The 121,896-nt window shown below is 40.7% G+C and overlaps 1 protein-coding gene across 2 annotated transcripts; it reads left to right on the plus strand.

Moving 5' to 3' along the window:
• The first annotated feature begins 54,321 nt into the window (after window positions 1-54,321).
• On the plus strand, window positions 54,322-106,036 carry LOC126162582 (aurora kinase B-like). 2 transcript variants are annotated; one of them, XM_049919177.1, is made up of 7 exons: window positions 54,322-54,471; window positions 54,594-54,667; window positions 60,902-61,093; window positions 71,029-71,163; window positions 73,107-73,265; window positions 73,664-73,895; window positions 105,772-106,036. In XM_049919177.1, exons 1-7 carry the CDS (start codon window positions 54,433-54,435, stop codon window positions 105,856-105,858), a joined length of 918 nt encoding a protein of 305 aa, XP_049775134.1. In that variant the 5' UTR covers window positions 54,322-54,432; the 3' UTR covers window positions 105,859-106,036. The 2 variants fall into 2 exon arrangements, with proteins under 2 accessions (XP_049775134.1, XP_049775135.1); XM_049919178.1 differs by lacking the exons at window positions 54,322-54,471; window positions 54,594-54,667 and adding an exon at window positions 57,685-57,793.
• Window positions 106,037-121,896: the final 15,860 nt, after the last annotated feature.

A 121,896-nucleotide genomic window follows, 5' to 3' on the forward strand; every position in this document is an offset into this window, starting at 1 on the left:
TACTACCGACAAAGTGCTGCCAAAGAAGAGTTACTAAACTCCTTCCGAAATTCCTTCACCAAAGAAAACGAAGAAAATATTCCAGAATTCGAATCAACAACCGGTGCAAACACGAGTAACGTAGAAATAGATATCCTCGGAGTAGTGAAGCAACTTACAGGGGATAGGCAAAATAATGTGAACACTTATACTTACTTAGGAATGGTTTATTAATAAGGAGTTGGACCCTCATTTGCTCGTAGTACAGCAACGACTCTAATTGGAACACTGGCATATAATGATATATAGTCTCCAGTGGAATATTATGCCACTCTTCGATCAGAACCTCTTCTAATTCCTGTAGTGACGAGGGAGGCGAAAATCTGCTCCGGAGTCTCCTCTCCAATAGCTCCCACAAGGGTTTGATAATGTTCAAGTCCGGGGACTGTACTGGCCAGGGAAGATGCTCCAGTTCAGTTTCATGCTCCTCATGCCACGATTGTACTGTCCTCGCTGTGTGAATGGATTCATTATCGCCCGATGTGGTGTGGAATCATTGTTGGGGAATAACATTTGAATCATGGTGTGCACCTGATCACCTATAATGTTCACATTATCGTTGGCTGTAACACGGCCTTTGAGAGTAATGATGGGACCAGCAGAATACCATGACATGGCTGCCCAAGCCATCACACCTCCATCTCTATGCTATACCAGTGGGATCAAGCAGTCGTGATTGTAGTCCTCTTTTGGCGCTCTATCGGCGTAAACCCGGCTCGATGTTGGAAATAACGAAACCGTTGATTCGTCGGACCATATGACGTGTTTCCACTGATCGGCCGTCCAGGATTTATGCTCCTGACACCATGTTTACGCTTCGGTGTGTTTATCGTCGTCACTAATGGTTTCGGCATAGCAGCTCGTCCATGAATATTCGCTTTCTGAGTCCTCGGCGGACAAAGTCGATAGATACGGGGTCTCAAAGATGGCTATTGAGCTCTGCAGTCACTTTAGCCGCCGTAGTTTTATGTCGTTTTGACACAATTCGTGTTAGCGTACGACGATCTCTGTCATTTAATTTTGATTTGTGCCACTATTACGTTTACACAATTATGTCCTTCCATGTCTTGTGTAGACTGTCATGACTGTTGAAACAGTTGCTCTCGAAACATCCAATAAGTTGGCTGTCTTCGTTACTGATGCTCCATCTAATAGGGCCCCCACAATCCGCCCTCTTTGGAACTCTGTTAGGTCTTTCATTGTACGTCGACCGATCTCGGCCTCTGAATGCAAATACGAAGTATGCACTGCTCGCAACAACCTGCACTGATGCCTAATCCGTACTGAACACGCACAGTCCAGCGCGACACATGCCTTACCTGGGTTTTTAACCGTCAAACAACACCATTCCATTACAACCACTGTTCACATTATTTTACCTATCCCCCGTAAATCACCTGACAAAAGCAAGTCTTCCGGTCCCGTCTGTATACCAGTTCAGAGTATGCTGATCCAATAGCTCCATACTTAACAATCATATACAACCGTTAGCCCGACGAAAGAAGCGTACCCAAAGACTGGAAAGTTGCATAGGTCACACCAATATTCAAGAAAGGTAGTAGGAGTAATCCACTAAATTATAGGCCCATATCATTAACGTTGATATGCAGCAGGATTTTGGAACATATATTGATTCAAACATTATGCATTAGCTTGAAGAGAAACGGTCTATTGACACACAGTCAACCCAGATTTAGAAAACATCGTTCTCGTGAAACACAACTGGATCTTTACTCGCATGAAGTTTTGAGTGCTATTGACAAGGGATTTCAAATTGATTCCGTATTTCTAGATTTCCAGCAGGCTTTTGACACTGTACCACACAAGCGGCTTGTAGTGAAATTGCGTGCGTGTGGAATATCGTGTCAGTTATGTGACTGGATTCGTGATTTCCTGTCGGAGAGGTCACAGTTCGTGGTAATTGACGGAAAGTCGAGTAAATTAGAAGTGATTTCTGTCGATCCCCAAGGTAGTGTATAGGCCCTTTGTTGTTGCTTATCTATATAAACGATTTAGGAGAGAATCTGAGCAGCCATTGTAGGTTTTTTGCAGATGATACTGTCGCTTATCGTCTAATAAAGTCATCAGAAGATCAAAAGAAATTGCTTAACGATTTATAAAAGTTATCTGTATGGTTAAAAAATTGGTAATTGACCCTAAATAGCGAAAAGTGTGAGGTCATCCACATGAGTGCTAAAAGGAGTCCGGTAAACTTCGATTACACGACAAATCAATCACATCTAAAGGCCGTAAATTCAACTAAATACCTAGTAATTATAATTACAAACAACTTATATTGGAAGGAACACATAGAAAATATTGTGGGGAAAGCTAATCAAAGACTGCGTTTTATTGGCAGCACACTTAGAAAATGTAACAGATCTTCTGAAGAGACTGCCTACACTACGATTATCCGTCCTCTTTTAGAATACTGCTGCGTGGTGTGGGATCCTAGCCAGATAGGACAGACGGAGTACATTGAAAAAGTTCAAGGAAAGGCAGCACGTTTCGTATTGTCGGGAAATAGGGGAGAGAGTGTCACTGAAATTATACAAGATTCGGGGTGGACATCATTAAAACAAAGGCATTTTTCGTTGTGGCGGAAACTTCTCATGAAATTTCAATCAACAACTTGCTCCTTAGAATGCGAAAATAATTTATTCTCGTCGACCTGAGTAGGGAGAAAGGATCATATAAAATAAGGGAAATCAGAGCTCGCACGGAAAGATACAGGTGTTCGTTTTTTCCGCCCGCTGTGTGAGATAGAAATAAAAGAGAATTATTGTGAAGGTGATTCGATGAACCCTCTGCCAGACACTTAAATGTGATTTTCAGAGTATCCATATAGAAGTAGATGTAGATGCCTTAATCATGGCTTAAGCTTTACGTTTATTTCATTTCCTTTCCTTCGAACATCTGACACTCAGGTAGTTGTATGAGTCGTTTCACTCCATTTTAACTCATTGATGTTTTAATTATAGGATAGTACTTTTTTGTATTGTGTGAAGATCTCAGTTTTACATTTCTGATTATTGAAAACAAGTTTCCAATCCTTGAATCGCTTTCTAATCTCATCAAGACCTGACAGGAAATTTGAACAGTTTCATTCAGAGTGTACCGCATTGTAGACAACTCCATCATCTGTAAAGTCTGAGATTCCCATTAATATTGTCCGCAAGGTCATTAATATACAGTATGAACAGCAAAGGACCCAACACACTTTCCTGGATCACAGCTTAAGTTACTTCTACTTCTGTCGATGACACTCTGCGCAAGATAACATACTACGTTCCCCCCACTAAGAAATTTCCAACACATTCACTTTTTTTTGAGCCCTCATTTAACTCTCTTTCGTCAATGGTTGGTACCAAGACAAACGCTTTTCGGAAGTGAAGAGGCACTGCACTCACCTGGTTTCTGTGATCCATGGCTTTCAAAATTCAAGTGAGGAAAATGCAAATCGGTTTTTTGATGACTGATGTGTTCAGAATCTACGCAGGGTGACATGTTGGAGGTCGAAAGTAATGGGATAAAGGGGATTCTAGTGCACTTTAGATATCAAATTAAGGGACTAATTCATGAAACTGATGGATTAATTACCCCTCTCTCTCTGGTAAGTCCCCAGCCCATCCGAAGGTCTCTCCCCCCTCCACCTCTGGGAAATCCCCACCCTTCACCCTGCCAAACCCTCCCCTACCCCACCCATCCCAGAAAAAATTTGCTGGAAAAATCGCTCAGTCTGTGTGCTGAGCTGTTGGACTGGAAGGATATCACGACAAGAAACTGAAATCAATGTGAATTACACTACTCTTTATGTGTAATATTCAACCTGTATATTCTTTATTTAATCAGTTTGCAGGAGACAGTGCTCTGGAGCTCTTTATTTGGTGGGGAAAGTTCATCATTCTCTGCTGTTGAAAGGTGAAAGTGTTGTAAAATACTTCGAAAAATTATCGATCTGTCAAAAACTAATTAAATACACAACTAGACCGTTTTATCCGATCGTGTATGCAATACTACAATCAAACTGACGTAAGCATCAACATAAAACACTCACCACAAGTAATTACCCAGGAACAGATCATGCTAAACATATGCGGTAAAACAGAGGTCTTTCTGACAATAAATCGTACATATCGCCAAAAATGGCAGTTAAAAACATCATCACAGGTACAAAAACACTCATGGCACGTAATTACACTGCTACAGTTCCTGCTCTAATTACACTGCTACAGATTGATGGGAATAACGCATCGAAAAAAACCTAGCCTATATGAATCCAAAAACATCACTAATAAAGATCTAAACGTACCACCTAACACACGCCGCAAATAGAGATACCTGTATCTTCCCAAGCGGATGAGTAGTGCTAGAAAACACCGTTAGTTCACTACGCCTAGAGTGCCGCATGAGATGGCGCTGGGAGCACATTAACTTGCCGCAGCAATCAGCAAACTGCTGGGCCTTGCTAGCAACTAGCGCAGGTCTGTGTTCCCTCGCCTGCAGACCAGAAGCGGCGTCTTGGGGCTGTTGTATCAGTCTCGCTTTGATACAGGCTGTCGCTTTGTCGCGGGTGCATCAAAGACCATTTCCTGAAAGGAGTGTTCACTTAACAATATACTTCCTGCGTTCTGCCTGAAAGACGCTCTTCTCTTGTGAACCACCGCATCCCCCGGCGTGTTTGAGCCAGCTAGCTCGTAGCGGTAGCTTCAAAGACGTTCCTAGAAAGACCTACAAAAGAACGGAGCGTTTCCTGTCGTCACAAAGAAGTGAGTGCATTGAAGCATTCCTCAGCTTATGCTATTGTTCTTGGAAGGATGTTGACCACCTACGCACTCGCAAGACGCTGACAAAAGCGCAAGTGTTGCCTGGAAGGACAGCGCATTTCCTGTCGAAGCACTTGCTTCAAAGGCACCCAGAAGAGTTGTATGGTAAACACCAGGACGTTGGCCTTGTCTTTGTTGTAGCTGACAACTGGTTTTCTCCAGGAAGGACTGGTGTATGGCAACAGAGGCATTCCCTGTCCTGCGTTCTGTATGTGGATGATCCTGAAATTTCTGAACAATATCCGATGTGCCTGAACCTGCTGAACAAGCCTTACGCCTTGCATAAGCGTTCCTACTGGTGCATAGAGCTTGAGTCTATATAAACCCTACTCCCTCCACAGTCATCTTCATTCTTATCATCATCTAACACTGCATCTTCAAGCAGCTTTAGAATCGTCTATGGCAGTAGGAAACCTCCAAGCCCGTGCAAGAACATATTTCATGACAAGTGTTTGAGTGTTCATTGCTCTGAGTCTTGATATTTGGTTGTATATTTTCGTTATTTCGTTGCTCTGAGTGTTCAGATTTTGTAGTATATGTTCCTTAAAAAGTTTTCTAGCAAGTGTTTGTGTGTTCATATTTCGTATTATACTCGTTATACTCGTTAAAACAAATTTCGTAGCATGAAATTATCAAACCAGTGTGTCCAGATTTCGTTGTACGTATCAGTTAAAATGAATTTCGTAGCTGAGTGTGTTCAGATTTCGTTGTATATTTCCATTAAAACGAATTTAGTAGCAAGTGTTTGCGTGTTCAGATTCGGTGTATAGCAAAAATATCGTCAAATTTCAAAGCATTTGTTCAAAATTCATGGTATATTGGTGTTGCGGCGCGGCACGTTACTTTTTACCGCCCTGACAGTGTCCAGCAATGTTCATTTTTCTAGCTAAAAGCTGTAGTAGAAAGTACTAGACCACTACTGTCTATTGCAGGTCGCAACATACATAGATTTGTCCGGTAAACGGGATGTGGCTAGCTACTGAAATAAAAGTTTTAACTTGGCAATGTAAATTTTCAGGTGTATTTTTACAATAAAGATCACAGTTAATACTGCCAAGTCCGTACTAAGTGGCAACACAATGTAAAGTTCACACACTCACCACAATCACACACGTAGCCAGTTTATGGTATTTACACCCGTTACCGAAGTTAATAGAGTTCACCGGATCGTTTAGTTGTGAAAATGCTCGCTCAAATGTTGTGCACTCTGCTCTACACGTAATACCTGTTCCAGTCTTAGATCGCACAACACGCCACGCGGTTTTAACTAACAGTCAAAAGCAATAATTTTGATATTCCGTCCGAAATTTCACACGACTTCCACTATACCGTTCACTTAAATACACTTTGTACTACTTCGCGAACTCGTAATTTGCATTTTTCCGCGATTTTACAATACTTTCGTCGGAGCTGCTTTCAATGAGGGTCCGACCATCAGCCCCGACCCCTAGATCACCCCAAAGGCATTGTTCCCAGCTTAGATTGGCGCGAGCCTGCATTCTTCTGATTGGCTGATATCACAAATAGCAAATCAGGTTGCAGTATTATCCCGCGCTAACCCGCGCTTTACTTCAATGACCAATCATAGTAAAACATTTCTTTTTATTTCAATTGCTAACTAAATAAATTTAGAAAAGTATCAAATATAAAATTACTCCTCCTGAAATTACCGATTAATTTGTGTTCTACTCACGATTTATTAGTACCATAAAAACAACAATTTTCATTAACTTCTGTTCTTCTTCACTTATACAACACTCACACTGCTAATTACTACACATATAAAACAATTATAATTATGCAAATACATTAAATATTAATCAAACATAACTTTACAACATTTTTTGGACTACGACTGCTAACACCGTCCGTCAACTGCTGACCTCTGCCGCCTACTAGTTCAACTACGTGCAGCTCTGTAACTCAGGTCCATGTCAGCTGGTGACATCTGTCGATGACACATGCCTATAACGATATCGTCCTAACAAGTGACAGGAGCGATGCGAAGGCGCTACGCCTCAGTGTTATTGGATTATATATCCTGGCTGAGCTTGAACAGCAGCTGGGGAGTGAAAAACTTGAGCAGCAAGCCAACGAGTCTGGAGTTAGCGCTGTACAATCCCCAGAGCAGGCTCCATCGGCGACTCCACCATGTAAGTACATACGCTCGTCAAAAATTTTTTTCGTAGTGTTGTATTTTGTGGATATGCATACGTTTTTAAATCGATATGTTCTTGCTGTTATAGGCGATTTTGAGGTCTAAGGTAGTGTTACACCACCCCTGATGAATCTATCACAGATATTACCTAAGTACATACACTTTCCGCTCTGTTTTTTTTTCTTTTTGTAGTGCTGTAATTTGTTTTTTAGATCAATTCCTTGTTGTTGTTACAGGCCACATCGGTGAGCTGGGCTGGTGGCTCCATGCCGGTCCAGACAAGAAGATGTCACAGTAGGTGGTAGAAACAGAACAGGAGCTTCAGCTCCGTGAAGTCCAGTAACCAATGCCTGAATGGGTGGTGGCAGTCACTGACGACCTCAGGGATGTGGTGTGATTGTGAAGGCAGGGTGACATCGCCACTGCTTCAAGTAATTTATGTACCCATTTTTATTTTTTGTAACACATATAATCAGTGATCTTTCTTTTTTTGCAGCAAAAGCAGGCGATTTTAAACTACATTTATTTTTCTTCCTCTACTGTTGGCAAGCTGACAGAATCCAGGGTGTGATCCACTTCACCATCCCTGCAGTATGCTACGGCAAGGGTGCCGGAGCCGGTGAAGAGAGCAACACCGAAACACTGTCCTGTGCGGCATGCCTCACCCACTAGGATCAGGCTCGTGGTCGTGGAAGCTGCAGCTGACTTAGCCACCCCCACTCCCACTGCTGCCGTCCTTGCTGTCTCTGCCGCAGCCTCCACCGCCACCACAGCACACAGCACACTCTGGTGGCTATGGGCCTCCATCCCTCCAGCCACTAGGACGCTATCACCGCCAGCAACTGGGTTGGAGCCGGGGGTTGTGGACAGCTCGCAGCAGTTATCTCTGCAGCCTGGGTTGTCACACTGGCAGATGCGACAGCACCCCGCTGTCAGTGGTTCTGCAAGGCTGGTGTGCCATGGCGTTTATGTCCTCGTTCCACCCCAAATACAGCCTCACCCACAGGATAGTTGCAGTTCTTGGCTGCTAGTAATAATGATCTTGTGGGTAGTGGCATTTCCCTCTCCTGCCCTATTATAAATGGACACCAGGTTAGCAATGTGATACCACAGCTGAACTACAAGGTGATTGAAAAGGCATTTGAGGATCATATCTCATTTTCTCGTTTATAAAACCCAGCAGGAGGGCACAAGACCCAATCGGTTCTTTGAAAGCTTGCTTTCCTGTCTTGGGGGCTTAGCTCCTCAGAATCATTGATGATCCGCGGTAGCCCGCTGTAAAGCGCAGCACTGTGCTGTGTCGTGAACTCACACATTGTCCCAAATAGGTCTCCAGTGTTGAGAATGGCTCTGAGCACTATGGGACTTAACATCTATGGTCATCAGTTCCCTAGAACTTAGAACTACTTAAACCTAACTAAACTAAGGACAACACACAACACCCAGTCATCCTGTGTTGAGAAGCTGAACATTGTGTACATTTGGAGAAAAGTGGCGTGATATCACAGAGTACCTCAATTTAAAGTGGTTTAATGATTCCACCTTGAGTGCTATAAAGGCTCAGCTAAAGCACTAAGATGAGTGCTACAGCTTGACATCCATACACGTCTGTCATCTGATAAAAGGGGAGGGGGGTCCTGCTATATCGAGACTCCTAAGAATATAGCTGATAAGAACGCATGTATTAGTGTTAAAAATAAAAAAGACAACTACTGTTTCGAATGGTCAATCCTGGTTTATGAAGGAAATTAAAAGAAAGATCCGCAGCACCCTGGTAGATACCAAGTAGATAATAATATTCCCAGGCATTATAATTTTAAGTGTTTCGCATTCCCTCTTAAGAGCCAGGACATTACTAAATTTGAGGCACAGAATACGAGGATATCGGTTCATGTTTATAGCCTGAAGGACAACAAGTCAGGTAAAGATGGTAAATTTATAGACATTTTTCTGAAATTCTAGTCAGCATAAGATGCATGTAAACATGTCACTATCCTCCAATTGGTGTAATAATAATCATGATGTATGGGTCAGAGATATGTCTCAACTCCTCTTCTTCCAACTGAGCAAACACATGTGTAGAAAGCATATTAGCCTTAGGTGTTTCAATGCCTTTTCCACAAGCATCTTACTAGCAAAGCATATTGTGCATTGCTCTACCAGGAAACCAGTATGTTTTGTAATGCCCACTGAGGGAAACAAAATCTTAGAGTTTAAGGGGCTCCGGAAAGGCTCAAAATCATGAAGAGTTCAATTTTTACTTTTTTGCGTTTTCTGAATCTGCAGACCTTTTAATAGGTATATAATTTATTCAATTCCGAAGACTACAACTATTTTTAAATTTTTTTTGAAATGTGTTCTACATGGGCGTGACCCACTGTGGCGCTGTTAAACTGCTGTCAAATGGTGTTATTATTAACGTCCGTGTTCATCAGGTACATTTTAGTGAAGTGCGATAAAGTATGTGTTGTGGCTAACTTGTGATGGTTCAATATATATCGCTGGTGTGATTGTCGATTGTTTCATGTTTATTTACTCTGTCGTTATCTCGAAAATATTCGTAATTAATTCTGTTTCTTGAGTCTCTGTTTTGTTGAAGTATAATAATGAGTAAAAGTAAAGTTATTAGAAATCCTCTGAAGGCTTTTTAGAAAAGGAGAAATGTTGGAAAACCAAAGGTATTTAGAAATATGGGAATGAAGATAGGATCTAACATGGTACGAGCGATGCTTGCTTTAGACAAGGAACGCCTTCGGGCTGCAGACAGGGCTGTAAAGAGTCTAGAAATACAAGCAAGAGTAAACAGGAGGAGGAACAAGAGGAAGCTGCAGGGGGAGTTTGCAGAGAAGATAATCCATCCTATGGGCCTGGAATGCACTAAAAAGTTAATCCAATCTTTGTCGCTCGATTCCCAAAACTTTTATTTTCTCATACTAATTACATGTTTTCTAAGGATCTTCCAAACATATTTGTTTCAAACTTTCAGTAAATGTTACACAGTACCTTCTGCATAATTTAACACAGCCTTTTTCCAAAAAACTGTATATTTTTGAATACATAAATAAAAAATTGCAAAAAAATGTTGTGAATTTTCATTACAATTGAAAAAAAATTATCTTTAATAACTGAACTAAAATTTTGTAAAATCCCTGTGTTAAGTTGTAGCCCATATTCCAATAAATAATCTGCAAAAAGTTCAACTTCCTACCTCAAATACTTTGTGAGGAAAGATGTAATTTATAAGCGTTATTTTAACATTGCAAGTATAGGGCGTTCCGGAGCCCCTTAAGAACGCTCACCATCAGGAGCGACGCCTTTTTGTATTGCAAGTTGACTCTCAGTGTCTCCTCACTCCCATGACATGCTGTGAAGGCGACCCTACAGCCATATACCACCTTCAGAGAAAAACACATACCACATGCAGTAGTGTACCAAGTTGCATGTTAGTATGAGTCGAGTCTTAGCCATCACAAATCATATTTCAAGGATAATCCTGCGATTTGGCTGCTCACTGTGTTTGAAAAACTTTCTTGGGAGTTTGATATGATTTACAGCACCAATATGCCCACAACCAAGTCAAAGGAGAATGATGGTTTGTACAAGAAGAGAGTTGAGTGTCATATCTGAGGACAGCTGTTAGATTCGAAAGTGGAAACTCCTCATAGGGATCAAGGTCATCTAATGGGGAAGGTTCACGATGCCGCCCATAACATGTGCAATGCGCAGTACAAATTACCACGACCCATACCTATCTTTTCCACAGTTTGAGTATGATGCTCACTTTCTTGTTGAGCACTTTGCTGATTTCGATATGGAGAAGGGTTGGGTCAAAGTACTGCCTGAGAATGTTGGATATATATTTCATTCTCCAAACGGATAACGCCAAGAATTACACTCCACTTCCTGGACGTTCTATGCAGGCACCACTCCAGAAACTTGTCGAATCTGCCTGAGGAGGATAGGTACATTACTCAAGCTGCATATTTCGATGACACAAAGTTTCAGTTTGTGAAAAGGAAGGAGACTTTCCCGTACTGGTGTCTGAATTGTATGGGAAAACTCAACGAACCAGACCAACTAGCATAATTGCATTATTCAGTAACCTTACATGTGAAAGCATACTGGATGCATAGCATGAGCATGCTGTGAATGTTTGACAGGAGTTTAACATCCCCACTTTAGGAGAGCATGCAAAACTTTACATGGACATTGACGCGCATTTGCCTGCGTATGTTTTTGAGGAATTCACGAGTGCATGCATGGTCATATATACCCTCGACACTGGCTTTTATTACACAGCACCTGGGTTGTCTTGGGATGCTATGCTCAAGTAAACGAAAGTCAACATTGAACTACTGACCGATGTTACATGTTTTTTGTTTTTTTTTTTTTTTTTTTTTTTTTTTTTTAGCTAGGGATCTGTGGGGGACTTAGCCGATATGTCCACAGGCACGCCAAGGCAAATAACCCACGGATGGACGAGAGGTTCAACGCATTCGACGATTCGAGCTACACATGTACTTGGATGTGACTAGCTTGTACAGTCATACCATGCAACAATCGCTGCCGATTGGAAAGTTTTGATGGCTGTCCAAATGACGAATACGTCGTATTAGGTGGAAATATTCATGGTGTGGCGGCTGATTCTGGTGTGCAGTATGTTGTGGGGACAGACCACAAGTTTGTGTGATGCGTATGTGAAGGAGTACATTGATTTAAATACCAAAATGAGAGGTTCTGTGAAGAATGATGTCGAAAAAAAAAGATTTTTTTTAGTTATGCAATTTTCTGCAAGATAGTGAAAACTTGAGAAAACACTGGGAAATTCCTGTTAGAGCACAATGGGATGGGCATTGAGCCGTAAGATGTATCACCAGACCAAATGTTAAATGTGTCACGACCTCCAACAAGAACTTTGCTGCTGTGGCGATGGGGAAGGCTGCAGTAGAGTTCATAAAACCTGTCTATGTGGGGAAGTGCATATCAGACATGTCCAAACTCCATATGTACCGATTTAATTATGAGTTTGCGAACATTCATTTTTCTGATCCAAAGTTACTTTATAAGAATACAGATAGCTTCATTATCGAATGAAGGGCTGTGATCCATATGAAGTATGAGGTGCCGCGCCAATGCGTTCAACAAGTCCTTCTACATGGCCAATAACCCTTACATTATTATTCCAAGGAACAGGAAGGTTATTGGCCCTATGAAAGTCGAGGCGAATAGGTTGTGATTGTGGAGTTTGTGGGTCTTAGATCCAAAATCTATGCATATCGTATATAGTGATGTGCTACCCAGAGGCAGGTAAAGGATGTGTATTGTGTGGAATCAAGGACACTTGCAGTGCTTGTACAGCAGAGTTCATGGCGCTCCACCACAGCCACTGTATATGGTACAGCAAATTAGTATCCAATCATGAAGTCACAAGGTGTACACAGTACTGCAATCTAAAATCGGTCTGTCAACTCATGACAATAAATGGGTCATTTGTGAGGACAGAATTTAAACTCACCCATACTCAAACTATTCATTTGATAAGAGTGGTGTGAATGAGAGATAGTGTGTGTCAATAGTGTATGTACGTGGAATGGTATGACCAATTTATCATAACGTAAATATTTTTAGTGAATATATAAATGCCTAGCATGTGTGCTGACATACTTGTGCATATGTAAATACATCACACCATATGGTCAGTGATAGTGTAAACAAACCAAAAATCGTGTCATATATATGTACACCATGTGAGCTGATAGAATGCACACTTGTAAACAACCCTTTAAAATGCAGACACTTGTAAATAGCCCCTGTACATCACGTAAATATGATACTTTTTAAGTTTCACTTGCCACCGTTCTCAGCTGGTGCTACTTTTGAGTGACTTGGTTCAAATGGTTCAAATGGCTCTGAGCACTATGCGACTCAACTTCTGAGGTCATAAGTCGCCTAGAACATAGAACTAATTAAATCTAACTAACCTAAGGACATCACACACATCCATGCCCGAGGCAGGATTCGAACCTGCGACCGTAGCGGTCGCTCGGTTCCAGACTGTAGCGCCTAGAACCGCACGGCCACTCCGGCTGCCCCTTTGAGTGACTGTGGGGGGTTTCTTGAGTCATAATAGGATGCAAATAAAAAAGTCTGCATTGAACAATATTGTTTGGAAAAGATCTAAACTGAATCTCAGGAACCAAATTGTATCTGAACAATCAAATTTTATCTCAGGAACCAAACTGTATCAGTGTTTTGTACTAAAGAATCAAAGTGTATCTCAAAAACCAAATTGTATCTATATATCTGTGAGAATTGAATAAATTAATTTCGTTACCATTCGTCTTTATTTTTGTTATTTACAGAAAACCTATCCCCCATATATATATATATATATATATATATATATATATATATATATATATATATATATATCGTGTGCAAGACACATATATAACATTAGTTTTCAGTGTGAGGGTGAAGTTTTAGAAGGAGAATAAAGAAATATATATACTGGTTGCATAGGATTTTGCCTACCAAGCTGCATATATTGGCTTATGGGAGGAGGTGATACATGACCATGTCTGCTTGCAGTGACACAAAGCTCACATGTCTAAAATTACATCACCTATGCTTGAGGAGGACCACAGATGCAGTATCTGGACAAACCTACACACTATGAAACTATCAAAGTGTGAAGAAGGTGAAACCAGTAAAAAAAAGTACACAAAATGAAAGGCAAAAATTCATTTATTTTTCATCTAACTTTAAAGTAATTTTACATTTTCATGAGCAGACATACTGCTTTGATACATCTTCTTCTTCTTGAGTCGCTGGAGAGCAGGACACCCATAGAATTCAAGGTCCTGAATAGCTGCATACTTGAAGATTCGACGCGTCCATGTTATCTTCTCCTTCCCTCTGACACAGATATTGGTATCAAAAATGGTTCAAATGGCTCTGAGCACTATGGGACTCAACATCTTAGGTCATAAGTCCCCTAGAACTTAGAACTACTTAAACCTAACTAATCTAAGGACATCACACACACCCATGCCCGAGGCAGGATTCGAACCTGCGACCGTAGCAGTCCCGCGGTTCCGGACTGAAGCGCCAGAACCGCACGGCCACCGCGGCCGGCGATAATGGTATCCATGTAGTCAAGTCATAGCAGCGATGCCATCATATGGCATAACAGGATCGTCGAGTGAATTCCACGGAATGAACATGTTAACCACATTGCATTCCTTCGTGTTTTAGCACACTTCATACCCCTGAAAGGCTTCAGAAGTGCAGAACTTGCTGAGAACGTCTCTATTGCAGTGGTATCATCTGTGAATGCTATGGATGAAATATCTTTAAATTTGAACTGCCTGCGATCATTAGCACAGAAGCGCTGAATGTCTGCAATGATGTTCACACTTTGAGATGCCATTGTGAAATGGTCTTGGTATGACACAACACCAGCCCGCTGCACAACACCAGTGAATCGGCAGTAGTTAATCACATGGTCATGTAGAATTAGGGCATATGCTGCAGTGCGTTCTCGGAAATTTGCTGACGATTCAAATGCAATTAATTCTTCTACTGGTCTCGATTTAATCATCTCATTCTGTTTAGTGCAGTGTATTACAATGATTGGTTCCATCTCCTTGGATTTTTGTGGGCTGAGTAGACATCCTACGTCTTCAATATCCTCACAGTAACAAGCACAGAACTTCACATACCTTTCAAATGCTAGATTGTATCCACTTTCATCCCACTGTAGCAGTAAATTGTCATATGGATATAATACCGAATTCAAGTAGACTCAAGCATTAGTCAACTTGCAATTATCAAATACGCTGTCTTACAAACCCACGAGCTCAGAGGTTGTAATATGCCAGAACGGCCAAGAGGTATGGTTTGGGAGAGAGGGGTGACTCACGCCGAAGCATGTGGAGAAACACTGACAACTGGCAACACTTTATTGCATCAAAGTACACAGCTGGCCTGTCACCAGTTACGATGATGGCGCCATGTGGCGTGTATGTGTGGGTCAGCACCAATACCAAAGCGCAAACCTGCTGTGTAAGTGTGGTCGCCCAGCCTTGCAGGTGTAGCACCCCTACCCATGACACGACTAAATGGCCACCACATGTACTGGCTGTACTGGCAGCCCAGGACATAGCTGACTACTCCCTCAAGTGTCACTTGTGGACCCGATGTAGAGTGCAGAAGGCAACATCCGTCGCTGTAGTGAACCTTAGCAGCTCTGCACCCACTTTCCCAGTATCCCCCATTTCACTGGATACGGGTGAATTCTGCATTAGTGAAACAGTGAGTTTCTCCCTGCAACAGGTACACGGATCGCTATATGCACCATAGCTATATGGAAGAACAGTACCAGATTCTCCTGCGACACTTTGGCTATATGCTGTAACTCCGCGGAAACTGCTTTTCTGCCCGCCACAATCCCATCCTGAATTCCCTCGGTGTAACCAATACGTTGCCCGTTCACCACATGAAGTATTGCCTGCTGTAATATCGCCACTTCACTCCTACCAAGAACGCACAATCCACAAGAAAGTCGTATCAGTAATAGCGACATGAAAAACTAACAATTTCGCAAAAAAAAAAAAAAAAAAAAAATCGGTGTGGCAATAAAAATACATACTCCCTGATATTCTATACCAAATGAAACCAACAAATTACAGTTATCCAAATTACTTAAGCGACCTTAGCCTATACGGCACATGACACATCTTATGTTGCTCACTAATTCCAGGTTCCTCCTTTTTACTCTTTGCAATTTTCACCTCTTGGTTGGTTTCCGATAACTGTGGTATCCCCTCTACCATTCCTAAACTACCCTAACATAGAAAATGGAGTGGACACCTCTGGTAACCTACGCTTTAGCACTTCCTGATGTCTAATGTCGGCCCTCTGCACGCATGACACAAAGTTCTTAACATACAGCCCCACGTCACGTCTCCTGTTCCTCCACAAAAACTGCTCTGCTACATATCTGTCCGCCACACGTCGCCCACCGTGACCTGACAACATATGGTCGTGAGCTCGCTGCAAAACTTCCTTCCGAAAACCCTCTGGAGCCATCACACGTGGTCCACACCTCGTCGTTCTACACAAAAAAAACTCGTGCAAAACAAAACGTGACTGTGACTTTGTCTAACACTCCTCATCCCTTGCCGATGCCCGCTGCCACTCTTCAACACTCTTCCCTAGCGTACGTAATATCGCTACCCCGTGTCTTCAAGAATCTGCATCTGCGTGTGATCTCCCTCACATATGGATTACCTCGTACTCTAATTCACTAAGCTTAAGTGCCCACCGAGCTAATCTAGCAGATGGATCTTTCAAACCAAGCAAGCACTCAATCAGGCATAGACTGCCACGACCTTAAACTTCCTACCATACAGATAACATCGAAAATATGTTATTACCATATAGGACCGCCAACATCTCTTTCTTCGTTGTTGTGCAGTTACGCTCCGCCTTGTTTAACTGCCTTGATTCATAAGATACCGGATGTTCCTGACCATCTACCTCTGCTCCAAAACACAACCAACTGCCTCATTTGAAGCAACACATGAAGGGGTAAACTCCTTCTCGAAATACGTAAAAACCAATACTGCTTCTGAAATTAATATTTCTTTCGACGTTTGAAATGCCTCCTGACATTCCTGCGACCATTCGGATTTCGTCTTCGTCCCCTTCTTCATTAGCTCGTTCAAGGGTCAAGCTATTTTCGCGAAGTCCTTCACAAACCATATATACGAACGACTTTAACTGCCTAGTTTTTTGTGGTACTAGATAATTTTGAACTGCATGAGTAAGACGAGGATCAGTCTGTACGCCATCCTCCCTAATCACGTGCCCCACATAGTTTATCTGAGTTTGCGCAAAATGGCACTTGTCCACACTTAACATCAAACGTGTCGATTGTAGTCAACTTAAGACGTCCTTCAAACGTCTCACACGCTCCGGTAAATTCTTTGAACAGAATTATATCATGATGGTAGACCAAACAAGTTTTTGGCTTTAATCCTCTCCATACCCCGTCTAACAACCACTGAAAAGTTGCCGGTGTGTTCTTTAGTCCAAATGGCATGCATCTGTAATGAAAATGTCCTGCTTGTACGGCAAACGCTGTTTTCAGTCTGCCTTCAGGCGCCACCTCCTATTGATGGCATCTCCTTCTGAGGTCCATAGTTGTAGTGAACCAACACTGATCTAGATTGTCCGACGTTTCCACGATTTTCGGAACTGGATAAGCATCTGGAACGGTTCACGCGTTTAGATACCCGTAGTCACCGCAAAATCTGTATTTCCGTGTCCTGTCCGCCGATTTCTTTGGCACAAAAGCAATATTTGTGCTCCAGGAATGATCATTCGGTTCTATGATGCCCTCCCGAAGTTGTTTTTCAATAAATTCTTCTATCAATGATTGCAGCTACTTTGCTGTACGGTACGACTTTTCTTCAAACTGGTGCACCGTCCCCTGTCAGTATGTGATGCGTCAGCGGGGTTGCCGGCAACCCTCCACTCGCACAAAATAAATCACTAAGCCTCAACAAGTTCTTCATAGCCGTTCGATCACTGTTCATCAAATGATGTACTTTCCCTCGTAACACTTCCGTACCGACGGTTTGCTCGTGGCTTTGCTCTAAACTCAACCTATCAAAGTCCGCATCTTCCAAGACTTCCAGAGTGGCTATTATTGCTTACTTTGACAGAGTCACCTCCCCTCCACGAAAGTTATCGACACTAACCCGGTCATCTGTTCCCCATTAATATCACTCACATACGCTAAACCGCGGGTAAAACAATGCGAACTATACAACTTTTTATTGCTTAAGAGTGGTTTAACCACTTATAATGTTTTCCTCGGCAAATCGGTGTCCACTGAAACCCACACTACCTTTTCCGTACCTGCTGGTTTTTTATTCTGCTGATCGATCTTTACTGAAAGCGTACGTAGTTTAGTTGGTCTCACCCCCATGATAGGTGAACCTTGCGCCATTGCCTCAGTTGCAACTGTTTCCTCCAGTTGAAACAAAGTCCCATTGAATTCGATTATGCACTGAAAAAGACGAACCTTAGAGAGATGGCAAAAGATCAATCTTGGCCTGATGTTTATCGAGAAAGTCTATCCCTAGAATCACTGAATAACCTTCATCTACACATGGCAACAAGTGCTTGTGTTCGCTGAACTTAGTTTTCCCTGCCGAAAATTCCAGTACTGTCGTATCCAATGATTCCAACCTATTGTCGCCAAACCCACGTAACCTATACCGTGGTGGCCCCAGTCTCCTCTTTCCCACGAGGTCCAGACTGATAACGGAAACATTCGCACTCGTGTCCACCAAAAATCTCTGTTTTCTGCCACGCACTAAGCTCACTAAGCTGAATTCTGTCTGTGCACTAACTTGCGCCGTGTTCTGGTCTATCGGGACTGCCTTCCGACAGTTGAAGCAATCCCGTTTGCATCTAACGGCTGCTTCCCTTGCGGTGCTTTCCACTATTCCTACCTCTACGCTCAAATGTCTTGGTGTCCACTATGCCATGAGCAAAGCTCTCTGGTTGCTTACACTGCTTCCTTATAGATCCCTCCCGATCACAACCACAACACTTTAGATGTGAACACGTGATAGTCCACACTCTGCTTTGTCGCCATATCCTCCTCCTCTATAAGTGCTGCTATCGTAAGAGCTAACTCTTAAGTCCTCTGGGTCCTCCATCCGTACCCTCCGTGATGTTTCAGCGGGTATACCAAGTAAAAAACATCCACTGCTCTGTTTTCTGCCTCCTGTAACAGCAGCCTATTAGCTTCTGCATTCTGGGTCTGTGTATATATTTTTTAATATTTAGCTTAAGGATTCTATCCAAGAAAGCTTCCACGCACTCGTTGCACTGCATCGACTACGTACTTAATTTCTCCCGAAAAAAATCGCATAATGGTCTGTTTTAAACAGCGCTGGCACAACCCAGCGGCCCACTCCTGGAACATATGTGCTTTACTCGATGTCTAGTGGTAAAAAACATATGCTTTGACGTCTCCCAACAACATACGGGGTTACTTCACCTGACCACGCATGTGCTTCAGCAGCGTCCGTAACATCCTTAACAAAAACTATCACGTCCTCCGTTGCCTTGCCAGAGAATGGATTAATCAGTGCGACCACCGCTGGATCATATGGAACAGAAGCGACTCTCTGTTCAGACTTATTTCCCGTTGATTCTGACTGCGACTCTTCGTGACTCGTTTTACGAGCCTCTAACTCACGACTAAGTTCAAAATTTCTCTGTTTCATGCTATCACACTGCTAGGTAATGCTTGCACTTCCTGAGTTAAAGCAGCAACTGCATCTGAGGTAGTAGCACATGTTTCCGCCATTTTGTGTACTCTACTTCCACCTCACCTCAGCTCAACTGATTTTTTTTTTAAAGTCAAAACACAAACTCCCATTTAACCCTGCAACAAAACTATAATCACCAATTAATTCCTCCTGCAAATCATCACCCATCTATACTCAGTACAGCTTTAAGATCCGAAGCTACAACACCCAAAAAATTGATTAGTGGAAATAATGAGGTAAAAGCCTGGGATAAAAGATATTGATTCTCTAAAGTTAACTTTGTGTCTGAAACTTTCGTCGACGTTATCTTTACTAATAGACGCGTGTAACAGTCTTGAAAACAGCGATATATGTCGACAGCATACACTACTGCCGAAGCCGGAAAATAATTGTAATAAGCGTAAAACACAATATTTCAACGCCCTGTCTGAATTTGTACCGCCTAAGTTTGCGTCGCGATCGTAAAATTTCAAATTCTGACTTTGAAGAAGCATAAAAAAGTGGACATCTACATTTCCAAACGTCTAAACCGGTTCAGGGTGCACAGTCCCACTTTCAGCTTCCATGTCTAACGGCTTCCAAGGGTAACAAAAAATCATTTCTAGTATTTCGTATAATTATTGATCGATTTTCAAAATTTAGAATGCTGTTATAATCTACCCAGGAGGTATAACCTTACGTTAATACAGTAAGACAAATATTACACTTAAAAACTGCGTCTGTCTTGAGGCAATGCAACTCAAGGAGCGCTAATTACGCAGACCATGTTCATTCAGTATTTGATAATGAGAACACTAAGCAACTTCCAACGAACTTTACACATACTGTCAAACATTTCCTAAACTTTTTCTAGTTACGTACTTAATGTCGAATATTTATCACATTAACTCATTTGTAACCAGACCTTGGAAGGTGTTTTATACACGGGAGTTAGATTCTTTGGAGAATTGGGGTTGGCGTGTTTACAGATATGTCACTAATCACGTAAGTACTCACGCTGTAATGAAGGCGGAAACGATTTTCTGAAAAGATATTGCTGCGAAAGTTTACAGAATACACAATTGAAGCTCACAATTTTCCACGAAATACATTATGCACAGCACTCGTAAGCGTCCAAAAACTCTCAAAACTATAACTTTTATCAGGTAAATACACCGTTAAGTTACCGAACAATCGTTTTTGAATCAGGATGCCGTTGCCACAAATTTCTAAGAAACACAAATCTGTCGACGATGACATGTACAATCTCAACATTAAGAGACCATTACGGTGGCCACACACGTTACTACAAGCGTGACAAGCACGTGTGTGCAAACATTTTGCGGAAACAATACAGAACGCCCCCGTCCTGACGCGACTCGAAGGTGCTTTCACAGTTAGTGTACTCAGTACATCGAACAGGACAGTCGCTTTGGTTGTGTCTACACATAAGATGGAGCGGTCAAAAGAAAAGGAAACGTAACATATGGTCTAAAGAGTGATTAATGAACCGAAAAACCTTTTCCTCCATAATTTACTTGATGAATTGAAGATAACGGGTTCGGTAGTGAAACTGGCGATTTGGCAATCTTGGAAATAGCACGTTACATTAGGAATCAGAAAATGGGAGTATTGCCATATTTACAACAGATTAACCGTGATATCGATGTTCAGTCGAGATGTCGTCGTCGACCGGTAAACAACACGCTGTTGCCGTGAAGGCGTTTTACAAATGCGACACTTACGTGGGCTCACAGCCTGTATTTCGTGCTCATTACAATCTCGCACATCATGCCCCCAGTCCTGTCGGCACAATCTATCACATTGTGCATACATAACTTCGAGGAAACGGGTGATACGGTGCGAAAGAGGGGTGGAAGTGCAAAACGCGTCTGCGGAGCAGAGAATGTTGTTAAATGAAAACAGCCCTCAGCCGAGGTCCCAAGCGATCTGCACGCAAGCATGCGCTACGACTTGAAATATCGGATCTCAGTGTACGACGAATATACCGCAATGAACTGCAACACCGTCCATACAGAATTCAGACTGTGCAAAAAGTGAATGCGGGTAACCCCGGCATTGTTGGAACTCATGAATTGGGTGACAATCTGATCGTGACCAATGACGTCAATTTTTATGTAGGCTTTGTTAGCAAGCAAAACTTTAGATACTGATCACGTGAACATCCCAAAGTGCTTCACGAAACGCCACTTCACAGTCAGAAAGTGGTTGTGTGGTGCAGCGTATCATCGTTTGGAATCATACGGTCTTTTGTGCAGAACGTTATGTTCACATGTTAAACCATTTCCTAGCGAGACAGCTTGCTGATCTTCCTGTAACAGCAAGCACATTCTTCCAACAAGACGGAGCCACATGCCATATCTCACTCCATTAACGCGTTACAGAAAGACTTTCCTGGTCACCTCATCTCCAAGAACGGGGACACTTCCTGGCCTCCCGGATGCCCTGACCTTAAGGGTGTGATTTCTGCTTTTGGGGTCATTTGAGATCTGAGATCTTCAAGTGTGACCCAACACACATCATCTAGGAACTGAAAGATCAAATTCGGGAGGAAGTTAATCGAATTCCAGTGCCAGCCCTTAAAGATGTGACATATAACTTCCGTAAAAGACTTGAAATGCGTGTGAAGAAAAATGGCGGCCACCTACGTAATGTCATTTTCAAACGGTGGGCATTTTAAATTACAGACATTGTAAATTCATGTTGCATTTCTTTTATATGAATAAATCTGTGAGGTTTCAAACTTTCCCGTTTCACTGTCGCATCTGTTACATTCATGGAACTGGTGTGATCATCTAAGGATGGTATTGACAGCTGCATTAGACTGTTTGCCAATGATGCTGTAGTGTACAGGAAAGTAGTATCACACGAAAGTTGTGAACAAATCAATGAGGATTTGCAGAAAATAAATACGTGGTGTAATGACTGGCAGTTATCTCTCAATATTAGTAAGTGTAACCTACTGCGTATAACAAGGCGAAAATCCCCATTAATATACGAGTACAAAATAAATGCCCAGTCTTTGGAAGCGGTAACATCCGTCAAGTATCTGGGTGTAACTATTCGAAATGATCTCAAATGGAATGATCAGACTACACAAGTAACGGGCAAGGCGAACTCTAGATTGCGGTTTATTGGTAGAATCCTGAAGCGATGCAGTCCTTCAAAGGTAATGCTTACAATACGTACGTTAGTTCGTCCAGTCTTAGAGTATTGTTCGTCTTTATGGGACCCTTACCAGTTGGGTCTCATTCAAGAGATTGAGAAGGCCCAAAGAAGAGCCATCGCGAGGGCGTTACAAATCCCATAGAAATTTTGAAGTGGGGTACACTTGCAGATAGACGACGCGCTAAACGGAAGGGGCTGCTCACTAAATTCCGAAATCCGATCTTCGCCGAGGATGTAGAGCATATATTATTATTACCACCAACTTTCAAATTGCGCAATGATCACCATTCACAGATAAGGGAAATTAGAGCTCGTACTGAGGCGTTCAGACAGTCACTTTTCCCTCGTGCGATCCGCGAGTGGAACAGTGAGGGGGAGGGGGATATGACTTTGGCGCGAATTGTGCCCTCCGCCACATACCGCTTAGTGGCTAGCGCAGTATATATGTAGATGTAGATGTAGAAGAGACGTCTTTGAACCTATTATACATCCGTAATTTCGTCGAAGGCTTAGCATCCGATCGATGATGTGGTCATGAGAGATCGTTACAAAGAACTCACGCAAAGGACAACACGAATGGTCATAGATTTGTTCCACCCACAGGAGATCATTACTGAGATGAAAAACCTGCAGTGGCAGACGCTTGAAAATAAGACCCAACCCACCCTACTTACAAAGCGTCAAGAATCAGTATAACGTGAGAAGTACACGCTCGAAATAGTCATGGATGCAGCAAGGAGATCGATCGTGTCCCTTTCAAGACAATCATCCCAGCATTTTTTTGAATTGATTTTGGGAGACCAATGAAATCTGTACTGTCGGACGGAGATCTGAGCTGCCATCCTCACAAAGTGAAGTTGCTTACCACTGCGTCGCCTTCCTCAGAGGGAAACATGAGAGATATAGACGATCAAATCTTTATTTGCAATCGCTCCTTGCTCGGTGTTAACTCTCTCTATTGGAAAACAAGATAAACCTATGAGAGAAGCAACAACCCACACCAAAGATTGATGGTGACATTGATATTTCTCGCGGTGAGAGGGAAGTACGATGCACTAAAATATACAACTGTCATTTCATCAGAAGCCCTGAATTATGTAATTCCTTAAACTTCTCATACTATCTACAAGTCCGTAAAAATTAAATAATACAACAGTGTGATAAAAATGATAACGTCATCGTGTTTTAAAGATAAATATTTTATAAACTGCATCTCTCGTATCTGTAAGCTAAGCAAGGTCATGCTTCATCTAAGATCATAATTGTTCCGTTTTTAAAGTACGATGCATTAGCAGGCACGGCTGTTGGTTTTAACTGACCACAATGACTGCTAAATCACGAATTGACGTGTTACTTTCGTAAACACGTACTGAGTATTTTCCCCCTCTTAATATTGCCCTTTTTAATTTTCGTGTAATTGGTTGTCTTTAAAAGTAATTTTGCGTTTTTTTTCTCTTTTCTGGATTTTCAGTTCTAATGATGATTTCCTGGAGTCGAAACGGTTAACTATCATAAATCCGCAAATGTAATCGAGACATAAGCGAATAAAAGGGTGTACCGCACTATGGGTTTATATAATTCATCTATGAGATTTCCAGACTTATGACTCTCTCCTACTCGCTTTTTCTCTCATCAGCCAAGGCGCTGGGATAGAACCTTTGAAAAAGACACGGCTAATTTTCCTCCCTATCCTTCACCATCTCGAGCACATGCCTTGCCCGTAATAGCCTCGTCATCAAGGGGACGCTAAATCCTAATATTCCTTCCTTTTTTCGTTTCTCCCGGAAAATTTGTGATGAACTTAATTTTCTAGATAACGACTAATCGCTAATCAGTAATATAAATAATAATAACAGTGATTCCGCATGGCTCAATGGCCAGTACAAGCCTTTCAAATGGACGTCAGTTCGACAACTTGCTTCTCCCTAACGTGCCGTAGTAATGTCACCAGTGAAAGAAGACCGAACCATCTGTCGTTCCTAGCAAATCTTCTTATAACTAAAAGGTGAAGCAGGCTGAAATATTCCGTAGTTTTTCCGCGATTTCGGCTTCCAGGCACGCGCTTTACCAGTTTCCTTTAACGATTAGACCGACTGAAAACTTGGTCGTTGGTCTGATCGATTACTTGGTATCTGGACAACAAAGTATAACATGCTGCCTCACCCTAATTCTTTTCGTGACGCTCCTTCGTTTTCTTTCGGAGCAGCCATGGTCGGTTCACATAACCTCGAATAAAATACTCCAGAAGACCACGACTTATCTGTTTGAGACCGCTTCACATACTGCCGCTACCAAAACAAACTTGGACTGATCTTTACTTGCACAATCGGGTACAAATCTGACTCACGCACTCAAGTATGGATGCTTGTGCAAGCTGGCATAATAACAAATCGTTCAGTCCCCATTCCGCTTGACAAATTAAAATACTTCCGTAAATTTTCTCCACGGACACTCAAGTACGCTTGATCTTCATGCTTGAGCATGCATGATTTTCAAGCTTCCAGTAACGAGTGTGGTCACCTTTACTCACATTTACGATTGTTACTTGTTTTGCATCGAATGTATAGTTTTGTCTTCATTTAATAAGTTAAAGTAGCATGTATTTTAGATCGGTTCTTTGGCGATCTTGTAGACTGATTGTTATCAGCAAGGCCTTCTCACTTTCGTTAGTATATCATTTCTTAAATAAAAGACTCGTTTCAATGGAAACGAGGACAGGTCGAGAGTATCCAAAACAATACACAGCCCATTTCGAGGCGAGTCGATTTACGTTGAACCAATCAGTTGTAGTTATCTAAGTTAAGGACAGATATCTGATCCTGAAAGAAGACTGTACAGAGAAGACCAAGAAGCAGCCCAACTGATTTCCCCAACTATCATGCTCCAGAGTAATATGAGCAGCGACATAAATCCGTCCTGCATCTGCGCTTGCTGTGCCGGTGGTACCCCAGAAAATCCATATGGGTTTAAGGTGGTTACTGAAACAGTACTTAGTTTGCCATTCATACACTCGTAGAACTTTAGGGCAGTCTAGATACTATTGACCACGATAATGGGTGCTTAAGGTCTGTAGTTTTCACAAATCAGTATTGAATTGTGAGTGACTTCCAAAACCAAAACCTAATGCAAGATTACATGACTAAGACTGAGGTTGTACTCATCGTATGAAACCATTGTGATGCCATTTTTGCATCCACTAATTATGTTCTTTGTAGCCATTATAACATGCTATATGTCACAGTCTTAAACAGTTGACATTATAAAAATTATCCATCATCTTCCCCACTCTGCGTCCACTGTCTACACTTAACCTTCTTTACCGATGACTCTTTCTTCTGTTGTGGTGATATGCACATAACAAGGCAGCTACATGATGCATTCTGAGCAGAGAGAGACAGAGAATGCTTTGCGATGTCGCCAGTGTCCTCTCTATCCCACTCTCCCACACCTCACACTTCTTACTATCTCGTTCATGTTTGTTTTGCTGGAACAGTGGTGCTGCTCCTGTTTGAGTAGTTTCAGATGCGTTTAAGTCGATTCCTAAGGAAAGAATTGTGGCATGCAATTCACAATTCTCATTGCGTCGTCTGATTTTCTCCTTTCTTGCAGATGGTTGTCGTGTGTGGAGCACAGGGAAGATGTTTGCAGAGTAGTATCCTCTGAAGCCATTTGTGCATATAGTGGCTAAAAACTAGTGATGCTCTGCGCTGCCGGCCGGTGTGGCCGTGCGGTTCTAAGCACGTCAATTTGGAACCGCGTGACCTCTACGGTCGCAGGTTCGAATCCTGCCTCGGGCATGGATGTGTGTGATGTCCTTAGGTTAGTTAGGTTTAAGTAGTTCTAAGTTCTAGGGGACTGATGGCCTCAGTAGTTAAGTCCCATAGTGCTCAGAGCCATTTGAACCATTTTTTGCTTTGCGCTGAATCCTTGTTATTGGTCTGTTGAAGGTTTCCTTGTGTATAATCTGGGAAGAGATCGAAGGTGACAGAGAAAATTCTCACCCAAGATTGGTTCACGAACATCTGCATCCAACAACTGTAACGAAAACGTTTTGTTGAGGCTGAGGTCTTTGGTGCGTGTTACAGTTCTGTAACGTTTGATAGGAGAGTCGTTTGTAGCATGCAGTTGGACAACCGGTATACCCTGTTGCTGAATTGTCCCTTGGATCGGTGCTCTCTTCTGAGCCGGTGTCGATCAGAAAGTATTGGTTTGCTAAGTGATTTAGCGCATAGAGTCCGTCATTGTCACCTAGATCTTGGGCAAAACTGGATTGTCACATGTGTTTTAGCTGTAGCGACTTGAGTGAGTGTGGCAATACACACCGCATTTTGTGTTTGGGTGATTGCACGGTATAGTGCAGTTATGCACTTTGTCACTGAGGGGAGTGTTGAACCTACGCAAACGGGGTCGCATCAGCTCCCCTGCTAGTGGAATGTTGTCAACTGGTGGGGATGTGTTTGTGGTAGCAGCTAGTTCTTGTAAGTGTCCTTAATCACTTGGTTCGTGCCACCACCAACAGATGAAGATGGGGTCGTGCTTAAGGAGTATCCTGGTAACGACCATTGTTGTCCGATACTTTTGGGTATTGTCGACGTCGGCAAATAGCAAAAAGTCTGTAACCGGATTAACTTGCTTTCCATCAAGTTGCTCTCACGTGAGATCGTTGGCAATTGTAACTGCGGCGGTAGTTTGATAAGCCATAGCGTCCATGGCGCACTGTTGGGCTTGAGATTCGAATTGTTTAACGTAGGGAGGCATCGCCAGAACTGGATGGTATCCTGTTACCTAACCATTCATTATAAATTACACATCGCAATTGTTGGTACAGTGTCTTGCCAAGCCGACGAAGAAACACTGCTATGGCAGTAGCATATTTGGCATCAGCTGGAGGTGTATGGTGACATCACTGATGTGCTCTTTTAAGTTGCTTAATAGAGTGACGGACTTGGAAGTGCCATTGCTCTGTAGAATCTATTCGATCATTGTGAACCATGCTGCCAGATGTTCTGGTTGAACGGATGGCAGTTTAGTGTGAAAATTCAGCTATTTAAGTTCCATAGAAATTTTGTCGTAGAAGTGGTGGTACATGTGGCAATGGCGAACTAGATCCCTTGGACCGATGGATGGTAAACCGAGAATCTTCTCAGAGGCCTAGCTGGCTGGACCCTGCATGGAATTATGAGCGTATTTGACTGGACTGTGCGAAGCGCGGATGTACTGGTACAGTCGAACGATTCACTGCAGTGTAATCCGGAAACAGTCTGTATAACATTCTCTTGCTGTGAAAACAGATTACACTCATTACCAAAGTCACCGAGAAGATCAAAGTCGTTGCACTTGTTCAAGCACAAGTGGATCATTGTTGCAGTCAATAGTACAGTATGGCAGAACATCACTTTCGTGTTTCACAGGCAATGGAAAGAACATTGTACGAAACACAATGAGAGTTAGTTTCTTGCATCCGTTGTTCACACATGCAGCAATTGTGGAATAGCTCAATCACTGTTCAAAACCAATCAGGCAAAGCACACGGATTAAATTATAGTAGCTGCTGATGTTTGTTGTGGGTCACCATTGTGAAATTTCCTTGAGGAAATGCTTGTCGTGAAATGCAGAGAGCATGTTGATGTTATAATACAGGGTGATTCCAAAAGAATACCACAACTTTAGGAATTTAAAACTCTGCAACGACAAAAGGCAGAGCTAAGCACTATCTGTCGGCGAATTAAGGGAGCTATAAAGTTTCATTTAGTTGTACATTTGTTCGCTTGAGGCGCTGTTGACTAGGCGTCAGCGTCAGTTGATGCTAAGATGGCGACCGCTCAACAGAAAGCTTTTTGTGTTATTGAGTACGGCAGAAGTGAATCGACGACAGTTGTTCAGCGTGCATTTCGAACGAAGTATGGTGTTAAACCTCCTGATAGGTGGTGTATTAAACGTTGGTATAAACAGTTTACAGAGAATGGGTGTTTGTGCAAAGGGAAAAGTTCTGGACGGCCGAGAACGAGTGATGAAAATGTAGCACGCATCCAGCAAGCATTTGTTCACAGCCCAGGAAAATCTACTCGCAGAGCTAGAAGGGAGCTGAAAATTCCACAATCAACTGTATGGAGAGTCCTACGAAAAAGGTTAGTTATGAAACCTGAACGTCAACTACCCGAGGCGATGGATCGGCCGCCAGGCAGCCCGTGACAGAGCACTTCATCACTGGCCTCCAAGAAGCCCTGATCTTACCCCCTGCGATTTTTTCTTATGGGGGTATGTTGAGGATGTGGTGTTTCGGCCACCTCTCCCAGCCACCATTGATGATTTGAAACGAGAAATAACAGCAGCTATCCAAACTGTTACACCTGATATGCTACAGAGAGCGTGGAACGAGTTGGAGTATCGGGTTGATATTGCTCGAGTGTCTGGAGGGGGCCATATTGAGCATCTCTGAACTTGTTTTTGAGTGAAAAAAAAACCTTTTTAAATTCTCTTTGTAATGATGTACAACAGAAGGTTATATTATGTTTCTTTCATTAAATACACATTTTTAAAGTTGTGGTATTCTTTTTGAATCACCCTGTACAATATTAATAAAATAACAACATGGAGAGATAACTCGAATGCACTATTCTAGACAGTTACTCATAGAAATAAACCGTCAAAGAGACTTACCAAGTGGGAGCATAACCTGCTGGCCAAAGAGTCTTATTCACTTGCATTTACATTATTGATAGTGAGGCTATCACATACACTTTTTGGTAACAAAACAATTATTAATCGTACATTACAACAACTTATATATTTTACTGCTATTAATATCAAAATGGTACCCATCTGAGGCATGTTAAAAGTGGGAGTGATGGCAGATTATATTTGTAGGGTGGAGAAGAACGACAGAGAGTAACAAACTGTGACCTCTTCTTGCAGTTGAGGAAAAAGCCATATCGATGTATGTAAGCCCTGTAACCATTGACACCGTCTTGGAAAAAAGGATGGTTTGTATATGATTTTTTGGGATGTAGTACAGAACACTAGAAGCTTTTTAGACTCTCTTGTATTTGATCCTGCCTTGTGGCTGCTGCATTCCTCATATTTTTACATCCTGGTAGTTCACTTTTCCAATCAAAGGAAACATAGATTCATCATTGAACACAAAACATGAAAGTATATTTCTATGTTCCATCTCTACTCTCAGAATGAGTTCGGAAAACTCCATATGTTGTCATTTTATCACCATTATAAAGGACTTGCAGCAATTAAATTCCATATTATTTGGAACACAAACGTCAGCCAACACTCGCCGGAGACACACATGAGGTGTCGCCAACTCTCAGCTGGTAGGACAAGCAGACGTCTGTGGACTGTCAGCCAGATTCACCAGGCAGATCCGTATGGTAACCAAATGCATCAGCAACTAACAACTGGCGTCAAGGTAAACTTTGAGTTTTGATGCTAAGTTATAGTTTGCCACAAATTTCTGTTCATTCTTGCAGAAGACATATCGGATAAATCCTTTTGACACTCACTGTGTTATTCCATTGTGATTCGTTAGTTTTTCTTAATGAGATCATCTCCCAGAACAATCATATCTGATTCAATAATGAAATGAATCCACCGTGACAGTTGTTTGTCTTGCAGTAATACCTGTTCATTTAACTGTTTAAACCATTTTGAGCACATATCTGTGGTGTTAAATATACCTGTATGCTTCAGATAAGTGACAATGATATTCCGCCACCCCCTCCCCTGCAGTAGCCAATAAGCAAATCACTTCTATTCTTTCCTGTTCACTGTCCTGGCGATATTTTTTGGTTTGTGGGGCGTTCAACGGTGTGGTCATCAATGCCCATACCAAGTCCCAATTTCCACACAGTCCTATTTTTACACAATCCAATCTAGCCACTGTCACGAATGTTGATGATGATGAAATGATGAGGACAATACAAACACTCAGTACCAAGGCAGAGAATATCCCCAACCCAGCTGGGAATCGAACCTGTTACCCTGTGATCCAGAAGCTTCAACGCTAGCCACTAGACCATGAGCTGCAGACTTCACTGTCCTGCATTTTACGTTATAGGTGCCTCCAACCTTTCCCTTCTAACACCCAACATTAAAAGTGTACCTGGCAAATTGTCATGGGAAGCTGTCCTTTCCACCATATCATTATCAATGATGACATGCCAGTTTTACCACTTCCAGGAAACTCAATTTCCATCCATGGTCTTTCCTTTCTACTTGACTTCTTTTTCTGGTGAAATGGAACAGAAGTCATGAAGAAGAGGGGGACTTTCAGAATATATTAGAACACACATTCTTTGCAGGGAACTCAGATTTCGTTTTACTGAAATGGACAAACTGTTAATCTTAATAATATCATCAGAATTACAGTATGAAGTATTACTGAGCACTACAGTGTGCTTATTTTTAAGCCTTTTTTCGGTATCTGAAGCTGTTACATTCTTTAAGTGTCTTAGTCTGTCAAGAATAAAATAAACCTTATTTAGCCTCCAGAGCGCAAAAAAAATGTAAATAGTGCCTCATTTCAGGGTTACATAAGATGCTGAGTAGCCATTCTTAATGTCTGTATCTACAGTGGACAGTACAGAACACGTTGTTCCATCACATCCTAGTTATAAACTATAATCAGCAAGTCATGCACCGCTAAGGGCAAAGAACTGATCAACCAGTGTATGGGGGAGAACATTATTTTGTCGCAGAACCACTTTTGTACATTAAGGTATCTGGGAAAGGAAGGAAGATTAGAGTTTAATGTTCTGTTCCATAGAAGGTCATTAGACACAGGACAGAAGCTTGAATTGAGGAAGGAGTAGGGTAGGGTAGTTTGGGGAAAGAGACCAAACAGCGACGTCATCGGTCTCATCGGATTAGGGAAGGACGGGAAATGAAGTCGGCTATGCCCTTCGAAAGGAATCATCCCGGCATTTGCCTGGAGCGATTTAGGGAAATCACGGGAAACCTAAATCAGAAATGCCGGACGTGGGACTGAACCATCAGCCTCCCGAATGCGAGTCCAATGTACTAACCACTGCGCCACCTCACTCGGTTTGAGGAAGGATGAAAAAGAAAATAGGCCATGTCCTTTTCGAGGGTACCATCCCACAATTTACTTCAAATGATTTCATAAAATGATAGGAAACCTAAAAGTAGATGAATGAGAGGGGATTTCAACAGCTGTCCTCCTGAATGCTAGTCCTGTGTCTTGACCACTACGTCACCTCACCCAGTGGGGCATATTTGAACAAATAGACAAACACAACACTATTGGCAATCATCAGTATACTTTATTCATACACTCATAGAACTTTAGGGCCGTTTGGATACCATTGACCATGATAACACGTGGCTAAGATTTGTATTTTTCACAAATCAGTATTGAATAGTGGGTGACCTGCAAAACCCACATCTAATGCAAGATTAGCTGGCCGCGGTGGTCTACTGGTTCTAGGCGCTCAGTCCGGAACCGCGCGACAGTTAGGGTCGCAGGTTCGAATCCTGCCTAGGGCATGGATGTGTGTGTTGTCTTTAGGTTAGTTAGGTTTAAGTAGTTCTCAGTTCTAGGGGACTGATGACCACAGATGTTAAGTCCCATAGTGCTCAGAGCCATTTGAACCATTTTTTTAATGCAAGATTATATGACTAAGACTGATGTAGCAGTCATCATATGAAATCATTGTGATTCAACTTTTGCATACATTAATTATGTTCTTTGTATAAGTCACAGCCTTAAATAATTAATACTACAGAAATTAATCTTCCCCATTCTATGTCCACTCGATACACTTAATCTCCTTTACCAATGACTCTTTCTTATGCTGTGGTGGTGTGCACGTAAGAAGGCAGTTGAATGATGCATTCTGGGCAGAGAGAGCCAGAGAATGCTTTGCAATGTCACCAGTATACTCTTTGTCTCCGTCCCACATGTCAAGCTCCAGCCATTGCTTACCCAGGTAACTGGCAATGTGTCTTAGGAGACAAATTGAGGATAGTAACCCATGTCTGGAAACTTCATACAAATTCGCTACAGAGCGTCGAAATTATAGGCACCAGCGCCAGCGCCTGCCGCTACTCCACCCCTTCAGCAACAAACAGGCAGTAGACGGAAGTCTCTCAAAGTTGTTTGTTACCCATTGATCACGACTGATTGTTGTCATCCACGTTACGCCAATCCATCATCTGTTTGTCAGTGACTCTACAACAAATAATTACAAAGTGATTTCTTCCTTCAGCTACAAATCAGGCTTTCCAAAATGCGTTTTTATGAGTGTTGGTGTTCTGCTCCATTCTACACAGCCAATCACACATCTAAAATTAGCTAATAGCTGACAACCTGGTGTATTATAAGATACAGAGGTTTGTACTCAATGCTCGTTGAATATTTGTTTTTGGTCGTATGTGAATGATGGTTTACGTACAGGTTCATGTACATGTGTGGGTAGGTGAGATTTCTTAGAACATGTGTTGCTTTTTAGTTCCCTACAGAAGATTCTAAAGATATCTGTTTATTTCAAAAATTTTCCAGAATGTTCTACAGAGTTCTACTTGAACAAACTTTCAGATAAATATTAGATGTGTTATCATTTGGCAAAGCGACCACAAATACTGTTTGCTGGCCGCGATGGCCATGCAGTGCTAGGTGCTGCAGTCCGGAACCGTGGGACTGCTATGGTCGCAGGTTCAAATCCTGCCTCGTGCATGGATGTGTGTGATGTCCTTAGGTTAGTTAGGTTTAAGTAGTTCTAAGTTCTAGGGGACTGATGACCTAAGATGTTAAGTCCCATAGTGCTCAGAGCCATTTGAACCATTTTTAAATACTGTTTATTTGACACAAATATCGATTGTTTTCAATTAATGTAACCCTCATCCTACTACCATCCCCATCTGTAAGTGTCCTAGGATAGTAATCCACAGTTCTTACATTCACAGTAGTTTTGTCCGCATGGTACATACTGCTAATATGTGTAACAAACATCTGGCTTAAATTATTGTAGGTTTCAAAAGATGGGCCCAAATATGCAAACATCCATCTCTTAATTGCAATTACCCCTCACAAATTATGCATTAGTTCTATAAAATTTTGTTTTCACATATGTACAACGCAAGGAATTGAGAGCTGACGTTGGCTGACTCTTTCATTCTGAACCACACTGAGGATCCACTGGCTACCCTAAGACCACAAACGCCTACTCAGCTGATGACTTCTGGCACCTGGACAGACAGCTTTTACTGGTATTTGTGGACTGCCACAGAAATTGTTGCTGTTTGCAAAATATTTTATCCACCTGAATATTCACAATCATTTTTGGATATTAATGGAACATTTCATTCCACAATTTTATGTATCTGATATTACAAGTACAGTGTACATTTTAATATATATTTCAGTTCAAAGTTCTGATTTTTTCAGCAAACGAAGAAATCAACAACTCTGCCTAAATTTGATTTATGAAAGGCAACAGCCACAAAATGGAAACAAATACAAATCTGTGAAATTGTCTCATTTTACCAAATATACAACTGAGAATGGAGAAGCGAGAGCTAATAAGTAGGAACTATGGAGTCAGAACTTAGAAACAAGAACTGACAAGTGAGACATGAAACCCAAGAACCTTTATATGGTAACTGTTATTCTCATTTCATTATGGACTAAATAACACATATGTAGATGTAAACGAAAGAAGAGGCTATAAATCAAACAAAATTCAAGCAGAATGAGGAACATAAATAATGAATGTAACAACATTGCTGCAACCTGATGTGTTGGTCGCTGTGTTAGACAACAGGGTTAGGTTGCCGATGTTAGGATCTGGCTGAGCCATAATCCCTTGGGCATGGACCAGCAGTGACTCAGTGGCAGATGGCCTGTCTGATGCCTGGAGGTACTAATAAAACATCATTAACCAAACAGACATTTATTGTTCCAGAACACATGATTGTCTTCAACTGCAGCTGCTAGCATCATACTCTTTGTATACTGTGCCAGCTCCACAGTTAATTCTCGTACTGTTCTGGTGTTATTTAGTACGTTTCGTTTCAGGTCTGATAATGCAGTTGTTTGCCACACTACAGTAGCCATGGTAGCATCCACCATCCCTTGTACATGTTCTAGTATAATGTTCGATTCCTCAGTGTCTTTACTATCTATCCTGGACAGACAATGATACAGGCATTTGTGGTAAAACATCTATAGCTCCTTTAAATGGCTTTACACATCCCACATGAGCAATAGAAGTTTTCTTTGGTAATTGCAACTTAAAGTTGACAGATGATGTCATTTCTATAATGCAACATGGTTCTTGGTACTGTGCCAAGAAATTTTTTTGTCCTGTCCTTGAGTGTGTTACGCTTGAAAGTTTTTGTATTCGACTATCTTACTTTCTGCCACACATCATGTTACATCTTTGAAAATTTACTTGCCAAATCATCAGTTTTCACTAGCCTAAGTTCCACTGCTTTAGAGAGGGACGAAGCTTCCTGCAGTATGCTACATCATATGGTGAGCGTCCAATTCCACTACGAATTTTGGACGTGTATGTTCACACAATGAAAGAAAGATAAGTTTCTCTGTCGCTAGGCTGCTGTGCACGTAATTACTTAGCATCTTAGAAATCATGTGATGCATAGATTCCGTTCTCCCACTCAACTGTGGTGGAAGTGACTAGTTCTAAGCTTATTAATGTGTAAAAAAGTGCATAGCTGTTTCATTAAATTGGACATGAAATTATTGCTTAGGCCCATGATTATGGTACACCAATTTTAAGCAGTCCATTCACCATAGCCCTTGCAACTGTACTTGTCTATTGTCTGGAGTGTTAACTATCATTACAAAACGCGAAAAGTGGTCCATCATGGTCAACATAGAACAATTACCTGCAGGAGTTCCATTAAATGGGTTCAAAATATCCATCCCAAGCATTCTGAACAGTTTTTTTGGGCCTCTCGAAACATATGTAATGGGATACATTGTGACTAAGGTCAGCATACTGTACACAAGTTGTCCAATTTGGGCCGGCCGCGGTGGCTGTGCGGTTCTAGGCGCTCCAGTCCAGAACCGCGCTGCTGCTATGGTCGCAGGTTCGAATCCTGCCTCGGGTATGGGTGTGTGTGATGTCCTTAGGTTAGTTAGGTTTAAGTAGTTCTAAGTTCTAGGGGGCTGATGACCACAGCAGTTGAGTCCCATAGTGCTCAGAGCCATTTGAACCATTTTTTTTGTCCAATTTGGTTCAAATGGCTCTGAGCACTATGGGACTTAACATCTGAGATCATCAGTCCCCTAGAACTTAGAACTACTTAAACCTAACTAAACTAAGGACATCGCACACACCCATGCCCCAGGCAGGATTCGAACCTGCGACTGTAGCAGTCGTGCAGTTCCAGACTGAAGCGCCTAGAACCGCTCAGCCACACTGGCCGGCTGCAGACAACAGTCCTTCAGCGTTAAACATATCCATAAATTTTAAAAACAAAGCTTCCATAGCCGATTTATCTTTCCCCATTAAATGTTTCACTTTTTCGCACAGTTTAGATGTACCAACAGCTTGCTTCTGGACCAGGTCTTTACTTGACTTGTTGAGATCATCCTCCTACAGAACATCCAAACTGGCAGTCAATAAACACTCTGGCAAATTCACATTTTCCATGCCAAAATTATCTGCACTCACCAAAAAGATCTACCTCTGTAACTCACAAAGCAGTGTGATGCATCCAGCTCGTCATTTCACTCTGATAGCTCCACACACACATACACAATATTTCACTTGGAAGGCCAACAGCTTCACTAATAAAGAGTGACTTTCCTGTGGTTTACTGCCCTCTGCCTTATAACTTAACATTTAGTGCATGCATCAGCAGTTTATTTGGTACCACATTCATGATAGGTGTACCTTGTGGCGATGTAGCACTTGCAGTGATGGTTCCTAGCTGAAAAATGTCCTGCTAAGCCCGACAGTATCCTGTGAAAGATAAATTATTGCCTGATGTTTATGCAGAAAGTCGTGTCCCAGGATCACATAGAATCTCTCCTCAGCATTTGGCACTAGGTTCATGTATTCCTGAAAATTTCTCATTCCGATAATGAAGCTGAGTGAGGCAGATTCCAACGACACCATACTACTATCATCTACTCCATGTACCTTATTTAAATGAGTCCACAGTCTAGTCTTATGCAGAAGGTCCAGACTAGGTACCAACACATAAGTGTCTGTGTCCACTGAAAAATCTCTGTTCTGTTCCTTTAACTAAGCCACTAAGCAACATTCCATCCCTGCATTTGGTTTTGCAGTATTCTCTTTTACTGGTAATGCCATTTGATGGTTGAGACATTCCCACTGGTGTTTAATAAATGTTTACTTTGATGTCATTCACCCTTAACGTGACAATCATAAGCCTGATGGCCCACTACCCTACATTTACAACATTTAATTTGCCTACAATGCTTTTTAATGTGGTCCATGCATCCACATCTGTAACATTTGACCTTGGAAGAAAAAATATGCCGTTTATTCTGTCCCGAGTCGACATATCGACTTCCTCCACTTGTGTAACCACCCTTATAGGACGCTAGGTCTTTTTATATTTTCCATTCTCACCCTTCTCGACATATCTGCTGGCAAGCCCCTTGAAATACAACTAATGCCATATTAGAAATTATCTAGTTATAGTTAAAGTAAAGACAATGATCTTATCTCAGGGACACTGATAAGACTTGTGGTGTCAAGTTACATACTGAGGCAAATGGGCAAGGAAAACTTCCCAGTCCTCTCTCTCAGGGACCCCATCTAGCCCATGCAACTGAAACAGTTGTGCGAGGTCACTGCAGGAGACCACCACCCTGCCCATGCACTTCTCCTCCCTCTGAGGACCAACAAGATTCAAGGCCCCCTCCCCCTCCTCATCCTTTATGAATAGAGTAATTGAGTGAGATGCATCATGCGAGTTCTGTGCACTGTAGGAATAACAGGTTTGTTTGGGGTCAGAGTGTGGGTGTATGTTATAGATAATATTAATAACTTATGCAAGTTTTATCATTTTACATCTGGGCTCCATAATGTGAACTATGCGAATTTCGTCATTTGAGGTATGTACGCTGTAGTGAGACAGTTGGGGTGTGGGTATTTGTTACAATCTCACATCTACGTCACTTCATGTCAACATAGCATTGTGTTGTGTAACCATCATGCCACATCAGTGTCATGAAGCTCTCAGGAAAGTGCGGTAAATATTACGAGGTAAGATACTTTGACAACATATGGGTATATTGATGATGTCACGATATATCATGGAAAATGGTGGTTAATATTGACGCAATTTATGGTATAAGACATGTTGACAATGCATTGCATGGTTAAATGAATGAAGCCACGATGTATTACGCAATGTGACGATAAAGAATAGCGTAATTTTTGGTGTAAAGCATAATTTATGGTTTACGACTCTATGACAATGCAGAGTGTGGCTAATTTCATGACATCACTACATACTATGCAAAGTAGTGGAAATTTTTGTACAGTAAGGTGGAAAAATAAATCATATTCATTGCAAACCATGGCACTGTTTCTAAATTTGATAAGGCTTAGGTCAAGAACGTATGTATGCAAGCCATAGAAATCATAATGTTCAAAGGGCTGACTTTACCCTACTGTAAGCACACCCAATGCTTTTTTACACTATCTGACTGAAACAAATCAGGCAGTTAATACTTACCCCATTTCCCCAGCAATGGTAGGGAAATGTACATTATTTAAACAGTGTGTGTAATCGTTTCTGGCATGATCAACCTCGGTACTGGCAAAAAAGGTACTGCTACTAAATCAAGCATTCAGTAAGTGGCATCGAGTCAACACTTATAACAGAAAACTTGTCATAACCCGCTGGTGCCTACATGTTTGCCAGTGGAAATCTGTGGATAGCTTTGCAAATAAACATTGCTAATAGTTTAAGCACTAAGCACTCTCCTCCCCTTACCCCTTTCCTTTCGGGCCAGTAAGAAACAAGCTCCCATTCCTCCTCCAACTGTCCAACTTTAATATTGGATCATATGCGTGGGGTGATGTAATTTTTTGTCCAGCCAACAATCCAAGGCAAAATAAAAAGACATTTAATTACAATTAACCTTCCACAACACGATGTTTAAGCAAATAAACTCTTGCTTTATGCGTACATTATTAGGGTTTGATGTCACTATAAGACTTGTAAATAGCTAAGGAAAAATCTGAGTATATACCATTACAACACATCGCTACAAACAATTACCACAGCTCATTATTAGAACAACTTTCCATAATGCACTATTTAACAAGGAATACGTTCCTCATTGCACCTTCTGTGATCAAACACTGGTAAAGATCTCATCCCTTTATTCTAATAACAGTTTTATGTGTTCTCCAGCAACATTTCAAAGGCACATCCATAAATACCAACCCAAACAGTTAGCTCACAAACTAAGAGAACTTTTGGAAAACACATGCAGGTTGGCTGCCAGTAACTGGTGGAAAAAAAATCCTACACACATGTGATAAACGTAGAATGCCCGCCTTTGGACAAGAATAGCAGACAAATATACTTTATTAACTAACCAATTACTTTATTAATAGTTATTTTATTAACTAAAACAGTGAATGTTTAATCCCCTTCATGCCAGGTGCGCACTACAACATAGTTGGTTGGAGGGATACTACCATCGTTGCTTGAGGTACAGAAAACACAACCCAACTGGCCATGGGGAAGCCCTGGTCTGACGCTGCCTGGGCACAGCCCAAGCTCCATAGCTGGTCTGCCTTAACTCAGAAATCACTGATACCATATGTATATGAGATCGGTAATGGTCAAGCTTTTTATAAACCAGCTTGAAGTGGGCACCTGCCTCTGGCAGGTAAGATTCACACAGCTTCTTAAGCATGCCACTCAGGAGTATCACCCACTTACAGTGATAGATCTGCAAGTGTCTTATCAGTAGCAGCCATCAAACGCAATATGCTGGTGACTAAAAAAGTTCAGAAATTATTTTTATTGCATGACTTATGCACACTGTTGAATTTGTCTGTTAGTTGCTGGATTTGCCCATATAGTCATATTAAAAAAAATATGTCGATTTCTTGTCTTAAACAAATGCATTATTTAATGAGAAGTATGTACCTGTATTTGCTCCTGATATACCCTCACTAAAATAAAATCATCAGGTTTAAGATTTACCACGATTCCTCCTCTCCTGTGATCTTATGTGTTGTTTGAGCAGTAAGAACACCAACTTATGTCCCTTCTATGACAGTGTCATTGAAGACAAATCACAAATTGTCTAATTTCGGACTCAAGTTCAAGTGCCTGATACTGCGGAGAGGAGCAGTTAAAATTTTCTTCATTCTCTTGTGAATTGCTAAATGCAGTACTCTTATAGTACCCACTCTGTTGCGTAATTTTTAGGGAACATACAGTCAAGATATACTGCGCAATAATTATAAACCACACCATTGCATCCATTAATCCAGCATGATAAGAGTCTCAGTTTCGAGTAAACCCTGTAATCTCATGTATCTTTATGTAACATGCAACTTAAAATGCATTCGAAAATCCGAATCATTTCCCAAAACGTGGTATGCAAGTGATAAATAATTATAGATTAGATTGATAATGGCTGATAATCATAAGTATTTTACAATGGCATATTGAGGGTAGGACTGGGTGGTGTAACACACATACTCACATGTAATGTCTTCTGTTGCAATCATGATATGCGATTGTTTTTATACATATTTCAATTTTTTATGAGTCATAGCCTCAAGCACATCATGATCATGTGACCAACTTATAATACATACATGGCTGTTTATAATGCTAGAGATGCAGTTGAAGGCAATAGTCTGTAATCTTATAAATCAGCCTCCATTCTGTTCTTAAACGTCTTGAAATTTGCTCTTCCTGTTTTTCCACCATATGATGAAAATCACGAAATCCTTCAGATCCCCTCTTGAGAATAATTATACTGTTGATTGGTAGATGGTTGTAGATTGCACATCCTTGAGCAAAGCACTTCAAAATACAAATCATTTACCAAAACATGGTATGCAAGTGATAAGTGATTTTAGGTTAGATAGACCCAGTTCGGTACATAAAAGCCTGTGGTGGCTTACTATCATTAGTGTAATGTGGGGCGATTGGAGCACATGTTATACATACCAGGCAGGTGATTTGTATTGACGAGTCAACTGTCTTGATGTATAACATTGCTCATCTCCATATCCCGTGTGCTTTCCCTATACTACAATAAAGACAGTAAAGCTGTCCTTTGCATTCCTGGATTTACCTGCATGGACACAATGGCTTGTGGCGTTCGCTGGGTTATTCAGTGGTTTGGTATTTAACTAATTTGTAAATGAAAATGATAATCTTATTTTATTACATTGAGTAATTACTAAATAATTTTTCTCCTGGCTAAAGATTTGATCAAGTTGCTAAAGAACTCCAAGTTAACGTAGTGTTAAAGTGTTGTCTGTAAGTTGTGTAAGTGTCACTAAATCACAGTTCATACAACAGATCCCTTACAACTATTGATTAAGATGGAAGCAGTTATCTTCAGCAAAATGATCATTAAAACCACCGAATATCAGCCGCGCACAACATTGACGTATGTTACCTGAAACAATATTCTTTGCAACTTGTGCATAATTAATTTTGACTCCATACATCAGCTAGAAAAGTTGGTTATAACGATCATGCTATGAGCACTGTTTTTAAAGAACCAATCTTATTCGAATCATTTTCATTCAAATGAGTTCGGGACCACCGGTGCACATTTATTTTTACACATTTGTATTATGTTCGGCATTTATGTCTGCAGAGTTACGTAATTTGAATTTGCTGCTGAGACAATTGTTAAGATGGCGACAGACAATTGATAGAGACTTTCTATTGTTAGAGCAAATAAGTATTTTAAATGCTTATTAAACTTTACAGAAACACTACTTTCGTATTGTGCACTATTTAGACTTCATCAAGCAAACATTTGATTTGTTTCTAAGGAAAACACAGACAAAAACGCGATACAAATCGCTATCATCAATGGCTGTGCTCCTTGCAGCGGAAAGAAATAATTAACACAGATAATGCTTACTGAGAGAGGAATTTAAGTTACAAATAATTATTCACTCATATTTATAATAATAATGAACTCTATTTTCAAGTAATAATTAACAAATAATTACAATTTCTTAACAGACCTCAGTTTGATATGCGTCCGCAATCTACAGAAGCCAACCAACACAAGGTAAAAACAAAGGTAGACAAATGCAGATCATAAAAGGAAATTACAATTATCATTGTCTTTGTATGATACACATCGATATGTCCAATTACATCATAGAATATTATATAAATAATTAATATTTATAAGTTTTCACTGTTTGTTCATACGTCGAATAGATAATGTTTATAACTGTTAGAGGCATAATTTTCCTCTCGTCGCACTGTAGCCAAAAATTTATCACGTGGATGTTACAGGCTCTCACTAGATTTTTCCATATTATTAACACCAGCAAAAATCTCTGGGAAGGTGGAGCTCATGCGAGCCTTAGTTGTGAGTGCATATCCATGAACAGTAAACATGTTTGTCGGTATCATTATCTTACCCAGTCTTGGTTCTACAGCAAGTACCTGACGTCATTAACTGGGCTTACCAATATATTTCCACGTAGAGGACTAGCCAGGAATCCACTCCCTCCCTTCATTGACAAATGCTTCATTAAACCTACACTCTTTAATGCACATGCATCCCATACTGATTCTGTAGTGTAATTTGCTTCTGACGAAGAGACATTCATCCAGCTCTGGGACACAGTGTTCAACCAAGGTGTAGTCCACAATAAAACTGTCAGTATCACTGTTTTGTAGGTTCTGTAATCGAATTCCACATTAAATAATTAAAACTATAGACATACAGAGCATTTTAATGCACTGTAGGTCCTGATTAGCTGGAATGTGTGTACTTCCACACAAGTCCACCATCAACCTGTATGTTTTTACTGTAATTCTCCAGAAGATGATAGTTCAAATCCCATGTCAGACTGTCTTAATGTTTGTATACATGTAGGACAAGCAGTGGAATATGTTTTAGCATAACAGTATAATCATCATGTTATCTACAACAAATGCTTTTTGTTGAAGACGATTTTTCATACCAACAGTAAAACAAAAACTATGGGTAAAGTCCAAGATGGTAACACTTCCATTCACATGCTCTTCTGCTTATACCTAATAAATTTGATTGGAATTGCAATCTGCTGTAAACTTCTAGCCCAATTACACTGGTTTTTTTGTATGCAGCGACATGAATGCCACAGCTATAGGGTGTGGGAATAGATCCAGCAATGACAAGCAACATGCATGCATTGTTATTTTGTAAGCATAATGTTACTCTACATACCAAAATACATATTAAGGGAGAAAATGTAGTGGCATATATTTATTAAAGTACCAACCCTGAAGTCTATAAAATGTGAGATGCTACTCCCTAGTGAACAAAATGGCAAATGGCTCTGAGCACTATGGGACTTAACATCTATGGTCATCAGTCCCCTAGAACTTAGAACTACTTAAACCTAACTAACCTAAGGACATCACACAACAGCCCAGTCATCATGAGGCAGAGAAAATCCCTGACCCCACCAGGAATCGAACTCGGGAACCCAGGCGCGGGAAGCGAGAACCCTACCGCATGACCACGAGCTGCAGACCCTAGTGAACAGTGCATCCCAACACAGACAGCTGGTTGGAAGAATGAGGTAATGTTAATGTTGCAAATTATAGCAGCATGGAGGGTCGTCATAATGTATGGATGACTTTAATATCGTTTTAAGTAGAACTAAGACGAGTATTTTGTCAAAATAGTATGGATAATCTAGACTTTGGACCATAGTCCTTACCTAACACACACTTATGCATCCTTTGTAGAGGCATCCTTTGTAGTAAACATCTCGGAATATATTATTTTATATGAGTACACCAACAGTATCAGTTTGTGTAATTGATTCCCATGTTAAACAATTAAAACTGTAGAAAGGAAAACAGTCCTTTGCATTAGGTCCCCACCTGTCACACACAGTTTCGTCACATGGAGTTATTGCTTTACAAACCATGGTGTGGTGTAGATGCAGGCTAAAGTGTATTTTTCCATCTTTTTAATTACAATATGACCCTTACAGATAATACACATGTTGTCTACATGAAGCTGTTACAATATCCTATAAGAACACTCATTTGTTTTCAACATTTGCCATTTCCACTTTATAGCAAGTGTGTACTTGTTTATTACAATAATATTAATAATAATAATGCATTGTTGTAAAACGTTAAACATTAAAACAATAGAACAATGACAAGCGCTCACTGACTGACAGATAACGATACTGGAGAGCCATGACGGCAGAACGGGCCTAACCTTCCACCAATCAATTGTGTGATATGAAAGGTATACACTCTAACCATACCTCCTGCTATTTCTATGACCAAGCAAGATGGTGCAGTGCTTACTACACTGGACTTGGATTCAGGAAGACAATGGTTCAAACCCGTGTGCAACCATCCTGATTTAGGTTTTCCATGATTTCCCAGATCGCTTTAGGCAAATGCTGGGATGGTTCATTTGAAAGGACACAGCTAACTTTCTTCTCCATCCTTCCCTAATCTGATGGGACAGATAACCTCACTGTTTGGTCCACTCCCCCAAATCAACCTGCTAACCAGCTGTCTCTCCCCAATGTTTGTTAATTCATCTCCAAAGCGGTTAGTTGTATATGTATCAAAAGCAATAACTTTCACATCACTGATACTGCCAGAGAGGACAACAACTAAAAATGATTGAGAGTATGACAAATGGCTTGTAGTTAGGAAAATGCTGTGGAATGGTATTAATTGTTAATCTAAGTCATGTAGATAAAAAGTATGTGCTACTCATGTTGTGCACAGCGCACTTTTGTCCTCTATCAGTGAACTTCTCGTGATTTCATCTGTAGTAGTGTTGATATGTGTGTTGCTTTTCGTTTGTGGAATCATTCTGCTTTACATTGCATCCATACAATTTAAGACTCCAAATACACATGACTTGCAGCTTGTATGTACTGAGAGAGAATACTACAACATCCAGATTCAAATAAAGGATATCATACAAGTCACACTCCACAGTAATAAAATGGATTGAGATAAGAGGACTTAGTGCATGTCAGCAACTTTTTTCACCCTATATTCCTATGTATAGAAGTAGTAGTTTAGCAACCAAAAGTATATTTACTATCAAAAACAGTCTTGATCACAAATTATTTATTCCTGTGACCAGTTTCGACCACAGCTGTGGTCATCTTCAGATCAATGAGCAAGAACCTCCTTCTGGTGGTAAATCACTAGTAATATTTTTGATAGTAAATATTTGTAATAACATTAACCATGTTTCCTCCCAAAATGTATTCAAAAGTAACCAAACGTATGCCTACCAGTTTATGCCATAAGAGAATCTTATAACTAAGAAAGTATTGTAAATACTACTACATAATTTGAAAAATATGAGTACATAGCACAGCTTATGTATTATCCAGGTTAATAATACTGGGAATGCACTGTAAATACTACTAGGTAATTTGAAAAAAAAGCATAGAACAGCTTGTGTATCACGCATATTAACGACCTCATCATGTATTATAACTACTGTTGACAGACAATAACATTACCACTTCCTCTCACACACAGAACTAGTGGGAATATAATTTCATCCAGTCACCATGTGTATAGAGTGCTCCATCTTTCCACTATTGAAGCACATGTACATATATGCATACATACTGTCATTTCCTCTGCTAGGTACCCTCTCTACCACATGCTCTGATTACTCCATCTGCATAATGCTTAATTTTTTCTAAGAATATGGGTGACATCATGCCTCTCCTACATGATTGCATATACAGTGTTTATGACAAAAATTTCGACTACTCCCTCTGCTTAAATACACATTTTGTATCTGGGTTTTTCAGGATTTTTCCATATTCTACACACTTTTTCCTGTTTTTACATATTTTCCACAAATTTCAATTTGTTCCCATTTTTCCATAATTTTTCCGTTTTTCCCATATTTCTTTTCTAATTTGTTTATATTTTTCCATATTTTTCACATTTTCCATAGTCTATATGTATATGTACAAGTATGTACCCCTATATATATATATATATATATATATATATATATATATATATATATATATATATATTCTTGTTGCATAATGTTCCAAGTTTCTTTAGCACCCAACTGTGATATAGGTTCTGCACCCACACCATATATCTACACTCATGTTCAGAAAAAAACATAACATCTTCAATGACTATAGGTAGGACATTCACATTCACAGGACTTGTACATTAGTATTTTCTACCGAAATGATTAGCATTTAAGTAGTCTCAATTCAGCATTTGCCCTAGGCACAGGGCACAGGGTCCATCATGGTTCATGATAACTTATTCCATCTGTGATGGGAATGATCCGTATAAGGCTTGAATGGCGTCCTGTGGTATAGCCACCCATGCTGCAATCATCTGATTCCAAAGTTCATCTGTGGTGGTTAGCATTAGGTCACAGCACTGCACCCTTTTTTTCACCATACATTTTCGATTGATGACAAGACTGCTGATCTGACAGATCAGCTGAAAGGCTGACATCCTGTGACACCAAGAAGACATATGTTCATGCAGCAACATATGGTCATGCTTGTCTTGCTGAAAAATGGGTCTGAGGTGTTGTGTAGAAAAGATATGGCTACAGGTCGCAGGATGTCATTCATGTAAGTCACACTGCTCACAGTGCCCTGGACACGATGCAGTTGCAATTTGTGGTTGTATCCAATACCACCCCACATCATAAGGCCTTGAGTTAGTGCCGTATGTCTTGTGTGAATGCAGTCACTGTGATGCCGCTCCCCCTGTCCAGGGCCAACCAAAACAGTGTGATGCCATTCCTGTCCTGAGTGACATTGTCCCATACACCATTGCCATATAACCTGTTTTTGCACATTCATCAAACATATGCACAGAAGTGGGTGATGTGTGCTTACCCCATGCCCTAATTAACAGCGACAGACTGTCGTCCCTGCTAATGTACAATGCTTTACACTGTTCCATTGTTGTGCCTGAGACAAGGAGGATGCAGATCTGTCCTGCAATGCCATTCAGATGGGGTGTCAGTCTTCTTGGGGGGGGGGGGGGGGGGGACCTGATCCACCTCGTTTTCTATGGCCTTCTGTTGTGAATCATTCTGCACGCACCAATTGCACTGCCAAAACATTTCGTCCCACATGAGCTGCAATTTCCCAGATGAATGTATCACATACTCTTATACCAATAATGTGCCCTCTTTCAAACTCACTGAATTGACAGTAGAGCTCGCACATACTTCTGTGAGGCATCTTGCATATTTGCGCAAATCACCCTGAACCATTACCTTCAGTTTATAGCGACAAGGAGAGCTGCAGGCACATTTTACCGGTGTTGACCTCGAATGCATGAGCTGACATGGTTCAAATGCTAATCATTTCTGTAGAACATACTAATGTACATGTCCTGTGGATTTTAACGTCCTAGCTCTACTTGTTCAATATGTTCTATTTTTTCCTAATATGAGTGTATAAACTGTACTCCTTCCAAATGTCAACCCACACAGTACTAAATGCCAAAATCATCTCTGGCTTATTTCAGAATGCTTCAGCACGAGTGAAAATATAAAATGACAAAACAAGAAATTAAATCGAAGTTAATACATAAAAAAGCAAAATCTTGTGGGAAATATACAAAATGGAAAAAGGACGACAAGAAGAACTAACAGCAAATAGAACAGTTAGTATACTGATTAAATTTTACATGGTGAAGGTTTGGGAAAGAAATACATTTAAACTAGTTAATTGAATAAAAATATTGATCAAAGTCATCTTGATAAAGATTTAAAAATAAAAATTCCAAATCTTTTTCTTTTCTTTTTTCTTTCTGTGTTCATTCTTTCCATCTATTCCTCTTCTACATTAAGTCAGTGGTTCTGTGTGGACAACAAATATCTTTCAAATTCTATTGATGACAAACTTTACAATACAGTTTAATCTCCTACACTATGTCGCCATTTCCAATAATACTGTTAATTTCAGCTTGTTAAGATGAATCATAGCTAGATGTCACATTAAATATGATTGTGCCAGTGCTAGGATTATAAACATATGCATCAACAGCATAAAACTACAAACTGAGAACTGGAAACCTAGCACTGTTGTCAGTTCTTAAGACCTCTTTGGAACTGAGAACTTTGCAATTCTTGGTTTGCCACTCACTAGTTTCGAGTTACTATATGTAGCACAACAAGTTGTAGTATAGTTTTGGAATTGAGGAAGTAAAAATGATAAGTTTATTAATGGCCAAAGCAAATTTTATAATGGATGTTTTTGATCAATTTAATATGGAAGACTGCTGAAAAGTGAAACAGATGTCCGAAACATGGAAGTTTATTCGCTAGTGAAACTTCACACACAGAAACACATCCAACAATGTTTATAACGGAATACATAGAGCCTGTTTACCGTATTCATTACTACAGAAGGGGGTGAATTCGATCAGGCAGTGTGAATTTGATCATTTACCTATTTTCAATATGTGGATATCTGAGCACAGTATCTTAACAAAAACACAGCAGCTAACCATTAGTCAGTTTTTGACTGATTTGTTTACAACAATGGCGTCTTGGAGTGTGCAGTGCCAAGAGATGGCATTGTCAGTGGATGTGTAATTCATGTGTTGCACTTATGATTTCTGCTCACATCAGGGATTTCAAGTGTGTAATCGGTAAGTTGCAATATTTTTACTTTCATATAAATATCTGAAGTGGTACTATTTCATTTATTGTTAATTGTTAGTACTGCTTAGACATGCCTAACTACAAAACTGTGTTTTCATGGGGTAAATCCAGTGATGTGAATATGTAAGAAGAGTCTAGGACTAATCCAGAAATTCAATTATAACCCAGAATTTCTTCTAAATGCAGTGAAGGCTGCAGTCACAGTCGCTTAACTCACGTACATCCTCTGTCCGGAGAATGGGGAGGCTAAGCAGCGGTGCTGCAGTTCCTCCTTTAACATCTGGGTTGTCGTAGGTGTGGCCTCTCGTTCGAATGGGCCTCTGGCTACCTCACTAAATTAGCGAAGTAGTTTATTGCTGGTAAGTCCTCTGGGGCAGGCTGACGCCTGCCGGAGCGCCACTCCTCCTTCACCCACTTCTCTGTGACCAGGGTGATGTGTTCCCAGTCCGAAGAGGTGAAGATGGGGCGGCTGTTGAGCAAATTCAGCTCCTTCCTGGTTACGGCCTCACGCAGCATGCAACGCATGTGCTTGAGGTCGCACGGTTGGTGCGGGAGTGGTGGCCTCGCGTGCGCCGGCGTGAAGGGGTACTGGTTTTCCCCGTGAGGGTACATCCCGTCCTTCAGCGACGCCACGATCTTCTTCAAGAAGGGCTGCACACTCCGCTCGTCTGGAAGCGGGAGGGGCAGCTCTTCATCGGTTACCGCTTCTTCAGCTTGCGAAGAAGCGGTCTGCGTCCTGTGGGGTTGAGTGCATGGATAGTGGTTGTCGTTGTCCAGGTACGAGTGTATCCCGCCACGAAGAGTCGTGGCGAAAAACTGCAGCACAGGGTCCGAGCTGTACTCCGTAGGGAGCGGCAGGCATTCAGTCTCCGCCGCAGCATCTGTGGGTGTCTCCATGTGCGTCTCCTCGTCGTGTGCCCGCAGCTCGACCTCCCCATCAGGAGGGAGAGCAGGCTGCTCCACATCCATGTCCATGGGTGCCTCTACGCCGCCCGTCACGTCAACTGGCGGCGCGGGTGGCTCCGTCTGGGTGGAAGCGTCGACCCCCGCTGGCCGCCTCGCAGTGGAGCTGGCGGTGGGTGTAGGCGTCTTCCTGAGGACCCGCAGCTCCTCACGCAGCTGTTGCAGCTGACGGTGAACAGCCACGAGTTCCTCCCTCATGGCGGCCCTCTCGGCCGCAAGGGCAGTGTGGAAGATGGCCAGTCGTCGTCCGTGGCGGCTTCGCGACGGCACGGTCCACCATCCCCGCGGGAACGGAGGGGTGGGACGTCCGTCTCGACGCCAGGTACCTCTGCAGGGCGTGGGGCGGCCGTCTTGCTTCTGTAGCCCCGCACGTGGGTGCAGCTGCGTGAGTTTGAGGCGTGGGCACCGCCGCAGTTCACGCACCTGGCAGCCGCGTCGCGGGGCTTGGTGCAGTTGCGTGTGTCGTGTGCCTCGGCGCACTTCAGACACGCTAATGTGCCCCTGCACACCTTTGCAATGTGCCCCATCCTTTGGCACTTGAAGCATTGCTGCTCAGTGCGCTGTTTCGTCTTGTGGCGCCGTCTGCGTCCGCGATCGTTGCCGATCGCATCGACCGGGAGTTCCAGCGCGGCCGCAATCTTGCCGTCCTTCCTGCGTCCGGCCATGTCCGATCGTCAGCGTGTGGAGGTGCGTGCGCGCCGGCTTCTTCTGCTGCCTCGTGTGCAACGTGCCTGTGCGCTCCGTCCGCAGCCTTCCGCGCTCACTCGGCGTCCGTGAGTGGAGGTCTTCTGCTCTGCCGCAGTGAAGGCTGTCAAATCAGGAAAATTAAGCAGTCAGAAAGCTTCAGAACAATACACAGTCCCTTATACAACATTAAATGACAAACTGGAGAACAGAAACAAATATGAAATAGGTGGTCAACCAGAGTTAACCAATTCTCAGGAAAAATCTGGTTGAAGGAATATTGTGTTCTGCAAAACAGGGGTTTCCTTTGAGCAAAAATGATGGTAGCGACCTTATGCTGGCACCCCTTAATCGAGCATAACTGACTAAAGAAAGATTTTTGACAGTGAACCTTGTGACATGTGCGTAAATTGTTTTTATAAAAGAACTAAGGAATTAGCAGCTAGAGTACATGAAAATGTAAAGAGGACAAGGACAGCAGTTAGTGGAGAGTGAGTGTTTAAGGAATCTTGAAGTGTCCTTGTTTTGTGTTCCTCCGTTCAACACTATAAACTATGGCAAGACTAGCTTTTTATGATAGTGGATGAGTGAGAGTCATAGTGAGGCTAGGTACAAGACGTCCTGAAACGATTGTGTATAGTTCTAGGCCAATTATCGATGTAATAATAGCAGTGGCCGCTAATAGTGCAGTCCTCTTACTGTACATATTTTATCAATCAAAACAGCTCTGTGATTCTTGGACTGAAGGAGACTTTCCTAATTCTGGTTATAACAGGTATCAAAGATGTCGATTTGACCTAACAATGTTTCAGCCATAAGTTATTCAAATTGCCTTGTATTATGTCCAGCATTTACAGGGGCCAAAATTGATTACAAATTAGAATCTCTCAAGTTACCTCTCACTTAACTTGATTGAACACATTTATGTCAGCCACTTGATATGACATTTTATTTAGCTCTCTAAAACTTTGGTGGAGCAACCTGCTACATGACTAGGTAAGAAAGATTAGAGAAGATGTAGCCAAATCCGAATTTTCTAGCTTTGTGAAAGGAGCCTTTCGAAAGTTATCTATCACTTCAAAACCTTATGTTATATGTGTGTTTCGAAAAGAAGGAAGTTTTCCTTTCTGTCCTGATAACGTCATTTCACAGATTGTAGAAGAAGAAGATACACATGAAATCGATTCACCACAAGTTGCTTTGGCAACAGTATTACAAATGCAGTTGCAACTGTTTCGTTCTAACGAAGCAAAAAGAATGTTATGCTGAGCAAACAGCTTATCATTAACTCGAGGAGACTTTAATAAAAGTGATAGCGAGAGTGCTGAAAGCAGGGAGTCCATATCTTTTCATTCTGATTATATCAGATCATCTGGCAGAGATGTAGAACAAGTCAAATGCAACTAAAGGAATGGACAAGGGGAAGGATGAAAGTGCCCCAGAATTCAATAGAAATGATTTCATTATAATGAAATTTTGTATGAAAAGAAGGTTCAGGAGTTTTATTAGTAAAATTGATACCATCCATAATGAACCTCATGAAATGACGTTTCTGAGAAACAGCGTCCTTGATGGATAAGTTTGCACTGTCTTTCCAGAAACTGTAGATGGTATGGATGTTGAAAGAGCCATATTTTTAAAAAGTTCTGCCAGAATGTAGAAGGTGAGGTAAATATAAATTTGAAGGGTAAATGATTATGTTACTGAGTAAATATCTTTCATGTTGATAGTGTCATAGAATTTCTGAAACTGAAATTTGTATGCCATATCCCCAGAATGCAAGTGTTTTTATAGCAGTTATGTCGGAATTTAATGTAGCTATGAAAACTTGTTTAGGCTAGAAAATTTAATATGTTCTTGTAAATACGTCAATATATATGTATTTTTTAAATTCGAACAGTGATCAAATTCGCTATATTGGAAGTATGAATCTATTTTTGTACACAAAATAAATTAGTGACTGGAATCACTTCATCTTGTGGGTGAAACTGGTGAGCAATTAAATTAAAATATAATAGCATTTATGATTTAGAAATAAATTAATACATGAATATACCATCAACAATATACCATCAACAAGATTGTACAGTTAACAATTCAAATTTGCATTGTGCTATCGCAGCAGTAAATGGATGATATTTTAAAAAAACCTGCTAGTTTTGATCAAGTTCTCCACAGTTTATGGTACTCTTTTTCCTGTGTAGCAAATAACGTCATAAACAACTGTATTTTTCTCCTTCAATAGAGCTGACTTTCTGAGGTAACAAAAGGTTATTTAATAAAAATTTCTTTACCATTTTATATTCTTATGTATACATAAGTTATACCTGTTATTGTAAAACCTGCCATTTTCCACTCTCAAACAGCCTCGATTACGGATGACCACTCAATGTAAAAAAATATCCTAATCGTCATGGAACATTTGCGAACTGACACGAAAAGAAACCACAATAATAATAAATAAATAAATAAATAAATAAATAAAGATTAAGAAGACGTAGAAGCACAAAATCCACGAGTACAACCTGAGTGAGCGCGGCGAAAGCTGATTACCTTCCGCTGGTAACGGACGTCGAAACCGTCAAAACTTCCTTCCCGAGAAACCTTGACATGACGTAACGTGACGTGAGTGTCCATTGACGGCCTGTGTCAGCGCCGTTATTTAAAATAAATTGTGGAATGTTTTGACGTGATGTGACGCCCAGTGTGAGTTGGCCTTTACACAGAGAATCGTTTATTTTCTTTAATGAACGACTTTTAATTTATTTTCACATAAGATTATCTTTAGAAGAAGACTGATCAATTAAGAAATCTGAGCACTTAGCTGTTATCACAGTTGTCACATTAGGCTGTTTACTGCTTTCTTCAGTTTGAGCATACTTTTAGGTTGCTCTCGCCAAAAATTATGTATTCGCAGCTCTGTGTTGCTGAAAAATACAAACAAAATGCGAGAAACAGAAAGACAGATCAGAATGATCTACACAGTGACTGCTTAAGCAAAGGCATTTCGCACATAAATTTATTTCATGAGTCCTAGGGCGAAGTACGACAGGTGTAATTATTTAAGGATGGATTTAGAAATGTGTAATTATCTTTTACGCTCCTAACTCCCAGTAAATGAAATACATGAGCGGCTGACGCTGATGTTAAAACTGCTGGCAATAGGAGCAACAAGGCTCCGGAACAATCATTTAGTGAAATCATACCCACCTCACTTATTCCAGTTACTTGCCTGAAGTCTACCAACAACTTTTTTACGAACAAGCTGTTTACAGTCTCCTGAAGGATGATTTCATGAAAGCAAGTTAAGTAGTGTACTTCAATTGTGCCAAGTTACAAATAATATTTTTGCAGGTTTTAGACATGTTTGAGGTACCGTATATTCTTAAAATTTATGTATGTGGCCAATGAGCTATAGTACAGTCTTTTTCTAAGTCAAGATTTCTAGTTCCTTGACTGAAGTCCACAGCAATTTTTGCACCAGAATCTAAAATTCCATTCTGTCCATCTGGGAAATTTTACTTCTAGTATTGTGATGAATTCTACGGTTCAACCCCAAATCACTCTTGTTATGAATCACATATTGTATTAGGAAGTAAAAGAAGTATAATAATAACGATGTCCTTGAAGGCGCTGTTGCAATATCTTCCATCATTTGTTGTGCTCTCGCAAGTCACTTTAAATTATGGCATAGGTCAGTACTGAGTGGAACTATGCTAGCAATTTCCTGGCACCGGATCGAAAATATTTCGTTACTCTTTGCGGTAAACAGTCCCCATCGACCTTTTTATGTGCCGTTTCTCTGTTTGCTGTCGGCTCAATCTCTCATAATTTCTCTGTTAAAGAATTACAAGCAGCTGCCGTCTTATCCCTCTCCCTGTATTTCCTGCTTTCAATTTCCCACAAACACATACACATTTCGTTAAATCCAGCAGGGAAATGACGTGTATCTGCCATTTTTAAGATTTGCTGTCCATACATAGACGAGACAACTGATTGAACAAACAGCTGACTCAAACACATTTTAGTGCAAGATTTGCGACGATCTGCTGTCCGCCGCTCAACTTCTCTGCGCAAATGTGATTTGAACCCACAGAGTTGAGAAATTTCGCTCAAACCTCCAGCTACTACTTGCAGTGTTGCTCATATCTCATTTCTGCCCAAATCTTCCGTTCACACGCAACGATCCTTCTGCGCAGATTCACTGTATGTCGTTATTTGTACAGACACAACCTTATATGTCGGCGACCCACAATTTTTTCTGCGTTTTTGTTTTAAGGATTTTGTGTTGGTGATACTGTGAGTGTCAGGCCGTTATCTTTGGTGAGACGTTTAAATTCAAATTTGTGCGGATGTTGCTTCGTGAGGATGGGCACGAAAATGAATGAGACATATATCGCTTGTGATGTAAGTATCGTAAGATGTGTAACAGAGATTCTACACTCGAGAAAGGGCTCATCCGTAATAAAGTTTAGTATTTTCGTGTTGGCTTTAGGCTGAATGCTAACGATTTTAATTTTTTTTTGTAGCCGACGCATCAAACAGCTTTAGATGCATACGTAAAGAAACTGAAGGACCAAATAGCGCTACGTGAGGGAAAACCGTAAGTATTTTTTGTTTTCGCGTCTAAAGCCAGTTATATTTAAGCTAGGTGCTCTTATAGAGATGGTCAGAAGTTGAGTTTAATGATGTGCTTTAAAAGTTGATGTAAACCTGCTGCACTTCGAAGTATTTAAAATGTTGTTTGGTATAGACACTTTTGAAGTGATATACAGATGTTGTGTTATTACTTCATTTCTTTGAAATTATCGCCATTTGCAGTAGTGTTAACAACCAGTAAAGTGCACCTGTTGCTAACCTTTTCAACTCACAAGCTTGCATAAGAGACATAGCGAATTTTTTATTCTTTGTGTAACAAGTAACATAATTCACTGTGAAATTTGAGCTTCGCCTATCTTCAGTTTGTTGTCTGATGGTTATATTTAGTCCTATAATGCAATACTTTCACATTGTGGGGATGTATTTTTTATGTAATCCTCTTGAAGACGATTTGCTGCACATTGTCATATGTGCATGAAATAGTTGCAGCAATGTTTCATTACTGCTACCCCCTCCCCCAGCTACATTTGTTATTAATAATCTGGATTAGTGATAGTGAACACCAGCCACTCCACCAGAAATCCCAACTGTTGTGAGAGACTGATCAGTGTTCAGCCAGAGGTCTGGGTTATTAAGGAAAGTGATGATTTAGTTGTGAGTTGACAAAACTAATTCATGTGAGTGCAAGTCAAAGGTTCTTGTAACAATTGATCCATGGCGTAGCCTGATGGCTGCATTCATGCTTAAGTCCCTTCTCATTATAAAACTGCAAGGAAAATTGTGAAAACTTAGAAAATGGACCAAGTCTGAGGGTGGATGGGTTTGTTGGTTGATTGGGGGAGGGGACCAAACAGTGGGGTTATCCATCCCATTGGATTAGGGAAGGATGGGGAAGGAAGTTGGTCACGCCGTTTCACAGGAATCATCCTTGCATTTACCTGAAGTGATTTAGGGAAATCACGGGAAACCTAAATCAGGATGACTGGACACGGGTTTGAACCGTCATCCTTCCAGATGAGAGTCCAGTGTGCCAACCACTGCTCCACCTCGCTCAGTCTGAGTGTTACAATGCATTTTGTGTACTGGTTCATGTATTGATATGTAAAAAGTACTGCCTGTGTCCTTAACTTCTTACAGGCCACAAACTAAAAAGGTGATTTCCGTATGGTTTTCTTAAAAACTGTTTGGATATTTTCATGGCATCCTATGCTCTAGTGTGTAAAACCATACAGTGTTTGTGATGGTAGCTGATGTTTCTGTGGTGATTACCAGTGTTTGTGAACAGTTAATAGTAGCCACTGACATTGTTTCCTTTCATTGTGATGTTTTAATTTGTTGGATTAAATATTTCACACATTCCTTGTCCATTTGAGTATTTCAAGGACTTATCCTTGAAAAGAGTCTCACAGTCCACAGTGAAGCAAAGTAACAACTTTCCTACTGAATTCTATGAAAAATACAGCACTTATGCTCTTTACACCTATCGTACACTTTGGAGTTTGTTACAGCCACTCCCACCACCTTACTCCAAAATGGGTCAGTAAAATGTTCTCTCGCTTCAGTACTACTTATTGTGATTGTTCTTACTGAGCAATTGTGTGTGTAACAATAATCAGATCATTAGCTTTGCAGTGCTGTATATTTCTGTTAGCCCAGGTTATCAAAGTGAGCAAGATGGCCTGTTTGTTAAGACACTGAAGTTGCATTCAGAGGAACAGGACTGAAGTTGTTTATTCGCCCAGATTGAGGTTTCCGGAAATACAGAAGCGTCTGATCCCACCTATCTGCTTTGACCCATGACGTCACAAATATGGCGGAAATGACCATAAACCACGATTCCAATATGGCGCATTTAAAGTTGTTACGAACACATCAAAAAACAAATTCGCACACATTCCACAAAAAGCCTAATGACACTAACGGGACAAGCACAGGAAATTGGGGGTTTTGGGTGGGGACAAAATATAAACAAATTTAGACACCCACCCCCATACAAAACCACGCAAAATGACGAAAAAACCGACAACACAAAACTCCGCAAATTCCACTAAACACAATATCATCTGGAATCGGACACTTCCCTTGACCTATATACCTCAACAGCATTTCCCGATCCCATAAATTGGGATCGAACACTTCCCAAACAGCTGTAAAAACTTTATCGGCTTCAACGTGGTATTTCTCATCATTTCTCGCAGAAGCGTGCTATTAATTTTATACTTCATATTCATTCCTGAACAAAAATAACAACCGATTAATTTACTCAAATTACCATACGACCTACAGCGAACAACACTAAATTAACCTCCACACAAAACCACTAAATCATTAACTCACTGAAACGAATTCCACTACAAACACAGCCAACACTCGAACAATTCTGTATAATGAGCAAGACCAAACTGAGCCCATTACACCACACAAATGAAAGCCCTGAACATACCACCAGAGGGCACAACAAACCACAAGATGACAACATCTACAAACACGCCACATGCACAAACCAAACTCCGCGCCGTCATGACGTCACACACCACAACACGGGTCAAAGCCGACAGGTGGGATCGGACGCTTCTGTCGACACAGGTTTCCTTAAAACACTTAAGGGTATACCATAATCCATGATCTTGTTCAGTGACTTTCTTTCAATTTCTTGAGCATAGAGGGTCTAGCACACAAATAAGCATATGAGCTATGTTGTGGTATTCCGTCTCAGTTGGAGCAGATTTCCACCTTGGCTCCTCCAGAAACCCAGACTTGTTTTAGACTTGACTGATTTTAAGAAAGATGGTACACCAGATTTTACATTCCAATCTCTGTTTTTTTAATATTTTAGGTGTGCATCACGGTTTTACCATCATTTACACTGATGGCTCCAAACAGGAGAATTTCATTGGCTGGTCTGTAGTGTTCCCTGATCATGTTACCCGGATTTGCCTCCCTGATGAATATACCGTTTTCGCAGCGGAGCTCCACGCGTTCCTGAAGGCATTGGTGCAGGTGAATCGTGTTTGGGGCAATCTCCTCTGCTCCGATTCTCTTAGTGCCTTACAATCATTGCAGAATCTGTACCCAACTGAGGAGATGGTCCATCTGATATATGACCAACTGTACTTGCTCCAACGGCAGGGTAAGGAGATGTCCTTCTGCTGGGTGCCTGGTCATATCAGAATATGGGGCAATGAACAGGCCGATCGGACTGCCAGGAGGCCTGCAGAGAGCAGGATGTGATCCAGTGTCCGGGTCGACAGAAGCGTCTGATCCCACGCGTCGGCTTTGACCCATGACGTAAGGGTGTTGTCGTGTGTGATGTCATGACGGTGCGGAGTTTGGTTTGTGAGTGTGACGTGTTTGTAGATGTCGTGTTGTGGTTCGTTGTGCTCTCTGGTGGTATGTTAAGTTTTCATTTGTGTGGTGTAATGGGCTCAGTTTGCTTTTGCGCATTATCCAGAATTGTTAGTGTCGGCTGTGTTTGCAGTGGAATTCGTTTCAGTGAGTTAACGATTTTGTGTGAAGTTTAATTTAGTGTTGTTCCCTGTACATCATGTGGTAATTTTAGTAAATTTAATCGGTTGTTGTTTTTGTTCAGGAATGGATATGACGGATAAAATTAACAGTGCGCAGGTCAAGGGAAGTGTTCGATCCCAATGTGTGGCTGTGTATGTTGATATTGGTATCGGGAGATGTTTTTGAGCTGTATAGGCCAAGGGAAGTGTTTGATCCTAATTTATGGAATCGGGAGCTGCTGTTTTATATTTAGTTTGCCCCCACCCAAAAACACCCCATTTCCCGCGCTTGTCCCATTAGTGTCATTAGGCTTTTTGTGGAAAGTGTGTGCGTTTGTTTTTCGATGTATTTTCGTCCTCATAATGTGTATGTACCGACTTTATATGCCCCGTATTGGAATTGTGGTTTATGGTCGTTTCCGCCATATTTGTGACGTCATGGGTCAAAGCAGACGGGCAGGATCGGGCGCTTTCATATTTCCCCGTGTCCTATTCCCTTGCAGTCTGTCATTTCTGCACTCCACAAGAAGTGCGTGGAGTTGTGGGAGGAAGAATGGCTGGCGGTGACGGCCAATAAACTGCGGTTGGTGAAGTCAACAACTCGGCTGTGGCGTTCCTCCTGCCGGTTGCTCAGGCAGGAAGAAGTGACCCCTCACGCGTCTTCGGATTGGGCGCTGTCCTCTCACACATACGAGGGTTGTTTTTTAAGTAAGGGCCATTTTTATTTTTAAAAAAAGATACAAATACGTTTGTAAAATACTTTCATTTTCTGATTCTACACTCTTTTACCTATTTTTCCACATAGTTGCCTTGTTTATTTAAGCACTTGTCATACCGTACAACTAAGTTTTTAATTCCCTCTTCAAAGAATTCGGCCTCCTGCTCTGACAGCCAAGAGTTCACGGCTGCTTTCACTTCATCGTCGTCATTGAAGCGCCGCCTGCCAAGATGGTGTTTCAGGTACCGGAAAAGGTGAAAATCGCTAGGAGCAAGGTCGGGGCTGTATGGTGCATGGTCCAAAACTTCCCAGCCAAAAGAATCAATCAAATCCCGAGTCTTTTGAGAGGTGTGAGGCCTAGCATTATCGTGCAGGAGCAAAACTCCTTTTGTCAGCATGCCGCACCTTTTGTTTTGAATTGCTCTGCGGAGCTTCGGTTGCACAGTAGGCATCTGAGTTGATTGTCGTTCCTCATGGCATAAAGTCCACTAGCAAAACACCACGCTGGTCCCAGAACACAGTTACCATAATCTTGCGCTTTGACAACGTCTGTTTGGCTTTGACCTTGATGGGTGAGGTTGTGTGTCGCCATTCCATCGATTGTCGCTTGCTTTCGGGAGTGATATGGGATACCCATGTTTCATCTCCAGTGACAATTTGACTCAACATGTCATCCCCTTCTTCCTCGTAACGAATCAAAAAGTCCAATGAAGCGGCAAATCTCTTCCCTTTGTGGTCCTCTGTGAGGAGTCTGGTTACCCACCGAGAACACAGTTTCTTAAAGTTTAGGTTTTCAGACACAATTTTGTACAAAACCGATCTTGAAACTTGTGGAAATTCCAAAGAAAGAGTGGAAATTGTGAATCTTCTGTCCTCACGAATCTTTGTTTCAACTGCAGCCACCAAATCGTCAGTGATCAGAGGGCCGGCCTGAGCGTTCTTCGTCATGGACGTTTTGACAGCCATTTTTAAACTCTCTAACCCATTGACGCACTTTACCTTCACTCATTGCATTCAAGCCATAAACTTCTGTTAACTGACGATGAATTTCTGCAGCTGATAGGCTTCTCGCGGTCAAAAAACGTATCACTGACCATATTTCACATGCGGCGGCCGATTCAGTAATCGTAAACATTATAAAGTAGCACAGCGATGCGTACATGTCAGCTACAGAGCTGCAACCTGCACCTGCGTGAACGGGAAGGATGCCGGCAAGTGGCTCCGTGGCTTGTTGCGGCATCCGCGCGAACGGCCCTTACTTAAAAAACAACTCTCGTAGCTTTCTATTACGGCGGGAGGATCCCCCGTTTTGTGATGCTTGTTGTGTGCACATCTCTGTCCGCCACATTTGACAGACTGCATTTTGTACCGTGATGCAAGGGCAGAAGCACAAGTTGATGGGGATCTGCCCTGTGTTTTAGCTAATGATGAGATGTGTGTGTCTAGAGTTTTAAAGTTTTGTGATGTGTCTGGACTCTAGCCTAAACTTTTAGGCTGGAGGTTTTAGTGTATTGCAAAGTGGCTGGCTCCTCCCTTTTTTCCTTGCGGTCAGCCAGCCACTTCCATCTGGTATATTGTTTTAGCTCCCTCTACCATGTTTTCCTGTGTTGTCCATGTTTTTCTGCTGGTGGCATGCTTCTTCCCACACTACCTTGTGGGTAGGCACATATTTTTCCAAGCTTTTTACCTGTGTTTTACATTCTGTTACTGAGCAGGCACTGAAGACCTTGCCGTCATGCGCCCATATAACCCTCTCTATCCATCCACATCTTGTGTACTGGTCTCTTTAAGGTTGCTTTAAGATGGCATGGTGTATCATTTAAAAGATCGCTATGATTTATCAAGACAGTTGGAAACACTTTGACATTTCACATGATAAAAATAGTGATTTTCATTTAACTTCTTTCATTATTGATGTGTTTCATTGCATTTTAACATTATTACATTCATTATGACACGGTAAATGATGTAAAACTATTCTCAGATTTTGTTTATGGAATGTAATTTTCCACAGGAAGGAATGGTGTCTTGATGACTTCGAAATAGGCTGCCCCCTTGGTGAAGGGAAGTTTGGACATGTGTACATGGCAAGAGAGAAGACAACCGGGACTATAATTGCCCTGAAAGTAATGCTAAAATCAGAAATTGTTCGTGGCAGAGTTGAAAGACAAGTTCTCAGAGAGATAGAGATACAGACCCATCTGAGGTACACTGTACTGTTTTTGTGTAAATGTACTAAACAATAAGTGTTGACTTTGCTGATGAGCTTATACTGAGGCACTTAAGTTAGTAAATTTAAAAACAGTCATCATACTCCAAAAAATGGGATTGCTTAAAAAGAACTCATTCAGATATACAAACGTCAGTAGTGACGTATTCAGAGTGAAACTGAAGCTTATAATGATACCAAACTAAAAAACATTAATATATTTTTAAGTTTTGCTACTTAGCCCTGATAAATTTGTGGTAAGTAAAAACTTGAATTGTGTGAATTGTTTTGTTCATTTTGTGGTGTACATTTGCAATCTATTTGATTTGCATACAGGAGGCATGTCAAAAATTTATAATACAGTTTGTGATTTTTACACTAATGAATAATAGCACTACCAGTAAATAATAATACTAAAATGATATTCCTGGCAATATGTAGCCTAACACATTGTATCCAGCTCAAACTTCCAGTTTGTCTTGCTTGAATTCATCCACTGAGTGATAACATTTCAGTGTCAATACCTCTTAAAGCTTTCGTTTAAGTGGAGGTAAATTCATCTCCATCAACTTGTTCCCTTTTAATTTACTGCAAATTTTCATTCCCATGTATTGAGGTCCTTGAGCATACAGTCCGGGGTAGTTGGTGGGAACATAAAATTTTGTTTGTTTCTAGTATCATGTGAATGGACAGAACAGTTTCCCTCAAATAATTAATGTCTGGTGTATAAAAGTATAATAATGTCATTCATGTATAGGGATGGCAGAGTTAATATTTTAAGTTATCTATGTAATGGATGACTTGGATCTTTATGATTAGCAGTGCACATATTTAGAAAGATTTTTTCTGTATTTTTAGTATCTGCACTGTTTGTTGAGTTGTCCCAAGAAACAGAACCATACCTAATAATGGATTCAAAATAGCTTATATGTGCTATTTTTCATGTATCAATGTCGGTTGCAGTTGATATTTGCATTGCAAATGCAAAGCTGCCAAGTTTGTTGTTTGCTAGGTATTCAATGTGTACCTGCCAGCTCAAATTTTTATCTACATTTAAATGTACAAATTTGACTTAAGTCAGCTTCTTCTATATCTTGGTTGTTGTGAACAATCTTAATCTGCTCAAATTTTGACTGTTCGGTTTTGAATTGCATCATGTGGGTCTTTGATATGTTTAGATTCAACCCATTTAGCTGAAACCAAGTTTCTAAGGTACTGTTCACAATTTGGGAATTTTTCTGAATCCTAATCTTAAACTAAGACAGAAGTATCATCTGCAAACAGAACTGGTGGTGAGCTGATGTGTAATGACGGAAGAGAAATAGGATTGTGCCCAATATGGAACCTTGTGGAACATCCTGAGATATTTTTGTCAGAAAAATATTATGTGCCATTTAAAGATATGGTAACTGTTATGTGTCGACAGAAGTGCCGACACAGTGTTATTATGAAGGGCCGAAGAGGCACGCTATCAGCTCCCCCAGAATATCGTGAAGTCTGAAACAGGATGCTCAATGAATGCTAATAAGAAAAGAACGTAATGTCGGTTTACTTATCTTTAATCCATCCTTTTGGTATACATCGTTTATGGTGAATACAAGTAAGACTCTCTCCAGATATGGTTAACTGCGCCTTGCTAGGTCGTAGCTATGGACTTAGCTGAAGGCTATTCTAACTGTCTCTCGGCAAATGAGAGGAAGGCTTCGTACGTCTAGTCGCTAGCAATGTCGTCCGTACAACTGGGGCGAGTGCTAGTCCGTCTTTCTAGACCTGCCATGTGGTGGCGCTAGGGGTTGCAAGTACTGACAGTGGCGACACGCGGGTCCGACACGTACTAATGGACCGCGGCCGATTTAAGCTACCACCTAGCAAGTGTGGTGTCTGGCGGTGACACCACAGTAACTCTTTGCTTTGTTTGATAAGTAGGATGTAAGCCAGTGTGGGGCCCTGCCACTAGTGCCATATTTTTGTTTGTAAATAAGCAATGCATGGTTTACAGAATAAAATGCCTTTGTGAGGTCGCATAACATTCCTACCACTTTACTTCTCTTGTCTAATGATGTACTTATTTTCTCAATGAAACTGTTGACTGCATCTATGGTGTTTCTCCCCTGCTGAAAACCAAATTGATTGTTTAGAATAACAGAATATTTTGTTAATGAAGTTTTGGATTTGGACAACAGGAAGTTTTTAAAATGTTTTAGATATGACTGGGAGAATTGAAATACGACAATTTCCCATGATCTCTCATGATCCCTTTTTTAAGAGTGTTTTGACTTCAGCATATCTCGTTACCTCTGGGAAACAGCCCTCTTAAAAACATTGATTTATTATTCGAGCTAGTGGGATTGCAATTTTATTGTGTACTGCTTTAATAACTGTTGTGGGTATTCCATACCAATCTGCAGATTTTTTGTTTCTTAATGATAGAATAACATTTTCTGTATCCTCTACAGAAACTTTTAAGAATTTTGTGAGGTTTTCAGAGTTTTCACTAGTGCCAAAGGGGTTTTGCTTTGTTGTGATAATCTGTTATATCTACATCAGGCTTCGCTACATTCATAAAGAATTCATTAAAGTACTCTGGTATTAGAGTTGGACTTACAAAAGTATTTCCATCGATGTCAGTTTTTGAAATTTCTTGGTTACAGTCTTTAATGCCTCACAGCCTTTGTTTTATTTTTATGGATTTAAAATTAGCCTGTTACTTGCCAGTTGTTTTGCCACCTTGACCACTCGTTTAAATATGGTTTTATGGTTTATAGAGTCTGACATTCAATGAAATCAATATCTGTATTAAATTTTAGTTCTCTGTGCAGTTGTCTTTTCCATACACTGGAAATTTTTATGCCCTGGGTAATCCACTTTAATTTGTAATTTTATTGCTGTGGAGTATAGGTGGAAATGTTTCAATAGACACAAAGAAAACTATTTAGGAATTTCTTAGTTTTCATCACTTGAGTTACAATGATCAAAAGGCCATGTTTTCTCTTAGCTTCTTACTAAATATTAGCAAGTTTTCTTTGCTGACATTCCTGCTCATGGGTTCTCATGTGTGAAATGTTCCTGTGTGTCAGTGGCAGCTCAATGAACAATGCACAATATGAAATACCTAGCTCTAGACGAAATTTACATACATCTTCATATGCTTAATTAATGAGAACATTGTCAGTACACGTTGCTGATTGACCATTGCCTCTGGTAGATTCAAAGAAATTAAATTTGAAACCATATTTCTCTTCTAGGTCGGTGAATCCTGAAGCGCGACTAAACCACCAGCAGGTGCAGTGATAGGAGGTTGTGGGGCAGGGAGCTGGGGAAAAACAGACAAAAAAAGAGAGGAGTGGGGAAAGACAGGTGGGTGTGTTGGCAGAGGGCTGCAAAATAAACAGGGTGGGAGAAGAAATTGGGAAGGAAGTGGTAGGAAAGAGGGACTTGAATTTGTTGAGCGGAGGGTGTGGGGACAGTGTGTTACCGTAGGATTAGGCTGGGATAATTGCAGAGAATGTGTAGCAAGGATGACACCAATGTCCACAGTTCAGGAAAGCTGGTGGTACAGGGAAGGATCTACATGGCTCAGATAGTGAAGCAGGTATTTAAATCAAGTGTGTTACGTTCAGCTGCGTGTTGCACCGCAGGGTGGGCTACTTTGCTATTGGCCACAGTTTGGCAGTGAAGAGTCAGTGAAGGAAGTGGTTAGTCTCTCTGACATGGGAGGCCAGATTACGGGCAATTAGTTGGGGGTGTTGGTCAAAAGTCTTTCAGTGGGGACGCAATAACCAGCTACAATGGGGTGTTCAGGATTGTTGGGATTGTGAATTTCGGAGAGCATGTAGGGGTGTGTGTGTGTGTGTGTGTGTGTGTGTGTGTGTGTGTGTGTGTGTGTGTGTGTGTGTGTGTGTGTGTGTGGTGTCATAGGGCTGAGGAGGGAAATGGATTCAGGGAAAGAGTTCTGGGAAGGGCCTAAGACTTTAAGCAGGGATTTGAGTTTGTGTTGGACTTCTAGGATGGGATCACTCTGATGGAGTTTATAGATGGAAGTCAGGTCGCTGGCAGAGGCATTTCGCTAGGAAGTCACTGTGATTTATTAACAGTGATGGACCCTTTGTCTTGCAAGTAGGATGACGCAGTCAGGATTTGTTTTGAGGCTGTGTGTGGCTATTCTTTCTTCTTATTCCCATGCTGCTTTCCTTTCTTGCCGTTCCCTTATCCCTCTTCCCTGCCCTACAACCTCCTGACACAGCCACCTATTGGTGGCCTAGTCTCTATACACTCCATCAGTCAGTGTTTGTCACTCTTTCCCCACTCATACGCCACTATTCTTTCCCTGTCCGCTCAAGATTGCTGCTTGCATCTGACATGATGTTGCATTCTGGCCCGAGATGCTGGCGTTACTGGCTTTGTGTGTGTGTGTGTGTGTGTGTGTGTGTGTGTGTTTTAGTCTTTTGTAAGTGGCTTAATTGTGCCTGTCTGCAACTTGACGTGTCTTCTTTATGGTGAGAAGCAGTCTGTCTTTTCCTAAGTTATTGAAATTCCTACCTGGAGTTTTCATTGTTTGATTTTTGCTGAATGGCTTTCATCCATCTTGCAGCCCTGTGATATTTTCCTTTGTTACTTTTCTCTACAGCATTAATCTTCTCAGTATCCGTTCGTTCTCTTTTTTCCTATGTTTATGTACCGCCCTCCAAACTGCATTTACTTCAGAGCCACAATGTATCAATGATCATCTGTGCACAGCACAGACTCAGTGACCGTGTGGATTGTTATATTTACTCCACTGATCCCACGTCATCCCTCATCCTGACGTACTGTAGTGTTCTGTTTTCAATATCTCCCCATACCACACGAACTTTGATCCTCAACCTTACCCATCCCCCTCCCTCTTCAGTTATAGCAAAACACACACACACACACACACACACACACACACACACACACACACACTGCCATACCTAATAATTCCTTTTCACCCCCATTTCTGTATGTTTGCAACATATTTGTGCAAATTTTTGTGGTTTCGCATACTTTAGCGTATCTTTACATATCTGTATCTTTGGATGCTTCTGTGTGTCTTTAGGTATTTTTACTTATCTTTGTGCATCTTTTTGCTTATCCAGCTTCTCTCACAACCATCAACACATATTTTGCCCATTCCTTTATGCCATCCCTGCCACTATGTACCTTTGCTCCATCTTTCTGCACCATTTCAGAAAAGTATCCCTTTCCTTGGCTAAAACCCAGCCTGAAGTCCTGTTCCTTAAATGTTGCCTAAACCATTTAATCCCTCCAAATGGCCTAACTGTAAGAGATTTCTTTCTGTGGATCCCACCCCTCCTTTCACAATGACCTACACCTTTCCAGATTACACCAATCCCCCCCCCCCCCCCACACACACACAAACCTGGTACAGACATCCCAGAACTATCTCTGCTTCCTCTACAAGATACTAAAGATACTACTACTCTGCAATCCCTACTCCATGCATCACATCTCTGAAATTGAATCTCTTGCTCTCCATCACCAGAGGAGCATTTCAGACACCACTTCCACAAGTTATCCAACCTGCAGACATCCTACTGTCACTTTAAGACACCACTATCCAATCCCTATCGTACCAAAGTGTTCTTCCTCATCCATTGCTCACAGCAGCTAAACCCTGCCTAGCTGACCTTTTCAACTTGCCATACCTCCAAAACTCCTACCAACTCTCCACCAAATCCAGAGCAAAAATATTCCCATAACACTATTGTTAACCTCAACCTCACAGAAGTTTGTTATATCCAAATGCCTCACCTTAAACCCTACACAAAAATTTAACCATGCTGGACTTGTCAAAGACCTTCTCCACTTCCCCCAATCTCTACCAAGGATGCACTTTTTTGTCACCAATCCCTACAGCAAAAATCACTCTTAATTCCAACATTGAACCCACCTCTTCCAGTTCAGTACATATCACCATACAACTGTGATCGTCCACTCCCCTACCACTCCACCCAACCACTCCTTCCAGGAATTCCTTACCTCCAACGTAGCCTCACCATCCTTCCCCAGATCTGTTCCTCAAAACACTCTCCTTTCTGTAGGAAAAAAGAACAGCCATTTACAACATTAAAAAAAATCCTGGCATCATCCTACCTGCAGCGCAGCACCCAGGTGCAAAACCTATCCAATCCATCCACCCAGCACTTCCAGTTCCAGACCTGTCACAGGTTTATCCTACCCCATCAGGGACTGGGCCACCTGTGAAAGCAATCACATTGTTTACCAGCTGTGCTGCAATCATTGCACAGCTTTTTATGTTGGTATGACTACCAACCAGCATGAACAGTTACTGCCAAACTGTAGCAAAGAGCAAAGTAGACCACCCTGTGGCACAACATGCAGCGTGAACATAACACAATTGATTTAAATGACTACTTCACTACCAAGCCACGTGGATCCTCCCCTCCGACACCAGCTTTTCTGAACTGTACAGATTGGAGTTATCTTTAAGACACATTCTCTGCGCCTGGCCTCAATATACTGTCCCACCCAACAGTTTTCACCCCATCATAGTCTCCTCATTCCTCATCGCCTATCCTGTTTATTTGCAGTCCTCTGCCAATGCATCTGCCAGTCTTTTCCCACACCTTCCTTTTTTTGCTTATTTTTTCCACCTCCCGGCCCAAGAACCTCCTGTCACTGTACCTGTTGGCAGTCTAGTCCCTGCACACTCCACCAACCAGCATTCCTCTCTCCCCACCTATATACACTGCTAACCCTTCTTCGCCCCCCTCAAGATTGCCACTTGCATCCAATGTGATATTTGCTTTCTGGTCTGAGATGCTGGAGTTGGCGCGCTGCGGCAGTGTGTGTGTGTGTGTGTGTGTGTGTGTGTGTGTGTGTTTGATGGAGGCTGTGGCTGAAAGCTTTGTGTGTTTTTTAATTGTGCCTGTCCACAACTTGACGTGTCTTCCTTATGGTAAGTAGCAATCTGTCTTTCCCTACATTGTTAAAATTAGGAGTCGTATAAGAAAAATGAAGGAAATTTATGAAACTTTGATACTGAAATGAGTATTCTAAAGAATGTAAATTTCATTAGACACGACTTTCTAAAAACTATTCATTTATGAACTGCCCATTTTGTGACCCATTCAATTAGTTGATTCTGTAGATTTTGCACTGCACAGAAAAATTTAATGTCTCCAGGGTGTTCAACAATAATTTCTTCAATCTGAGTCTTGAGCTGGGCAGGGTTTGCTGGTTCAGTCTGGTGCACAACACGCTTTAGATTTCTTCTTAAAACAGTCACAGACTGCGAGGCGGAGACCATTGCGGCCAAGTGACAACAGGATGCCTTGAAATTGTGCAATCCCACAAACAAAAATTTCATTGCAGCTATAGTCAGGCAGCTTGTGAAGTGGATCCATCCTGCTGAAACAGGTGTGCTCTGAATGTCAAGATTTGCAAGAGGTTGGAACCTAGGAGCCAGAATGTCTGTTGTATATCTCAGCATTGAGACATCACTCTGACAACAGAGCATTCATCTTAAAAGAAGTAAGGTGTATTGTCTCAAGCTGTGAACTGCATGCCCTGCAGTAACTTGAGCACTGTATAACGGACAGTGATGAAGTGCAGCAGGATTTGTTTTGTACCTAATAATGCGTGTTCCACTTATTCATGTATCATTCAACTTGCGTGAAAATGAGCTGCATCGGACATCCAAAAAATTTTCCATGAAGTTAGCATCCTCATTGATTTTAGCCAACAGGTTTTCACAAAATTGTACTTGCAGTACAGAATCATTAGGTTTTATATCTAGAACCATTTGAAGCTTGTAACAATGAGATTGAAAGCTGAACACCAATGACAGTACTTTTTGCCCTGAACAATGACTCCTTACCACTGCAACTTGGACAGCAGTAATGCTTTCTGGGGTATGTACAGTCAATATGTGCCCACTGGACCCTTTTTTTCCAAAGTTGATGCAGTCTCTTCAAATGTACAAATGCAGGTTTTAACTGTATGTGAAGAAAGAACGAGACTGTGAGTTGGGACCACATAGTGATACTGTGAAGCTGTCAAACTTGCCATGGGGGGTTATGTGCTCATGGCAACTGCACACTACATATTGCTCCTTTGCAACTAAATGTCAGTTACTGGTCGACAGTTGGGAGTTCTCCTACCACGTGTTGAACATCTACACAGATGCCAACATAAACTTCAAAAGTTCCTGTTTCTCTGTGCCACACTGTAATAGGTCACAATTGCCTTCCATGTATATTTTGGGCAAACAATATAACTGTGGTGGTGCTACTGCTTGTGGACGGTATTTGAACTGTGACTTCCTGAAAATTTCCAATACCACTTTTGTATCACTACAGTGGAAAATTGTTTCATTCGCATGAAGAAAACTGTGATTAAAAATCTTGTAAAATTAATAGCTATTTAATCAAAGGTGATACAGTAATGATAAATTATCAGATTGAAAAGCTTTGTGGTAATATCTTTGGATGTACCTATTGCTGGCAGAGGCATTGTATTTCAATGACAAAATAAATTTCATGAAAACTGTATTTAAGCTACACTTGACATCAAATGCGCGTAAGCTAGGAAACCATCATACACTCCACGTACTGAACCCACAAGCACACGTTTTGGATTTTTAAGTTTCCCCCTACTTATACCTCTCGAGGAGATCACGAATGTAAAATTAGCGAGATTAGAGCGCGCACGGAGGCTTTGACAGTCGTTCTTCCTGCGAACCATACGCGACTGTAACAGGAAAGGGAGGTAATGACAGTGGCATGTAAAGTGCCCTCCGCCACACACCATTGGGTGGCTTGCGGAGTATAAATGTAGATGTAGATGTAGATTGACTTCAGAGAAAAGAACATAAATACAATAAGGAAAAGTGTGTTGTGTGCTACTTTTTAGTGGCGCAGGTATGGGGCTACTTGTTACCAGCATTTGGTGAATCAGATAACACAGCAAGATCTGACTAGTCAATGCTGAAATGAGGGTTAGCGCTTCCTTCCACTGACCACTTGGTACAAATTTGACTTATTAGGCTACTTTCAGGCAAGAAAAGATTCGCTGACTAATAACGCTTGTAACTCAAATTGTGTTAAATTTAAAAGAAAGTGATGACAGGCAGAATTCCAGGGGAGGTGCCACTTACATGAGCACAGGGTCCCAACCTGGGAAAGGGGACTGTCAGTCCAAAGTGTGTATCATTCCTGGTGACATCTCACATTGTTGAAAAAGTGAAGCCTATATTATAGACAGACATGAAAATGTTCATGGTTCATTAGGAATTTGATCCTGTGACCCCCCACCCCCAAATTGGCACTTTCACAGTTCATGTTACCGTTCAGTTTAATAATGTGTATCTTGATTCAGATCACAGCACTGAAGGGTTTTCATGATGGAATGCTTGGAAAATGATGGATGTTGGTTTTGAGATGTTCGCTGCCTCAACTATATAGCAGTGTTAATTTGCTACAGTTTTGTTTTTTAAAGTGTTAAACAATACATACCAAATCTAAGAATTAACTTGATCATTAAACCCCATAACGCTGGGTGTCGTGAATTCACGTCACACCAATGCTGTGCTAATAACTGGAAGGTTAACGGTTTTTGGATACCAGTGGTGATAGATGCTGATTCTTCATTAAGCTACCATAACTGCAAGTGATGTCTCCTGAGTGTTTCGTGTATCACTACAGCACCACGATTTTTTATTTTTTTCTTTCATCGAGAAATTTATTCATGCATTAAGGAGTTAAAACTGCAGAAATTATGTTTCATCATTAACACCAACTATAAATGAAATTATTTAACTAGTAAGTTAGTCACTGTCGTAATTAAATTGTTTCTAGAGCCACCAAAAAGTGTGCTTGCTTCAGATAAAGCTCATTGTAATGTGTTGTTTGTCTTTTTCCCCTCTGCAGGCATCCTCACATCCTACAGCTTTACACATACTTCTATGATGAGAGGAAGATATATTTAATTTTAGAGTTCGCTGCTAAAGGAGAATTGTACAAAGTACTTCGTGCATGCCCAAATGGACGTTTCACTGAACCTGTGTAAGTTTCTTTCATGAGGACATGGTATTGGATTATCTCTCTCTCTCTCTCTCTCTCTCTCTCTCTCTCTCTCTCTCTCTCTCTCCTTTTTTGTACATATTAAAGTGTTATTATTATTACATGATTGAAATAGTCTACCAGAGGGAGATGGAGACTGTTTATAAAACATAAAGTTTACCCTTGTGCTACCAGAATTTTTTGTTTGTTTCTACCACTGGGGTCTTAAAGACTCCAGTTAATTTACACCATATATATATATCGGCACTATTTTGTGCACTTTGGCAGACTGACAGAAAAACCGCAAATTACTGAATTGAAACAGGAAAACTGCATAAGCTCTTTCAGATGTATTTGTCTTCGATCTGAAACATAATTAGATTTAAAACAAAGTGTAACACCACCGCCAGTTTTTGACTTGGCTCAGTAAATGCAGCTAATGCAACAGACCATGGAAGTGGGCCAGAACAGAGCCACCCAGACGTTAAGAACTTCCAGCATTGCAGCGCGTCATCAGTCGTAAGTATCGAAATAATTATGAAATCTGCCTCGATTGCACAAACTACCTGGTGTTTACCTAGGTTTCAGTGTGAGTAACCACGCCTTCTTCAGAACAAATATAAAACAGCTTGCCTAAATAGGCATAGTCAAAGGCTAAAATCAACACCTACAGTGGCAAGACCCCATGAAAAAGTTTACAAATACACAGTACATATGTACCAAGTCAGTCATATACTTATCTCAATCCTGTGTGTGCTACCTCGCCCCAGCCAACGTACGATGGTCACAGGCTCTCCACCGAACTGTAATCTGTTGTGTTCTAAAAATGATGCTCTCATGTTTACATGTCAGGTGACTACCAGGCTTCCATCTGCTGCTGCACTGCTATACTGCCCAGGAGTGTACCACTAGCTTCCTGACAAAGAGCTCAGTTCCACCATCCACCCTAATGGTCATTCACCCCCAGCTATTACAAAAGCTATTCTGAATGTTGTTTCACAGACAAAAGAAAACATCTTAACTTTTCTGGATGCTTTCCACCCACGGAACATTTGCAAAGGTGCACCATCCACATTTTCTTTCCTACATTTTGCACTTGTGCTGAAGGAGGAAGAGGAGGAACTTTGCTATGCCTGCTTTTCTGTACTAGAAATGATTTCAGTTAAAGAAGAAATTTTCTTCTTTGTAGTTGGTTTCTTTCTTCCAGTCATGATTCCGATTCAGGAACCGTTAAATTATGAAAGTATGAGGGCACTAATACCTAAAGTATTAAAAAAAAAAGTGGGCCATCTTTTTACCATATATTTTGCTGTGTACGTCGTAATTCATCCATTGTCTACCCCTTGACTTTACAGCATTATAGTCGAAGATTATAGTAAGTTTTGTGTCTCACCTTCACCTATTTCCTCTTAGAGATATGTAGTAATTGACAGTGTCACTATCTTAACTCCATTTGGGCTATAGGAGATGATTGTAGCTTATTCATGGAATCTGATGAGACATAAAGTTGCTGTTCTTCACTTTGCTACGACAAATTCTGCTGGTAGTTCATGATTTTTTTCTTATTGTTCGAGCAGTGTTTTCACTCTAATTCCTTTACCAACACCAAACCAAAGAATAAACTTTGTTGTGATATTTCTATCACTCCTGGATAAGTATTCTGTCTACTTCAACATTACTCTTTTCCCTTATTTATTTCTCTAGGCCGAACTGTGCCCTGTCCTTTGTAAACCTGCCGGTTTTGACATAGTAATTAGTGCTGGTACATACAACTGCACTAGTGGTTCAGATGGTAGCAGTCATCAGACTGCAGATTTCCGCGTTATTCACGTTTTTAGAGTTAATTTTGGGTGCTTTGTTCCTAGTCCAGTGATGTTTTAGTATTTTGGTCTGTGGTGTCGGTTTTCGGTCCTTTGGTATGCCTTAATGTTTTCCTCAATTTTCAGAGCGGCAAGGTACATGTACCAGGTTGCAAACGCTTTGCAGTACTGCCATGAAAATAATGTAATTCATCGTGATATAAAGCCTGAAAATCTGCTCCTCACTTCCGATGATAAAATAAAAATGGCCGACTTTGGTTGGTCTGTACACGCACCAAGCAATCGGTTAGTATCTCACTTCAGCATTCATTTAAATTGTTCATTGTGATTATTACTCTGCATGTTATTTTGCCTCTGTAGCATACATAGTCTGGGTGTAACAATAGCTCATCATTCCTGATTTCAATTAGTCAAGAACATTGACAGCCATTTCGAGTGGTAATTTTTGAACACTTAAGAACAGTACAAAGAATTGCTTTGAATGCAATGAGGTTCATGTTACATACTTTCATTGATATCTGAATATTTCCGTTTTTTAGTTAAGAGGATAGTTACTGGCCTCACTGTTGAAAGAGTACATTACCATATTTGTTTTTTGTGTAATCATTGCTTTGCCTTTAGGTATTGTTGGACAGTAATTGATGATCACTTTCTGATGTTAAAAAATTTTCTTTTTGTCCTAGGCGAAAGACGATGTGTGGCACTCTGGACTATCTGCCCCCGGAGATGGTAGAGGGAAAGCCTTATGATCATAATGTAGATAACTGGTGCATAGGTGTCCTCTGTTATGAATTTCTTGTTGGGAAACCACCTTTTGAAACAGATTCTTCAAAAAAAACATACAGTCTGATACGAGAAGTCAAATATAAAATACCAGACCACGTATCTGATTTGGCTAAGGATCTAATAAGTAAGGTATGTATTGTACATTCAAGCCATTTTTATATGATTATACTTACCTCTGACAGGAAATAAGTAGCACCTTAGGAAATCTTTGATAATACGCTTTTCACCAGATGAGTTTTTCTCCAGATTCGTCTTTCGAAAAATGTGTGGCCATCTTCAGTTTGTAGGTTATGCTGTTGTTACTGAGGTCAACATTTTTACTATCTAAAATAGCTTAATTTTGGGGTTGTAAGCCAAGATTTGGTAGTGCAGGTCACATGCAGATTTTAATTGCATTTGGGGGGGGGGGGGCAGTGGCACTAACTTGAGCTCTAGGATAATTCTGGTGTGGGATTGGGTAGCAAGTTTAATTAGGCTGCCAGCCATGGCAATGCAACCTGCTTTTTTTTGTGAGCAAATACCATGCTTAAACTACAGGTTGCCAGAATCATAGTAGAACAGAAGTGACGTAATAAAGCGACAAATTAACAATAGTATACATTTCTACAGTAGGCGAGAGTTTTCACACAACACTTGAAACTTGGCACAGCAAATGAAGCACAAGCTTTAACAACTTTACTAAAGTGGCTACTGCTCCACAGCACTGTTGATTTTGTAGATTGGCAACAAATGGTGCTCACTGTGTGGCCGAGGTGATCAGATTTCTGCTGATTCAGCAATAGGGGCCCAAGAGAACAACCTGTTCCTGTAATTGTTTGCTTAGATCATTAGTATTGTCAGAACAGTAAAGTATAGCAATAGATCATAGACACAAATCACAACAGTGATTGTAAAGAATTGTGGATGTAAGAGTTTGCTGCTCATATTTGGTTCACGTAGACAACAAAGCTCTAATTTTTTATGTTAATGGTGGTTACTGAAGCTGATATAACACACATCTGTGCAGGAGGAAGAAAATTGGGCATCAGAGAAGCAAATGTTTGTGATGGGCTCAAATGAATAAACAAAAAAGGCCAGTTCTTCCTGTGTACCAAAATGGGGAAAGTTTCATGGATCAGAGTAGAAAGTTCTTTACCATTTGAGTGGAATGTAATGAAGGCTTCCAGATAGAGAAGTTATCCAAAAGCTGGTGCTGGAGATAATGAGGAATATTTCAGATGCATGACAGGATTTCAGAGCAAACTGGCTGGTGGATGACGACAACGACAATGTTGTTGATGATAGCAGCAGGTCTTGTGCTACAGTGCATGATAATGCTAGCTCAGTGACTTCCACGGTCTGGATGAAACATAATTTACTTATCAACATCATGTGGTGAAAGTAAATTGTAACTGTTTGCTGCCCATATAAGCAACACCAATCAGATGCCACTTTTTCACATGCTGTCAAATGTTACTATCAATGTAAATGTGTTTACTGCTTCTGTTAGGGGCAATCAAAAAGTTTGTTTGTGGGCATTTCTGCAACATATATACAATGGAGCACGATTCTGATGAAGGTATTTAAGCACAGACCTGTAGGGAAGGGATTAGTGTGACATTTGTCTTTTCCAACGTGTGTGCAGTAAATGCAGAAATGTGAATTAAGATGACATTATTACCAAAAGCTTCCAAACAGGATGAATGTAATATTAGCAGTATTCTTTTCGTGGCTGCTGAAGGACACACTGGTAAACATCCATTAGAGAATCAAGAATGTGTATGGGGCAATGTTTGTCTAAAGCCATCGTTTTGCAGGTGTGTACAACTTTCTGTACTGATGCGATTCGACCCAAGATGCCGGTCAATCTGAGAGGCTGTGCACTTGACACTGGGACACTTCAGCACCTCCCCTGTAGTCCTGATCTCTCCCCTACAATCATCACACCTCCAGTCCTTTAAAAAGGCTTTGTGGTGTCCAGTACTGTCGGAAGGTGCTGCAGGTGGTGACACGTCGGCACTAATGACGTGTGTCGCTTTGGATCTGAGGAAATTATCTCTGGATTCCAGCGGCTATCTGATTTGGTGAAGGCTGCCGGTCTTGCTTACAAGATGAAGGCAGAGCTCACCATCGGCAGCATCATTGACAGAACAGACTGCGGACGTTTGGTGCAGAGCCGGGTGGAGGGTCTGAATCAGAGGCTCAGACGGTTTTGCGACCGTGTTGGCTGCAGATTCCTTGACTTGTGCGATAGGGTAGTGCGGTTTCGGGTTCCGCTGAATAGGTCAGGAGTTCACTACACTCAGCTGGCAGATACACGGGTAGCGGAGGCTGTGTGGCGTGGACTGGGTGGTTTTTTAGGTTAGAAGGCCTCGTGAAAGTACAGGGTGGGCTGCAATCTCAAAGGGTGCATGGCAAATACAGGACGTGCTTGGATCAAGAAACAGTCGGAATTGTAGTTGTAAATTGTTGTAGTTGTGCTGGGAAGGTCCCTGAACTTCAAGCGCTAATAGAAAGCACAGAAGCTGAAATCGTTATAGGTACAGAAAGCTGGCTAACGCCTGAAATAAGTTCTGCAGAAATTTTTACGAAGTCTCAGATGGTGTTCAGGAGAGATAGATTAGGCAGAATTGGTGGTGGAGTTTTTGTGTTTGTCAGTAGTGGTTTATCTTGTAGTGAAGTCGAAGTAGATACTCCGTGCGAATTGGTGTGGGTGGAGGTTATACTTAACAGCCGAACTAAGTTAATAATTGGCTCCTTCTACCGACCCCCAGACTCCGATGATATAGTTGCTGAACAGTTCAGAGAAAATTAATACAAATAAATACCCCACTCATACGATTATAGTTGGTGGGGACTTCAACCTTCCCTCCATATGTTGGCAAAAATACTTGTTCAAAACCGGTGGTAGGCAGAAAACATCTTCAGAGATCGTCGTAAATGCTTTCTCCGAAAATTATTTCGAGCAGTTAGTCCATGAACCCACGCGAATTGTAAATGGTTGCGAAAACACACTTGACCTCTTAGCCACAAACAATCCAGAGCTAATAGAGAGCATCATGAGTGATACAGGGATTAGTGATCACAAGGTCGTTGTAGCTAGGCTGAATACCGTTTCTTCCAAATCCACCAGAAACAAACGCAAAATAATTTTATTTAAAAATTCGGATAGTGTCACTATAAGCTTTCCTAAGAGAGAATCTCCATTCCTTCCGAACTGACTATGCAAATGTAGACGAGATGTGGCTCAAATTCAAAGATATAGTAGCAACAGCAATTGAGAGATTCATACCTCATAAATTGGTAAGAGATGGAACTGATCTCCCCATGGTACACAAAACAGGTCCGAATACTGTTGCAGAGGCAACTGAAAAAGCATGGGAAGTTCAGAAGAAAGCGAAATCCCGAAGATTGGCTAAAATTTACAGACGCGCGAAATTTGGCACAGAATTCAATGCGAGATGCATTTAATAGGTTCCACAACGAAACATTGTCTCGGAATGTGATAGAAAATCCGAAGAAATTCTGGTCGTATGTGAAGTACGCAAGTGGCAAGACGCAGTCAATACCTTCCCTGGGCAAGACGCAGTCAATACCTTCCCTGCGCAGTGCCGATGGTACTGTTACCGACGACTGTGCCGCTAAAGCGGAGTTATTGAACGCAGTTTTCCGAAATTCTTTCACCAGGGAAGACGAATGGAATATTCCAGAATTTGAAACACTAACAGCTGCTAGCATGAGTTTCTTAAAAGTAGATACCTTAGGGGCTGCGAAGCAACTCAAATCGCTTGATACGGGCAAGTCTTCAGGTCCAAATTGTATACCCATTAGGTTTCTTTCAGATTACGCTGACACAATAGCTCCCTACTTAGCAATCATATACGACCGCTCGCTCACTGATAGATCTGTTCCTACAGATTGAAAAATTGCGCAGGTCGCACAAGTGTTTAAGAAGGGTAGTAGGAGTAATCCATCTAACTACAGACCTATATCATTGACGTCGGTTTGCAGTAGGGTTTTGGAGCATATACTGTATTCAGACATTATGAATCACCTCGAAGGGAATGATCTATTGATACGTAATCAGCATGGTTTCAGAAAACATCATTCTTGTGCAACGCAGCTAGCTCTTTGTTCGCACGAAGTAATGGCCGCTATCGACAGGGAATCTCAAGTTGATTCCGTATTTCTAGATTTCCGGAAAGCTTTTGACACCGTTCCTCACAAGTGACTTCTAATCAAGCTGCGGGCCTATGGGGTATCATCTCAGTTGTGCGACTGGATTTGTGATTTCCTGTCAAGAAGGTCGCAGTTCGTAGTAACAGACGGAAAATCATAGAGTAAAACTGAAGTGATATCAGGTGTTCCCCAGGGAAGCATCCTGGGACCTCTGCTGTTCCTGATCTATATAAATGATCTGGTTGACAATCTGAGCAGTTCCCTTAGGTTGTTCGCAGGTGATGCTGTAATTTACTGTCTAGTAAGGTCATCCGAAGAACAGTATCAGTTGCAAAGCGATTTAGAAAAGATTGCTGTATGGTGTGGCAGGTGGCAGTTGACGCTAAATAACGAAAAGTGTGAGGTGATACACATGGGTTCCAAAAGAAATCTGTTGGAATTCGATTACTCGATAAATAGTAAAATTCTCAAGGCTGTCAATTCAACTAAGTACCTGGGTATTAAAATTACGAACAACTTGTGGGGAAGGCGAGCCAAAGGTTGTTTCATTGGCAGGACACTTCGAAGATGCAAAAAGTCCACTAAAGAGACAGCTTACACTACACTCGTTCGTCCTCTGTTAGAATATTGCTGCGCGGTGTGGGATCCTTACCAGGTGGGATTGACGGAGGACATCAAAAGGGTGCAAAAAAGGGCAGCTCGTTTTGTATTATCACGTAATAGGGGAGAGTGGGTGGCAGGTATGATACGCGAGTTGGGATGGAAGTCATTAAAGCAAAGACGTTTTTCGTCGCGGCGAGATCTATTTACGAAATTTCAGTCACCAACTTTCTCTTCTGAATGTGAAAATATTTTGTTGAGTCCACCTACGTAGGTAGGAATGATCATCAAAATAAAATAAGAGAAATCAGAGCTCGAACAGAAAGGTTTAGGTGTTCGTTTTTCCCGCGCGCTGTTCGGGAGGGGAATGGTAGGGAGATAGTATGATTGTGGTTCGATGAACCCTCTGCCAAGCACTTAAATATGAATTGCAGAGTAATCGTGTAGGTGTAGAAGAGGATTTGCAGCAGCCTGTTACAGACTTCATACAGGAGGACACAGTGTTTTACCAAATGAGTATCTTCAGTCTGATCTGTTGGTGGGATGATTGTCTCAGTGCTTATGCCAATTTTTCCTAATTGGCGTACAGATTCTGAACTGTACGGCCTTTGAACAGAAAGTTCTTGTAAAATAAAATGACGTAATTTCAGAGACTTTACTGCTCATATACAGATAAGATTTTGTATATATAGACTGAAGCATAAAGTGCAAATTTGCATGAGGATGAGGATTGGGAATTGAACTCGGGTCTCTTGCTTACTAGACAGGTGTGCTAGCCAGTAAGTCACCTTGGCACAGCGGTTCACGCAACTGTAGTTCTGTTGATGTAAGGTGGAATTTAAACTAGGTCCATATTCAATCCCCAGCCTTGGTACACATTTTCAGCCACTGCTTCAATCTGTATATGGAAACTTTCTGGTCACCTATCAAATTTTCAGCTCTGCCACTGAAGAGGGCAGAATAATAATAATGCAGGGCGTACTCGTAGATAAAGGAAGCTAACCATCCCCCTCCACCCAAGTCTTCTGTGGATATGTACATGGCAAGCACAGGACCCTGAGCTTGTGCAGCTCGCTCTCTCTCTCTCTCTCTCTCTCTCTCTCTCTCTCTCTCTCTCTCTCCTGGCTGCATACCTCCCATTTCCACATCCCTCCCTGTCCCCGACCCCCCCCCCCCTTCTCTCTCTCTTTGGGAGTATGTTTTGTGCCTACATCCAGAGACACACTTGTGACTGTAAAACTTGGTTTCTCTTCTTTTATCTCTATCCTGGAAAGTATAGAAATAAGCACTTTGTCCTTCTCTTTTCCTTGATTCTTCTCTGCTGCGGCATTTTGAGAATTCTTCTCTTCTTTCCTTCTCTTTGTGCCTCTCTTTTTCTTTCTTATCTGTGCGTGTCTGAAGGCCAACCCATGCGTTCCCATGCATAGCCGGTGACGGGGTAACGCGTAATTCCCTGTCCTGGGTAGACAAGTAGGTCACATACATACCTCTTGGTAAAGGCCAGGCTGAGGGAGAGGTGATTACCCAAGCTGGTATCTTCCAAATGTGCAGATTTGTCCCTCCGTCTGTTTCTCAAGAGGTGTGACCTGAGGTGGACAATCACCTAAGGCAGGAGTGCCTTCAGAGAGGGCTCCCACTAGAAGGAGCTTGCCATCGGAGATGCAGATGATCATGGGGATACTTTCGCAACGGTTTCTTCTAAAACTTCGTCCCACAAGAGAAGACTAAAAGAGTCTCGACCACATACATTTTTTTTGTCAGTGCCAAAGTTCCTAGTTGTTTCTCTGTCCGACGAAGGTAAAGACTTCTCCACAGTCAACCCTTTCAATATTCAGAAAGGTATCGATGCAATTGCAGGTCCTGTAAAGTCTTGTTCCTGGTTATGAAATGGCAACTTGTTATAAACAAACAGTGCCTTCCAGGCACAAAAATTGCTTCTAACTACACTGCTACACATCTTCCCTGTCCAGGTGGAAGCACACCGTACTTTAAATTCATCATGCAGGGCGGTTTATACCCATTCACTTGATGGATTATCCAACGAGGACATTCAAAATTACTGTCTGATCAGGGCTTAATGGCCGTACATATTCATGAAAAGGGTTGACAAAGAACTGGTACTGACCTGTACTCCCTTCTTGACATTTGACATATTTTAACGTCCATCCAACATTACAGCGAGATATGAGGTAATTTCAGTTCGCCCTTACATCCCCAATCCTACGAGTTGCTATCAGTGTCGGCAGTTTAATCATACCAGACAGTGATGTTCAAATATGGCCAAGTGCCTTACCTGTGGCAGGGATGCCCATGAGGGCATCTCCATCCCCTCATTGCATCAACTGTATGGGCGACCATGCTGCTTCCTACAGAAATTGCCCTATTTTTAAAGATGAACGAATTATTCAGGAAATCAGAGTGAAGGAAAAGGTGTTTACCTTTGCTGCTTGTTAGTTACTTGCCAGTAGAAAGGTCACTGTGCTCACAGCGGGTAAATATAGCAGTGTTCTCGCCTCTCCTTGACCTACTAAGGAGATAACCACGCAGACTTGTGGTCTTACCTGTAGTGCCCCAGTCATCAGATCGGCCAGCCCAAAGGTTGCTCGTTCAACCTCCCCACTATCACCCGCTCACTCTAAGGCTCAACCTTCATCGGTTCCTGCTAAATCACAGACCCCAGAATTGAATACCCGGACTTTCAAAACTGAGCCTACTTGTGAAGATTTTTTTTTATTTGCCCAGACCTCACAACCATTGACTCTTCACTCATCTCAACATCCTGCTGCCAAGAAGGCTCATAGGGAACAAAGTTCCTTTCCTTCTCCACCATGGCATGTCTCTTCTACAGCACTACCCAGCAGTCCCCCCCCCCCCCTCCCCCCTAGCCATCTTCCGTAAGGCGCACTGCTGGCGGCTGATCAACCAGCCGATCACTGGCAGCAGGAGCTGCCCCAAACAACCTATGGATCAGCATTCTCTGCCTTTGACTGAATGCCATTCCATGCAGTCGGCCACTGGCTCTCAGCAGTTGTTGAGTTGACAGCAACCGTGGTGAGATTTTTCCCTTTTCTGTCCACGCTGTCAATTATCGATTGGAATATCCACGGAATTCACTCCAATCGGGATGAATTTTCGATCTTTGTATGATCTTACTCCCTGGTCGTCTTCTGTCTTCAGGAAATAAGGCTACGTCCCCATAATCGCTTTGCCTTCCCTTCATTTCCAATCAGTCTGGTTTGATCCCCCCTTTGTTGATGGTGCTCTGGCACACAGGGGACTTATGATTCTTCTCCATGATACTGTCCATTATCACCCCATCCCCTTAAACAGTTCCTTCCAAGCTGTCACTGTACATCTTTCCCTTCCTGGATCTCCTCCCTCCCCCAGGGTGCTCGCCACTCGGGTTTGTCCTAGACTACCACGGGCTCCAGCCTTTGCAACATTTTTTCCCTTCTGTTTTGCATGTCTGTCCTCCTCCTATTCATTTTTCCCCTCCCTTGGGGAACATGTCTAGGATGTTATCGGGAATGTTCAGTGTTGTCTGTCACTGATGTAAGAAGTCTCACCACTTTTTCTTTTTTTTCCCTTTCTGTTTCCCTTCTCCTCTCATTCCTCTGCTTTGGAGTTTGAGGTTCCTCTTTTTCTTCTTCATCCCTGTGCACTCCTGAAAGCTGGCCCATGCATCTGACGCATAACAGGATAACGCGTAATTCCCGGCCCCGGATCAATGGATAAGGTTCGCACATACCACCTGGTACAGGCCAGGCCCTGAGAGGGTTGATTTCCTGAGCTGCAACCTTCCCAAATTGCCGATTGGTCCCTATGTCAGATGTTCAGGAGGTGTGACCTGATGTGTTAACAATCACCTAAGGTGGGTGCACCCCCTTGTGAAAAGAGCCCTAGTTGGAAGGAGCTTGCCATCGAAGATGCTGGCAATGATGGGGATTTTCTCATAATGAGTCAGTCATCTTCTCAATCATTGTAAACGTAATGAGGCTAATGATTCAAAGACCCTTCCCGCATCATCACGGTTCCTCATCTCATGTACTGAAGACGGTCAGTCTTTCACCATGGTAAATCCGTTTATTATTCAGAAAGGTGTTGATGAAGTTACCAGTCCTGTGAAATCCTTCTCTCATTTACAGGATGGCACTTTGCTTTTGCAGACTGCTTCTGATTGTTGAGCACAATTACTGCTTGCTGCCTCACTTCTCCACGGCTTCCCTGTTCGTGTCGAGGCCCATAGGACCTTGAATTCTTGCCATGATGTAATTTACACCAGGTTGCTCGGTGGTCTAACAGAGGCCAAATTCCAATCTTACCTCTGTGATCAGGGTGTCATTGCTGTCCATCATATAATGAGAAAGGTAGATTCTTCCTTAGTGCCCATCTGCACTCCTTTCCTCACCTCAGATAGAGTAGTGCTGCCATCCAAGATCAAAGCAGGGTATGAAATTAACAGTCTGGCCGTACATTGCAAACACGATGCGCTGCTTCCTGTGTCATCGTTTCAACCACACTAGAACGTCTGGTCGACACCCAGCCAAATATGTGACTTGTGGTAGGGATGCACACGAGGGCGATTGTCCGCCACCTCCTCCCCGCTGTATCAACTGCAATGGCGGCCATGCTGCCGCCTCTCAGGATTGTCCCGTGTATCTTTATGAGCAGTGTGTCAGAGATTCGGGTAAAGGAAAAAGTGCCTTACACAGTAGTTCGCAAGTTACTGGCTAGTTGCAAACCCTGTGTTCTCCCGTCTGGCATCTATAGTTCTGTTCTTGTTACCCCTCGCTCCACAAAGGACATGGCCACGCAGACATGCGACCTCAAATTCAGGTCTGAGGTTGAAATCGTGCAGTGTCAAGGTAGCATTGCCATCCTGGCGTCCCACTGTGCAACAAAGATCAAACTCTCACCTCAAGGAGCAAAACCACCAGCAGCAAAGGACAGGAGTAGTACTCCTGTGAAGACTTCCTCTGTCTCTCCAGCCAAACAACACAAGAGTCTTCCTCTAACACGAAAGGCTCGAAATAGTCCACGAAAGGCAAATGGTCTTCTCTTTTGTCAACTCTAAGATGCTGTTCGACGGTGTCGCCAAATTGTACCTTAGCCCGGCAGTCGTCTGTTGCGTCGGTGCACACCACCAACCGTTTTTTAGCTAACTGGGCTCCATGGACTGACCACACAAGCCGATGCTTCTGTGCACCCCATGGAGCAGGATCCTCCTGCTTCTGTGCCCTGTAGTAGTGACTCTGCACTGGCTGTCACTTGGCAGCTGCTGACTTGACACCCCCTACATCTCTTCCTCCTCATGACTGTCCTCCAATAGAACGTATGCGGCCTTTGGTCTCACAGAGGATTTACGGCTGCTTTTAGTGTTGCAGCATACCCTTGTACTCTGCCTTCAGGAAATGAAATTGCACCCTCGTGTCTACCTTGAGCTTTGAGCTTTCACATTACTTACCAATTCGTTTTGACCTTCCCCCTGAGGTCTTCATTCCATCTCTTGGGGGCTTCATGCTGCTCCTACAGATGATATTCATAGTCCCATCCACGTGCATGCCCAAATGGCAGCTTACTAAGGCTGAATGGCAGCTTTACTCCCTGGCGACTTTCGAAGGACAAGATTTCTCCAGTAGTGATGACCAGGTGGACTATCTCACCAACATTATTCTTACTGCTGCAGAACGTCCCATTCTTTGCACTTCTTCTTTACCACGTCGTGTCGCAGTCCCTTGGTGGACTGAGGCATGCTGTGATGCAATTCGCGCACAGACGTGCTTTCCGCATTTTTAACAGTCATCCTATGATGGCAAACTGCATCCATTATTTCATTATAAACAGATGCGTGCAAAGTGTCATGTTCTCCAGGATATCAAACTAGCTAACTGGATTTCATTCACTAGTTCTTGTAACAGTTCCACCCCTTCCTCCGTCGTGTGGGCCAACCTCAGACGGTTCTGAGGGACCAAGATCGATTCCCGCATATCTGACGATGTTATCGTGGACCCTATTGTTTATCTCCAACACCTTGGGACACCATTTTACAGAAGTTTCAAGCCCTTCGCATTATCACCCTACCTTCCTCCATCGGAAACGAGCGGAGGAGGCTCAAGGGATACCCTTCTCTTCTCCAAATCGTGGGTGCTACAATGCCACCTTTACTATGAGGAATCTAGATCATTTTCTCAGTTCATCCTGATCCTCCGCCCTAAAGCCGGACGCCGTTCACATTCAGATGTTGCAGCACCTTTCTCTTCCGGGCAAGCACTTTCTGCTTAACATGTACAACCGCATCTGGTCAGAGGGCACATTTCCTGGACACTGGCGTGAAGCCACCATCATACCTATACCTAAGCCTGGTAAGGACAAAAACCTTCCTTCTAGCTACTGCCGAATCCCTCTTACCAGCTGCGTTTGCAAGGTGATGGAACATATGATTCATGCCAAGCTGGTGTGGTGGCTCGAGTCTCGCAATTTACAGACAAGTGCACAGTGTGGATTTCGAGTACAGCGTTCAGCAGTTGACCATCTCATTACTTTGTCCACCCACGTCATGAATGGTTTTCTGCGGAAATCCCAGACTGGCAGTTTTTTTTTTTTTTTTTCAATTTGGAGAGACCTATGACTTTTTACACGTAGGGCTTCCGTGAACACCTGCCCTGTTTCCTTAAGGTATTTTCACAAGATCGAGTTTTCAAGGGGCGTGTGGGTTCTGCCTTGTTGTACACCTTTATCCAGAAGAATGGTGTGCCTCAGGGTTCTGTCCCAAGTGTCGTCCTCTGCTATTGCCATTAACCCTATCATGGCTTGTCTTCCACCAGGCATGTCCGGCTCCCTTTTTGTTGACGATTTTGCTATCTATTGCAGTTCTTTATGGACCTGTCTCACTGACCAGCGCCTTCAGCACTGTCTTCATCGTCTTCAGCATCCATTTGGCCCTGGGCGTCTTTTACATCAGTCCCGTATAGAGTCTGTATGCTGAAACTGCTGAATTACCCCCGTACTACCGCCATGACTTTCTCCTCAGCAGGTATGTATGCCGTTCGTCTGGCCACCCATACTATGCCTCCTCCTTTGTTTCCTTTGATCATCAGTATGGGGCTCATCCTTCTTCTCTGTTGCCTCCTGGAGTCCAATTTCGGCACATGATACAGTAGCTTAACTTCAGACTGCCTGCGTCTTTCCCGGTGGGTATGAACCCTTCACCACCTTGGGTTCTTGAAGCGGCCAATGTTAACCATGGCCTTCATTCGATTCCTAAGGACACTGCTCCAGCCTTGGTTTATTGCCTGCAGTTTCACGACCTTCGCATGGAACTTGGCGATAGTACCTATGTGTAAACTGATGGCTCTGACTGATCGTGGAGTCGGGTATGCCTTCGTCACTGGCATCCTTGTCTTTCGATATTGGCTTCCGCCATACTGCTCAGTATTTACAGCCGAGCTCTTTGACTTGTAACAGACCACGGAGTACATCCGGCGACAGCCTTTTAGCCTTCTCAATTGTGTCCACTGGTCAGCCTCACTGAGTGGCCTTCAAAGTTTGTGTCCACTGTACACCGACCATCCCCTAGTGCAATGAGTCCAGGAAAACTATCAACTGCTCACTCTTGGTGGAGCCAGTGTGATATTCATGTGGGTTCCTGGTGATGTCAGTCTGCCGGGAAATCAGGCTGCTGCCAAAGCTGCAGTCCCCGTACCTCAGCCCTTGAGTATGTATATTCCCTTCAATGATACAGGGCTATTACAAATGATTGAAGCCATTTCATAAATTCACTCTAGCTCCATTCATTGACATATGGTCACAACACACTACAGATACGTAGAAAAACTCAAAGTTTTGTCCGGCTGGAGCCGCACTTCAGGTTTCTGCCATCAGAGTGCTCGAGAGCGCAGTGAGACAAAATGGCGACAGGAGCCAAGAAAGTGTATGTCGTGCTTGAAATGCACTCACATCAGTCAGTCATAACAGTGCAACGACACTTCAGGACGAAGTTCAACAAAGATCCACCAACTGCTAACTCCATTCGGCGATGGTATGCGCTGTTTAAAGCTTCTGGATGCCACTGTAAGGGGAAATCAACGGGTCGGCCTGCAGTGAGTGAAGAAACGGTTGAACGCGTGCGGGCAAGTTTCATGTGTAGCCCATGGAAAATTGGCTCATGCCACAACTGGAGACCGACAGCGCCGACTTCATCTTTCAACAGGATGGTGCTCCACCGCACTTCCATCATGATGTTCGGCATTTCTTAAACAGGAGATTGGAAAACTGATGGATCGGTCGTGGTGGAGATCATGATCAGCGATTCACGTCATGGCCTCCACGCTCTCCCAACTTAACCCCATGCGATTTCTTTCTGTGGGGTTATGTGAAATATTCAGTGTTTAAACCTCCTTTACCAAGAAACGTGCCAGAACTGCGAGCTCGCATCAACGATGCTTTCGAACTCGTTGATGTGGACATGCTGCGCCGAGTGTGGGAGGAACTTGATTATCGGCTGGATGTCTGCTGAATCACTAAAGGGGCACATATCGAACATTTGTGAATGCCTAAAAAAACTTTTTGAGTTTTTGTATGTGTGTGCAAAGCATTTTGAAAATATCTCAAATAATAAAGTTATTGTAGAGCTGTGAAATCGCTTCAATCATTTGTAATAACCCTGTATATGTGTTGCCGTCTGTCAGGAGGTTGTGTCCCTTTGGCATTGCCAATAGTCCTCCCTTCACGGGATAAGCTCCGGCTTATTAAGCCTCTCCCACCAGCTTGGATGACCTCCTCCCAGCCCTCATGCCAGTAAGAGATTATTGTAACTCAGCTGCATATTGGGCACTGCCTTTTTAGCCATCGTCATTTGCTAAGTGGCACTACCCTGCCACTTTGTATACATTACACTAAAGTTTTAACTGTCTGCCATATTCCTTATGGAATGTCCATTTTTGCTGTCTGAATTATCAGCCATTTTAGCAAATGACACGAGGGCTGTCGACCGCGCTTACTTTTTTATATGCCAAAGCAGCATGGCAGAGACCATTTAATTTTTAGTTTTGGACCTCCGTTTCTGTATGGTGTGTCTTTTAGCCCTTTGTCCACATGCCTGTTTTTAGCTGTCTTCTATTATGTCAGTTAGGACTGACGTATAATCATATTTTTAACTCCTGTCTTCGTGTTCTAAAGTTTTGACTTGGGCGTGTATGACCCCAATTGGTTTTGCACCCTAAAACAAAGCAAAACAAGAATCAAACCTTTCTGGATACACCTCTCTTTGTACAATATACATTCCATCGTCCACACCAGTGGCAAGATTCCAGTCTCCTTGTAAATTTAGAGCGCACTGTTCTGCAGTTGACCATCTCGTCACTTTGTCCACCCATGTGATGAATGGTTGTCTGTGGAAATCCCAGACAGTGGCCATGTTTTTCGATTTGGAGAAAGCCTACGACACCTGCTGGAAGACTGGAATCCTCCGTACTCTCTACACGTTGGGCTTCCATGGCTGCCTGCCCCATTTCCTTGAGGAATTTTTAAGACAGAGTTGTCAATGTACATGTAGGTTCTGCTTTGTTGGACACCTTTATCCAGGAAAATGGTGTGGCTCAGGGTTCTGTCCTGAATGTCGTCCTCTTTGCTTTCACCATTAACCCTATAATGGTGTGTCTCCCGCATGACATCTTTGCCATCTATTGCAGTTCTCCACAGACCTGTCTCATTGAGCAGTGTTTTCAGCAATGTCTCAATCGTACTCGTGATCCTCCCACGTATCTTCCCTGGCAGCCCACTGTACAGTCACTCACTGTCCTACCTGTCCTCAGTGGTACTTCGTGAGGTGGGGTGCAGATTAAACCACCCTCCTCCATTCATACCAGTCCCTTATCCGTTCGAAACCAGACTGTTTGCTTTGTTTATGCATCTGCACATCCATCCCCCTTACTCCGTCTCAATACTATCCACCATTGTGGTATCTGTTTGGCCACTGGCGCCTTTTACACTAGCCCGGTTGAGAGTCTGTATGCAGAAGCTGCCGAACTACCTTCGTCCTACCGCTGTGACTTTCTCCTCGGCAGATATGCATGCTGTTTGTTTGCCACGCGTGGCCACCCATCCTATGCCTCATTCTTCGATGACTCGTTTGATTGCCAGCATGGGGCACATCCCTCTTACGTGTTACCTCCTGGAGTACGCTTTCGGCCCTTGCTCCAGCAGATTAACTGCACACTGCCTGCAACTTTCCCGGTGGGTATGAACCCTACACCACTTTGGCTTCGTGTGGTGACCCGTGTTCACCTTGGCCTAAATTTCCTTCATAAGGACACTACGCCAGCTTTGCTCTACTGCCTTCAGTTTCACAACCTTCACATCGAACCTCGGGAATAGTACCTTTGTGTACACTGATGATTCTGAGACCGACCATGGTGGTACACTTTCGTCATTGGCTCTGACATTTTTCAGTATTGGCTTCTGGCATACTGCTCAGTATTCCTGGTCATGTCAGTCTGTCAGGAAATGAGACTGCTGCCAAAGCTAAAGTCCTCATACCTCAGGACACTAGTTCTTATTTTTCCTCTGTTGATCTCCATGTTGCCGTCTGTCAGGTGGTGTCACTTTGGCGTTACCACATGGGAATAATCTCTGGGTTATTGAGCCTCTCCTAGTGGCTCGGACAACCTCTCGGCCCTCTTGCCGTGAGGTTGTCATTTTAACTAGGTTGCGTATTGGGCACTGCCAGCTTAGCCATTGCCATACGTTAAGTGGTGCTCCCCCACCACTTTGTGCACATCTTATCTTCTGTTGATTGGGATTGATGTATAGTCATTTTAACTCCTCTGTGTCTTCACGTTTCAGTTTTGACATGGGCGCTTATGACCCTAGTTGTTTTTGTGCCCTAAAACACAACAAACAGTAAAGTAGTTTCTGATCTCCCTGATCATATATTGTTAAACAAACCACACGTATGGCTTCTGGCTAGTTCATAGCAAGTACATCTGCTTTTCAACAGCTCTAAATGGGACTGGGACAAAAAAGCACTTGTTGCTACCATCACAATATTAAGGTCTGCTTAAAATTGTGAATAGTCATGAAGACTGCAGTGGACCTCATTAATCTCTGGAGTCAGTCACATCTTTAGCTTGCAGTTCCAGCTTTTCAGGCAAGGCACTCTCCTTGTGTGCTTTCTTTTCAGCATCTTGAACCCTGAGACAACCTTATGAACTTACGAACATCTGTGATTACACTGATTATACTGTCTCAAATTAAAAATTCCATAGTGTTTGTGCTGCATGAACATTCTCTGCTTGTTACTCTGTTTAGCATGTCAGGATTGCAAATCATATGAATAATAAAAAAATTTTGCAATCAAGACTGATTTTAAGTAACATTATAAAATCACTGATTGCTGTTATCCCATAAGACATTTATGTCTGTTTTTGCAAAATAACATGTCAGGCTCAAGTACTTGCTATTAATAATTTCATCGAAATCTCTTAAAAGCAATACTATCCATTTTATGATTGACCCCTGACTCTGAGCTCTTATTCTGGGTGTGCTGCATGATGTACATAGATGTGTAGTACCTTGTTGGAATTGTGGAATGTCTTCTTTCATTTGGTGTGTGAATAATAACTTTTAGTTGAAATGGGGCTGTAAGAGAAAGCATGCTTTTGAAAATTTTTAGACAAGTGACAACTTTGAAGACTCATGGAATCCAGACCATGAGAGAGAGAGAGAGAGAGAGAGAGAGAGAGAGAGAGAGAGAGAGAGAGAGAGAGAGAGAGCTCCTTTGCACAGTTTAAAGGTACAGCCATTCTCTGCTTACAGATTTCCGTTGATTCCCAAATATTCGTTTTGTCATAATAATGACTGAGGTAAATTGCTGCAATTTGCCTATTGCCGATGTGTATTAACAAGATGAAAAGTGCAAATGCTAGCTCTGTTGTAGCCTTTCACAGCTTTTATGTTTTTGGTACTAACTCTACATAAAATGCTAATATCATATGTTTAAATTATTTGCTTTTGCATCCTTATGTATGCTGTGTTGCTGGACCTCTGAACAAAATTTCAGTTTGAAGTATTTACATCAGAGTTGTGCGTGCATCAGATAGGAAACAATCATATCCTCAGTTGTTGTTATGTACTCCTATGAAACAGTCTTTGTGATGTAATTAGTTGCTATGTACTTGTGTGAAACAGTGCAGCATTGCCAGTGTGTGAAAAGTCCATGGTCATCAGTACACATGCTTGCATTACACAGCCAGCAAGGAGATTACTTTAACGTTTCAGTATTAGTAAAAGTACAGTGAAAATTCTTTTGAGGGAATTCATGTCTGGTATAATCAGAACAAGAGTACTGGCAGGTGACAGAAGTTTGCATTGGACATTTTTACACAGGGAGTCATAAGAAGGAAAATCAGACTTTGATGTGGAAGAGCAATTTCCAACAATAGCAGTTGTATTGGAAAAGTTCAAGATTAAAGATGATGTTTTGGTATGAGTAAACAATGCCTTGGCATGCTACTTGGAAATTGGGCTTTAGATAAAACAGTTTAATAAAAAGCCTGTGCTGAGGGAAAATAATGGAGTAACAGGAAAGGAAGAATTTCTGTGGAAAAATAAAATACTTGTGATCATTGGACTGACTTGCTATAATGAGGTGAATTGGTGTGGTACAAACCATTCTAAGAACTTTGGATGGCAGGAACAAAAATTGCCTTATGCATAAGAAAATGTACTTAATTACCTTGAAGAAAGTGTTAAAGTGAATGGCTTGTAAGGAAGAATTCAAACTCCGTGGGGGAGGGGGGAAGCTTATAATGTGCACATTGGTAATGAAGATGGGTTCATTTAAAATTGTGGCTTATGTTTTATTGGGCAAAAAGGAGGTGCAGATTATCTTCGTGGGATAACACACTATAAAAAGTGGTTTAGGAGTGTTCTTTAAAAATTGCTAAACAGGTCTGCAATTGTTATAGATCAGGGTGGTAAATAGAGTATTCTGAAATACGTCCAATGTCACATTGTACATGGAATTTACTAAAGCATGTCTACTGGAATACACAGGATTGCACAACAGGTCACAATACCTTCTGGAAAGTGTATTGGGCTCAGCTGACGAGGAAATTAAACTTCTGTGGTTGCCAGTTTTGCACTGTGAAATGAACACCTCTGTCTTCAGTGCCCTTGTCGAGAACAAGGTAGCAAAGAACAAGAATTTTAAGATAAATTGTAATTGACAGCTGTGTCATTCTGCTCTGGGAAGTGTTCCCTAAAGTGCCTGAAGGAATCCAGGGAGTCAGGTGCGCAAACTTGAAAACTGATGTGCACAAAGAGCCCACTGTTTCTACTTTGCAGTAGAGCTACTGCTGATCCTATTAAATGACTGAAATAGCAGCAGGAAGGCCTCAGACAGATGCAAAAGCAGTTATGGTAGGTTTTATTCCATTCAAAATTTTTTCCTACAAAATTTATTCAAACTAATCTTATTGCAACAACTTCTTAGTCCAGCAATTCTATACTTGAATGTCAGTACGAAGTTGCCATTCTTTGCTGGTGAATAGGGGCCTATCAAGCATTATAACAATGGGGCAGCATGCTGGTGTGACAACTACACTCCACTGCTGCCTTGTGTATATTGCAGCTACTAAAGCAATTGCTTAACAGATTCTTAATCTGATGAAAATGGGGAGTATTAATTGGTAATGACATACAAAGCAACGAAAAAGTTAGTTTTACAGCGGTGCTTTCTCGCAGTAGTTTAATTGTAGAGTTGTGCATTTTACATTACAGCAATGAAACAACTAATCAGAAAATAATTAAAATCACCCTGCAAATAGAAAATGATTATCTTTAAACTGTGCAAAAGAAATTTTGCTTCTAATTATGGTTTCATTTCTACGACTCCTCAAAGTTGAAACTTACCAAAAATAAAAAAAAATAAAAATAAAAAATGCTCGAGAAAGCATAGTTTCTCTTAAATATTACCAAGTATGTTGCCCTCTTTTCAATCAAAATACACAGTCTGACCCACAGAAAAGGTGACCGACTTTATATTTGCGGAAGTACTACTACCATATGTGATATGACGCAGGAATTAATTAGCGTAGTGTTTATGTAGCTGCTGTTGTAAAAGGAAGAGTGCTGGTATCACTGACCGCTCATAGTAAACAAAACTGTAGCAGTATGTTTTCACCCCCAGACATGAAATGAACAATGGAGCAATGTGCCAACATTAAGCTTTGTTTTGAAATGGGTAAGAATGCCACAGAAACTATTGAAATTATACAGTGTGTTCACGGTAGTGCAGCAGAGGGCCATAAAAACGGTTTTAAGGGGTTTGCAAGATTTCGTGATGGCAGATAGATCATTGAAGACGATAGACTTCCAGGATCATTGGTGATGGTCGAAGATGATGATCAAAAAGTGGCTGAAATCCTTCAAAATGACCTTGTGAATCTACCAGGACAATTAAGGAGCTATCTGGAATTCCTAAAACAACTGTGCACTGCATTGTGACTGAAAATTTGGGCAAAAAAGATGATCTGTTGTCACTTTGAGCCCTACACATTCACGGACGATTAAAAACATTTCACAGTGAAACACTGCAGAGAGATGAAACAATTGGCTGATAGGGACACATACTTCTTGTCAAGCATCATAATGGGTGGTGAAACATCGTGTTTTCAGTACGGGTCACTTACAGAGCACCAGAACTTGGAATGGAAAGGTCCAGAATATCCTAAACCAAAAAAGTGTGAATGTAGAAAAGTCGTGTCAAGACACTGCTCACAATTTTCTTTTATTCCATAGGAATTATTCATAAAGAATTTGATCCAGAAGATCAAATTGTAATGAACATTATTACTTGGGTGTTCTAACTCCTCTTGTGGGCAAGGATTGTTCAGGTGAGTCCTGAATACCACTTTATTACACATGATCAAATACTGGACCTGATGTTATGGCGGATTCATGTGCAGAACCAATGGATGAAAAGTTGTGTGCTAAAAGTAGGGCTTCTGCACAGTACAATGTGACCACAGCAAGATAACTCTCATCTTGTTCTCATTGCTATAATCACACTAATGATTCGTCTACAGTGTTGGTTTGACACTGGAGTTCTGCAACAGTTGTGGACATGTCTGTTCCTTTTGCAAACACGAAACATAGCAGATACTCAGTTTTCCTGGCTGTCATGAAATAGTAGTAGTAGTGCTGCTGCTGCTGCTACTGCTACTACTACTACTACTACTACTATTACTATTACTACAACAATGGGCACCTAAAAGTTCTCTCTGGCATGCTGAGTAACAGAATGTTGAGTTTGAGTGACCTCTTCTTCAGTATGCCGTATAGTGATTCCAGTGTCATATTACTGATTGCATTCTTTTACTGTGCGTTGTTTTGTACCCTCCAGTCTGATCTTGTTTCAATGATAAATAAAATTGATCTTTATCAGATATTATATCACATTTGATAAGTATAATAAGTACAGACCTACATAAGTGTTAAGACATTGGTCTATGACTGGGGTTATTAGTCAGTCACATACTATGCTCACGATTTAGAGAATTTATTAGGTTGGTGCATAAGTTTGTAGCATTTTTGTTTTGTAAGTTGGTATTCCAGTTGCTATGGGTTTATTTATTTATTTATTTATTGTCATCTTTTTATAGTTCACTTTTGCTATTTGTGTTCACATATCGTCTTTTGGAGATAGTGAGTGAATCTGTGGACACTAGAAAATGGTGTTACAAGTGGAGAAATCTGAACGTTTCCAGCATATTCTTCTACTTGAGTTCAATTAAGGGGGTGACAGCAGCAAAGCCAGGCAGAAACATTAGCACCGTGTATCGGGATAATGCCAGTGGACACTTTAGCATGGCAAGAAAATAGGCAACGGCCTTGCCGCAGTGGTTACACCAGTTCCTGTGAGATCACCGAAGTTAAGCACTGTCGGGCGTGGTCGGTGCTTGGATGGGTGACCATCCAGACCGCCATGCGCTGTTGCCGTTTTTCGGAGTGCACTCAGCCTCATGATGCCAATTGAGGAACTACTCGCCCGATTAGTAGCGGGTTTGGTCAAGAATACCACCAAACGACCGGGAGAGCGGTATGCTGACCCCATGCCCTCCTATCCGCATCCTCCTCTGAGGATGATACAGCGGTCGGATGGTCCTGATGGACCACTTGTGGCCTGTAGACAAAGTGGTTTTTTATGGCAAGAAAATGGTTTTCTAATTATGAGAATTGTTTTGACATTACTGACTCTCTACATTTAGAAAGACCTTTCGGGTTTGGTGATAATTTACACACATTAATCCACAATGATCGTTTGTAATGTACGAGAGAACTGCAAATATGATGCGATGTAATCATCACACCATCATGCGACATTTGCATGAAGGTACTAGGGACAGAAAGTTGGCTGAAACCAGACGTAAACAATAATGAAATCGTAAACTCAGATTGGAATGTATACCGCAGAGACAGGCTGGACAGATAGTGTTGAGGATCAGTGGACAAAGTTCAAAACCATCATACAATATGTGTTAGATGAGTATGTGCCAAGCAAGATAGTAAGAGATGGAAAAGAGCCACCGTGGTACAACAACAGAGTTAGAAAACTGCTGCGGAAGCAAAGGGAACTTCACAGCAAGCATAAACATAGCCAAAGCCTTGCAGACAAACAAAAATTATGCGAAGCGAAATCTATGCGAGATGCGTTCAATGAATTCTAAAGTAAAGTTCTGTGTACTGACGTGGCAGAAAATCCTAAGAAATTTTGGTCTTACGTCAAAGCGGTAGGTGGATCAAAACAAAATGTCCAGACACTCTGTGACCAAAATGGTACTGAAACAGAGGATGACAGACTAAAGACCGGAATACTAGTTAGCACACTGGACTCGCATTCGGGAGGACGGCGGTTCAATCCCGTGTCCGGCCATCCTGATCTAGGTTTTCCGTGATTTCCCTAAATCACTTCAGGCAAATGCCGGAATGGTTCCTTAGAAAGGCCACTGCCGATTTCCTTCCCCCCATCCTTCCCTAATCCGAGCTTGTGCTCCATCTCTAATCACCTCTTTGTCGACGGGACGGTAAACAGTAATCTCCTCCTCCTCCGAAATACTAAATGTCTTTTTCGAAAGCTGTTTCACAGAGGAAGACTGCACTGTTGTTCCTTCTCTAGATTGTCGCACAGATGACAAAATGGTAGATATCGAAATAGACGACAGGATAGAGAAACAATTAAAATTGCTCAAAAGAGGGAAGGCCGCTGGACCTGATGGGATACCAGTTCTATTTTACACAGAGTACGCAAAGGAACTTGCCCCCCCTTCTTGCAGCGGTATACCTAGGTCTCTAGAAGAGCGTAGCGTTCCAAAGGATTGGAAAAGGGCACAGGTCATCCCCGTTTTCAAGAAGGGACATCGAACAGATGTGCAGAACTATAGACCTATATCTCTAATGTCGATCAGTTGTAGAATTTTGGAACATGTATTATGTTCAAGTATAATGTCTTTTCTGGAGACTAGAAATCTACTCTGTAGGAATCAGCATGGGTTTCGAAAAAGACGGTTGTGTGAAACCCAGCTTGCACTATTCATCCACGAGACTCAGAGGTCACGGGTTCCCAGGTAGATGCCGTGTTTCTTGACTTCCGCAAGGCATTTGATACAGTTCCCCACTGTCGTTTAATGAACAAAGTAAGAGCATATGGACTATCAGACCAATTGTGTGATTGGACTGAAGAGTTCCTAGATAACAGAACGCAGCATGTCATTCTCAATGGAGAGAAGTTTTCCGAAGTAAGAGTGATTTCAGGTGTGCCGCAGGGGAGTGTCATAGGACCGTTGCTATTCACAATATATATAAATGACCTTGTGGATAACATCGGAAGTTCACTGAGGCTTTTTGCGGATGGTGCTGTAGTATATTGAGAGGTTTTAACAATGGAAAATTGTACTAAAATGCAGGAGGATCTGCAACGAATTGACGCATGGTGCAGGGAATGGCAATTGAATGTCAATATAGACAAGTGTAATGTGCTGTGAATACAAAGAAAGATCCCATATCATTTAGCTACAAAATAGCAGGTCAGCAACTGGAGGCAGTTAATTCCATAAATTATCTGGGAGTACACATTAGGAGTGATTTAAAATGGAATGATCATATAAAGTTGATAGTCGGTAAAGCAGATGCCAGACAGATTCATTGGAAGAATCCTAAGGAAATGCAATCCGAAAACAAAGGAAGTAGGTTACAGTACGCTTGTTCGCCCACTGCTTGAATACTGCTCAGCAGTGTGGGATCCGTACCAGATAGGGTTGATAGAAGAGATAGAGAAGATCCAACGGAGAGCAGCGCGGTTCATTACAGGATCATTTAGTAATCGCGAAAGCGTTACGGAGACGATAGATAAACTCCAGTGGAAGATTCTGCAGGAGAGACGCTCAGTAGCTCGGTACGGGCTTTTGTTAAAGTTTCGAGAACATACCTTCACCGAAGAGTCAAGCAGTATATTGCTCCCTCCTACATATATCTCGCGAAGAGACCATGAGGATAAAATCAGAGAGATTAGAGCCCACACAGAAGCGTGCCGACAATCCTTCTTTCCACGAACAATACGAGACTGGAATAGAAGGGAGAACCGATAGAGGTACTCAAGGTACCCTCCGCCATACACCGTCAGGTGGCTTGCGGAGTATGGATGTAGGTGTAGATGTAGAAGGGGAGTTAAAAAAAAATTGGGTGTATGGGTATGGCAGGCACTAAGCCAAAATCACAGTAATCAGTGGGTGGCCATATGTGCATCTCGGCTAACTCGTCATCAATTGGTTCTTGAACAACACCAACCATTCCATCTTGTATTATTACGGGAAACGAAAGGAGTGGTTGAGCCCAAACAAAGCAGCAACTCTTTGTACAAAAACCTGTGTGCATCCACAAAAGATAATGTTGTGTATCTGTGGAAAAGTGATGGTGTGGTGTACTAAGAGTTGCTTCTCTGAGGTGTAATCATCACTGCTGATATTTATTGTCAACAACTAAGACATCTTGCAGATGCAGTTGAAAAACAGCAACCAGGAAGACTGCATGAAGTAATGCTATCCCACAATAATGCCCGCATGCATTCTGCCAAACCTACAAAAAACACTACGGGCATTGGGTTTGGACATTATTCCGCTTGCACCTTATTCACCTGAGGCCCCTCATATTTGCAAAATTTCTCCTCTCTCTTTGACAACCTTCAATGAACTTAGTTTCCGGGTTAAAATGCCCTCCAAATATGGCTCGACAAGTTCTTCACCTCAAAACCATGTAGTATCTAGTCGCAATTCAAAAAGTTATCCAAAGCATTGTCAGACTGTTGTAAATAGTGAAGGAAAGTATATTATTGATGACTGAAGCCTGTTATGTGTATCAGTTGTGTTTATTGAACTTACATAAAAAGCTACAAAACTGTTCACCAACCCAATAGTTCATGAATAGTCATTGGTATAAGTAGGTAATTGTAGTGTTAGCATTAATAATGCCTCTTAAGTACTCACGTAACAGTAGTGTGTGTGTGTGTGTGTGTGTGTGTGTGTGTGTGTGTGTGTGTGTGTGTGTGTGCGCGCGCGCGCGCCAGTACCCTTGGCTGAATGTGTCCTCAGTGTGTGCTCTCAGTGTAAACAATAATGAATAGTTTTAAAGTTTCCAACAAAATGCTAACACTATCACAATAATTAAAGTTCACTAACCCAAAACAAGAATCACTAGAAGCATACTAATGATGTTTAAGTAACAGAACAGTCAATTCAGTTATAAGTCATTGTTCTATCTAGTCCAAATGATCCAGCATTGAATGCAAAACAATACATTACAGCTGCAAATGATTCATTTTCCAAAATGAGTTTGTGTTGTGTATGAAGCAGCTGTATCTTGAACATGTAACAAATATTCATTTGATAGTAAACTGGTGGACATGAACATTTAATTGCACTTTCTTTCGGAGACTGTTGAATATACCTTCTTTCTGAGAATGTTGATTATACATGATAACATACAGTTACTTCAGTAGATCCAAAATAATTATACATGCGAAGAAAACCAGTTTACATTTCTTGCAGCAATTTCTTTCAATAGTGACTTGCCATACTTCATTTTGGATTACTCCAACAAACAGCATTAAAAGCCAAACGTACACCGCACAATTTCTACCTTAGTGTCAAATTATAGATAAATTTCCTTTGGCATAGTGGAAAAGTTGTGAATACTTATTACAAAAGACTAAAACAGTTTCCTTTCCACAAGGATCATTTCTAAGAAATTGACAAAGTAAGTATGAGGAACAACTGTACTGACAGACAAAATCTGTAGTTTATATCACTATATGGAACTTTAAGGTGCTGGCAAGTCTCAGTTAAGTCAATGATACATACCAGGTTGTGACCTCTGCTTCTATTACTAAAATTGTTGAGCACAGTAGTGGGTTAACAAAATTGTGGTTTGAGGGCTGCCATTAGATGAAATGTGCTATAGGCTATTGAAAAGTTAGGTGCATTCTGGACAGGACAAGACCCTCTGGAAGCTGGACAGCCAGAGATAGTGGTGGCCCCCTTTAGGCAACTCTGCATTCCATATTTCAGCAGAGCAATGGATTGCCCTCTGTGATGGCAATATAGAAAGTGTTGTTTGAAGGGTATTCATATGACTGTGCACATGGCCTGTACCACCATAAACAGTCCTGAAACTAGCATCTTCCTTGCTCTAGTCAGTCAGTTAAAGTTCTGGTTAAAATCTCATGTGCCACTGACAAAAACACATGCATGTCTTGTGAATTAAAGCAGTTATATTGTGGTTTCAGATATTCAGAATAGTTTAATGCAGACATTCTGTAGATAATTGCACAAGCTCCACTTTAACAAAATCTCCAGATTTTTTTCATATCGAACTTTCGGGCTCAGATTTTTGTTGTTGACACATGGGTTGCCTTTTTCCACCTGGAAATATTTCAGGAAAAGTTCACTTGATGAGGTGAACATTATTAAAAGGAACACTTCAGATGCTTAGTGTTACTTTGTCACTCTTCCTGACAGGTGGCATATAATAACTGACCATAATAAGTGCTCATTTTGTTTGCATCTGTTTGGCAGATTTGGTTGATTTAGTGTTCTCTTTACCCTCAGATGGATTTATTCAGTTCTGTAAATTCTGTATAACTTCCAGTGTCATAGACTCTTATTTTCTACTCTTCAGCAGCAATTTAAAGCCTTCTGCAGTATTGTTTTCTCTGATATTGGTACCATCTCCATTAATATCCTACTCAGTTACAAACATTTCTTGTATCTATCACAGCTTCTTCTCTTACTAGTGTGTTAAACATGTTAATGTTTTGTACTGTTCATGTTTAATAGGTATACCATAGTTGCCATCACAGCAGAGGGCTATCTGTTGAGAGGCAGACAAACATCTAGGTCCTGAATAGGAGCAACAGCCTTCCACTAATTTCAGGGAGTGACAGTCTTGATGATTGACTGAACCAGCCTTGTAACATCAAAACATGGCCTAGATGTGTTCTACTGTATGGTGAAGACGATGGCATCCTTTTGGGTAAAATATTTCAGAGGTACAATGTTCCCCCATTCGGATCTCTGAGCAGGAACTACTAGGAGGATGTCTCCAGGAAAACCAAACTGGCATTCTATGGTTGGAGTGTGGAGTGTTAGATTTCTTAATTGGGCAGCTGGCGTAGAAAATTTTAAAAAAGGAAAGAGTAGGTTGAAGTAATAGTGGAATTTCAAACTTTGGTGTAAGGATGTGAATGTGGCTTGTAGTCAGGTGAGTATAGGGCTGTAATTACAAAATCAAATAGGGTAATACAGGAAAGAGTGTTAAATGAATAAGAAAATAAGAATGTGGGTAAGCCACTTGAACAGCATAGTGAACACATTATTAGACAAGATACACAAGGCCAACATCCACCATGATAGTAGTTCATATGCCAACTAGTTCTGAACATGATGGAGAGGTTGAAAAACTGTGTGATCAGATCAAAGTAATCATTTGGATACTTAGGGAGAGGAAAACATTATTGTGATGGGGACTTGAATTAGATAGCAGGAAGAGGAAGAGAATGAAAAATAGGTAAATATGGACTGGGGAAAAGGAATGAGAGGAAGCTGCCTGGTAGAATTTTGCATAAAACGTAATTGAATTATCACTAAGACTCATGAAAGAAATTTGTATTTTGGAAGAGACTGGAGACACTGGAAGGTTTCAGATTAATAATACAGAATGAAAAGAAGGCTTTACAGCTTGGGAGTGATATAGAAATTTATTGAGTTAAGTTACAGAATCGGTAGATATCACTTTGTACCAAACAACATAGTGTCAAGTGGAATTTTGATTCGATGTGACTACCTTTTGTGATGCGACAAACAGTCCACTGGTAATAAATTTCTTCCCACACTTGTTGCAGCAAATTGAACGTAACTTGTGGAACATCAGCGTAAATTTGATTTTCCAGGTCAGTTAAATTGTTTGGTAGAGGAGGATCACACACATGGCCTTCAATGAAATCCCAGAGAAACAAATCCAATGGTATCAAGTCTGTGGAGCGAGGTGACCATTCAGTTGGCCCTTCACGGCCGGTCCACTGGCCTGGGAAGCGATTATCGAGGAAACCTTAAACTTCCTTGAGGAAATAAGGTGATGCAATGTCTTGCTGATATAAATCATCCTGTCTGTCTCATCTTGACTGGTTTGTGCAATTGAAAAGTTTTAAAGCATATCCAGATACACAATACCAGTGACAGTTTTCTCAAGGAAGGAGAAAGGACCGCATACTTTGTTTGTTAAGGGCACAAAACCCATTAATTTTGGGGTTGTCATGAACAGTTCCAGGATTGCGTGTGGATTTTCACTGCCCCATATTCTGCACTTGTGGGTGGTCACCATGCCACTGATATGAAATGACTTATTGCTGAAGATTATTGTGTTCAAGAATATCTCGTCCTCTATCTGATGCAACATTTCTGAACAGAAATGTCCATAAGTAACCTTACCTGCCTTACTAATGTGCTGTGTCATCGGGAATGTGTATGGTTTTGAATGTAAACTTGTATGCAGTACTCGCCACTCAGTCTTTGCGGAATGCCAGTCTCGCAAGATGCACATCATGTTGATGTTTGTGGACTGCGAGCAAAGCTCTCCCTAACTTGTTAGACTTGAATCATCAAGAGGCGGATGACCCGGTGATTCATCATAGCGCAGTGAACAACTCGTCCCAACAAAGTTCTTGTAGCAAGAGTAAATTGTAGACCTGCATATAGGTTCTGCAATGTATTTCGTGCAAAATTTACTCTGAACGTTGTTGCAGAGTGTGTTTCATGAAACCAAAACACACTGAGCACTCTCTGCACGAGTGAAAGTAGCCATTTTACCTGTGCTCTATGCTGGAACTCCTGGTGATGAAATGATGCACTGCTTGAATCAAACCTGAGGTTATTTGCTATAAAATGACACCTTTACTGATTCTGTAAGCTATCTCAATAAATTTTCATATTATTCCCAAGCTGTAAAGTCCTTTCCGGCTCATCCTGTACAATGGCAAGAAACAGATTCTGGAACCAGATTTTAAATTAAGACATATCTAGAGGCAGGTGTAGACCCTGACTACAATTTATTGGTAATGAACTACAATTTAAAACTGAAGAAACTACAAAAAAGTTGCAAATTGAATTGAGACCTGGATAAGTTAAAAGAACCAGAGGTTGTTGAGTTTCAGGGAGAGCATTAGGTAACAATTGACTGAAACAAATTAATACAGTGGAAGACAAATGGGTTGCTTTGAGAATGAAATAGTGAAGACAGGAAGGATCAGATAAGTAAAAAGTCTAGTCCTAGTAGAAATCCTTGGATGTCACGGGAGATATTTAGTTTAATAGATGAAGAAAAAATGCAGAAAAGGGGAATATAGACATGTACAAATAAGACTGACAAAGTGCTAAATGGTGAAGCAGGAATGGCTAGAAGAAACTTGCAAGGCTGTATAATCATATATAAGTAGGGGACGGCTAGATACTGGCTATAGGAAAATAACAGGCCTTTAGAGAAAAGACAACCAGTAGTGTCAAGAACTCGGATGGAAAACCAGTACTAACAGGGTGTATACGACCCGGGACAACCGGGAAAAACCCGGGAATTTTTTCATCCGGGAGAAAACCGGGAAAAACCCAGGAATTTTTCGGAATTCCGGGAATTTTTCATTGTTTTAGCTTTCTGTTAAATTTTTGTAATTTTGACTGCAGTATTGATTCTCTAGCAAAGAATGTTATTGTATCCTGGCTTCTGGAGAACTGCAGCAATAAAATATAAACAAGAGGGAAAAAAATAAAACTTTAGTGGCAAAGGAAATGTGCAATTTAGGACAATAAACACCATGCACGCACAAGCGTTCGCAGATAGCAAAAATATGTCAAAGGCCGTAGGGCGCAGACTGCAATTCTTCGTAACAATAAACTGCTTGCTATGAGCATGACGTAACAACTGTTCACATTAGGTTCGTTTGACCCGTTGCCAGCGGTCTGTTGCGCATGCGCATTTGACTCGCGGATAAGCAGTACCTTCTACCGCTTCCCGCTACTTGAAGTTTGGCTGTTAGTTGTAAGCCAGATGCAAATGAGAGAAATTTCCTCGCGCGCCCTAGCTGCTAGATTCGCGCTTGCACAGAGTTGTAGTGGGGAGGGGGTTAGTCCTACGTGACCCGTGTTCACGTTAAGTGATTTCGATGCTTCTCTTCGTGTACAGCTCCACAGTCAAATGAAAACAAAACGGATATCTGTGGCCGGGAGCTATCAAGTGAATTAAAATACATTCACATAATTACGGAGGGCAAAAATATATTATTAATTTCAGTGTCTGATTTTCTTTCCAAGTTAGTAGCAGTCAAGCATTAATCGCCTTGCGGAAGAATGAAGTTATTTTTGCAAGTTTGCTAAAGAAATTCCGCTGAGGCAATCATTTTATTTGAAACGAAGTGTTTCATTCTACAGTATTGGCTAGTTCCAACTGTTCGCTGAATTTCAAGTGCACGTTATCATCTTCTGCCATGTATGGCATTACGCCATAATAAAGAACCAAACACGAGATCGTAGAGTACTGGTACTCCAAGAAAATTTACATCCCAAAACCCACACTGAAAAGCTTAATATCAGATGGTACCTACTTCATTGTGAATCTGGGAAAAGCCAATTTGCACTTCAAGCCAAATTATGCATTTTAGTATGGTTTACGAAATTTCGATGCTCGTTGGAGTATCCTCTGATGCCCTGTTTCTTTCATGGTGCGATGTAAGCTCTCTTAGTGCTTTATACACACGAACATGCAGGCTTCCTACACCACTGCAGTTGCACACGCACAATAATGCGTTTTCTGGAGCTCTCTGGCAACTGGTAAATCGAACCTATTTCTAACAGTATTGCGAACGGTGGTTACAAAAGCGTTACTTTCAAAGGAAATTTCTTTTCACGCACGATGAATTATGTTACATGTGAGAAAGTGGAATGGACATCTAAATCACAGAGCGTTCGAAACTGAACAGTTTGAGGACCAGCCACTTACAAGAATTTCGAGCCGAGGCATTTATGTCATAATTTTAAATTTACTGGCACATTTGTGTGATGTATCTTAAAGTATAACACACGCAAAAAAAGATCAATATTACATGTGAAAGTTTAACTTCTATTGTAGCGTGTAAATCTTAGAGACCAATATTATATGTGAAAGCTTAGCTTTTCTTGTAGACATACGGTACTGTGTACATTACTTTAAACCGTTAACTTTTCCTCTTGTGTGTTCGCGCTATGTAACCAGTAATCTTGTTATTGGCTGACTATAACACGTGTCCTATGCTATGAATAGCTGCTGTCATCGGCTGGCTTGAGATATGACTCGCTTACAAAAGGACATAGCAACCTCGGTTGCATCGTTCCGGAAACTAACGCGCTGTGTTTGGTGCAATTCGAATTTATACTTTCGTAATACAAAAATATGCAGCGTATATGTTGCTGCAAATCAAAGGTCTTTCCAAAACTTCTCTCCTTTTTTTTATTAAAAGTCTCTCCAAAACTTCTCTGCTCCGTCTTCCCCGAGGTAATATCTACGGAAAACCTACTGTCACTTAGCACAGAAAAAGTGTATTTTCGATATTTTTTACAACCGGATACCCGGGAGAAATCCGGGAATAGTCCGGGAATTTTTTTTCCTTGTCCCCGTATACACCCTGACTAAGCAAAGAAGACAGCTGAAGGCAGCAGAATATAAAGTGCCTATAAAATGAAAACTGACTTGAAGGCAGTATTACAGAAAGGGAAGAGAACATAGATGAAGAAAAGAGATACTATATGCAAAAAGAATTTGATTGGGCTCTGAAAGCCCCAAGTTGAAACAAGGCCCCAGGAGTAGAGGTCATTATGTGAGAGTTACTGATTTCTGTAGAACAGCAACGACAAAACTGTTCTACCTTGTGCAGGATGTAAGAGACAGGTGTGAGTACTACCAAACTGTTAGTTTAGTAAGTCATGTTTGCAAAGTATTAGCGTGAATTATTTGCAGAAAAATGGAAAAATTGGTAGAAGTTGACCTCGGGGATGATAAGTTTGGGTTCCAAAGAAAAGTAGAAACAAGCAAGGCAGTACAAGCCTGTGACTTACCTTAGAAGACAGATTAAAGTAAGGCAAACCTACATTTATAGCATTTTTTGGAGAGTGAGTTTTGACAATGTCACCTAGAATACACTCTTCGGAATTGTGAAAGTTGCAGGGGTAAAATATGGGGAGTGGGAAGTTGTATACAACTTGTACAGAAATCAAATGGCCGTTACGAATCTAGGGGCATAGAAGGGCTGCAACATTTGGAAAAGGGAGTAAGATAGGAATGTAGCCTATTGCTGATGTTCAATCTGTTCATTGAGCAAGCAGTAGAGGAAACAGAGGAAAAATTTGGAGTAGTAGTTGACGTTCAGGAAGAATAATTAAAAACTTTGACATTTGCCAATGATGTAATTCCAAAATACCATCAAATGCTGATACATCTGTGTAATGGAGGAAGAGAGGAATGACGGTAACAATGGGAAACAACTTTTCATTTATGCATTTTGATTGTTTTATTAGTTGGACTGTATATTCTGCCTGTTGATTTGTCTACCAAGAGGACTTCGAAAAAGTCCTTTCCTCTCTAGTGAGAGTCAGTTACAGAGTTTTCTTTTTATTTACAGCTCCTGCAACGCAATCCAAAGCAGCGTCTCCCATTAAAGCATGTGATGACACATCCTTGGATACAGAACCATGTTAAAGACATTTAATGTAAATGTAAATTGTATTTGTTCCTTTTACTGTACATATCAGAGAGCTGTTGTATATCATACATGTAGAATCTTGTATATACTCTGCATTTTTTTATTTTATGAAAGATTTATATGTTTGTGAATGTTTATAGCATTTTTAAGCAACTTCTCAACACTAATAAAAGAATAATTTTAATCTTGTGCATTTTATGTATGGAGCTTTTTTATTTGTGATATGTTGGTAGTGGAGGTCACTAATAAAGACAGTGGGTCATTTACAAAAGAATAACACAAGAGTTTATGTGGAATATCAACACTTAATAATTACCAACTACGAACACTGAAGGTTATGTACAAAGAGAGTAATGTTCTTGATGCAAACAAATATATTAGTAATATTTAGAAGTGTCATTGTCTTCCATCAGTAGAAGTGACGGCTAAGTCTTGAGTGTTAATAACAGGGGAAAGCTTCACTAAAATAACATATGAAAAATTAATAGGCAAGCAGGCAGCAGCAGAGCATAACAGGCTATAATAAAATGTCAGGTGCTTGGTCACGTAGAAGGAATCTGTTCAGCCAATGGTGCCACAGGGATGCCAGCTGCACTTGGGGAAACATACTGTAAGCAAAAAATATTCAGAATGAGAGTGAGAGAGAGGTAAGGGAGAATGTTTCTGGGAGGTGCACATGTGAGGTGGGTTCAAACATCTCAGGAACATTCGTAATTTCATGCCAATGGTGTGTTGTGGCAAGATACGGTTTGCATCCCTGCACATTCTTGTTTGATGTGTAATTGCCAAATGTTTCACTGTTGCGTGTCTGTTATTGTTCATAACTGTTTTGAGTACAACGTTGTTGCACAGTTAGCGAATTTCGATGTGGCAGATTTATAGTAGCAACGTGTCTGCATTAAACTTAGCGCAAAACTTGAGAAAACTTTTATTGGGACACACTAAATGATGCACGAAGTGTACAGAGATGAGGGCTTAAGGCATATTCGGTGTTACGAATGGTTCATACTGTTAAAAAATGGCCACAAGGAATTTAAAGATGACGCTCATTCAGGATGCCCTTAGACATCTGCTGATGGTGTTTGTGTCAGGAAGATCAGTGAAATTGTGTGCACCAATTAAAGGCTGCAGAAGAATGTAACATTTCAGTTTGATGTTGTCACGAAATCTTGACACAGCATCTTGGAATGCACCAGTTTTGTGTCAGGCATGAGTGACAATCAGAAAATTAAATTAAGTCAGTGGAAAATATATCAAAGTTTCAAAAAAAGTTTTTAAATAAATTTTGGTCAGATGCTGAACAAGGGAGAATTGAAAGGGAATTTTTGAATGGTCCTAATTATAGGAATAGGGATGGTACTCTGAAAGATATTTTCGTATGAATCAACTTGAGAAATTAACATACCTGGATAAACCATTTGTCGAAATAACATTGATTGGTGCACTCAAAAGAAGATTACTGGAAAGATTGCAGTGGGATTTAGTACATGGACCTAAAATTGTATTGAACAATTTTTGTGATATGTTGACAGGCTGGATAAGGCAGTATAAAGAAGTATGTACCATAACCATCAAAATGAGAGAGATCACAATGGTATTAACTATAGAAACAGAGATAATGGTAACTTCTAACAGGATCAAAATGTTAAGAGAGACGGAAATTTTGAACATCAGCAGAATAGGAATAATGGGGATAACCATGGGCAATTTAATAGTAGAAATAATCATAAAGGTAACTACTCTGGAAACGGCAGTCTGCCTCAACGAAGGTCCACAGTTCTGGGCTGAGGAAACAAGAAGCACAGGACCCCCAATTTACACTTGCAATTAAACAGTAATAACAGTGTTAATAATATGGCACAGGTATCTGAAGTTGAACAGAAGGAATATCAGAGTTCTCATTTATGTTTTGATCAAAAGTTTTGGGATACTATGCTTAATTATAATGATGTAGGTGCTAATCACAAACCAGAAGGTGCGAGTAATGAGAATTTTGATGTAGTATGTACTAATGATTTCTCCTCTTGGCCAGAAAACAGTGTTATTGATGCATGTAAATTACATGATGACTGTATTGGATCTGAAATAAGTGGTATTTTTGATGTAGATGTGAATGAGAGCTGTGAAATAACTGTCTGAGATTGCTAGCTTATTGTGAATAAATGCAGGTGAGGTGATTATGATGGAGATGAGATTTGTGATGTTAATTATGTTGTTGGTGAAATAATTATGGAAAAATGATGATGTGTCAGGTATTTGTGGAATTCAAGAATAATGAAGTTTCAGAGTTATTTGTGAATGATGTTGACAGTACAGATAAGGCAAGTGATACTGTAAGTGAGAGTCATGATCCAAACTGTAAAGGTGAGTTATCTGTAAGGCGAGGGAATAAAGATGAAAACTTTTTGTAGTTTGTCTGGGATCAGACTGATGGTAACACACAAATGTGCATTCTGGATTAAGTTTACTGTGGTTAGTTAAAACTGGTGGAATGAAGTGAAAGGAGATCTAAGCAGGAAGTGTAATTTTGGCAGTAACATTTTGTGTTCTTTCTGTAATAAGTGATGCTAGTTGTGCTATGAAATCAATTCATTCTGTTCAATCTTTACCTGACACCACGAAGTAATGATATGATACCAGTAAAGTTGATAAAACTCTGCACAGACAGTGTGAATGTAGCATTGGATGAAATTGAAACTGATCTTTTACATGAAGTGTTTAATAATAGAGTATGATTCAGATTTTGGGTGTTCTTACATTAAGATTAAGATTCATCAGTGGGAAGGGAATTGTTTGACTGATACAGGTAGCCCAATTTGTGGTAAATCTGAATAATTTAGAGACAAGATCCAGTATAGTAGGAATTTTGTGGATATGTCCATTGCACGTGTAAAGGTAAGAGGAGCTGTTGGTAAGCAAAGCAAGTATGTAAAATGTCAAGCACTGTTAATGTTCAGTATAGAGCACGAGGCCTTTGGACACAGATTCATAATGATCCCTAGTCTGGAAGAAAATACACACTACATTTGAAGATTTATAAGACTATATAATTTTGTATTGTTTGTCATGAATTTAGTAAGAAAGATGATGCTATTTCTACAGTTCTGGTCTTGTCTATTGCCTGAGTTTAAATCTATTTTTAAATTTATAAGACTATATGATTGTGTTTTGCTTATCAGTAATGAATTTTTGGATATAATAAGTGGGTAATTTCCCCAACTCCCACAAAAAAGTGATTTTGTGTAATGTAATATCTTGTATAGGCACCTTTTATTAACCTGACACGTTCCACATCATTACGAAGTGTCGTATTCATGATCTAGGGAACAAGTACAACCGTATTTACTCGAATCTAAGCCGCACCTGTAATTTTAGACTCGAAATTCAAGGGGAGAGAAAAGTTTTAGGCAGCATCTCCAAATCGAAACAAAGTTGGTCCATGGTAATATGAGATTTAGGTCGAATGAATGACGATACAGCTACATTAGTTTGGTTCGAGTCGTAAGCATAGCAGTTAAGCTTTACCAGGTAGCCATTGCTATGCGGCAGGTGCTCCATCCGTATTTATTCGGGTACCCTTCCTTTTTCACGTGCTTCGTCTGGTTTGAATAGATTGCTTGGTTTGCTTCAATCTAGGTGTTTACGTCACTCTTAAGCTGAAAATGCATTACTGTACTGTCATGCATTGTTTGTCGCATTCTGATAGTGCGTGTTTACGGCCTGTCGCAACTCGCGGCATGGCTTACCTTTGTGCGCGCTACCGCCGCTTACAAAAAAAAATGGGAATCGTCTCATTAGCGAAACAATGGCAAGAGACTGCTATTTGTTGTTACTTAGACTGCTGATTTCCTTGATAATCAACAAGAACCAACTAACAGACTGCGTATGATAGAACATGTTCTGAACGAGAGTTAGGTGAAAATTTTTCTCCGTTTGAAAATCTTTGCGGCCGCTTCTTTAGTACATCAAGTTCTACACAGAAATTAGTCATCTTAGGTTTAAAAATCTTGTCAGTTGCCGTGCTTCATTTCTGACTGTATCACTATTAGGCATAAGAATAATACGAATATAAACATGACATGATGCGTGTATATTCTTCCGCGTTTGCTGTTGTCTCTCTCTAGTGTCGTAGTTTATTAGGCAGACAGGAGATTTAAATGAGATAGCAGCAAACACAAAAGAATACGTGGCAAAATGTTTATATTCGTATTATTCTTATGGTGAAGAGAATACTGCATGTGATTCACATTTCATCAGGTTCCTATTAGCAACCATCTCTTCTCATAGGTACGAAAAAATTCAGAAAGTAGAGTTGGCCATATTGACAAACATCCCAAACAGTCTTGCCAGTCGGATTTTCGTAGTACATTGAAATTCTGCTACATTCGAAGATGAACAATACGGAGATTACAAAAACCGAAAAAAAGTGCGGCTTAGATTCGAGTAAATACGGTAATCTAATCTGTAGCATGTAAGGTGATATGATTTTCAAAGTTCTATCTTACAGTATCTATTGATTGAGTTAAAATCAATGATATGCTATATAATTGCAGTTTGTAATAGATTTGTGCTTTAGAACTTGATTCATATAGGCCATGAGACTAAATGAGTAGATCCTTTTGCAATTTTGAAATGGGACAATGTTCATAATTTGTACTGCAAAAATTTGGATTTTTTTTTTTCATGTAACTGTTTATTAATGTTTCATATGTGAACACTTTTTACTCCTATCTGACATTAACCGTACATAATTGCTTTTGGCATATAAATAGGTAGAGCATATGTCGTGTGATGTGAGAAAATACTGAACAGCATATTTAGTACACAAAAAAATGTTTCCCGATTTGATGTGAATGATAGACAGGAAGTTACTTCTCTGCTGGAGCATGTGATGAGAACTCTAGGGAGGAAACAGAAACATGTGGGTGTGTATCCCCTCCCCACACAGTTGTATGTCTGTACTCTGCTGGACCAGTCAACTTACAAGAGATCATAGGTGCTGGGTAATGTACTCAAGCATCTGTCAACTACATCAGTGTTATGACTGAGATTTGTAAATTGTTAGCCAAAACTGCTGAAGACAGTGTTGTTTCACATAAATGTATGTTTTTCAAGTAGGGGGATTGACTTCCCAAAACATTATGTAACTTTAAATCAGTATCTATTTTTTATCAGTGGATCTTCTATGCCTTGATATATGTATGTTAGTTTGTATGGACGATTAGCAAGTGGTGTGGAGGACATTTACAAGTACAGACAATATAACGAGATGTATAGATGTCTGCTTTCATACACTGATTTTGGTCCTCAAGCTATTGGATTATGTCATCATTCAAGCTATTTATGACTCTGTTTACATGTATTCATTCTGAGTACTGCAATATTGTGTCTGACTGTAACTTGAGTTGTGGGCAGACTCATGCTTAACTCTGTTTTGATTACCCTTGGCCATCACGACTGTGTGTGTATACTCAAGGAGAGCGTACAACTATTGATTGAGGCTAGATGTTTCTTATAATTACGCTTTGCATATGATTGAACTTATTGATATGATTATGAACTTTATTCAATTTGTTCTGTCAAAACATTTTTTGATTTGTCCGGTGTGGTTTGGATTCATGGGTCGGTCCCCACATCATAAGCTTAGGCCCAAATATTTTTTCATTATTTTGTCCTTTCATGAGTCAATATATCCTTAAATACTCTGGTTTATGTGGCCAACTGATTTTGTGCTATATTCCTACTCATGATCGAGTGTATTCTTCTGGTCTGTACCCGTCGTGAGTTTTTCGAGTTGGCTTACTCATCGTATACCTAGGCTCTGAGTTTTTTCTCTTCTCTTTGAAGGTGTGATTTTATGGGTGTAAACTTACAATTTGTATTTCTAGTAATTTACATGGCCACTGTATTTATTTCTGTAGCTTAGTGTTGTAATGTAGTAGTTTTGACTTTGTGTTATTTGTCTTGTGACAGTATGTTCCTCAGATCTGAATGCCATATCCTGATATATGTATAGATTATGACTTGTCTTGTTGATATTATTCTTATGTTTTTTGTAATATATTAGGTATGACATACTTCTATACATCTGTATTCTATCTTTTGGTATTACTCTGTACACCGTTTGGCAAACCTTATAGTCTGTCACAAAATATTGTAAATACATTGTTTCCAAATTTTGTGAGCAATACCAAAAGTACTTTCTACCTTTTAAACAGGTTAATTTTATCTTAGCTGTTGAACTAAAAGATTTTCATATGATTCTGTATATGATGTGGCGTATTTCAGCCTAAAATGTATAAAAAGGAATTGCTTTATTTTTGTTATTACAATAAATATGTACTACCTCTATATGTACAGTTAATATTGCCTAAAAAAATTGAAATTACGACATATCTGGCACACTTAAAATTCATATTATTAATTGCGCAATCTAATGATATTTATTGAATTTATTTCTGGATTCATTTATTAAATAATATAAATTGGTCGATATTCATTTGTCAAGAAAATTTGTAGACACTTTGGGATATTGTTAGTACCACAGAATGAAGCAGTAGGGGTAATGCCTCTGATGGAATCCGACGTGTTTTTAATTTTGGCGATAACAATGTAATTTCCTATTTGAAGGTAGAGATTGTAAAGACGGTGTGATATTGAAAAACGTGACAAAATAAAATTAAAGATAAAAACAGGCAATTCTTCAAAACATTATCATGCCATTTGGAACCTATAAAGTCAAAAAATTTCAGCCTCAAGAATTAACCCCTAGATCTGACGAACTGGAGCAACCTACGAGATAAGAAGTTATTTGTAAATCTTACTCCTCTCGAAACTTATTGAAAGAGTTAATAATTTGGAGAGTGATAAGCAACAAACAATGTGTGGGAGGGTAAGATTACACAGGAACACTCTTCTCTGCACACTGTCAGAAGTGGATTTATCCATTCAGACTTCTCTTTGGATTTAGTTGTCAGATCAACTGGAGTGAATTGGGTCATTCCATGTCAAATCAACAAATGAAACCATCATTTTCAATCTTAGACTGCGTTCACACTGACGGCCGGGCTGGGATGAAGCGTACTGGCTCGGCTCGTGCCGACATTCACATTGCGCACCGCACCGAGTCGGGACGGCGAAATGGGGAAAAATTCACTTCTCCGATTTTCATGTTTTAAATATTCTTAGCGGTATATAAGACTTCGCCACATCGTTTTATGAACTTCTTTTTTCCTTAAAAGCGTTACTTACGTCGTGAAAAAAGAAAAAGTCTACTTTTCATTTCGCGTGATTTCTTAGTTTCGTAACGCTTCCCAACCGATTTTGAAGAAAGTATGCGGCTAAAGAATCTGATTTTTGTACACGTGGTAGTGTAACATCTTAGCTTTGTATTGAATCATTTATCTTTCCATATTTCTTAACAGTCATTGTGAAATGATGCTATTTGTCAATGTTGTGCACTTGATTTACAAATCTTGTAGTGAAAAAGTTATGTAGCGGGTAGCTTACTGTTAGATCCGTTTTAGACCATACATTGTTGCGAATGAAATGTAGCTAAAAGTACCAAAAAGTTTTTGAAATGATGATACTGATATCTGTCTCTGGTCACAAGTAATGCGAGCTATTCAGTGCCGCGTCCGCAAGCCACGGAGTTCGCGCGGTTACACCATGGTTCGGTGTAGTTATATGATGCAGGACAGAAAAAAACTAATTACTAGTGATCAGCGCAGACCTAGTGTCAGTCCCTCGTATTATTTTAATGGTCTCATTGTCAAGATAAATCTAAATGTATAAGAATTTTTCCCTCGGCTAGTGGGCAATCATCTGCTATGCTTTTATAATTGGCCACAGGTTGCATCACAAAAGACAATTATTTGCCATTAACATCCTACAATTAGTATAATGTACATTTCATATTTCGAACTAAAAGATAACTGAAGCGCAATTCTGTAGTCTTTTTATCTACTTTGACAGAAAAAATAATGGAGAGTTGATGAAACTACTGTAGATACACAGATGCGCGTTTCATTGTTCATTTTTTCTTCTTTCTTGGCTAAATGGCTGTTAGCTGCCGGAGGCCAAATAAATAAATTTAAAAAGATCCCCACCCTTCGACAGCTGACAAGCAAGTCAGTAGAAGACGCAGCTGCAGTCAACAGTTGCTCGCCTTTAGCTAGTCTGTGCTGTCGTGTAGAACAATGTCTTAACTCTTTTATTGGTATTGTTTTGACTCGCAGTAACTCGTCGAGTTTTGAAGTACAGAAGAACTAGGAGGTTATGGATTCATCTCATAAATAGCGACAGACATTTAGGAGAGTTTTTTTCTTTATATGAAGAACTTAAAAACTACCCTGAAAAATTTTATTCATATTACAGAATGAATCATAATACATTTCAGTATGTGCTACAGGACATTAAAGACAAAATTTCGAAACAGAACACACATTTTCACAGAAGTATAACAGCAGAAGAAAAATTGTGTATAACGATAAGGTAAGATTCGTTAGTACACACTTTTTGGTTTGCAGTAAAACTTTGTATAGCATTCACTACCTCCAATTAATTGTAGTCATGCTTTTGTATTTTAAATTTCATAAACGCTTACCTCTGAGGGGAAGAGAGTTTGTGGGACTCCTGAGAATCATTAGGAAGTAATTAGCTTCGTCATTTTGGGTAATGTCTTGCTGTGCCTTCAACGAAAAATCGCAGAAATACTCCTTCAGAATTTTCCAAGTTTTTTCTTCTTCTTCTTTTTTCTTCATGATGAAGCGCTTGGCAGTGGTGATGGTTCATCATGTGGAGCCACTGATGACCTCACATAATTCTTTTCATTACCTTGTCAGATAGACAGATTGATATGCAAAGAGTTTTGAGATAATGCCCTTTGACTCAGTGGTTCTATTTCCGCTGATAAGGAACTGCCACATAATGACTTTACAATGCATTATCTGGTAGGGACACATTTCCGTCCCTCAGTGACACTCATATCTGTCTCCGTTTACAAGTAAATGCGAACTATTCAGTGGCGACAATGCCGCGATCGCTGGCAAGCTATTGTTGGAAATGCCTGTAAATACGGTAGATTAAATAAATGAAATAAAAGTAATTTCGCATGTATCATTATAATAAACGTAATTTTTCCTCACCGATTGTGAAATGTGAGGTAACATCTTAAAATAAGACGTGTGCAGTCACACTTGTGATGAAATCAGAAGGCAGACGTGTGATACGTGTACTGCAGAAGCTGTAGTGCTGCTCCACAGGCTCGCGCCGGCAGTATTAAACACTCGAGATGTTGCCGGCTCGGCTCCGGGAGGCTCACGCCGTGTCGGCCCGGCCAGGCTCGGCTCGGCCCGGCCGGCAGTGTGAACGCAGCCTTACCCTCTTGGATTTAAATGAAATTAAGTATGCCTACAGTACTCATAAATAATACCACAAATTAATTTTTTCACATTTTTCTGATAAAAAGTTACTGAGTAATGGACTTTCAAAAATTGAAAAAATGACAAATTTGTGACTCGCGGGACAATGTTGTTTTCTTTATAACTCGTTTTCTAATTAAGCTAGAACAATAAAATTTACTTCATTGTAAAGCTCTTTTAAAGAGCTTTTATATGATACCAAACATCATTAGTTTAATATATAGATACACATTGTTTATAAAAACAACATTGTTGAATTTATCGAATTTTGAAGAACTATTTTTAAAATTGTCAAATATATGTGAAAGATACACTTTACATCTACATATTCTGAAAGCTTCAACTTGGGATGAGCATGGGATCACTATCAAAAGCAATTTTGTTTACCACGATTCTCCAAAATCAGTCAGATAGGTGAATTTCTATTATTTTGCTACACATGAAAATATTACAGTGTTAGATTTTGTTACATGGTCCACAAATTGTACTTTTGAAACAAATAACTGGTTATTAAACTTTAGTGCCAACTATTTATTAATAGCTGTAAAACCATGGGAGGAAAAAAGGAAGCTATCTCTCATTTTAAAGATTATATATAAAATGATTCTTTGGTGTTACTATCTGCAATCTATTCAGTATTTTATCTCTGGTTAATATTGTCAGCAATTTTCACCTATTGTTGAAAGTGACCCACACATTCTTTTGTTGTGAGGCAGCTGTAGTGAAATTATGTGATTAACTCTGAAATGTGTTTTGAATCTAGCTTGAAGGTACTTTTGTATATATATATATATATATACAGGACGTGAAAGAATAGAGAAGTAATATTGTGTAGTATTCAATATAGAAAGCTGGGGCATTCAACTTCAAAAACATTTTTTTAAATTAATTTGTTCACTTGAGAAATATAAAATGCCTAAAATTTGTGCTGTAATCCACTTAATGAAAAGAACCACAAGAAAAAAAACTTACGGCCTGTTTCACAATAGATGATAGCACGAAAACCTTTCTTAACTTTAAATCAAAAAGTGTGTGACAGAGCTGCCATAAAAAAATTGCACGAGTAGAAATTTGTGATATGTCTAACACAGAAAATGATGATGATTTACTGTATTCTGTGGTGAAACAAGAAAGTGAAAAGGTTTTATGTGATAGTGACGTACAAGACATTGCAGCAACTGAGGCCTTACAAAGGTTGAATGCTTCTTTGCAGTCCGTTGGTGAATCGGCAATTAAGAAGAAACGACTGTGTGAAGCAAAATATCCTAAGGAAAAACTAATTTAATTAACTTTAACAATTCAGACAAAGGTATTATTACTTCCTTCCGAAAAAGAAGAGGTGGTACATCATGCAGAATCTGAGATGATCAGTCAGCTGAAAGATACATTTCGTACATGTACATCTCGAAGTAAACAGATGGAAATTCTTACTATTTTACCTAAAAGCTGGAGTGTTAAGAAGCTTCAAGATGAATTTAACGTAACAAATTACATGTCTTGAAGAGTAAAAGATTTGGTGAAGGCCAATGGAATCTTGTCTTCTCCAAACCCAAAACCTGGCAAGACTCTTAATCAAACAACTGGTGATTTTGTTAGAAACTTTTATTGTTCTAATGAGATAAGCCGGGAAATACCGGGGGAAAAAAGGTTTTGTGCTTGTGAGAGATAACGGAGAAAAACTGCAAGTGCAAAAACAGCTAGTTTTAAGTTATTTGTAAGAAATTTATGCGAACTTTAAAGACAACCATCCAGAGCTCCACATTGGATTTTCGAAGTTTGCAGACCTACGTCCCAAAAATTGTGTTTTAGCTGGAAGTAGTGGTACACTTAGTGTCTGTGTGTACTACCCACCAAAACTTCAAACTCATGCTGACTGGATGTAACATTCCTCAGCTGACAAAGGATGAAGATAATCCAATAAAAACTTAGAAAGACTGCATTGTAAGAGTTGTATGTAATCCGTCATTACCTGCTTGTCATTTTGGTGAATGTAAATTCCGGCCTGGCCCAGAAACATTTAAGACATATTTACAAGACTTGTGGAATACTAATGATATTGATAATATAACTTATCAGCAATGGGTTTCCATTGATCACACATCTCTAGAACAATCATAAAATCATCTGACAACTTTATTTATCCTTTTTTTTTTGATAAGTTAAAATCGCTTACATGACATTCATTTGTTGCTAGTCAACAATCGACCTTCCAAAAGAGACTGAGAAATGAACTTAAAGAAGGTGAGGTCTTAGCGATCTGTGACTTTTCTGAGAATTACTCCTTTGTCATCCAGGACGAAATTCAGGCTATCACTGGACAAACATGCAAGCAACGATTCATCCTAATTGTTGCTTATTACAAGGATGGGAACAAACTCAAGCACCCAAGTCTTGTAATCATATCAGAATGTCTAACACGTGACTGTTGCTGTGCATTTGTTCCAATCGTACTTGATGGACTTCCTGACTGTTAAGTTCGGTAGAAAACCAAGAAAAATATATTATTTCTCTGATGGAGCAGCAGCTCATTATAAAAATAGGAAGAACTTTATCAACCTGTGCCATCATGAAGAAGACTTCCAAACTGAAACTGAATGGCATTTTTCAGCCACCTCGCATGGGAAGGGAGCTAGTGATGGTGTCGGTGGAACAGTTAAACGACTTGCAGCTCGAGCAAGTCTGCAAAGACCATACAGTGACCAAATAATGACACCAAAACAACTTTATATGTTTGCCAAGGACGACATAGAAGGAATGAACTTCAAGTATGCTACTAAAGAAGATCACAAAAATGAAGAAATGAAACTTGTGGAGGGATTTGAGAAATGTTGCAAAATTGTAGGGACACAAAAACTTCACACTTTTATTCCTTTTAGCAAGGACAAAATAATAACAAAAGTGTATTCAAACTCTGATGATAGTAAAATTGAACTGGTGACAGTTTCTGACAGTGATACAATACTGTTCAGACATAAAAGGATATGTACTTGAAAAAAATCAGAAGGATGAAATCGCAGTTAGTTTCTTACATCCACATGGACCATCACCATCTTTTACATTTCTGAGTCATCCAGACATTCTTTCCATAAGCAGTAGGGAAGTAGTGGCAATCGTGAACCCTGAAACTGCTACAGGGCGAACATATAAGTTATCCAGTGCAGAAATGTTGATGTGCAACAGACTGATTAGTTCGAAGTATGAAGAAGTGCACTAATAGGACACCTATTTGTAAATAATAGTAATTACTAACTGAATTTAGGTCTGATATCAGGTATTCATTTTTCTGTGTTTTTTACTTTTTTTTAAGTTTTCATTTTGTATTTATTAATTACAGAAGCATAAAACATATGTTCTTTTGTCAATTATAAGTTAATATTATAATTAAGTTAATTATAATTTCCACATTTTACAACTACATACAGCTGGTGAGAAGTAGGCCTAATATCTAAAATTATTTAGTTTTTAGGAATTTTTAAAGCACCACCATTAACGTAAAATTGCTTTTGATAGTGATCCCATGCTCACCCCAAGTTGAAACTTTCAGAATATGTAGATGTAAAGTGTATCTTTCACATATATTTTTTTGGAGAATTTTAAAAATAGTTTTTCAAAATTCGATAAATTCAACAATGTTGTTTTTATAAACAATGCGTATGTATATATTAAACTAATGACGTTTGGTATCATATAAAAGCTCTTTAAAAGAGCTTTCCAATGAAGTAAATTTTATTGTTCTAGCTTAATTAGAACACGAGTTGTAAAGAAAACAACATTGTTCTGCGAGTCAAAAATTTGTCATCTTTTCAATTTTTGAAGGTCCATTACTCGGTAACTTTTCGTCAGAAAAATGTGATAAAATTAATTTGTGTCATGATTTATGAGTGGTATATGCATACTTAATTTCAAAAAAAAAAAAAAAAAAAAAAATCTGAGAGGGTCAGGTAGTAGCACTTGTTGATTTGCCATGGAATTGCCCAATTGTGTGTTATACAGAGGAAGATTGTTTATGACCTGTTCAAAGAATTTCGAATACTTGATCTGTTTCATTTAATGGCTGTGTGCATAAGTCCTAATGAATCTCTTAAACTCTCTAAAGAGATGTTCGCATGATTCCCTTTTGGATAAAAAGTGAAATTATTATCTGTTTAATGTCATGTTCACGTAGAAATGTTTTCCAAGTTTGACAAAGTTAGATGCATTGCCAGATAGCAGTGCGGCAGGTTGGGTTATAATGGTCTACTACACTCTTGATGATTTCAGCTGCTGCTGTAGATTTTGCAGTGTATAAATGAAAATACATGGTGAATATATCATATAAGGCTACAAAATATTTAACTCCACCTCTAGCAGAGGGAAGAGGTCTTCCAATATCGCGCAGACTATTTTAAGTGCTTATGTTAGTATAATAGGATATAACTCTGAGAGATCAGATTTATTGGTGGGTTTGGATTTTTGACAAATAGGACATGTTTTTAGCAGCTGTTGTGTTCAGTTTCTCATGTCAGGAAAGTAACAGTATAAATTAATCTTCTGTATACACTCAGATGTGCCTTAATGTCCCCAAGTGTTACGAGTATACTAGAGGAACGCATCTTAATATACACCAGGAATGCAGATACAGTAAGGTCAGAATTAAGATTTCGTCACTAGAACACGATATCATTCTGTATCAGGTAGTGCTGATTCAGTTTCGGTGATGTATTTTGTGAAAGCTATGTTTTATCTTCTGCATTCTGTAGATCACCCACATTCCTACACATCTAAGTAATACTTGTGATAATAACAATCTTGCATTAACAGTACTTGATAGTCACTGGTTTGTTCAGTTAGTCTCGTGTAGTCAGACAAGCCTTGTGGTAATCATGACAGTGTATCTGCTATAATGTTCTCTCTTCTCGATATGTACATGACCTCAAAACTGTACTCTCGAAGAAACAAAGACCATTGTGCTAAGTAGGGAGCAATAGCTTGCATGACATGAGAAAGCTTAGTGCCTCATAGTCACAATAAACTTTAATTTTCTTTCCTTAAATGTAACAGGTAAATTTTCTATACATCCAAATCACTGCTCAAGCTTCTAATTCAGTAGAGAGTATGGGCATTTGCATTCAGATTAGGTGTGACTAACAAAACTTATGACTCAAATGTCTAGTTTTCCCTCTTCAACTACCTGAAATAAACAAGCTCCTAATCCAAAAAAGTATGCATCAGTAACTAAACAAAAACATTTAGCCATATCAGGATGAAGCTGAATGTGAAAATTTACTAAAGCCTCTCTTATTGTATTAAAATCATTCTCACAAACCACTCATCTAAATCCATGGTGTATTTTTCTTCAGAAGACTTAGTAATTGCGAGCTGTTTGAAAGCTGATTGGGTTCAAATTGACAAAAAAATGAGCATAAACGAAATAATGCTTTAATTTATTTCTTAGTATGGGGGGACAACAATTTTTTTTTATGGCAGTAATCTTATCAGGGTCAGGTGTTATTCTAGTAGTGGTAATAATGCAGCCAATAAATTTAACCTGCACTGAGAATTTGTGGACTGTCTTTTCTAATAATTTTATGTGTCTGCCCTTGTATGAGTAGCTATTAATAAGTGGCGTGACTGGAAAATTTTAAGAATGGATCCGCTACTGCTTACTGGTTTGGTAGACAGGTACACGGAGGGTGGGGAGTGAGTCATTGCCTTGTCCTTGAACGCTCTCTGACAGTAAATGCTTTTTCTTTATTCCGTTTGTTGTGGCAGCTGGTTGAGTGCAGCTCTGTTAAGGCTTGTTTCTGGATTCTGTCTGCGTGAAAATGGATGTAAAAATGGAGCAATGAGTTTGTGTGAAATTTTGTTTTAAAACCAGCAGATCAGCTTGTGAGACGTACAAACTCTTCAAACAGCTTTTGGAAATAATTGTTTGAGCCAGTCAGATGTTTTTGTGTGGTTCAACAGATTTAAAAATGGTTGTGAATGATTTGAAGATGAACCATGGTCCGGTTGTCCTTCCACGTCAAAAACGAATGAAAATGTTGTGAAAGTTCACGACTTAGTGCACTCTGATCGTAGACTTACAATTAGGGAGATGGCTGATGAACTTAATTTAAGTTTCTATGCAGTTTAGGCAATTTTAACTGATGATCTGAACATGCGTCGAGTGTCCGCAAAATTCATTCCAAAAGTGTTATCAAGTGACCAGAGGCAATACCGACTTGAAGTGTGCCAAGAACTGATTAATCGGACTAAAAATGACCCAGATTTGTTAAATAGGGTAATTACAGGTGATGAATTGTGGGTATATGGATATGATTCTGAAACCAAAGTGCAGTCTTCGCAGACCACAACCGAAAAAAGTACGGTAAAGTTGGTCGAAGATGAAGACAATGTTGGTAATTTTTTTTCGATTCTGCTGGTATTGTGCATCATTAATTTACCCCTGGAGGACAGATAATTAACCAGGAATACTACAAATGTGCCCTTGAGCATTCGTGCGAAAAGGTGCAGAAGAAAAGGCTTGCATTGTGGAAAGACAGGAATTGGGTGCTACACCATGACAATGCTCTGGCTCATCGTGTCTTCTCCATCGTTGAATTTTTAACCAAATTCAAAATTCCTGTGCTTCCACAACTGC

The sequence above is a fragment of the Schistocerca cancellata genome, chromosome 2 (assembly GCF_023864275.1).
Source record: "Schistocerca cancellata isolate TAMUIC-IGC-003103 chromosome 2, iqSchCanc2.1, whole genome shotgun sequence".
Taxonomy (NCBI): domain Eukaryota; kingdom Metazoa; phylum Arthropoda; class Insecta; order Orthoptera; family Acrididae; genus Schistocerca; species Schistocerca cancellata.

Coding starts and splice junctions, on each gene's coding strand:
- LOC126162582 (XM_049919177.1), top strand. CDS start 54,433: ATGGGCACGAAAATGAATGAGACATATATCGCTTGTGAT. Junction 54,472..54,593: donor AGACATATATCGCTTGTGAT/GTAAGTATCGTA, acceptor TTTTTTTTGTAG/CCGACGCATCAAACAGCTTT. Junction 73,896..105,771: donor CTAAGGATCTAATAAGTAAG/GTATGTATTGTA, acceptor TTTTATTTACAG/CTCCTGCAACGCAATCCAAA.